At 40.5% G+C, this 116205-nt stretch overlaps 7 protein-coding genes and 1 long non-coding RNA gene across 22 annotated transcripts; 4 read left to right on the forward strand and 4 right to left on the reverse strand.

The window, feature by feature from the left end:
- Positions 1 to 22981: 22981 nt before the first annotated feature.
- LOC103723587 (uncharacterized) lies at positions 22982 to 31064 on the reverse strand. Of its 2 annotated transcripts, none has more exons than XM_088709092.2 (6): positions 30728 to 31064; positions 26259 to 26359; positions 25924 to 26168; positions 23509 to 23586; positions 23314 to 23376; positions 22982 to 23218 (listed from the first exon to the last, which is right to left on the reverse strand). In XM_088709092.2, the coding sequence occupies exons 1-6, from the start codon at positions 30835 to 30837 to the stop codon at positions 23165 to 23167; spliced, it is 651 nt and encodes a 216-aa protein (XP_088565218.2). In that variant the 5' UTR covers positions 30838 to 31064; the 3' UTR covers positions 22982 to 23164. The 2 variants fall into 2 exon arrangements, with proteins under 2 accessions (XP_088565218.2, XP_038986060.2); XM_039130132.3 differs by having other exon boundaries at positions 25921 to 26168.
- Positions 31065 to 32769: 1705 nt separating this feature from the next.
- LOC103723586 (uncharacterized) lies at positions 32770 to 36040 on the forward strand. 3 transcript variants are annotated; one of them, XR_003382976.4, is made up of 4 exons: positions 32770 to 33061; positions 33153 to 33270; positions 33559 to 34513; positions 35725 to 36040. It is a non-coding gene; the product is annotated as an uncharacterized LOC103723586 (long non-coding RNA). The 3 variants fall into 3 exon arrangements; XR_003382975.4 differs by having other exon boundaries at positions 32771 to 33061; positions 33559 to 34464; XR_005513328.3 differs by having other exon boundaries at positions 32774 to 33061; positions 33559 to 36040.
- Positions 36041 to 40139: 4099 nt separating this feature from the next.
- Positions 40140 to 42078, reverse strand: LOC103723584 (uncharacterized). Its single transcript, XM_008814541.6, has 2 exons — positions 41168 to 42078; positions 40140 to 41010 (listed from the first exon to the last, which is right to left on the reverse strand). The coding sequence occupies exons 1-2, from the start codon at positions 41858 to 41860 to the stop codon at positions 40948 to 40950; spliced, it is 756 nt and encodes a 251-aa protein (XP_008812763.3). The 5' UTR covers positions 41861 to 42078; the 3' UTR covers positions 40140 to 40947.
- Positions 42079 to 45286: 3208 nt separating this feature from the next.
- Positions 45287 to 53644, forward strand: LOC103723583 (uncharacterized). Of its 2 annotated transcripts, none has more exons than XM_008814540.6 (3): positions 45287 to 46140; positions 46280 to 46343; positions 46455 to 53644. In XM_008814540.6, exons 1-2 carry the CDS (start codon positions 45445 to 45447, stop codon positions 46340 to 46342), a joined length of 759 nt encoding a protein of 252 aa, XP_008812762.4. In that variant the 5' UTR covers positions 45287 to 45444; the 3' UTR covers position 46343; positions 46455 to 53644. The 2 variants fall into 2 exon arrangements, with proteins under 2 accessions (XP_008812762.4, XP_008812761.4); XM_008814539.6 differs by having other exon boundaries at positions 45288 to 46140; positions 46452 to 53644.
- Positions 53645 to 55764: 2120 nt separating this feature from the next.
- On the reverse strand, positions 55765 to 57885 carry LOC103723592 (uncharacterized). Its single transcript, XM_008814548.6, has one exon. It carries the CDS (start codon positions 57210 to 57212, stop codon positions 56433 to 56435), a length of 780 nt encoding a protein of 259 aa, XP_008812770.4. The 5' UTR covers positions 57213 to 57885; the 3' UTR covers positions 55765 to 56432.
- Positions 57886 to 62899: 5014 nt separating this feature from the next.
- Positions 62900 to 78513, reverse strand: LOC103719560 (AMSH-like ubiquitin thioesterase 1). Its single transcript, XM_008808858.4, has 14 exons — positions 78067 to 78513; positions 72748 to 72812; positions 72478 to 72553; positions 72070 to 72261; positions 71057 to 71157; positions 69725 to 69830; positions 69603 to 69649; positions 65937 to 66255; positions 65677 to 65766; positions 65529 to 65591; positions 65375 to 65449; positions 63511 to 63573; positions 63364 to 63416; positions 62900 to 63265 (listed from the first exon to the last, which is right to left on the reverse strand). Exons 1-14 carry the CDS (start codon positions 78178 to 78180, stop codon positions 63091 to 63093), a joined length of 1539 nt encoding a protein of 512 aa, XP_008807080.3. The 5' UTR covers positions 78181 to 78513; the 3' UTR covers positions 62900 to 63090.
- A 3167-nt stretch (positions 78514 to 81680) lies between these two features.
- LOC103719561 (cysteine-rich receptor-like protein kinase 44) lies at positions 81681 to 89277 on the forward strand. Of its 3 annotated transcripts, none has more exons than XM_008808861.6 (5): positions 81681 to 82364; positions 83536 to 83746; positions 87327 to 87564; positions 87698 to 87848; positions 88213 to 89277. In XM_008808861.6, the coding sequence occupies exons 1-5, from the start codon at positions 82113 to 82115 to the stop codon at positions 88588 to 88590; spliced, it is 1230 nt and encodes a 409-aa protein (XP_008807083.3). In that variant the 5' UTR covers positions 81681 to 82112; the 3' UTR covers positions 88591 to 89277. The 3 variants fall into 3 exon arrangements, with proteins under 3 accessions (XP_008807083.3, XP_088565222.1, XP_088565224.1); XM_088709096.2 differs by having other exon boundaries at positions 82229 to 83257; XM_088709098.2 differs by lacking the exon at positions 81681 to 82364 and adding an exon at positions 83282 to 83335.
- A 1770-nt stretch (positions 89278 to 91047) lies between these two features.
- On the forward strand, positions 91048 to 100972 carry LOC103719562 (mannose-6-phosphate isomerase 2-like). Of its 9 annotated transcripts, none has more exons than XM_039130133.3 (7): positions 91050 to 91212; positions 91303 to 91643; positions 91791 to 91958; positions 95914 to 96126; positions 97599 to 97892; positions 99390 to 99710; positions 100330 to 100972. In XM_039130133.3, the coding sequence occupies exons 2-6, from the start codon at positions 91329 to 91331 to the stop codon at positions 99705 to 99707; spliced, it is 1308 nt and encodes a 435-aa protein (XP_038986061.2). In that variant the 5' UTR covers positions 91050 to 91212; positions 91303 to 91328; the 3' UTR covers positions 99708 to 99710; positions 100330 to 100972. The 9 variants fall into 9 exon arrangements, 8 of the variants coding, with proteins under 8 accessions (XP_088565235.2, XP_038986061.2, XP_038986062.2 ...); XM_039130134.3 differs by having other exon boundaries at positions 97599 to 97865; XM_088709109.2 differs by having other exon boundaries at positions 91048 to 91643; positions 97599 to 97865.
- The last annotated feature ends 15233 nt before the right edge of the window (positions 100973 to 116205 follow it).

A 116205-nucleotide genomic window follows, 5' to 3' on the forward strand; every position in this document is an offset into this window, starting at 1 on the left:
TGGCGTCATCGAGGCGTCACTTGCCTTTCCGCCTATTTAATCGGGGGCCTTTCCCCGTCCGTCTTCTTCTTTACAGATATTTTCAAGTTTTCCCTTTGCGCAGCTGTTGCTGCCGTCGGACTGTTCACTTGTTTCTCCTTTGGCGCTCTCGGAGCCGTTCTTACCTCTTTTCCGGTGAGTTTTCCCCATTCTTCTACTTAGGGCTCTCCATACTTTCCCCTCTTATACTAGTGTACTCCAGTCGCTCCGGTCTTTCCCCCCTTCCTGTCCCCGTCCTGACCGTAGGTTTATTGGCCATTAGGAATGGGCGAAGTGAGAGCAGACCAAATTAAGTCGGAGCTGGTCGCCACAGATTTAGACAGACTCGTGGCTCGGTACCACCTTCCCGAGGCCTGCAACGCCACGCTCCCGGGGCCTGAGGAGAGGATGTCCCATCCTCCTCCAGGGAAGATCGCCATCAATGAGGGCATTCTCCAGGCCGGGTTCCGCTTTCCCCCTTCGGACTTGGTCATGCAGGTGCTACGGGGTTTAAGAGTGGCACCGACGCAACTGGTGCCGAACTCGTGGCGGGCCCTGACGGTCTTCCAGGTTCTCTGCCGTATGCACGAGATCCCCGCCACCCTGAATGTTTTTTGGGAGTTCTACAGCCTGAGCGGCCACCCCCAGGACAAAGGGTGGTGGTGCTTCGCAGCACGGCGAGGATGCGGCCTTGTCAAGGAGGCTCCTACCTCCATTCACAAATGGAAGGAGCACTTCTTTTTTGTTGATGCAGATCCCTCTTGGGAAATTAGGGCGACCTGGGAGACCCCGATGAAGTCTCCGATCGGCCTATCGAGACTGTCAAGGGAGGAGTCCGATGGCTTGGCCGCCTTGAAGGGGTTGGTTGCCGAGGGCCAGCTCCCCCCGGTGGCCCGCCTTATTTCCGAGGATACTTTGGTGAATGTCGGTCTGAGCTCGGTCCCCACCGACCGTGAGTCCGCCACCGATTCTTTCTTGACTTTTTCCCTTTTTTCGTCCCGTTCTTTCCTTTGGTTTCTCCGTCTCCGACTATCCCGTCCTTTTTGCAGAGATCGACGACGTCATGCGGTCGGTGAAGACAAAGGCTGTTGGTAGGGCGTCCCTGCTGGAAGCAGCCCAGAGGAGGAAACGAGCTCTTCCGAGCGGGGCCCCACCGGCGAAGAAGTCCCGTAAGGAGGTGCCTCCGACGCCGACCGACGAGTCCGGGCCCACCGATCAGGGAGACGTCGTGGGCACGGACCGGCAGCTGACGCTGTATCAGCCCTCCGGTGGTAAGATTGCCGCTACTCCGGAGGTATCATCCGAGCCTGCCCGAGACGGACGGGTCGGACGTGATCGGTCCCCGACCCGGCCTTCGACTCGGTCAGCTCCTGATGACTCGAGGAGGGACGCGCCGAGGCCCCGACCGAGCGGGACCCTATCAATTCCTGGGGTGACCCCCGCCCCGAGCGCGATCGGCCGGACTCTTCCCCAGGCGATGGATAGGGGTAAGGCTGCAGAACCACCGTCCGGCTCTGGGGAGAAATCGGGGTCTGCCTTCACCACCGATGGCGCCCGAAATCTCATCGAAACAGTGCTGCTGGAGAAGGACCGTTGGCGGGTCCGGGAGTTGGAGGTCTCTGACGTTGGGGCTGCCAGCTGTGTCTGTTTCATGTCGGTGAGTGTTCTTCTGGCTGCTTTTCACCATTTATTGGCTCTGTTGTTCTCCGCCTGACTCCCTTATTTTTTCTATTTCTTAGCTCGCCCAGTACATGATCCGTCTGGAGGAGTGCTACAAGGAACAGGCGGGGCTTCTGGCGAAGGCCGAGGACCGGCTGAAAGCAGTGGAAAAGGGAGGCCAGGCTGTGGCAGGCAGGACGACCGGGGACTTCGAGGCGAGGCTCCGGGAGGCCGAAGAGCGGGCACTCGGCTTTGCTGCCCTCGAGAAGCAACTGTTGGAGGCTCAGGAGCAGCTCAAGGTTGCCTCGGGTCTCGAGGGCGAGGTCAAGAAGGCGGATGAGCGGGCCGAGAAGCAGTCCCGGAAGGCTGCCGACTACCGGGAGAGGTGGGAGAAGGCCCAGCGGTCAGCCGACAACGCCCGCAACCGAACCCGGTCTCTTGAAGCTAAGCTGGGCGAATTGGAGTCGGCCTTGGAGAAGTCCCGTGCGAGCGATCAGGAGCTTCATTCGCGCCTGACGGAGGCTGAGGCTGCTCGCATTGCTGCCGAAGCGAAGCACAAGGAGGCTCGGGCTGAGCTGCTGAGGGTCTCCACCGAGGCGGAAGGCCGGATTGTGGCGAAGGTCTTGGAGGCGAAAGCCCAGATTATGGAGCGGGCAGAGGCGGCGCTGGCCGAGAGGAGTGCGGAAATCGGGCGTCAGGCGGTAGAGGCTTATCGCCAGTCCGCCGAGTTCGCTCATGATATGTCGGAGGCAGTACAGACCTATCGTCAGTCCGACGAGTTTGTCCGTGACGCGTCGGACGCGGGGGCCGAAGCCTTTGTCTTAGGCTTCGAGGAGGGCCTGGCAAGGGTGTCGGCTAAGTACCCCGAAGTTGACCTGAGCGAGATTTCCCTTCTCGACTCCTCTCCGGCGCCATTGCCTGCTGGTTCTACTGCTGCTTCCCTACCTCCTGCGGACGAGCCCGACGTTCCCGACCCGGGAGTTCCTCCAAGCTGACCTCTTGTACCTTTCGTTGTCTTCTTTTTTTTTTTTTTTGCATACCGGCGTTTTGCCAAATTGTATGGGCCTCGGCCCTGAAACAATGAAAATTAATGCAAGTTGAATGTTTCTTCATCTCGCCTTCGTCCTTCTTTTTCTTTTAACTCTCGGTAGCGTCTTGCTGACTCCTGGCTCCCGAAATTCTTCCGGCGCTAGGCCAGGCATCCGAGGGTTAGGCCTCAGGAAACTCTTCCGGCGCTAAGCCAGGCATCCGAGGGTTAGGCCTCGGGAAATTCTTCCGGCGCTAAGCCAGGCATCCGAGGGTTAGGCCTCAGGAAATTCTTCCGGCGCTAAGCCAGGCATCCGAGGGTTAGGCCTCAGGAAATTCTTCCGGCGCTAAGCCAGGCATCCGAGGGTTAGGCCTTAGGAAATTCTTCCGGCGCTAAGCCAGGCATCCGAGGGTTAGGCCTCAGGAAATTCTTCCGGCGCTAAGCCAGGCATCCGAGGGTTAGGCCCCAGGAAACTCTTCCGGCGCTAAGCCAGGCATCCGAGGGTTAGGCCTCAGGAAATTCTTCCGGCGCTAAGCCAGGCATCCGGGGGTTAGGCCCCAGGAAATTCTTCCGGCGCTAAGCCAGGCATCCGAGGGTTAGGCCTCGGGAAATTCTTCCGGCGCTAAGCCAGGCATCCGAGGGTTAGGCCTCAGGAAATTCTTCCGGCGCTAAGCCAGGCATCCGAGGGTTAGGCCTCAGGAAATTCTTCCGGCGCTAAGCCAGGCATCCGAGGGTTAGGCCCCAGGAAACTCTTCCGGCGCTAAGCCAGGCATCCGAGGGTTAGGCCTCAGGAAATTCCACTCGTTGGTCGACCAAGGCTGGCGCATGCCGAGGCAACTGGTCGGGGCTTCAGGCTAGTCTGCTCCCGGGATGGTCATCGGGTTAGCCTGGCATCCGAGGGCCGAGCCTCGGGACCTTCCACTCGTTGGTCGGCCAAGGCTGGCGCAAGCCGAGGCGACCGGTCGGGGCTTCCGGCTAGTCTGCTCCCGGGATGATCATCGGGCTAGCCAGGCATCCGAGGGCCGTCAAGCCTCAGGAAATTCCGCTCGTTGGTCGGCCAAGGCTGGCGCGAGCCGAGGCGACCGGTCGGGGCTTCAGGCTAGTCTGCTCCCGGGATGATCATCGGGTTAGCCTGGCATCCGAGGGCCGAGCCTCGGGACATTCCGCTCGTTGGTCGGCCAAGGCTGGCGCAAGCCGAGGCGACCGGTCGGGGCTTCAGGCTAGTCTGCTCCCGGGATGATCATCGGGTTAGCCTGGCATCCGAGGGCCGAGCCTCGGGACATTCCACTCGTTGGTCGGCCAAGGCTGGCGCAAGCCGAGGCGACCGGTCGGGGCTTCAGGCTAGTCTGCTCCCGGGATGATCATCGGGTTAGCCTGGCATCCGAGGGCCGAGCCTCGGGACATTCCGCTCGTTGGTCGGCCAAGGCTGGCGCAAGCCGAGGCGACCGGTCGGGGCTTCCGGCTAGTCTGCTCCCGGGATGATCATCGGGCTAGCCAGGCATCCGAGGGCCGTCAAGCCTCAGGAAATTCCGCTCGTTGGTCGGCCAAGGCTGGCGCGAGCCGAGGCGACCGGTCGGGGCTTCAGGCTAGTCTGCTCCCGGGATGATCATCGGGTTAGCCTGGCATCCGAGGGTCGAGCCTCGGGACATTCCGCTCGTTGGTCGGCCAAGGCTGGCGCAAGCCGAGGCGACCGGTCGGGGCTTCAGGCTAGTCTGCTCCCGGGATGATCATCGGGTTAGCCTGGCATCCGAGGGCCGAGCCTCGGGACATTCCACTCGTTGGTCGGCCAAGGCTGGCGCAAGCCGAGGCGACCGGTCGGGGCTTCAGGCTAGTCTGCTCTCGGGATGATCATCGGGTTAGCCTGGCATCCGAGGGCCGAGCCTCGGGACATTCCGCTCGTTGGTCGGCCAAGGCTGGCGCAAGCCGAGGCGACCGGTCGGGGCTTCCGGCTAGTCTGCTCCCGGGATGATCATCGGGCTAGCCAGGCATCCGAGGGCCGTCAAGCCTCAGGAAATTCCGCTCGTTGGTCGGCCAAGGCTGGCGCGAGCCGAGGCGACCGGTCGGGGCTTCAGGCTAGTCTGCTCCCGGGATGATCATCGGGTTAGCCTGGCATCCGAGGGCCGAGCCTCGGGACATTCCGCTCGTTGGTCGGCCAAGGCTGGCGCAAGCCGAGGCGACCGGTCGGGGCTTCCGGCTAGTCTGCTCCCGGGATGATCATCGGGCTAGCCAGGCATCCGAGGGCCGTCAAGCCTCAGGAAATTCCGCTCGTTGGTCGGCCAAGGCTGGCGCGAGCCGAGGCGACCGGTCGGGGCTTCAGGCTAGTCTGCTCCCGGGATGATCATCGGGTTAGCCTGGCATCCGAGGGCCGAGCCTCGGGACATTCCGCTCGTTGGTCGGCCAAGGCTGGCGCAAGCCGAGGCGACCGGTCGGGGCTTCAGGCTAGTCTGCTCCCGGGATGATCATCGGGTTAGCCTGGCATCCGAGGGCCGAGCCTCGGGACATTCCACTCGTTGGTCGGCCAAGGCTGGCGCAAGCCGAGGCGACCGGTCGGGGCTTCAGGCTAGTCTGCTCCCGGGATGATCATCGGGTTAGCCTGGCATCCGAGGGCCGAGCCTCGGGACATTCCGCTCGTTGGTCGGCCAAGGCTGGCGCAAGCCGAGGCGACCGGTCGGGGCTTCTGGCTAGTCTGCTCCCGGGATGATCATCGGGCTAGCCAGGCATCCGAGGGCCGAGCCTCGAGAAATTCCGCTCGCTGGTCGTGCGCTTGTCGCTCGCTGCCCGACGGGGTTTCTCCGTGGCCAGCCGCGATCATGTTTCTCCTTTTCTCTAAGCGTTGCCTGGGGGAACACGAGAAGGGCATTAAACGCTAATTAATGCGTTACCTGGGAAATCGGATCGCCAGCTGCTGCTTGCGAGGAGTGTTAGTTGAGCGGCCGCGATACGCGGGTTCTTCGAGGAGGATACGGCCTGGGCGCGAACGGAGATATGTGGACCTAGGGGTACATGACACCCGGATTGTCCTGCACAAAGAATGCGGTTTAAGGAGAATGACGCTTAGGAAATCGCGGGGAGATACGCCTCGGGAGCCGGAACGGCTCCGGTTTCAATGCGCCTGCATTTATTGGAGCCACCCGCATCGGAACGACCAGGGGGCCGCAGTTTGACTATAAATACAGGTGCAGGTACGATGGAGTTTGCCAAGCCGGAGCTGTTCAGGTTGCCATGGATCGCGGACCTCCTCCTTGGCATATGACTGAGAGACTCCTGTTGAAGGAAAGGGGAGGCGCTCCCCTTGCGACTTCAGCCAACTAGCCGTTTCATCTGGGATCAACAAGGAGGGTCTTCCCGGCGGAACTCCGCTCTAGGCGTTTCATCCGGGATCACATCTCCCCTCCTTGAAGTTCAGCCTCCCGATTGAGCTCTGCACCAGACGCTTAGTCCGGGACCGCGCCTCCATATGCTCTTCCCCCTCGAATTTCTTCTCTTTCCTACCACTGGGGAGGATGGGAATATCCTTTGGAGGCGGCGTTCCCCTGGGGGCAGCGGGAGCTTCTTCTGCGGCGGCTCCTCGTCTTTTTGGTGAGGTGCTGGATGGCGCCTCCGGTTAGAAGCACCCACTTCCGGTGGGATTGCAGCTGCTTTGGGTTGAGGGTTTGGGATCCTCGGTCCTCAGCTCCACGGATTCTCCACCTCTTCTTTGCTTTCTTTACTCCCTAATTCTCCTCTGGGAATTTCTTGTAATCACACGAGCACGCCATTGTAACCAGAAATTATTGAAATGAAAAGTGTTGCACCTTTTCAAATTGTCTTTCTGGCCTTGTTGTTCTACTGGTAATACATCCGCAGGTTAGCGGAATTCCAGCCCCTTGGAATTTCTCGGCCATCTAGGGCTTCCAACTGGTAGGAGCCAGGTCGGTTTACCCAACGAACTTTATACGGGCCTTCCCAATTCGGCGCTAGCTTCCCACCTTCCGTAGGTTGAGATGCCTTAGCTCGCCTCAGCACCAGATCTCCAATTCTGAAAAGCTTCGGTCGGACTTTGGAGTTGTAATATCGGGCCACCCTCCGCTGATACATTGCCATCCGAACCTGCGCCATTTCCCTTGCTTCTTCCAAGAGATCCAGGTTCCCTCGGAGTTGCTCCGAGTTGGCCTCGGGTCGGTGTGCGGCTACCCGAGGTGAGGGAAGTCCGAGCTCTACGGGGACAACGGCTTCCGTGCCATAGGTTAGGCTGAAAGGCGTCTCCCCGGTAGGAGTCCGATGCGTGGTCCGATACGCCCAAAGGACATTCTCGAGTTCCTCGACCCAAGCTTGCCCCGTCCGTCCGATCCGCGCTTTGATACCTTGGAGGATTGTCCGATTTGTGACCTCGGCCTCGCCGTTGGTTTGGGGATGCGACACGGACGTGAACCGATGTTCGATCCCGAACTCCTCGCAGAAGTCTCGGAAATGCTTGTTATCAAACTGTCGACCGTTATCCGAGATGAGGACCCGAGGTACCCCAAATCGGACAATGATGTTCTTCTTTACGAACTTCCGGACTTGCGCCTCCGTGATGGTGGCCAGTGGCTCTGCCTCCACCCACTTGGTGAAGTAGTCGATGGCGACAATCAAAAATTTCCGCTGGGCCGAAGCGATGGGGAATGGTCCGAGGATATCCATTCCCCACTGTGCAAAGGGCCAGGGGGCGGTGATTGGCGCCAAGGGAACAGAGGGGACTCTCTGGATGTTGGCGTGGCGCTGGCAGGCGTCGCATTTCCGTACGTGATCCTTTGAGTCTTCCAATAAGGTCGGCCAATAGTAGCCTTGCCTCATGATCTTATGTGCCAGGGACCTAGCCCCCAGGTGCGATCCGCAGATGCCTTCGTGGACTTCGCTGAGGGCGTAAGCCGCTTCCGAAGGGCGGAGGCACCTTAAGAGGGGGGCGGTGAACGAGGTCCGATACAGCCTCCCTTCGTAGAGTACGTAGTGGGCGGACTTCATAACAAGTCGCCGAGCTTGATCTTCATCTTCGGGGAGGATCCCTTCGGCGAGGTAAGCTACAAGCGGGTCCATCCAAGATGGTTCCGGATCAATTGCCATTACCGCTTCAGCCTCGCCGATGCTCGGGGCATCTAGGGTCTCCAGGCATATCGCCCTTGACAAGTTGTGTGCCTCAGCGCCCACCAAGCGGGACAACCTGTCGGCCCTAGCATTTTCGCTCCTTGGGACCTGCTGAATGTCAATACTGCCGAGGTCGGGAATGAGTGCTTGCACCTTCCGGACGTAGCTCTGCATGGTCGGGCTCCGTGCCTCGAACTCCCCTCGAACCTGCCCGACCACCAGCTGGGAGTCGGTGAAGACCTTCAGACGCCGGATGCCGAGCTCCTTGGCGAGTTTGAGTCCCGTGACTAGGGCCTCGTACTCCGCCTCATTGTTGGTCACTGGAAATCCGAACCTCAAGGCATACTCGGCTATCACTCCATCGGGATTGGTAAGGACCAGCCCAGCCCCTCCACCTTCAGGGTTCGACGACCCGTCAATGTGGAGCGTCCAGATCGGGAGATCGAGGCTGGGTGTTTCCGGCGGCCTAGGTTCCGCCTCCTGCACAGTGCACTCAGCGAGAAAGTCCGCGAGCACCTGGGCCTTGATGGCGGGCCGGGGCTGGTAGCGGATGTCGAACTCACCAAGTTCTACTGCCCACTTCACCAGCCGTCCCGCATTCTCAGGATTGCTGAGGATCTGCCGCAGTGGTTGATCGGTCAAAAGGGTGACAGAATGAGCCTGGAAATAGGGGCGAAGCCTCCTGGTCGCAGTCAGCAGCGCGAAGGCGATCTTTTCAGCCTTCGTGTACCGCGTCTCGGCATCCCGGAGGACTCGGCTGGTGTAGTACACGGGCTTCTGAAGTTTTGCCTCTTCCCGAACCAGTACTGCGCTGACTGCGGTTGGGGAGACCGCCAGGTAAAGGTAGAGCATCTCCCCCTCTTGCGGCTTGGACAGCAGGGGAGGAGACGCCATGTACTCCTTGAGCTGGTCGAACGCCACTTGACATTCAGCCGTCCAGAGGAAGTCTTTCGGGCGCTTCAACACTTTGAAGAACGGTTGGCAGCGTTCGGCCGATTTTGCCACAAATCGTCCAAGCGCGGCGACCCTTCCAGCGAGCTCCTGAACCTCCTTCACTTTGGTCGGAGGGGACATATCTTGGATGGCCTTGATTTTGTCCGGGTTGGCCTCGATCCCCCGCTGGTTGACAATGAAGCCGAGGAACCTCCCGGCCGAAGCACCAAAGGCGCACTTCGCTGGGTTTAGCTTCATACGAAACTTCCGCAAGGTGGCGAAGGTCTCCTCCAGATCCGTAATGTGCTGATCCGCATGGCGGCTCTTTACCAGCATATCGTCCACGTACACCTCCATGTTCCGGCCGATCTGCTCCTTGAAGATTTTATTGACGAGGCGCTGGTAAGTAGCGCCAGCGTTCTTCAGACCGAAGGGCATTACCTTGTAACAGTACAGCCCCCTGTCTGTTATGAAGGCCGTTTTCTCCTCGTCCTGTGGAGCCATCATTATTTGGTTGTAGCCGGAGAAGGCGTCCATGAAAGACAGCAGCTGATATCCGGAAGTCGCGTCGACCAGTTGGTCTATTCGCGGAAGCGGAAAGCTATCCTTGGGGCACGCCTTGTTCAGGTCGGTGTAGTCGACGCACATCCTCCACTTCCCGCTCGCCTTCCGGACAAGTACGACGTTTGCCAGCCACTCGGGGTAGCTCACTTCCCTTATGAAACCTGCCTCCAAGAGTTTGTCTACCTCCTGGTCGACCACCCGGATCCGATCCGGGGCACAGTGTCTCTTCTTTTACTTTACTGGTCGGTGGGTCGGGTCGACGTTGAGGGCGTGAGAAATGACCTCCGGGTCGATCCCAGGTACATCGGCCGCCGACCAGGCAAACACATCAGCATTGGCTCGGAGGAATTCCACTAACCGGAGCCGAGCTTCCAAGTCGAGGTTGGCACCGACCCGGACCGTGCGGTCCGGGCGGCCTTCTTCGAGGGGAACTTCGATTACGCCCTCGGCCGGCTCCCCGTGCCGCAAGGCCACTTCGTCTCTGGCGTCAAGGGACTCGACGCTTAGGGCCTCCATGGGCTTCTTCCCTTTGAGAGTTGCTAGGAAACACTGCCGTGCGGTTGGTTGGTCACCTCGGACCTCTCCAATCCCGGCCGCCGTGGGGAACCGCATGAGCAAATGGTAGGTAGAAACCACCGCGCGAAGGGCGTTCAGTCCGGGTCGTCCGAGGATAGCGTTGTAGGCCGAGGGGACACGGACGACCAAGAACCCGAGTCGCACCGTGGCTTCTGCGGGTGCAACGCCCGCAGTCACAGGCAGCTCAATGACACCTTCGGCCGAGATAGCGTCTCCAGTGAATCCTATGAGGGGGGTGGATGTTTTGTGCAACAATTGTCGGGACAAGCTCATCTTTTGGAAGGCCTCGTAATACAAAATATCAGCTGAGCTTCCACTATCCACAAGAACACGCCTTACATCATAGTTCGCCATAGTGAGAGAGATCACCATGGCGTCATCGTGGGGAGTCTGAACCCCCTTTACATCTTCATCACAAAAAGCGATTACATTTCCGACCCGCTGCCTCTTCGCGACGGCCACTCCTGATGCTTCCGCCGAGCCCCCTGCGTTCCTCACGGGCCGAGAGCAGCCCCCAGTGATGGTGTGGATCACTCCCGCAACGGGTCGATTCTGCTCCCGAGGCTCCTGAGGGGCCGGGTCGGCCGGACGCGGGTCTGCCGGGGGACGTCGGTCGTTTACATATCGACCGAGATGCCCTCGGCGAATGAGAGCCTCGATCTCGTCCCGAAGCTGGAAGCAGTCTTCGGTATCGTGGCCGTGGTCTCGGTGGTACTCACAGTACGCCCGAGAAGGCCTCCTCCCAGGGATCTTCTTCATCTGCCTCGGGACCGGGAGGTCCTCCCGCCCCTTGACCTCCATGAGGATCTGGGCCCGGGGGGCCAGGAGTGGGGTGTACCGGTTGAAGCGTCGGTGCGGAGAACGAGGGCGTGTGGCGCCGTGGTTCCTTGCTGGTGACGGGCTTCTGCGCCGGCGTTGAGGCGTCGGGCTCCTCCTCTGGGGTGCCTCTTTTCGCCTTTTCTTCCCGGGCTTTAGAGGGCCTCGGCGGCCTCCTTGTTCCGGTGGGAGGCTGCCTCCTCGGCATCTGCATACTGGTTTGCCCGAGATAACAGCTCCGGGAAGCTCCGCGGCAGGCGTTTGTCCAGGGAGAAGGTGAGTCTGCCCTTCCGGAAGCCACGCTTCAGGGCTGAGAGAGCCACTTCCTGGCTCAGGTTCCGGACCTCCAGTGTAGCCTTGTTGAAGCGGGTGAGATAATCCCGCAGGCTTTCTCCCTCGTTTTGCCGGACATCAAAGAGGGAGTCGGAGACCAGTCGCCGCCTGCTACTGACGGCGAAATGGCTGATGAAGAAGCGGGTGAACTGGTCGAAGGACTGGATGGAGTTAGCCTCCAGGCCGGCGAACCATGCCCTTGCCGGGCCGCGGAGGGTCGCCGGGAAGGCCTTGCAGAGGAGCGGATCCGATGCTCCATGGAGGAGCATAAGAGTCCTGAAACTCTCCACGTGGTCCCGCGGGTCCGCCGCCCCGTCGTAGGGTTCGATCGCCGGCATTTTGAACCCCGGCGGGTTCGGGGTCCGCAGGATCCTCGAGGCAAGCGCCGGCTGGGAGGAGATCTCCAAGTCAGCGAAGGGATCTTTGGAGTGGCCCTTCAGGACCTGGAGTTGTCTGTGGAGATCGTCCACCCGCCGGTCCAGGGAGCGCGACCGGTGGGTGGGGGACAAGGAGCGGCGCGAGGGGGACCGACTGGAGTGCGGGCCCCTCGAGGACTGGGGTGTCTGAGAACGCGCCCGGGTCCGCCTCTCGTACCCCGCACAGCTCCGATGAGAAGGTCCTGGCAGAATGGACCGCACTCGAGAATCCTCCTCGCGCCGGCGCTCCTCTCCATGGGAGAGGAAGGAGCGCGGGTTGTGAGGAAGAGGCGAGTGCTCGGGGGGCAGCGGCTCCTGAGCCCGTTGCGGCACCCGAGAGATCACACCCTGCAGATTCTGCACTGCCTCCGCGAGGGTGCGAACCTGCTGGGCTAGCTGGTCGAACTGAGCAGCTTCGACCATCTGAATGGGAGAAGGGGCGGTGGAGTGCTGCTGAGAGTGCGTTGGGGACGCAGCAGCCTCCCGGCCGGAGGCGCGAGAGGCTCCGCGACCGGAAGCATTGGAAGCTCCACGACCACCTCGCCGTGCCATTACGATCGTTCTAAGATTCGGGCCCTTCCTCTAGCGCCAACTGTTGCTGGTGGTCCAAACCGAGAACGATTGGCACTGCGGTGTGAACGGGGTTCCGTCTGAGTTGTCTTAGTTGGTGTTGGTTGCGCTCCACCTTCCGCCAAGAAACCTGCAAACAAGCCTTGCACCACCACCAGGGTGGTGATGGCCCTCCGACGGTCAAGTCAGAGGAGATTGGAGGAGGAGGAGAGGTGATAATCGCAAGTAAGAGAGTGCTCTGGGAGATATTGCTCACCCCCCCCCCTTTCTCCCCCCAGCCGCATATATACCTGGCTGGGGGGTCTCTCAGGGGGGTTCGTTATCGTGGGGCACGATGGTGTGGCCACTGACATGGCCGTTACAGGGCGTCATGGAGCAGCACCGGGTACGGCCACGTCAGGGCATAGTGGGGCTCCGCTTTGTACGGCTGATGCAGGAGATCGTGGAGCAGCATCGGATACAGCCGTTGCAGGGAGTAGTGGAGCAGGAGGCCGCGGCGTGCCTCTGGGGAATAGCCTGTCGTTATCAAGAGATCTCCGACTCGGGGTCGGAGCGCTGGATCAAGGGGCAGCCGACTCGGGGTCGGGCTGCGGAGCCGAGGATATCCGACTCGGGGTCGGATTGCTGGATCAAAGGGCAGCCGACTCGGGGTCGGGCTGCGAAGCCGAGGACGTCCGACTCGGGGTCGGAGCGCTGGATCAAAGGGCAGCCGACTCGGGGTCGGGCTGCGGAGCCGAGGATGTCCGACTCGGGGTCGGATTGCTGGATCAAAGGGCAGCCGTAGTCTTCCTGGGCGCGCGTGCCGGTCACGTGGGGCATGGCGGCTTATTTCCCCCGTAACAGTTATAAATCCCTGTGCAAATGATAAGTTGCCTCACCAGCTATCCTTTTGCCGCACCATATCAGTCATTGTTTGAACTCTCCCTAGTGATAATGCACTGCATAGAAAGTTACTGTTCATCATATTGTGAGTTAGGAGATAAAAACCCTTGTTAGTAGAGTGATATCTGTATCCTTTGGTGGGGGTCTAATCATGCTTGATGTTGTGGCTTGGCAGGGGAAGAAAAACGCCTCTAGCCAAATGGGGATGGAGGTGTCCGAGTAATGACGAAAGTATTTGGAGGCAACAGGTGATTAGGCTTATCATAGAAGGATAAAGATAAAGCCATGTAATGACAGAAGAAGAAGAAGAATCCTTGCCTTCATGGTGGAATCTAATCAGTTATGGACTAGGGAATGGCAGACAAATCCATTCTGGGAAGATAGCTAGACTTGGAAGCACTTCCTACGTTGGCAATTTGCAAATCTCTATTAGCGTACAGTTTAAAAGGGGTATCAGTTAGAACACAGGTTAATATGCGTACAAGAGGATGGAAATTAAAAATGGTAAGGCTTCTCTCAGGAAGTAAAGGAATATCACACAACAATGGGAATTTTAGCAGGATTTTCACTGGAAGACAGACCAGATGCAGCTGATTGGAAAGGACACAGAAAAGAGGATTACAGCATTTTAAAGGGGATGTTTTATTGTAAAGAGAATGAGCACCCAAACCAAAGCACTTGTTACTATAAAGGGGGATGTTTTAATGTAATAAAGGATATGGGCACTTGATGATTTGATCACATAAAAGGTTAGGCATGTTTTAGTTTCAGAAGGTTCCTTCACCATGTTCTTTGCTTTAGCCAACAATCCATTGCTAATATGTTGCCTTTGAGGGTTTGGTTTGATCTGACGCCGGCAAAGCCCTTTATTTGCCTGACCTTGGGTTTTTGTTTCCTCAATTTTATTATTCTTTCTCCACGAGGAACTGTTTTGGGCTACCAACATGGGTGCATATAAATATGACCCAAGCTCAGCTCATGTTACAATGGAACTGAGCTCAAGCTATCCACCATTGGGTAGTTCATGCACTTGGGGCTTACTTTATTATTTTTTTTGCTTACTTTAATTTAGGTCTCAATATAGAGAATGAGTGGCACTCTTCTCTATAAAAGATATTATTTTTTATTCATAATAACTAAAATATTGTATTATATAACATATTAATTATTTGGTTATTCTAGATAAAGTTGAGCTGAGGTGGCAATCGGGTCAGATAATACGGGTCCAAATTTGACTAAAATTTTATTACACAGATAATCTAACTCAATCTACGATGGATCGTATCGAGTTAAAAGAATTAAACAGTTAAGCATTGCCACCTCTATGTAAGTACGAGCATGCTGAAAAAATCTCGAGCTTAGCCGTAGCCACTACAAGCGGGCAAGAGGCACCAACTGTTAGCCTAGATGCACAAATATAATTGATAAATTAAATATTTCTAATATTCAAAATTAATAATTAAGAAGAATAAACTAGCAAATAATTAGCTTGACAATATAATAATAAAATGAAGAAAGAGAGAGAAGATGGCCTGTGGATCGAAGCATGCTGATGCATTGTCCCAGGAAAGTTTATGCCCCCCACGCACGGGTCTGCTGGCACAGATCTCCTAGAGATACGACGACCCAATACAGAACCACGTCTTCTCCGTCAGTGCGCCTCCAGAGAAAAAAGAAGAGCACGTTCACGCTTGCAGATACCTCAAAAGAAACTTAGAAAAATTAGGAGGAGAAGAAAAATTTCCTTTATTTCTTTTCTCCCCAATGATTCCTAGAGCCCTTTTTATCTAGACTCTTGGAATAGGGAGAAGAGAAAATTTTGATTGTTCTTTGAAATGATCCCTAGAGCCCTTTATATAGGCTCAGGCGCGTCAAAAGAAGAAGATTCCTCTTCCACGGATTGATGACGTGTCTTCTTGTGCTCCTTTGATCCTTCGGCTTATTGCATCTTGGCCGTCCACGTTTCCTTCTTCTTCGAGGAGCCTTTCCATGCTTGCTCTTGCGCTGGATGCATGACACTTGTCATGATTTGCTTTTTTTGAGAATTTTTCCATATTTGCTCTTGCGCTGGATGCTTGCCACTTGGCCGTTGACTAATTTAGTTTTCAAAATTTTAAAATATTTAATTTAATTCAACAATCCCCCACATAAATTAAATATTTTAAAAAATTAAAATCAAAATAAAATAAAATAAAATAAAATAAAATGCTGAGTATCTTATATTATGTAATAGGTGTAGGTACCTTTCGATTTGAACCTTCACTTAGTGACAATTGATTACCTCTGTGGAGCCAAGGTGGACTATGCCTTGAACCTTGGTCTATGGCTCAAATTTCATCAACAGCACACATAATATAGCGTGAACATGCTCGAAGCGGGTTTGCGCTTTACGGCCATGCGCAGGTATCTCTTCATGTGTGTTATTAGGGAACAGCCCACTTCCCACAGTTGCGGCTTCACGACTACATGCATATAGGTGAATCCTAAAAAGGGTACGAGCAAGTAGGTACCCTGCCTCATGGGTCTCGGATTCATTAAGAGTAAAAACTCAACCTAACTCTTGCTTTTTATGAGCACTGTTGCCCTAGGGATGGGAAAAATAAATAGTGCTCCTCATTAGTCACCTATCTAGCTTGTTTCTACCCTTTGAACCTTTTCAGGTTGGGTTACCACCGTGGTGACTTTACTTATGGGCTTAGCCCCATCCCCCTCGACAACTCTAGAACTACTGTTCTAGACAATCCTATGGTAAGCTGATCAGTTAGATTCCTTTCGGATCTTACAAAGTTTAGTGCAATCAAGTTATTCTTTAATTTATATCTCAATGATTTATGGCGCACTTTCAAGTGCCTATTCATTTTCACATTTGTATTTTCTTGATTGCATTTATCTATAGCAGATCTGCAGTCACAATGAATAGATATAGAAGGTAATGGTGAAGTCTCAAAAGATAAATCTATCAGTAGATCTCTAAGTCACTCGGCCTCAATGCTAGTAGTATCTAGGGCAATCATTTCAGATTCCATGGTGCTTCTAGCCACTACAGTTTGTTTGGTAGACTTCCATGATACAGCTGCACATCCTAAAAGGAAAACAAAACCAGGGGTGGATTTGGTGTCAACTGTATCACTGATCCAGTTGACATCACTATAGCCTTTCAGAACAGCAGGATAACCACAATAGTGTAATCCTAGAGATATGGTACCCTTAAAGTACCTGAGAATTCTTTCTAGAGCAGTCCAATGATCATTATTAGGATTGTGAGTATATCTACTCAGTCGGTTCACAGAGTATGCAATATCAGGTCTGGTATAATTTGCAAGAAATCCTAAAGAACCAATGATCTGGGCATACAAGCTTTGATTGACTGGATTACCTAAGTTCTTCTTTAGATGAAGAGATGGATTATAAGGAGTAGATACAGGATGACAATCAGAGTAGTGAAACTTTTTAAGAATTTTCTCCACATAGTGGCTTTGGGACAAAGTTATTCCATTTTCATTCCTCATGATTTTAGTATTAAGGATTAGGTCTGCTTCTCCTAAATCTTTCATGTCAAATTTTAGAGATAAAAATTGTTTTACTTCATTAATAATTTCTAAGTCTGTTCCAAAAATTAGGATATCATCTACATATAAACATAAGATTATAATTTTGTTATTCTTCTTTTTATAATATACACATTCATCTGTGTTATTAATTTTAAATCCATTAGTTAGGATTATTTCATCAAATTTAAGATGCCATTGTTTTGAGGGCTTGTTTTAGACCATAAATAGATCTAATCAACCTACATACCTTTTTCTCTTGACCTGGGACAATGAAACTTTCGGGTTGGTTCATGTAGATCTCTTCATCTAGGTCCCCATTCAAGAAAGCAGTTTTAACATCTATTTGATGTATAACCAGCTTATGAATGGAAGCCAAGGCAACAAGAATCCTAATGGTAGTAATTCTAGCTACAGGGGCATAAACATCAAAGAAGTCAATCCCAGATTTTTGAGTAAAACCTTTGGCTACTAACCTAGCCTTATATTTGTCTACAGTTCCATCTAGCCTAAGTTTCTTCTTAAAGATCCATTTACACCCTATGGGTTTACTTCCTGGAGGTAGATCTGCCAATTCCCAAGTGTGGTTTTGGATTATGGCTTGCATTTCATTATCTATTGCTTCTTTCTAGAAGGGGGCATCTAGAGATTTCAAGGCATCCTCTAAAGAAGTAGGAGAGTCTTCTATTAGGAATGTGTAGTAGTCTTCTCCAAAGTTCTTTTCAACTCTAGTTCTTTTACTTCTTGTAGGTTCAGTTTCTTTTTCTTCTTCTCTAAATCTAGTTTTGCTAGAACTAGTCCCTAAATTATTATTGGTATTTATTTTATCATTTATCCTTGTTTTAAAAGGAAATATACTTTCAAAGTAGATTGCATCTCTTGCTTCCATTATGGTGTTGTTATTAATTTCATTTATTTGAGAGTTAAACACTAAAAATCTATTAGCATTACTCTCAATTGCATATCCTATAAATATTGCATCTACTGTTTTGGGTCCAATTTTCTTTCTTTTATTTTCTAGAATTTTTACTTTAGCTAAGCACCCCCACACTTTTAAGTATTTTAAGTTAGGTTTTCTATGTTTCCATATTTCATATGGAGTTTTATTATTATGTTTGAATGGAATTCTATTCAAGATATAATATGCAGTTACTAGTGCTTCCCCCCAAAGATTTTCTGGTGCACCTGAACTAATTAATATAGAGTTAACCATATCCATTAAGGTTCTATTCTTTCTCTCAGCTACTCCATTAGATTGGGGTGAATAAGGAGCTGTTACTTCATGAATTATTCCATGTTCTTCACAGAACTGGGTCAGCTCAAATGAAGTATATTCACCTCTTAAGATTTTAATCTTTTTATCTAGTTGGTTTTCAGCCTCTGTTTTATAGACTTTGATTTTTATTTAGGACTTCATTTTTAGCTTCAATAAGATAGAGGTGATAGTATCTAGAAAGGTCATCTATGAAAGTTACAAAATATTTATTTCTATCCCTTGAGGTTCTTCCTAAGTCACATACATCACTATGTATGAGTTCAAGGAGATCAAAATCTCTACTTACAGAATGAAAGGATCTTTTAGGTAATTTGGCCTCTACACATATCTCACATTTGTCATTATTTTTAAGTTCTGATTTTGGGATTAAGTTCAAGTGCATTAAAAATCAAATATAATGATCAAACATATATTCTCACAAAAGGTCTATGACTCTCTTATATAGACTTAAGACTCATGTGCCATACATGGCTTGTTGGCGGGATAATTAAAACTACTTCCTAATCAGCCACATGGGGGAGAAATTCAAATTCAAATTCAAACTTCTCCTATGCAGCGCACATGCTGATAATCAAATAGGGAAGGTGAGCAAATGGTTAGACCTATTATTGACTTTAGTAGTAGTACTCTCACCAATGGCTGAAATCAAGCCTAGGGTAGTGAGCCAGAACAGTATTTGATTCCGCCACCTCCTAAAGTTTTGACCATCAAACTTTTCAGATTTAGCACTAAGATTTTCAAATGTGTGGGAAGCCATTAATTTGTATCTTAACACAATTTTGACACATGTACAAATAAGAAGATTTATGTCAAATTATTGCACTGATATCTAATTTGAACTTTAGATGTCTAATTGAAAAATCCAAAGAATAACAGCCAGATCAGCTCCAGATCGGTGGTGGAGCACTTGGCTCACTTAAGTACCAGCCTTTCTTAGGCACGTATGCCTTTTTGACAAGCTTTTCTTAGACACCGTTATTCAATAGATAATTTTACTAGATATCGTTCAATTTTATTCTAAGTGCAATATTAAGCTAGATCCTATGAATTAACCAATTTCTGAATTTTTGTTTGAATGGAATCTGGAAATTACTCCATGAGGAGTCCAAATAGAGGTATTAATAAACCTCTTGGAGGTTAGGCAATCTAATATTTTGCTTGAAAAATTAAGTACTAAAGTAAAGCTAGCACAAATGTGTAGCAGCTAAAATATAACAATTTACAATTATGCAGCAAATTATATAATAAATATAGCAATTTAAAATCTAGTGCAAACAGTACATAAACTTTTCTGGATTGTTAGCCTAAATGCACAAATATAATTGATAAATTAAATATTTCTAATATTCAAAAACAATAATTAAGAAGAATAAACTAGCAAATAATTAGCTTGACAATATAATAATAAAATGAAGAAAGAGAGAGAAGGTGGCCTATGGATCGAAGCACGCTGATGCGTTGTCCCAGGAAAGTTTATGCCCCCCACGCACAGGTCTACTGGCACAGATCTCCTAGAGATACGACGACCCAATACAGAACCACGTCTTCTCCGTCAGTGCGCCTCCAGAGAAAAAAGAAGAGCACGTTCACGCTTGCAGATACCTCAAAAGAAACTTAGAAAAATTAGGAGGAGAAGAAAAATTTCCTTTATTTCTTTTCTCCCCAATGATTCCTAGAGCCCTTTTTATCTAGACTCTTGGAATACGGAGAAGAGAAAATTTTGATTGTTCTTTAAAATGATCCCTAGAGCCCTTTATATAGGCTCAGGCGCGTCAAAAGAAGAAGATTCCTCTCCCGCGGATTGATGACGTGTCTTCTTGTGCTCCTTTGATCCTTCGGCTTATTGCATCTTGGCCGTCCACGTTTCTTTCCTTCTTCGAGCAGCCTTTCCATGCTTGCTCTTGCGCTGGATGCATGACACTTGTCATGATTTGCTTTTTTTGAGAATTTTTCCATATTTGCTCTTGCGCTGGATGCTTGCCACTTCGCCGTTGACTAATTTAGTTTTCAAAATGTAAAACCCCAGAAAAGCAACAAAAAAAAAAAAAGAGGGCGGATGGGCTGGCCCGAAAAGACCGGGCCCATTCCCCTTAAAACGATCGTGCCTAGGGCACGATCGTGGAAGAGAGGGGGAAGAAGGGGGGGACCGGTGGTGGCGGCGTCGGAGGGATTGGCTGCCGGAGGAGAAAGCTCGCCGGAGGAGACCGAGCACCGGAGATCCGAGATCCGGCCGTCCGCGGTGAAGCCCTCCTCCTTCCTTTGGTGTGAGAACCCTCCACTAGTTGCTCACAAGTTTTTCCGTCGGTTCCTCGCCGGAAACATCACCAGAGCACCTCGTCGGGCTGAGGTAAGTACATCTCCTTCCTTATGCTTCATGTCTGGGATTTTGGGTGGAGATGGAGGGGTTATTAGCCGGTGAATCGTCGGAGAAGAGCCGAAACAGGGTACCCCTGTTTCGGCCTCTTCTTTCCGGTTTTTGGCCGCCGCCGGCCGCCGAGATGGCCGGGATTCATGGCGGTTGGAATTGGTCGGGTCTGTGAGGGGGTCAGAGAGGGTTTCTAGGCTGTGTATGTGATGAGGGAGGGTGGATCCGAGGTCTTCTTCCTCGGGATCCCATCCTCTCCTCTTCCCCTCGTCGGTTGGCCACCGGCGGCGGCGACGGCGGCTGGGTGTCGTCGGTTGGGGGCCGAGCCACCATCACGGTGGCCTTTCCGTGGAAGAAATGGAGGAAGGGGGAGGGGTCTGTGTCGGTTGGAAAGAAGAAGAAGGAGAAGAAGAAGAAGAAAAAGAAGGAGGGAAAATAAGAATATAATAATAATAATAATAATAATAAGAGGAGAAGGAAAAGAAGAAAAAGAGGAAGAGACTTCTTCTTCTCTCTTTCTCTTGGCCGGCCACCATCGCCGGTGACTGCAGCAGGGGCGGCCGGCGATGGTTCGGCCAATGGTGGCCGAGGGTGGGGAAGGTGAGGGCACAGCCACCCCGGCTGTTGCCTTGGACCAAAGAGGTGGAGGAAGAACCCTTCTCTATCATCCACCCTTCTTTTGGTCTTTTCATCGGAACCGGCCACGGCTGGCGACGACATGGGCCGGTGGTACAAGGGTGGGAGTCGGGCCACCCCGACTGCCCTAGACTTGGAGAGATTGAGATGTTTGGGGATCTGGTTATGGACCCCATAGTAAATATCAATTATGGTTTGGAATATTTAAATATTAAATGATTTAGTTTGTGATTTGTAATTGATGTTGTAGAGGAAGAGTCGGCAGAGCCAGGAAGTTTTGATCAGGGGACTCAGCACCCTAGCGCGTAGGTTGTGATTCGGACTGTATTTGAGTCAGTCTACAATTTCGGTAAGAATCCCTACATCTGAGCACTTCTATGCATATATTGATTTATCGTTGGATTTATTTACGATTTTGATGTTATTGCTTGTGAGTTGATATGATACATATGAGACGAATTTTTATCAACATATTTTCATTATTATGTTGTTATTGTTTATGAGTTGATACGGCACCTATGAGGCGTGCATGTTGTTTATAATGAAAATATTGAGATAAATTCATTTGGGAAGAAATAACATATTTTTTGAAAATTTATGAAAATATGTGATGTGATGGGAATGTGATTGAACATGTAAAACTAGACATGTAATATGGGTTGGACTAACCTTGTCGTGAGATAGCCTCTACGAGCTTATGCGTAGGATAGCGGCCACGAGCTGATGCGTGGGATAGCCTCCACGGGCTTACGCGTGGGATAGCCTCTACGAGCTTATGCGTAGGATAGCCTCCACGGGCTTACGCGTGGGATAGCCTCTACGAGCTTATGCGTAGGATAGCCTCCACGGGCTTACGCGTGGGATAGCTGCCACGAGCTTATGCGTGGGATTTGTGCAGTCTTGGACTGGGACATGATCTTGGTTAGTCCAACGCCAGAAATGAAAAGTTTGAAAACTTTAGAATTTGAGTAATACGGGAATGGATCACATAATGTGAAAAAGGATTTGTGTATATGTACTGATTACATATATTTGTTGTTTGTTGAGCTTTTGAAATGATGAAATGATATATATATTTTGATACTTGATTATTTTATGATTTTGTTGTGTGTGGCTGTTGGGATTCTTACTGGGCTGGAAAAGCTCATACTACACTTCTATTTTTTTTCAGAGGCACTGGATTCGTAGAATCCGTCGGATGGGACAAGAAGTGAGCTCGATCTGGAGTCAGACTGCTAGATAGTTAGAAGTCAATTTATCTTTTATTTATGGACATTTGAAATTATGTAATAAATCAGCACATTGTAGCTGGATTTGATTGAATTACATCAATCTTTGATTTTGGCATTTATGGAATTATTGGAATTATTGGAATTGTTGTTTATCTTAGGCCTTGCATGATCTTTAGGGCATTGCTCTAGGACTCATGCGGCCGGTCGCGTGCCGGACCCGGGTGATGGATTCGGGGCGTGACACAAAATTTTAAAATATTTAATTTAATTCAATACCAACTTGCCGCCTCCTCAAACAAGGCCTTGAATAACCTCCAGGCCTAAGGTCCCCATAAGACAATGACAAGAGCTCACAAGTTAGGCCCAAGTTTAGAGCTGAAACGGTTATGCTCCGCTTTACCATCTCCACTCCCCTCCCACGTTCTCTATTGTGACCTACTAGATGCATTCCTAAGTATATTTAGATGCACAATGTCTCTCTTGGTTTGGTTATTATATTTTCTTGTGAGAAAATCGTTATTATATTTTTTGAATATTTGCATATCACATACATTCAGACAGCTATCTTTCAAAAATATTGCAGCAACTGGAAGCAAGTGGGTCTGTTGCAATTCAAATAGAAAGTGTGACCACGGAAATCAAATGAAACATCATAATTTCGTCCTAATCCAAGCCTGTTTTGGTTTTGTCTATGGAACATAACTCAAACCAATGACTTTGGAAGAGTTTGCAAAAAGAAAATATGATGGAGACAACATTGCATGTGAACTTAAATTTGGAAATCTAATAATCTCTGCTTTTTAATATTCAGACATGGTTTACACCTTTACCAGGGCATAATATTCAGATGAAAGAATCAGTGAAAATAAGACTGAAATTTGTATGTGAGCGTTGCATCCAAAAATCATAAGCACCTGTATAATGTTTTTCAGGAACATATCAAACAACATAAAGACAAGTGTAGCCAGAAAGCAGTATTTTCCTCGCTGGCTATACACCCAGAAGTGCATGCCCATAAGAACATAGAGACGTTTCATGGATTTTTTATTCCCAATTAAAAAATAGCATTCACTGCTCTCTATCAATCATCAGTATTTCCTTCCAAAAGAGAGAACTGAAAAGAATTAGTATATCAAAACAAACAAAATCATCGCTGCCCAATTCTTCATCGAGTTTCACTTCCAGTGGTGCCACAAGCAGCCCGAAGTCTTCACTTCTTGGCTTTTGCAGCAGCAAGGGCAAGAAGAATTTTCTTCCTTGGCCCCTGATGATTTGAGGATGGACTAAACATCATTAAAATTATAAAGATATCAAATACAAACAGCAGCATTAAGTAGTGTAAGAGCAGGCAGTAATTACCATAGGCAAACCTATGGACCTCAGATCATCATTGTTCATATGTTTCAAAGCAAACATGTCAACCTGCATGAATGAAAGATCTATGTGCATAATTCTTCTTCAAGAAAGGAGAAAAAAAGGAAACAAAAGATCTATGCTCATAAAGAGTGAAATTGAAGACAGGAGACAGTGAAATGAAATATTAGATAATTTGACCTCTTCTGCTTGAAAAGCAATTAGGTATTTGCTTAGGCCAAGTTTTTGCAGAAATGCAGCAATTGTTAACTGTTCCACCTGCAACATAAAACCAAGATATCTGCTCTTGAAAAAAAAATCTAGACTCTGAGAGTACTTTCAGTAGCAGTAAATACAACTGCAAGTCCCAAAGAATGTTGTAAACTGGTGCAGCAAGATAAAAGGGATTTTCAAAGGTCTCATCATCAGGCAATATCTGATTGTTCAATCAAAGATGACCCTTCTTGCAAATCAAATGAGCAATACAACAGTGAGAAATGTATGGTGAGCTTCTTAATTCATTCGTACATTGGTCAAATCTCCTTAAGCTCTTCTTTCCTCCAGAGTCTTGCAAATTAATTCGCACAGTAGAGCTAAAATGACAGTTTCTTTACATTAACTTCCAGCGTTCTAAAATGACAAACTAGATGGTATTGGATTGAAGAAAATAATTACCATGAGAAGATATATTTCCACGTACAACTTGAAATAAGGAGGATGCTAAAGACACTTTAGAAGAATACAAGAGACGACAGGAAAGAAGGCAGAATCTTCTACAATCAAGCATCAAATTTATGTAACGTATCATAATATCATAACATCATAGAAAATATATCATGATGTCATAGATAATATACTCAAAATGGCTCCTTTCACTGCAGCTGAGTGGTATTTCCAGAATAATTGAGGTGAAATTTTGTGGAGTTCAAAGCCTACACCCAGAATACAACAGCAACCAAAAAAACAGTGCACATAAGTCAGGCCAATTTCAAATTTGGTATTAAATACATGAAATCTGAGAATGTAGGTAGTCAACTAAGAAAAAAAAAACTAGAGCCACAGATTACTGAAGGAAAAAAGAGTGATTATAGGTGGGAAATAGAAAAGAACATTGGAAAGAACATTTAAAAGGTGAAGAAACGCAAGGGGAACTTCCAGTTAAAGAGATGCTCATGGAAAGAAAAAATGGATCTCTAGGAACACAAATCAAGAAAATAAAATAGTTGCGATTGGATAATATAAGAGAAATCATACAACTAAATATGGATTGTAGAAGCTTTGATATTTCAAAGATAATTGCAAACCAAGAGTGAAAAATTATTGGCATCCAAGGAAGACAATATTAAGAATCAAATTCAAGGAGGGGCAATTATGCATCATCAATTGTAAAATCTACCAAACAAACATGGGTTGACTGCTGATGACAAAGGCATCAAGGGTTTGAATGAAAATGTAGGAAGCTGACCGTGCCTTGGAGCAGAAAGGATGGTAAACCTCAAGAAATAAGGTGCTAGAATGAGTGTATTCCAATATAACAAAAGGAGATCAAACATGTTAGTGTCACAAGCCAAAGATTTTGAAGAAAAGACTAAACCTCAAAGAAGGTGATGATGGTAGGGGTCCAAAGTCCAGGTAGATGTGGACCCACAATATATAATTCCTAAAGTTAATTAAAGACATATAAGGAGAAACAAGCTATAAAAGAATTGGAATATAAAAGAAAGGCATTGGGTCATTCTTGGACAGCCAAAATGACAGGAAAGCTCAAACATGACAAGTAGTTGACCCTTGGAGGGCCAAAATACGGACAAAATGCAGATCAAAGGTCATCAAATTCAGATTCAACTAGACTCAGTAGAATTCTTTCAGTTTATGATAAGAGGATCTTCAGATAAAGAAAAGCATGAAGAAAGTTGGGATCAATGAAACTTTCAAATCCTAGGAACTACATTGCAGAAGGTAGCAAATTTGGTATCTAAAATATGGAAAATCTCCAAAAGGAACAAAGAACCTGGAACTCCAATATGGGTAAGATAGATGCTGAAGACAAAACAATTAGTGTTTTTGTTGGACCTTGATTTTGAAAAACTTTTAGAAACAGAATGGAGATGGAATAAAAAGGAGACAGCTTAATTCTTATAATGGCCTAATGACAAAGGATAACTGAAAACACTTTCTAGGTCCTATGTACTAGAATCTAGTAGTTCAATTTTAGGATTTTCAGTTCGTTGATCATGCAATGGGTAAGAGACAATGAACAAATCTGTTTCTGATCCAGTCAGATTCTGCCAAACTGTTGGTAAGTCAGAAGTGTCACGTCCGAAAATAGAGACGATACATCAATTACTGCATTTAATGAAGGTCAAACAATTTAAAAAGTTGTGTAATGATTTCAATGGTAGAAATTAGTAAATAATTAGTGTATCTCATATAGAAGATGTTATGCCCAACTGTTTCAAATTTATTCGCAATCTTTGCTCTTGAATTTACAGGAAAATAGGTAAGACAGACAAATTCAACTGACAAAAGACAGGAGACAGGCATTCCTGAAAATATAATTTCAGTAAAATATGGTAGTACAATTAAATTGAAGAAGTGATTGCTAGATATTACCACAATGTGTTTTTTTTCTTTGGTCATAGATGCAGATCCAGATTGAACAGCAGGTGTCTTTGCTGAGTTCACTTCTGCTGTGGACCTACCCTTTGATACACCAGAACAAATATCAGTAGGAGTTTGGGCATTTCCAACAGTTTTCTTCTGAACCTTTGTTGTGCTGCTAATGTTACTCTTAGAGACTCTTTGGACATCCTTTTGCATATCACTGTTTGTCAAATTTTTGGGAACACTGTCTCTGAGTTCTATAAAATAACCATTGAGACAACAAATCAACATCAAATAGTTCATATTTTACAAGTCACTATGTAGAGGAGTCCAAATTCTGTTATTACCATGATTTTCTACTCCATAAAAATCATTACTCCATTTGAAATTATCTTGGCGTTTCCTAGAGAGAAAAGCCCCAAGAAGCAAATAATAGTGAGGTATCGACCTTCAAAACAGATAACATAGAATACAAAAAGAAAGAATATGAGGTAATGAAGTCTACCCATGCTGGGAAACTCCAGTTTATAGCTTAGCATTAGGACTTTTAGCTTGTGTGAACTCAAGACTGCCATCTAAAGTAAAGTCCAATCCAATTATTTCCTCAGAATGTTCTTAAGATTGGTTGTAGTTACAGGTTTGATGACCAAAGCATGCTCAAATGTGACAGCTAAAGAACTTAGAGCTGAACATGAATATGACACCACAATGTCTATCTACTTGTGAATGCTCCTGGTGAAGGATTTGGTAAGGATCACAATATAGCAGATGACAAATGATATCATTAGATGATGAAGATTATTCACAGAGAGAAGATGATGTTCCATTATAGGACTTTCAACCCATAAACATGTTAAATAGGAAGTTCAAGTGGGAAATAGAAGGAAATCCAGTCAATAAATTCTGATAAGAACTCAAAAAACAGGCACAGGCAATGCAGCGATAAAGGAAATCCAACTCAGACTCTCTCAAGCAGTCTTCTCTATATCAGAAAACAAGAGAGAATGTTTGCATTTGGTGATCAGGAAAAAACAAGAGTTGTTTCTTCAGATCTTCCCTTCATTAACTTTGTTGATATATCCCTTAAATCTCATGTACAGGTTTGTACTACAGCTAAAAGCTATGAGCACCAATGAGACTCATGCTGACAATCTAATCCAAAAAAAGCAAGATAAATGTAGGTGAAGTTTGTCAATGACAGATTATGTGTGATTGAAGTGCAGTTGTAGCATAATATATGCATATGTACAGCACATAGGTGCTGAGAAGTCAGCTTTTGGGACATGACGATGAACTCGAGACATAAGGTGAGAGCATGTTTGTTTAAGGTCAAGGGAGCACAAGTGGGTGAGCTAGGACATGTGTCGCGCGCGTGCGCAGACACACACAGAGAGAGAGAGAGAGTGGAGTATCCAGTAGTTGTATATTTACATGATTGGGTTGTATAGTCCATACGAAAAGGTTGGTGAAGACTTAGCATATATTTTGTTCATGAAAACATCTAAAATCACCTTCAACTACGAAAATAGCCAATTTGTATGTTATTGCATATTTGCAAGATGCGCATGAAGATGATGGTTCAGTAGGATATCTAAGAGAGAAACTACTAAATATAACATGAGCTTAAGGGGGTATTTGAGTTCAAACTCATAAGTCCAAGCTAAAATCTTGTGAATCCACTATTCCAGAGACCCAAAACCTCTCTTCTCTTTTTCCTCTTACAAATCTTTGAAAACTTAAAAAAGGAAAATTTTATATATTTAAGAAAATTAAACTTCCTCTGAAATTCATTGGAACCAAACACTTAAACAAGCCGATTTTCTCAAAATTTGCAAAATAGAAGTTCAAGGAAATATTACTTGTGAAATCAATTAAATGGATTCATCAATAAATACATAATTTGGACAAATAGAACAATTTATTCAAAATTTAAAACTACCACTGGTTTTGAATTAGTTTGACAATTTTGACCAAAAATAAATGAATTAGTTTTGACTGCAGTCTGACATCCGAATCCCATAATGCTAAAAATCTTGGACCCACTTAGAAAACTAAACATTAATACCTAGCTTGTCATCTAGGTCATAAAAATTTATGTGAAGGTTTTCAAATGAGAAAACACCATAAAAGTAGTCTTTCATACAAAGAAGATAATGGCATTGATAAATTTAAAGAATAACTTGGCTCTATTTCGTGGAAAACTGCCTCAATTCCACTGATATTTTCAAATCTTTTATGCTTATTTGGAAACTCAGTTTAATGCTATTATAAAAATTTGAGAATCTGATACGTGTCCTCAATTTCAAAACTCATGCAAGTCATTATTGTAGTTCATCAAAAATCATGCCAATGACTACATAGAGTGGTTATGGAAAATATTGTTAATTTGATTGAAGTGGCCCAGGCTTTGATTTGACAAGAGCATTCTAAATTTTTATCCAACAAATCAAACAAACCCTAAAGGCTATTGCTAATATCCTGCCATCTAAAAAAAATCTGCAATACTATAAAAACCTTAAAAATGATGAACATGCTTATTGACAAGGGGAAATACAAGCAATAAAGAATTTTATAAAATTATTATAAGAGAAGATGGAAGAAAAGGAAAGATAAGAGAAAGAGGAAAAGAAAGAAGCAATTGGGTTTACTCGCTTAGAATACCCAAGCCCCTCTTTTGTTTAGTTAGGACAACCATTTTAAGTGCCAAAATTTATGGGCTTGCAACTTCTAAAATAGATTCAAGCCCAATAATTAGGGCACAAATGAAATAAACAAATAAACTAAAAAAAATAAATCAATGATAATAGTAAGTAAATGTTTATAACTTACACACGGGTAAACAATAGGAATGGAAAGTAAAGGACAATTAATTTGTCGACAATATATATACATGTTCTTATGCATAGATAAATTTATTCCAATTAATTGCTACAATCCAAGCATGAATTCTAAGATTTATAAAAGAAAATATTGACATGTAGGAAACAATCTAAAAGGGATCAGATAGTGCAATCTCAAGCAGTGTTAAATGGACATAGATGAAAGAACCAGGCACACATGCATTTTCTAACTGTCTAACTAGACAAGAGGAGAACTTAGGGATGAAAGAATATTTGGATTTCAAGAAAGATATCTTAAGTTTTAAAGATATAGACATCGATTTATTAAATGTTATATGACACAAGAAGTTGCACTAATCTATTAATGTATAAGTATTAGCACCCAACTAATTTTCAGATTTTCACAATAGTAGCAACCAATGAGGCAATATTAAGTGCAGAATGTCTTCTATCATATTATGTTTAACAATTCTGGCACCTTGGCGGAGAACGAAGGAGGGAGAAAGATATTTGGATTTCAAGAAAGATCTATCTTAAGTTCTAAAGATATAGATATTGATTTATTAAATGTTATATGACACAAGAACTTGCATTAATCTATTACCGTATAAGTATTAGCATCCAACTAATCTGCAGATTTTCACAATAATAGCAACCTATGTGGTGATCTTAAGTGCTGAACCTCATCTATCATATTATGCTTAATAATTAAATGGACTCGCACCCATAGTGCATAGGATGTTCCACTGCAAATAAACAGGAACTCCTGCACCTCTCTTGTTGTTCACCCTTCCACCATCAGTTTTGCCTTTTGATACTGCCCACGGAGCATGTTTCCTCCTCCTCTCCTTTTGTGGCCGCTTTTACAACTGATTTACATATCTGGTGTTTTTAAGCATTCATACCTAGCATGTCTAGTAAGTCCACCATATACTCTATTTCTGCAGGATCCTTGTGAAATCCAAGGCATTCTTTGCGCCCATTATTGTTAAGGGGGGAGATGAAAACAATGATGATCAGGATTCAGGAATAAAAGGCAGCAAAAATTCAAGCCTGGACATAGTGCATTCCAGCAGCAAGAAAATGAAAAGAGGCTGCTTTTTTACTTTCTACCTTATCAGCCATATTCATCATTGCATGGGAAGTAAAGTGTGTTCGTATTTTTTTAATTTTTAATTTATTAATTGTACAATCAGCATATACATCTGAAACCCGTTATAATTCAAACATGATGCCAGAGTAAAATTAGCCTGAGTTCTAAAGCAAAAGCAGGTCAATGAGAATCAACAATGGGAGTAGCTTTATATAGGCAGCACAAAATCTTCATATGAGCAACAAAACGTTGTCACCTATCACCAAGGTTGATTTAATACGCAGCGTAAAGCAACATATATAATGACAACTTCCATTTTCCATAAGCACACTACATGCGTAGATTCAAGAACAGTGTATCAGGTGAAAACAAAATCTTTGATTTTGAGCAACAATTTCTTGAATCTTCTCATTATAGTAGATAATTAAAATACAACCAACTCACTAATTTCCACCAAGAAAAAGGAAAAAACCTCAACAAGGCAACTTAAGCAATAGAATTTACAGCAAAAGATAGATAAATCCTAAACCAATAGGGGACTAGCTAAAGGTATGACAATAAGGGGCGAGAACGCAGCTGGAGAACCATAAATCAGAAGGATCCATAATTCGATAGTGGAAGAGCACCTTCCCTTCATCCAACGGCCTAGCAGCACTTATTAGAATTACATTAGCAAGCTTAGTCGGACGGTCTCCTGAAACTCTACCCTTGTAAAATGGGAAAAAATCATAAATACAACACAAAGATGCATCCCAAACGATCAAAAACAAAACGGAACATTTAGAAGCAGAAATCTACAGTAAGAGGAGCTAGATCAAACGCGTGAACCCTGGCTCGGTACAAAGAGGTGAGTACGAAGTGGATCGGGGGAGACGAGGGTTACCGCTTGAGAACTTCTTGATGTTCGCATCCCGGCAGCGCGGGTGGCCTGGAGAAGCTCGTACCGAGGCGTTCCTTGACGGGCCTCTTGACACCCCGGGCATCGGAGTGCATCTCCGTGGCCAAAGCGAAAGCGAGAGTGGGAGAAAGAACGAGGAGAGGAAAAGGAGATAATGTGAGGTTAAAGGAGAGGAGGAGGGAGGCATGGAAGTCGGCCCCGAGTTCGGAAGGCCGGTTTCTTTATCCTGGTGGGCGTCGGGATGGCGTCATTCGAAGAAAGGAGGAGAGAGAGGGTTGCAGCAACCGAGGAGGAAAACAGGTGGCGATGCAAAGGCAGCAGATGGCCAGATTGATCCGTGACTGAATCCTATCCGATCGGATCCGATCCGATCTATTTTAGAAAATCATGTGGCCGGATTAAATTTTAAAATTAGATCATTTTATTTTTTTGAATCGGATAAATTCAGATCTGATACGGCTAGAACTATGTGAAATTTGAATAATTTTAAATTTTTAATTCTACGACCTGACTCGATCCGACTCGAATCAGTAATATTATTTGCATCCACCGGAATGCAAACATAAGTTCTGAAGCTATGGATAGGTTTACCTTAATCGAATTCGAACCGAAGCCGAATTTCTTAAATTGGTCCGAATTATGTATGGACTTGATTCGACCCGAATGGCTTGTTGGGTCAAAATTGTAGTGGTAGATCCGATCCAACCCAATCCGATCTTCTATCGGATCAAGTCTAGGTCCAAAATTAAGATCGACCGAATTAGGTCGGGGTCAATCATAATCCGACCTAATCCATTTGTACCCTTAGATGCACGAGGCTACCATGTTTCAAGAGAAACATTGCTCGCGTGGAAGGCCGGTGGAGATGGAAAAACTGGCAGCTATTCCCAATTTATAATTTCCATACAGCTTACATGTAGTAGAATTCTCCCTCCTGAGAATCTTTGACTTCATCCAACTATGTATCCTGGAACTCACACATGACAACTTCCTTGACCACCGGATTAAAGATTTTTGCCACACACCAAGTATGCCCCTTGGTCTTACCTCATTCGAGACAAAACGAGGGAGACTCGAGACTGGAAACTAAAATATCCTTTTATTAAGATGGTCATTTGCTTGTACCTGTCTCAAACCAACTAAATGAACCCAGGAATTCAGAATTCCTTCTATATTACTCGAAACTTTCTAAACTCTGACCCGCGCTTTGTCAATTTACTGTAATTTTATAGGAGTGTGGTCTTTTATGACTTATTATCTTCGTATCATTAACATGCTTATCAATATTTTACTAAGTATATTTGTTTAATAGACATGTACCGAATTATTTATTGAAAATATTTTATTTTTTGAGAAATAATTAAGTGGCATATTTATGCTCACATGAAATGAAATGTATACCCATCTATAATATAGCTTTTGGATTAATTTCCTCTGCGACTCATAGAATACAAGCTTCTAGATGGAGGTGCAATGTCAATACAAAATATCAGCAACAATTATAGTGAATATCAGGAATCCCGCCAAAAGAAAAAGGAGAAAAATAAAGAGCAAAAACTTATTAGTTGCCCAAATTTGGAGCAGCAGATATATGATAAGCTTTAATATTTGTGCATAACAGCAGAAATATTTTAATGGATCTAAATGAAAATAAAAATTTTATAATTAATCGTGTCAAAAATTTCAATTTTTTAGAACTTTTTAATTTTTATTCTGAACTTTAATTAGTACGATCAAATTATTATATTTTCAAAATTTTATAATTGATATTCATGTTGTGACAACCATTTGATGGCCATGATGGAGATTGGTCGCATGCCATCAAAAGCGTTGCTAATGTGTTGCTAAATTAAAGTATTGGATGAAAATCAAAAGCCCATGGAAGATCAAAATTTTTGACATAATTAATTCTAAATTTATCATATTAAGCAACTTTTTTTTTCTATTAAACTTCAGTGTATCAGTTATAAAATTTTGATTATTCGAGGATTTGGTTGTATTAAGCGATTCAAGAAGCTCTGGCGCATCCACAAAGATGGAGACAAGAACGACAGCCGGCGCCATCGGGCGTTAGTGGTGGACGGTGGTGATTGATTCGGCTTTCTTCGCCGAATCAATCACCACCGTCAGAACATCTTCATCTTCGAGAAGAGCCTAGCCTTTGGCTTAAACCCTGGATGCCGGCGAGTGTGTTGCCGTCTCCCGCGTGCCTCCCCTCCTCCATCACCTTGGCCGGCCTTGTCTACTTCTCTGGCGCCGGCGAATTCTTCGCCATCATCTCCCCTGGGACTTGGATGGCGCTTTGAGGTTCCCATTTAGGTGACGTGGCCCTCGAGCGAGGGTCCTCTGTATCTTGTTGTATTAATACTATTGAGGACTTTTATAGAATTTTTATTCCCTAAAATGGCAGCTCCGTTCTTGAAGAAGAAGACAAGGCGTGATTCATTCTACTACCGCCACTCCCACTCCGCAGGAAGCGCCGGCGCGGCGAGATCACAAGTCCTTTGGATCCTCAGAGCAGCATTCAGGTGAGCGAGTCCCCGATCCCTCCTCCTCTCGACTCCTCAAACCTCCTCCTCCTCGACCGACCCAAGAACGGCGGGCAGCACCTCGATCCGTTCATCTCTCCATCCCAGCCGTCGCCTTTCTTCTTTCGTCCCTAAGTGTCCGTTTCCTCCCATCTCTCTTGTTGCATCACGCCATTTATTTCCGTCAATAATATTCAAATCGAATGCATCTTTCATTCGGCATGGTCATTTTTTCCCTTTGGGCTGCCACCAGTTCCGAATATGAGGAACATTTTTTTTCTTTTTCAGGATCTGACATCGCCTAGCATTCAGTTAATTGATGTGCAAGGAAGAAGGACGTTGAAGAGGATATCGCGCACTTTAATTTCATCATTTTTTGTTGCTTTTGAAAAATTTGGCTGTGCACGCTCATCTGAATGCCCAGCGATGTCTATGCCTTTGTGCACATTTGGTTCATTTATTATGGTTTCGATATCTGCCACGAAATTAAGTACCAAAGTTACATGCATATTCTCTAAAAATTCGATATTCTAGTTTCATATCTGTGACAACAACGTTTTGCTACCTGATCTGCTCTTCAGTCGCTGTGCTTTATTCATTTTATATATCGGATTGGTGACTTGTTGGAGCTTTGGCTTATCTTTTCTTCTGGTTGGCTTCACTGAATGACTTAGGAGACATGCCGCTCGGTTCCAATTCGTGGATGATGTATTGTTTGATCTACATTAATCTATATAAAATTGAACTATCAAAAGATTTGCTAATGTTATTGGTGTATCAACATTATTTTCTAGATATTTTTAAATTTATCCCAGTTACCTTCAATCTTTTCTTAACTAATCTTTTTCCTTCGATGTCATAACTATTTGCTATTTTGCTTTATCTTGCTACCAACCTTCGCACATATCCAGTCCTTTTGTTCCATGCTTTTTAATGAGAATGGTTAAAGTATATGCTTTTGCCATCCGATTAATGTCTAGGTTCCTATTATCCTGCAGTTATAGAATGCATTTAATGGATTGCTACTAGACTCCTATGCTTTTCACAAATATTGGCAGAATCTCATGACTACCCAAACAGGCCTATAGAAAGGACCCAAGTTTTTCCACAAGGTTGAGCAAAGCAGGAGCAGGCAGCACTGTAAGTGGTCCAACGGCAGCAGCTGCTCAGAAGCAGAAGGCCATATTGCAAAAGGTTGATACTGATGTGAATGTCATTGATAATTTTAGCTACCTCATCAATGGTGAGAGCGTTTGTTCCCAAACTTGTTCCTTGTTTCTCCAAAACTGGGAATTTAAAGTAATTTATGTTGTTTATACTTAGTGGACATGTTTTAAGGTCTCACTTGTACTGATTTACTTTTTTGGATGAAGATGTCTCCAGATAGGATATTGTAATTGTGTTTTTGTAGTATGCAGATGTCAAAAATTATTTCCTGCTTGCTTTGACTTAAAGCTACCAAGTATATGAATTGGGTTTAATTTAAATCATTGTTTTGGTTCTTTTAATTCATGTAGCATCAAGTTGTACACAGGCTCTGGTAAAGTTTTAAGTTATGATTCTTTCGTGAAAAATTGGAGAAGTCTTATCCCATCCATTTGTGAATTCTTAATCATCATGTAGAAGGGAAAAAAATTACTTAATCAAAAAAGGCCTTTGTCTTTCATGTCACCTTCAGTCCGGACTTTCGTAGGTCTCTTCTTCTTTAATCCAATTGATGTGGCCCTCCTGATACTTGTTCTATCTGGCAGAAATTATTATTCACCCGTGGGACATGGAGTTGTTATTTTATCTTATTATCACTAGTTTGACGAATGCTCGTTTCTAATTGTGTTATCTGAGCTGAGCCAGTCAAGCTAGTTGGCCTGTGCCTCCCCCCACTCCCCAGTCCAGGCAAAAAAAAAAAAAAAATGGAAAGAAAAAGAAGTCAAATAAAAACAAAGCAATGATCGAAGAGTCCAAAGAAGATGGCTGTTGAACAAGCCTGGTGATTACCAAAGAAGAATTGAGTTTGATGTTTGTAGATGTCATCTCCTCTGATTCACATTATATCTTTGTCATACCCTGTTCTCTTTTGTTAAAGTTGGAAATTTTGTGTGTTAATGTCCAAGTGGCAGGTAAGCTGTTGAATGACAGAAAATTACTTCACATGCTTTCTGGAAAAGCAGAATGTTTTGTTTCTCTGCCACTTATTCAAAAAATATTTTGGTTTGCTTTATATAATCATCTGTTCATCTTTAACTTTGAAAGTGAAACTGTTGATTCTTTACATTGATTGATGGAGAAAACTTGTGCTTCATATTTTTCCCACAAAGATGCGTACTGTTAACCAAGAGGAAGCATAATGAATGCTAGTCATTGTACATATTCTATTATATCATATTTGAAAATCCTTGTGTTCATATATAACTGGTGTGGAAATTTTTGACAGCATGTTGCCTTTTTCTTTTGCAGGTTTATCAATCGGCTGCCACTTGTTGAACTACGACTAGGTAGAGATCAATCCAACCAGCCAAAGACCAAACCAAGTGGGTCTAGAATTTTATCTGTTCCTCTGTATAATTTTCTCCATTTCCTTTTTGAAAAGGAAACCGAGGCCCTCTACCTGCAGTAGCTTCAAGTAGGGAGCTGACACCTTGTAATTGTGTCGACACCAGGTTTAGAGTTAGCTGTATACTCATTTTTGAATCATGAAATTGTTGCTATCAAACGGCACAATTGTATAAAAACAGTTTCTCTAGTAGTTGCAGTGCTAATGGCTTTAGCTTTATTTCTTTGTTTGTTGTTATCCATATAAACCACAAGGCCTCATAAGTGGTTACACATCTCAGTTGTTCACGATTGTGATTGCTGGTGAAAGATGGCTTTCGTTGCTACTCAGGTGTTAAATGTTTAGTGTTTGAGACATCTGACGTACCAACTTCCAAAAGCCTAATTTGTTTGTCTATTTGCGGGTACAATAATGGCTCAAAGAATTGAGCTGGTCTTATTCGTGCTGCTAATCACCTAGGTGGCCACTGTGTATGGTTTAACAGCTAATGAGACCTTATTGGCTCACCTGAACCGAGGTCTCTTATCAGAATTGGTTTGGACTATTTTGTTTTGAGGCAGGTGGGGTAAAATCACCTGCTAATTCATATATTGGTATTAATTATTTGCCCTTATTTTGTTCGCTTGAATATTTAGATATGTATTTTTGATGATTTATTGGTGATATTGCACAATTTGTGAAGACAAATTTCTCACTTAATTAGTTAAACATGTTGTGCCGCACTAAGATAGGTTCTTAGATAATGTTAAAGATTTGCAGTGTGGGTATTATTTTGGTTCTTTATGATTGATCTTATCTTTTTATGTATATCTAAATATTAGTTTATTTATTCAATAGAAACCTCTTAGGGCCTCCTTTTGGTTATTTAGTTGCTAACCGCAATATATTTCTGCTGCATATTAGGACTTTGATCTGCATATAGTGTAAAGCTGGGTGAATAATAACTACGATAAAATTTCATTTTCGCTTTGCTTATATAAATCTGGTGTGCTCAACACCTTTGCTTATATTTTTTTAATGTAGTGAAACAAATCCATGGACCTTTCTGTTGTAGTTGAGGCATGATGAGATGTCTCCTATGCGCTCCTTCGGATACTTATACAGTAGAGCCCTTCTGCCCAGTAATTTGTAAAATACAATCTTCATATAAACTTGTTGAGTTGAGGAAGCAAATTTTTCTATGATTGACAACTGAAACATTTTCTTAATCTTAATATCAAACCTATTTTTATTTTATATTGCTTGCCTCTCTTAGGAACTTATATTTAAATAAATATAGCTGTACCTGTACCTCCCTTGATTTGTATAATAGTCTTGAGCTCCTTTTTCTTTTTTCTTTTTTGGCTTAACAATAGTTTTAAGCTCCTTGGCATGTATAGTTAAAGTCTATGACATGGATGTTTATAAGGGCATGCACGAGTCAGATCGGATTGGTTTGGAGATATACTCGAAATTGAATCGATTTAAACTGATTTTTTAAAATCAAAATCTAAGATAGAACTGATCATCTGCAAAATGTGCTTGAAATTGATCTAAGAAATTTAATTTGGTTCGATTCGGTATAGTTGGTTGCTGTTCAATGAGTTGGTCTAAATATGCTGGGTTAAGTCTAAATATAAAAATTCTATTTTATATCGAGTTGATATTCGATGGATCGGACTAAGTAGACTAAGATAAATCTAAACATAAAATTTATATTTTATATATAAAAGAAAATATATAAATATTAAGAATTGAAATATAGATAGATAGATAGATAGATAGATAGATAGGTATGGGACGAGTCAGGCTAGTTTTAGTTAGTTTTCTAAAAGCCTAAACTGAAATGTAATCGAATTTTTTTGATTCAAGACTTTGTCAAATTGAGACCAAATTGAATTTTAAAAATACTGATAAACCGAACTGAAGAGATTGGATTTACAGTTCAGCTGAATTTCTGCGGCCCCGTGGATGTCTTGCATGGTTTTATCACTATTCACTAACCTCGTGCATAATCATTTTCTCATGCACTTGCCAAAACTAAAAATTGGAAGGAACTAAAATGCTAATCTATTGGTTTACGTCAACGTTTACTCCCTAATGCACGAACATAAGAGACAAGGAACTCGGGTCGCTCTCTTTTTGCCGTTCCCTTCACCTGCAAGTGACGTAGTCTTGGTGGGAAACTGAAGTAATTACATAGCTTGTATTTACACACAAAGACATGAATCTCGTTGCATGCGGTATCCGTCCACTTCTTGAACGATGCAATCTCGGCAGGCAGTGAGATAAACTGTTTCCTGTTCACATAGTTGTAGTTGCTAATAATTTTTGTCCTCTATAAGTTGAGCAAGTATGTGTTGTATTGTCCCCATCCAACCTTAGGATGCTCCTGTAGAAGCACTGTACGCAGATAACACAACAGCCCTCTTGTCTCCAAGCAATAAAGGCGAAGAGATCCACCTGAAACGACTAACGAGGCTGGGGCTGTCCATAGATCAACAGTTGTATGCTATATGTTCATGCCAACGTTTGTACGACCTTCGATGTATGAAGTTGAAGCAAAGTGCTAACCAGAGGACAAAGTCCACCAAGGCACGGAAACTTGAGTTCGTTATATTATTGGGAAACCTTGGCGTCTATTACTCGTGGACTTGATAAAGCTATTACGAAATTGCTTGGTGAACTGCTTCAATGCAGCATGTATGTTTTTATTAGATTGATATTAACTAGATGATATTTAAATGATATTATCATGAATTTAGCTGATGTTCATGTTGAAATGACAACTGAAAGGGAGGTAATTTTCATTGTGTGGATGGTAAATTTTGAGGATGACCTTTTGCATGTTATTTGTTTTAGATTGAGATACGCATTAATTTGCGGAAGATTTGTGCATTGAAATTAGGTGAACCTTGACATTTCTGCGTGACACGTAATTAACGATGTGAGCAAAAGACGGCTTTTCTTGAAGCAGCCATCATCCAGAAACTCAGGCCCAGTTTGGAAGAAGCAAAATGGCTGGAATTAGTGACTTATCCCATGGTTATCGATCCTCGGATAATAAATGCCAAACATAGTGTTTTGACTCCTGTACTCCTGGAATTGAAATCACAGACAATTTGATCAAACCCGGGTTAAGTGGAGATAGGCAGTTCTTACTTCTTAGATCCCTTGGAATTGTGGTTATCCCCAGATTTCATTCCATCAAAATTTATAAAATGCCCGAAACATCACTTAATTAATAAAAAAGTACCTGGAAAGGGAAGGTCAATTTTGTCTTGTAATCCAAAATACGGGGTATAATCTAATCATGACATGGGGATGAAAAGTGTTTATCAGGGAAAAAAAATTTACCCTACTTTATCTCATCTCATACTAGAATTAAATATACCTATAAACAATGAGCATGATTTAACCCCAACTTCGCTATCTCACTTCCAAACCGGCATCAAGATGCGTCTGACCCCAATAAAAACTCTTGTTTCCATCGTGTAGCAGACCTTTATCACGCCCTTTTGTGGCATGGAAAATATTTTTCTAAGCTATTTCATTGCAGTGTAATAACATAGAGAATCCCAGCCCGGCCCACGTATTGAATTAAAAGTCCAATTAAACGATTTGCAGCAAGTACGGTCCACCATATTCCACAAGCTTGATGGCTCCCCAGCATCCATTTTAGTTTGACCGCTCGCCTTGGTCCTTCTTCTGTTTCACTCTCTCAAATATTTAAACCTAAAATTAATAAATTTGTGTGGAGGCCGCAGCAATCCATTTAGTTATATATAACTCTACATCACAAGTAATTACGACCCCACCAATATCCTTGGGATACACGCGACTACACCTATTACTTGATGGCCACAACCATCGCCCAAGGACAGTTGCATTTAGCTAACACCTGCTCATCCCAAATGTACTATTCCTGCTCGTGCCCTCTTATACTTCATTGCCTATCCATCATAAATATCACGTCGCATGGCCGCAGATTCGGACATTTTGTGGTTCTGGTAAGTATAGGAAGGGGCAAAGAGATCTAATTGATTTGGTTAGCATAATCTGAAAGCATAAGGAGTGAAATTCGGTAATGGAAGTCTGAGATTTACTTACAAATAAGGATTTTCTATGGAAACTGGTATCAAGATTAGTTGCGATAACAACTTAGAAAAAAGAGAGAAAGGGCAGAAGGCTTTTTGAGGTGAACTAAGATAGAACCATGCTATGTGTAATGCACCATAGAAGACAACCTCGAATACTAAGAATAACGGGATAGGTCCAGTTTCCTCGCGTGCATTCTAGGCATGCATATAACAAGATAAACAAATATCAATTGATATACTGAAACAAAATAAATCATTTTAGTTTTTTGGGGGGCTCAATAGAGTCATGATAAAATCATAAAATAGCAGAAGTCTCAAAGAACCAGACCCATCCCATCCCCTCCTTCCTTGATACCTCCCGGGTCTCAGCCACCGCGCAGCAACACAGACGCCGGCTGAGGTCATGGCAGGACGCATTCCAAATCCCAATTCCGCACAGCGGGAGACCAGGGGGCAAGCCACAGCCGCGTTGACCGCCCCAGCCCTCCCCCATCTACTACTATTCGCCCCACAGCCGTCACCCCCCCACAACAACAACAACAACAAAAGAAGAAGAAGAAAAACACCATAATAAAATAAAATACGCTTCTCCACCCCCTACTTGATCCCCTTGACCTCGACCCAATTTTCCACGTTCTTCAAGTCCATTATATATACCATGTTAGAAGAAGAAGAAGAAGAAGGGGCGGAGAAGTATCACAAAATGATGTTGACTACATAAAAGGAAACGAAGAGGTGAGGGGTTTGAAAGACTGCAATAACATTAACACTGTTTCACATAATTAAAGACCGATAGAGGAGACGGAGAGAATAAATATTTCTATAGGGGCTAAATAAGCTTCTATAGAAGAGAATAGCCATGGCTACAAATAGAAGATGGAACGGGATTTAGTTTGTCACGGTTCTTCTGAAAGGTTTTGGGAACGAATTTTCATGGTGTCAGTTGACCCCATACTGACAAGCGTAGCTTCAGCGGAGAAAGAGTTCAGATAACCGAGGGTAAGCTTACCTGCTTGACGGTCGGTCCGTCGGTCGGCCTGGGGGGTTCTATTCCGGAACCCGGTACGTGTCCGCCGTTATCTCCGACAACCACGAACCGGGGAACAACGCCTAATAGACAAAAGAAATTAATAAGACGAAAAGAAATGTTTTTTGTTTGTTTGTTTGTTTGTTGTTTGCAGAAGAATAAGTAAATAGTTACGGATAATTTCGGTTTGAAAGATGGGGATATGGTGGGAGAAAAAAACCAAGGAAAATATGATCTTACGTCGAGCTGTTTCTGGACGACGCGAGGGCGCCTTTTGGGCCGGCGGCGAGGGCGGGATCCCGTCACCGCGTAGATGTCCTCCTCGATCTCCTCCACCGTGAGCGTGATCGAGAACTTGGGCCGGTCCCTCCGGTCTGTGTCCTCCGACCTAAGCCGGACCGTCCTCCTCTCCGCCGCCGCCGGGGGCCGGTGAGGAGAGACGCTCAGGTGTCGCTCCATCCCAATCCGAGACCTGGACCCCGGCCTCCTAGTCCTCAGATTCCACGGCCTCACCACCGCCGCCGACGAAGAAGGCTCCTGCTTGGGCTCCGGATCCGGCTCCGGCTTCTCCGGCGACCCGACCCTGGAAGGAGGAGGGACCACGAGCTTCATCCGGTCCTCCGCCTCGTGGAGGTGAGCGAGGAGCTTCTCCCTGACCTCCTCCAGCCCCGCGTCGCCCTCGGCGCCCGCCGGCAGAGCTCGGATCCGCGGTCCCCCGCTCTCGGCCGCCGTTCCCCGGCCTCCGCCGATGATATCCCCTTCACGATTCAAGTTCATGCAGCGGAGGAGCCGCTGGTTTCCCCACGTCTTCAGAACCGGAAAGGAGAAGTTGTGGAGCAGATTACCCTGCGCCTCCCCCCCTCTCGAGGGCCCCGTAGCGGCCGCCGACGGGGGATCCGGCGGCCTCGAACCCGTCTCTGCCGAGATCACCATCGATTCCACCGTGTCGGCGGCGAGTCGATCCGACTGCCGCTGGTTTTTCCTCCAGGAAAAGAGAGAAGCATAAAACTTTGAAGGGCTCGGGGGTGAGAAAACCGCTGGCGAGGAGAAGTACCTTTGGGGGGAGAGGCGTCTAACGTTCGGTTGGGTGCCGAGGGGAGCTCATGAGGGGGTTATAAATGGGAACAAAAATAATAGGGGAAGGAAAATGATAAAGAAATACGCGCGTCGGAGTTTTTATAAAGGCAGGCAGGCTTCCGCGCACGCAAGCCAGCCGTCCATCTGCGATCGCGCACGGCTTTACGTCCTTGGCTCAGCCGGCTTTCCCTCGCCTCGTTTCGAACGTACTGCGACCGACACGTGACTTTGGGTCGGGTTTGATGCAGCGATGGACCACCGAGCGTCGCCACACCAAGGGGACGGCTGTGTGAGAGCGGCACCGACGGAAGGCTCCATTTGCGCCGCTCGACTCCGGCGAGCTTCGGGACTTTATGATTCGTAAATAGTGATTTCGATAGTTTTGACAGTTCCGCATGTATTTAGAAATTGGAAAAAGAATCGTCTCGCACGGCGTTCTTGCGTGCTCCATTAGTCCATCCAACGTGGCAGTACCGGATTGGCCATGCCAATGCAGTAAGAGATGGAGCGATGCTCCGGGCTGTGAAGTGCACCAAGCTTGACAAGCTCTTTTTCTTATTTTTGTTTTCCATGTTAAAGTTTGAGGACTCGTTCAGCTTGCCGTAAAAATTCTCCCTTATCAAAATATTTTTTTTTTAAAAATCAATATCAGAGTATATAATATCTAAATATATGATATTTAGAAAAGTATTTTTTTTCATGTATAGTTAATTATAGAAAAGTAGCATATTTTTGGACAACTTATATTGAATTTAGTAGTTATTTTAATATATATATATATATATATAATATCTATTATGTTTTTAATAAAAAATATTCTCATGTTCTATGTAAAAGCTCAAGAATATTTTTGGTAAAAAAATATTCCAGTTTTAGCCGGTAGAAATTAGATTTTTTTATATTTCATATGAGTTTTTTTTATTAAATATAAAAATCTTATTCTCATGAAAAAAAGTTACTTTCCTATTTTTTTTCTTTTCAAAACTACAACCAAATATAAAGTTTTTTTTTATTTTCCAGTCAACTACACTTTTTCTCCTTCTTTTCTTCCGAAACAAATGAGCTCAAAGTTTTACTACAACGAGAAGGAGAACATTACAAAAAAATTATATAATTGAGAGTTGTATGTTTTTGCTCGTGAAGGATGCATTGATTTAGAAAGAAGAATGTTTTACTAACTTGTTTAATTGTTGATATATAGATATTGATTTATGGTGTATTGTATGGTGGTATCTTCAAAGTCATAAGCTCTCTGTAAAACCAATTTTTACTAGTGTAATGGGAACTGCTATTTTACACCCTTCATTCTAAATGAATAATTTAAAAATAAAAACTAACAATGATAGAGATAAATAAAATACTTTAGAAGTTGACCCAAATGCATAAAAATATTATTTTGTTCAAACAAATCGAAAAAATGCCACTCCATGGATCTGAAATTAACGGCCATTATAATAGTAAAGCAACATAATGATGGTTGATGTTAAATTCAGATATTGATATATAAATGTAAAGATTTTCAAAAAATTTATAGCTATATTAGCCGTTATTTTGAACACGTGTGGCTACACAAAAATAGAATTTGAGTTATGACTTTGATAGGTAGAATAATGAACCAATATTACGATGGCGAGAAATAAAGGTGGCGAAGCAGGTGTAGGGGATCTGTACGTGACCGTTTCGACGGTGGTCAAAGCAAGAGAGCGATCTTCAGTTCCATCCTCCCCGAATAACCCTGCCCGAGAGGTCAAAATTTAGTGCATGCCAAAGCTCCATGGACCTTAAAAGTCCAAACAAAATCCAAATGCCAATTGTACCAAGAGGTAGAATTACGAGCAGCATGGCACGGGTTAATTTCAGCAGTTCAAAAAACACTAGGATATGGATGGAAGGCGACTCTTCTATGGTTATTAGATGAATTAGCAAGCATTAAAGCCTTGCTACTTAGTCTCTAAAGCATCCTCTCATCCAAAGATATGTCCCATTTTAAAGGCTCCCTAAGCTTTTCTAATGCTGAACATGACTACTGGGAGGCAAACCAACTAAGAGGGACCACTAGAGACTTTATATCTGATTTTGCAATCCCTCGAGACTTGTATCCTTATGTCCTGGCTGATGCAGTGAGGATTAATTTCCTTTGTTGGGATTTAGAAATTTTTCTTTCTTGGGAGTTCTGTGAGCCCCCCTTGCCGTACCCAAAAATGCTACCCAGATAAAAAACTGTTCATGCTTTGATTTTTAACACCATTTTGCCTACAAACTTGCCATGCGACTCCTTCACCTGTTCTTTTACTTTTTTTTCTTCAATAATCATGTACATCACATGTGCTGAATTCTAGTTCATTTTGATTCGCGAATCTTTTTGCAATAGCCATATCTTTTTGCACTGGAGATTTGAACTCTAGGCATCCCAAGTAACCATATAAAATTTTTCAGAACCATCTCAAATGACATCAAAAAATATGCACCTGCAAAGTTAGCAAATCCACCTACCAGCTTAAAATTTTGCTGCATGATATTAAATCTTCTTGCCGGTTGCCGCATCACATTGTCCATACTGTGTCCAATTGTATGCTAAATGGTTAATATTTACAAAGGCAGCAAATTACTTGCCAAGTTTTAACTTTTGTTACATTCTTTGAATCCTAAATCTGCATGCTATGGCCAGTCGCATTCAAAATGATTAGTAGCTGCATGGACAGTAAATGATGTGTTTGGAGGCAATGTTGTGGTCCTGATAAATATAGTTGTAAATACTGCTTGGATAGGTACCATATATGATATATCCATGCTGTTTAATCATAATTGTTGACCTAAATTTCATTTTCTTTTTAAAGCTTTGCTGCTTGATCCGAAAAATTAAACTGGCCTGCTGAGTGAACAGTTGTTCTTTTAGTATTTTGGTATCATCACATGCCAACATCCTTGATGCCACGTGTCATCACAAAGTTGCGTTCCATTCTGATGTGGCCCAGCTGCACCTTTCAGGCGGTGGCCCAAATCCAATCCGCACGCACTCATCAAATTCTAATGTCTAATTCTATTATTTCTGTAACACGATATTGCGCTCTTATGTAACTCCACCGAATCCGCCGCGTTCGTAACACCCGAGCCAAACCCTCGAGCATCAGAAACGAAAGTTCACCCGATCTACTAATCTCAGCCGTCGGATCCGTTTGCCACTCCCCGATTAGAGCACTCCAAAGCGGGTCCACGAATCGTGCAGGCGAAATTAAACGCGATCCGGTCACCCCCACCCCAAGTCTAAATTGCCCCCCTTACATAAACCGCGAGATAAAAACCAGCCCCCACATGAACGTTGAGCATCCCCTCCCCTCTCTCCTCTTGCTCCTCCTTCCAGAAAACTTCCACCCCCCTCCCCACTCTCTCTCCCCGCCGATCCAAAGAAGATCCGGAAACGGCCCCCGATTTCACCGTTGATGATGAAATCGATGGAGGAGGATGAGGTTCATGAGAGGCCGGCGGAGCTGCCTGCGGAGAACCGTACCCGCTCGCCGCCGCGGCCGCGGCTCTCGCAATCCCGCCTCCATAACTTCTCCTTCCCGACCCTCAGCTGGGGGCGCCACAAGCTCCTGAGGTGCATGAACCTCAACGGCGGTGCCGCCGGCGAGAACGCCGGGTCGGTGGCTCCGGCAACCGCGCAGCACGACGCCCGAGCTGGCCAGAAGCGGCCGGTCTCCTCCTCCTCCCCGGATAAATCCCGCCCTCCGTGGGCGCCTCCGGAGGCGAGGGACTCCAAGGAGGCCGATGAAAGATCTCCGGAGGAAGGGGAGGGGGAGGAGTCCTCCTCTTCTGCTGCTGCTGCGGCGGCAGCGGCCATGAGGCCGTGGAATCTGAGAACGAGGAGGGCTGCCTGCAGTGCTCCGGGGGAGAACGGGTGGCCCCGGAACCCCAATTCGGCTGCTGGGCCGTCGTCTCCGCCGGCGGCCGAGAACAGCAACCTGGTAGCAAAGCCGGTCAGGCTGAGATCAGATAGCGCCGAGAAGGGGGAGCGGCAGAAGTTTGCGATCTCGCTGTCTCGCGAGGAGATTGAAGAGGACTTTTTGTTGTTCAAGGGGACGAAGCCCCCTCGGAGGCCTAAGAAGAGGCAGAGGATCGCTCAGAAGCAGCTAGACGTAAGAGAGTTTTTGATAAAAATCTGATTTTTTTTTTTTCAAGTTTTTTCCCTCCTTTTCTTGGTATAATTGACTCCTTAATTTTCTTTTCCGATCAAATTAGTTTTTGTGATTATTTTTAATTTGTTTGGTACTGCAGTCTCTTTTCCCTGGTTTGTGGCTATCCGAGGTAACTCTGGATTCGTACAAAATTGATGAGTAAGGTAGTCACCATTTTTTTTGTTTTTATCCTTTTTAGCTTTTTCCAGATTTTTTGAATGTTTCTGGATAAATTTGAACCGACACCTTGATGAATTGTTTTTTGTTTGCAGAAGTTAGAGGATGTGATCAAAGTAGATGTTTGTTCGTGGAGAAAGCTTCCAGGGTTTTTAATTTCTGACTATTACTTTAGTCCCGTGTCCATGGTTAGTGTGGTTTTGTAGCACACCATATTAATCTGTAAATTAAAAGTTTAAATAAAGGTGTTTAAAGTTTGCATTTTGTTATGCTATGCAAGCTTGCTTCTTTACATTATTTTCTAATTTAAGTTTTTTTTTATTTAATTATCTTTTAAATTTTCTGAAATTTTTTTCCTCAAAGTGGACATGGCAAGATGGTTTTGTTTGAATTTTTAAATGTTATATTATAAGATTTATCTAAAAATATAAACACTCTGGTATTTGGTAACTGAACTTGGTTTGTAGTCCATGTATTGAAAGAGATGTCATGTTGTTACCTATATATATCTTGGTTCGATCATATGGGGAGAGGTGTGATGGGAGCTGGTGGAAAAGGTTGTGAAGATGCTAGCTTCTGGCTGCAATTGTGAACTTTGCTATTAATAGGATTTTATGCGGGGATAAAAGTCCAAGAAAAATCTCCTAATTCTTGAAGAACAGTTATGGTTTTGTTTGCTAGCTGGGTCATTTTGTTGATAAAGATAAGAGGCCAATACTCGGTGGTGCTTGATCGATGAAAAATTCAAATTGTGCAATGTTTAACATATGTTATGAATTTATGATGATTATGGGATTACTGACAGAGGGAAAATGTAATAAGCAAATAATATGTTTCTTGAAGTGCCGTGGGTGTTCCTTACATCCACAGGCAAATTAGACAGTTGGATGGCTTGGTTGAGATTTGTGTTTCATCCAAGGATGTGAATGAAACCAGAATAAGATTTGATGCAGTGCTAGTTGCATGAAAAGGAGTGCCTTTGCCTTTAAAGAAACCTCTGGTAAGAACATGAGGGAGCGACAAGTCTCATCTATGTATTCATTTTCCTTAAGAGTGATTCTGTGTTCTACTTAAAGCAATAAAAGAAAAAAGTGTGATTGCTCATGTTAATGCATGAAGTCAGTAAGTGCTGAAACCTTTCGAGCTACATATTTGTCATTTTGCATTTATTGCCTTGGTCGGAGTGCAGTTTCTGATGCTTTGTGATTTTGATTTCTCTGACACTTATATTTGTTCACTAATTTTGATGTGAGAGAAAGATGCTATAGTTAGTTGATTGTTTTCAACAGTAAATTGTTTTTAACTTCCATATATTAACTACTGGGTGGCAACAACCGTGTTTATTGGTGCTATCCTTTCTATCTTTTTTATCTTTAATTCTTTAAGGCAATGTTGCTTCTTTATAAAAAAACAGTTTCATGCTTGGTCTCCTGTTCTGTCGTAGCATCAGAATGCATGTGCATGTGTTTTGGGCTAGATATTGTGATATGCTGTCGCGTATATGATACAGCGGATTGACAGAATGTTGTATGGTTCCCTTTGCACTTCCTTCATTGGAGGGTCATACTTCTTTAGTATGGTGATCTGATGCTAATATTAGGTTATATTAATCAGAATCTCAAATAAAAAAAAATTAAAATATGTTTTTATTGTTCTCATTGCTTGTTATGAAAATCTCCTTCACAAAATTGGGCAGGTATCTTTCTTGTTTCCACACCGAACTGAAACACTTGCTTGATATATTGTTGCTTTATCAGGTGGCTAGCAGCCTTTTAATGTTAGTAAGCTTCTTTAAGAAGTTTTCCCTCCATTGAACTTGGTCTTCTTCATTTTAAGTACGTTCTTATGGCTCCACAATGAATAGAATGATGACATTTTATTATCTCTGATAAAGAGTTACTGCTGCAGGAAATAGTATCTAAATTAGAAACCTATCCATGAAAGCAGTGGATGGCACTTATAATGAAATATTTTTGAAAATTAAACACTAATTTGTTTTTTGAACTTGTGATAATTGCTAGATTGAATAAAATGGTGTTTTCTACACTTTGTTGGTTATAGGTATCAAGGCCCTTCAGTTAGTTGAAATTATGTTGTCAGCTGTCGACTTGTGGTGAACCTTAGCTTTCTGACTCGAATCATCTCATGTGATTTGAGAATTCTAATTCATCTTGCTGACTTACTAATGCTGTGGATTTGTTTAAAGTTAAGGCCAGAAATAAGTTCAGTTGGTTCACTTGATGTTTTTGTCTTGTACCATCCTCTCAGAATTCTAACCATCCTTTACCTTGCAACTGAAACCTCATTATAAATAATTGATTAATTAAGCATCCAGGTGATTCAAGTTTGTATCCTTCAAGGCTCGAAAAATTTTTGATTCAAGTTTGTATCCTTCAAGGCACGCAAGTTTTTTCTGGGAAAAAAGTTTAAGCCAGAGGATGAAAACTGAAAGCTGTAATAATTAAAAATATAAATCATGATCAGTTACGAACTTTAATAGAAAAATTAAGATAAATGAAGAGGAATGTATATACAGAAAAGAAACCCTTTAAGACAACCGATGAAAGAAACCCTATAGATGTCCTATTACTCTTTCTTTTTGCCTGCCTTGTGGAGCTTTGTAAAGGTGAGAAATCGAAGAAAGTCACTCTTGGAAACTTTTATTGGACGTCAAGGAAGAGAAACTTGTGGGATGGTGGTAACAGTTTAAAAAGAAACATGCTTGGTAAATTTTGACATAAATAACCTCTGCTCCTTTGTGCGTGTCTTACATGCATAGACCCATGCACCACACACATTGCGGGGAACGCATGTGCATTAACATGTTCTTTCTTCTTAAACACTCTTTATTTGAACCAATTTTACCGTTCCCTGTTCTCCTTTAAAAGTTGCTCATGGATTCAGTTTAAATGGGTAAAACAGTTTGCTATTTTCTATCTTATTTAGATGAAGGCATACTAATAAGTTTGTCTGTCTTCTTTTATCCTTCATTTATCTCTTATTTTTAATAATTTACCTTTTTGGTTGCTTCTTTTAATTCAGAAACTTTTCTTTTAGCTATATAGATCTAGACATGGTGATTTGAATAAGTTTTCTGTCCATTTCTTTTATATTAAATTTGTTCAGTTGGTGGTGTTATTTTAGCCTTGAGATATGATTGAATTTTGGGTTACTAACTCATACTTTCACAATTTTATCTTCAAAAAATATGGTTGTTTAGAACCCAACAGAAAACAGGGCATGATGATTGCATCAATAACTTTATGTTATATATGTAAATCACGTAATGGACTGATTGAAGCTTTGGTTGTTGAAAGTTTATTGATGGCTAGTCTAATCAAATCTTTGTTGATTGCCAATTTCTGTTTTTCTTTTTCCAACTCCCATTGTGTCTGTATATCAAAATAATCTCTTTCTACAATCTTTACTTTAAGATTTGAAGTACGAGTAATTGATTTTTGAGTGTTTTCATCATCAGATGTCAACCTCTGTAAACTAGCATAATGGTCCTGGCATGGAACCTGAAAGAACAGTTGGCAGAGAGGGAAACATATAATTTGTGTTTCACAATTTAAGGTCATGCAACCAGCGTACAACTGTTCAAGATTCCACCAAACTTGGCAATGAATAGAATCTTTAAATGAGCATCGGTTAAGACAATGTTTATTATAGACTATCTTACCTCTAGTGCACAAATAGCTAACTAAAGAACCACCTTTTTTTCCTCTTTCCACAAAAATTATATGATCAATCTTGTATAATCTGGACCTTGGATGATGTACTTCTCTCTATCACATACCCGTTACAATTGAATTAAAATAAAAATGATTAGTGGAGCCATTCTGTGCTTATTTTTGATCAGGGATTATCATTTTTGGTCATTGAAAGCCAGTCCAACTTAAGTGGTTGTGAAATATAAAGTTTTTAGCATATTAATTCTTACTTTCAGTGAGCATCTAACTTATCTCAACCAATACAACCAAGACCAGTTGATTGCTTATGGTCAATTTTATATGTTTTAGACGATATTTTGTTTTTGTTCAAGCATGTTTGAGTGGAAATCTGTTCTGGGCTAGTTTCAATGGACTGCTTTGGGCAAATCAGCCCCATCTCATTAAAATACCTCATAGGATGACTTAATTTGAAAATTTGCTTTGGTGACTTGTAAAAATCTGAATGATATGCTTTTAGATATAATGTCCAAACAATGAATCAGAGGAAGCTGGTTTGTGGAATATTTCTGGTTCTTTATTTCTTTTACTGGATCAAAAATGCCTCGGAGTTAAAATTTTAGAACTAGAAGGTTAAGAAGAAGCTAGGGTTATAGGATATTAACTGGATTTTGGTTAATGTAATCTTTCTATATTTTTTTTAATTATTTGATGCTAAGATTTTGGCATCAAATTGGTTTTCTACTTCAATAGCCTGCTCCCCTCCCCCCCCCCCCCCCCCCAAAAAAAAAAAACTCCTCTCCCAAAAAAAAAAACACATGCACACCCACAGGTCCCACACAAAAGAAAAAACAAAGAAAATAAATAAATAACTGCTTACAATGAATTTCCATGTTTATGACCCCTGATAGAAGCATCTTTCTGATGTCTCCCACTTGTTTTTGCTGTTGGGTTAAGTAACAGCTACCTATTTTTTTTTTTTTTTTGCAAATTAAATTTTGCTTTTCAGATATGTCTGCAGGGTAACTAGTTTGGGGTCAAAGCTTAGTTAAGTTAATTGAGTATATGTCTGCAGAATCAGAGAAGATGACAAAGGCGATTCAGATTCTGACTAAATTGATAGTTCCAGCATGCTCAATGTGGCTAAAGAGGCACAATTTCCCAAAAAAAATGATCAAATGTGTTTGCGGTTTTCGTTCCCCTAAATTCTCATCCAGTTTATTTTTAGGTATTTTTAGCTACAATTCCCCATTAAATTAATTGAATTTCACTTCATAAATCTAGAACACATGCAATTGTCACAAAAGGTTATAGACTGATTTATGGTTCCATGGACACAGCTGTTAACTTGCAAAATAGAAGTAGTTAAATACCTCCTTGTAATGAACATGAGAAAAATAATTCATTATGTATATGATCATGAAAAATTAGAGAATGTAGAGATTCATGTGAATAGGAGGACAGCCTAATCTAGCTTTCAGTAGGCTTCTTTATATTTGCTTTATTAATTGTATGAAGATCAAAAACAGAAGATGGGTTGGATTTCACTTTATCGCATATATTATAAACAGTTCTTGCAAATTAGTAACAGGCAAAACCAATATAGTCTAGTAGTCACTAATTAAATGAAAGATAAGAAACAAAGACCATAGAAAATGAAAGCAGAGGATTATGTTAATAGAAACGCAATTTATTTATGGGTCATTTAAATTTTATGATGGTTTTATTAACCATGTGTAGACAATTGATGGCAGTTTAATTTTCACTTCATGACATTATATTATAAAAAAGATCTGCGAAATCAATTGGACTGGTATTAGATGTGGTATATTACTGTTTTATGATTTATGTATTGTATTAGTTGTATGAGAAAATGGATTCTAAGTTACTACTTGTTTATCCAGGATGATAGAATGTGTTACTGCATGCTTGCACTAGGCGTGTGCAGGTATATCTGGTAGTATTTAAATTAGATAAATTAAAGCAAGTAGATCTTACAAAATCAGATTATGTTTATCAAATTCCTATACCCAGTTCAGGTGCAGGCAAATTGGAGAACCGAAGGAGAGGCATGATACCCTGCCAGTGGTGGAGAATTGGTGTATTTTGCAGGAGTCATTTCAGTGTAATACATATGTATATGTACATACATACATATATGTATATGTGTATATGTATATATCTATATGTGTATATATGTATATATGTATATATCTATATATCTTTATACACACACACACATATTTATATATGTATATGTACACACATGCACATGTGTGTATATATGTGTGTGTGTGTGTGTGTGTGTGTGTGTGTATGCACACACACATATGTTTGTGTATATATGTGTATGTATATGTATATTTATACACACACATGTGTGTGTCTACATGCATACATACATATATTTATGTATGTGTGTATGTATGTATGTACACATACATGCACACACATGGACATACATACATACAGATACATACATGTATTTGTGTGTGTCTGTAACATTTTCATACTGTTTTAAATGCATGCATATTTAAGAGCATCATATAAGTTTTGTGCTCTATATGCTGTTGTACATTTCCATGAAACATAAACAAAATACTTGATTCTTATCCATGGCTCATTCTTTGACATGGATTATATCGTCGAACTATTTTTCGGAGTCTCCATGCTTGTTTTGGAGCATTAAATAGAATATTTAGCTTTTTAGACCTATAATTTACTTTGTTGCAGTATACCTGAAATGAAAGAAAGGATATGACTTTTTTTTTTAAAAAAAAATATACATCTTCTTTGTAAGCCTTCTGATCCTCTCTTCATAATATTGTTTTTATGTGACTGTTGAGCACTGATTTAGAACCATTGCCGATGTACAAACAAAAATGGAATCAACTGAAAACACTCCCCTTTCAAGGCGCCTAGCAATTAGTGTGGCAATCGAAAGACTTCTCTTTTTGTGACTGCTGTGAGTCTAGTATTGCCCATTTGTCAAATGGTGGCAGGACCTGAAGACACCTTCAAACTCTTTCTTCTAGACAAGATATTTATCAATAATATCCTTAAGGTGATCCTTATCAGGGCATTTCGAGATCATAATTCGGAGAGCAATTTTCCTCCTTGTTTTAGCTGGAAATGCTGGTGAATTACAAGGTTATGTCTCTGATCTCTGTTCATTTTTATTGATCTAAAGAGCACTGATGCCTCATCTCCAATGACAAATGGATTTGCAGTCATTCTAGTCGGTCGAAGGTGTCCCCTGGTAAGTACTGATTGAATGTTGGAACAAGGCACTACAAGGGAAGCTGCTGGCGGAGAGGTTTTCCGGTCGGTGTTGAGAGAGATCTCCGAGGCACCATTGGTTCTCTGTTCAGATGGTCTCCAGAGCTCGCAAACAGAAGACTAACATCTTCTATGTCACCAATGTATTCTTAAGGCCCTTTTTATCATATAAGCATATTTTGAAGTCAGGTAGATTCTGGATTGCCTGAACTCTAATTAGAGCCTAACCTGGCAGGAAATTAATTTGACAACTTTCAGTCCAAGCTGACTCAAGTAACATAAATATTAGTCCAAATGGACCCAAACGACAAGTTGGGTTTGGATTAAGCTTGCTCAAATTGCATGTCTGACTTCGATGAGTTCTTAACTTTGAAAGCATTGTCTGGGCAAAGAGCCAAATTTTTCAAGTGCCTATGCTTAGGCCAGTACAATTGAAAGTGGTGTGGAATGTAGATGATATTTTTGTGCTCTTCTACCTATATATTGCACTGTAGCTCCTGTAAGGTTATTTTTCAGCTCTTTTTTTTAAAATAAAAAAAGGATCAATTCCAATCAACCTTCTTAAGGTAGCATATCTAAGTTGCTGTTTTGCCACTGGCAATTGAGTAATTGAGTAACTAGTGTTGCAGGGATAAGGAATTACATGTTAACGTCAGTTACATTTAAGCAGCACGATACGCTCAATTTCACTCAGTTCTTCTTCCTCCTATTTTCCATTGTGGCTGCTTTCATGAAGTGACATGTCCATTTGCATTCAGTGTGGACCCAAGTATCTTAGAAAACGCCAATCGCAAACTTGCAAGCAGTCTTATGCTTGGTCCAACCATTAACAGGCCCCGACTCGAGAGTCTTCTTAACATTTTGAAACGATTCTGTACCCAAGAATTGTATTCTGGAAACTTTTTCTGAAGCAATCAAACGACTGGAATTCAAAATTTGAGGATGAAGAACATTCGGATGCCACTTGCATGCAACTCAAAAAATGGAATTCATGTAGAATAAACCTACATATCCCACCTTGATGGTGGAGTAAGTCTATCTAGATTAATCTACATATCTCGACGAGAGCAAGGGAAAGTTGACCATGAAAGTATATTTTGTTGATGCCCCATTCTTTTGCCTCTACCTTAACTCGGTTACAAATATAACTTCTGAGATAAAAGGGGACATTCTTCGAGCCCAACCTTAGTTTATGATATCAAGGAGTAGCAGCAGCGTTATCAAGTTGAAGAATGAAGTACAATTTAGATCAGATTTAACATGCAAGGACATGAGTTTCGATAAAAAAAGATTAATTATAACAAAATTTTCTTCTCTTTTAAGCATCTTTATGTACTCATGTAGCAGTGCATGCATGTGCTTGTGACCGCAGCTACCAGCATCCATCCCATGCTGCCCTTCACTTTTACACTGCAATAAGCGACCCACAGTACTCGATTGGCGCCCACACCATCCATGTGACACCCACCGAAAAGAGGAGCCTAAAATCCCAAACCGATGCTACGAGATCCAAACCTATTCGTGCCGTTAAAGGAGGCTAGATTCGGCCATTCTCATCGTGAGTTGCCTTTGATATTGTTTGCCGATGTTAGAGAATGTTAGAGACTAACATTTATACGAGACGGGGTCGATTGGTCCGCAAAAACTTGCATATAATACCACATATTTGTGAAGCTATTGTGTTGGGTGATTTGCACTCATAAAGCTATTTGTGATGCTTGAATCTCCAAAAGTGATGTATTAGATAATTTTGAGATGATTTTAAAAGACACCGGCAATGGAATTTGTTGAGTTGCACTAGATTGATTGAACTCCAATGAAGATTTTTAACTTGAGAGGAATGATTCCGAGAAGAGCACAGGGCATTGAACTTAGACTTGATCCAGCTGACCAAATAAATGGATCGAATTGAACGAGAATATTTTGGGCGAAAGAAGGATTGAAAGATTCCAGCAACGATGGGGATTTATTCTAGAAGGCTTTAAGTAGGAATATGATAAGAAGAATGGAGGGAAATCATGGGCTGTGGAGATGAATAATTATCTTAAGGGCAAATACCATGCATGCATGCTGTAAATTTGAAAGAAGCCTGAAACAATATTTCAAGTGGCCTTGTAGCTAATCTTTTGTTTTTTCTCACTCACTCATTTTTTAAATTAGAAACACTTCGGTGGTTTGTAGATAGATGGACGTAAGGAGTCTAATAAAACAATAAAATATTTGTGAGCTTTTGCCACTGATTTGTTAAATCAAAGCAGACTCAGTCGTAGAAACAATTTGCAGACATCTCCATGCGCTCCAATCAGCAAGAAAATATTGAGATCAAGCGACAAAAATCCCAAAAAATATTACCACCAAAAATTGCAGCATAACATTTGTTTGGTAATTATCCATCACGCAAGGATGATGTGACTCGATTTGACACGACGAAACCAAGCAAATAATAATGCAGAAAGTCTACCATAATACGCTCCCAATATGCTTTATTGATCATAATTAATGGCGAGTCAATTACAAAACATACAAAACAAAGCAACTTCTCTCCATATATGGTCTGAGAGGAAGACAGAAGTCAGTAAGACTTTTCCCTTCTTAAACCCACCGAAGTTTAGAGGAGCAAGAAAAGTAGGACAGAAGAGTTATAACATACGATGCAACTCAAAGTCAAAAGCATCACAGAGGCCAAAACCTTTAGAAACAAGCCACCACAAACGTAGAACATGGACCCCCCAACTGCACAACAAAGAAAGCAATCCCATAGCCCGCAAAAACGACAGAAGTGGGGGTGAAAAAAAATACATAGGAAAAGATAGAAGAAAGCAGCAGTGAGTAACAATGAGCAGAGAGAGAGAGGAAATCCCAAGGAAGCAAGCAAGCATGAAAGCAGGGGGATCTCGCTGTCCCCCAATCCCTCAACACCCTTCATGATCCATCCTACCCACAATTCCTTCCATCACACTCCCTCCCTACAAGCCCACAACTTCCACTACACTTCAAACAAGAGAGCAGAGTAAGTCAAAAGCTAGAGGAAAAAACAAGGCAAAAGAGAAAGTATATCCTATCATTGCAAACGAACAAGGCCCCTCCCTCGTAATAATTTCGAAACAATCCACTTCTTCCCATGCTTTACGGAGAACAAGTAACTGCTGATCCCCTTCGCATGCTCTTACCCCCACAGCTGCAGAACAGATGGCAAAACGACGCACCGCTGGCCGCCGGCACGTTCAGAATCGGACTAATTCTGACCCCGTGGCTGCACGATCGTCGCGCACTCGAGTAGTAATAAATTCTCGAGCTGGAATCAGTCGAGAAGCTGCGGAGGAATGACGACGATGAATTGATGCCGCCGCCGCCGCCGCCAGTGTGGTTGGTCTTTTTGTACTGTTTGTCGGGCCTTGGTGGGTTCGGAGTTGGCGACGAGCCGGTGGATTTGCTGCGGAGTAATGCGAAGGGACAGAGGAGTCCTGGTCGGCTGCTGCCTCCGCTGCAAGTCAGACTGCTGCTCCTGCGGAACCGCCAGAAGGATTTCTGGGAAGAAGAGGGAGATCTTCTGACGCTGCTGTCATCTTCGGAGCTGGCCATGATCTCGCGGAGGCTGCCGGACTTCTTCGGATACCGGATTGTGGGCGGTGGGGGGAGCGCTGGGGGATTGGATGGGGTGGAGGGGTTCTTGATGGGGAGGGGGAGGAGTTTTCCATCGGAGAAGAGCTCGTCGGCGAGGGAGCGGTCGTCGGTGGGGATGTGGACGCTCAAGTTGAAGTCGAAGTCGTCGGCGGTGGAGTCCAAGGAGAGGGAGGCGTCCAGACGGCGGGCTTCGGCGGTGGAGGAGGGGGAGAGGTCGTGGGAGAAGGAGATTCTCGGGCTCGCCAAGGCGGCCATTTCCCATTTCTCCGAGCACGCTTCCATTGCCTCAGAGAGAGAAAACGAGAGAAAAAGAGGAGTTTTAGGAGGGTTTTTGGTGAGAAGAGGACGTGGGGGGAGGGAAGAGGAGAAAAGGAGGTTGGTTGGAAGAAGTGGGCGTGCCGGGGGGGCGGGTAGGAAGTGGGGAGCCGTTAATTGGCGTGCCGGAGGACGCCCGAAGCGTGTTGTCCTAGAGCAATAATGCTACGGTAACCCAGAAAAGCTACTTGAAAGAGTAACTCAGCAAATCTTTGCACCAATCACCTTGCTTCATTTGTTGACACAGTTCAAGAAGCCGATTCAAATAGAGTGGTCACTCTTTGAGGGACTTATTTGAGTTACTCAAGCATTTTTCGTAATTTAATATCAGAAAGTTTTATATCATTTGATAATTCTATGAGCCATCTAGAGCTTTGGGTTGTTGGGTTTGGCTTGGTTCACTCCCAAACCATTACATTGGAGCTTAGGCCCACCATGCTAATTAGTGCTCAGGCCTTCCTATACCCTTTTTTTTTTTTCATTTTTTAAGCATTACTGGAGGTGTTGAAAATATTTACAAAGCGATGATCGAAAAATTAGCATAGTCGAACATGTGATGTTTGTGCCACTGCTTGACTATTGCCTAAATTTTTGTTGGATAATTATATTTGCTTGCAAGACTACAAGGGGCGTTTAGATTTGGCTTTTTTTTCTCGGGTAAAACCGGATGATTTGGCTTAATTATAAATCAAGTTTGAAATTGTTGTTTTAACTCAAATGATTTATCTAATTGAATGAACTTGAACATGTCAATTAGCAACACAAGCCTAAAAGATGGCTCAATCCAATTGCAGCCAATTGTAATGGGGTATGAATATGATTAAGGTGAGATCTCCATTTACAACTTAGTTTAATACCACAATGCAGTTTAAAATGGAATTCTCTAGATGGATAACAGCCACTTGATTTCTAGAGTAAATATTTTATTGCCATGTTGGGTATTTTATAAGCATGTTTGGAAAGAATATTTCAGGAAAATGGAGTCGATATGGTTTTTAATAGTGGTGAGAGGTAACGTCACAACTTTCTTTGGATGGGTATTCTGCAAGAGGTGATTAGGTGGTGTTTTCTTCTTCTTTTTTTTTTTTGATAAAAAGATGATTAGGTAGTGTTTAGTTTACTATATCTTATCAGGATGCATAAAAGAACAAAAAGTACACCTTTGGATGTGGATGGTATCAAGGCTTTAATTCAGTAGAGCTTATAAAAAGAAAGCAGTTAATCTAAAGTCGTAAACTTTTTCCTAGTCTGTTTAGAACTTCCAGTCATGTTAAACCGATATTAATTCTCCTGAAGGCTCATAAAATATGATGATTTCTTTTCTTTTTTTCTCTTTTCTTCGTAGAAACTATATGGACATGTCTGCACAAACTAATTTTAAATTTAGGTTTTTCAATTTCTTAATGAAGCAGCAAGAGAGAACGGAATTCCTCATGCCACAACGAACTAATAGTAGCCTAGTTTCTAATGGCATTCTTCGTGGAGTAATTGTGCACCTCATCTTGACACATGGCACAAGGGGATTGAGGCAACTCAGAGAGTCGCCAATCCAATTTTAGATGCTCTATGAGCATTTCAAAGCATTTTTCTTTTTCATATGCTTCTTAATGATGATGAGTGTGGATGTCAAAAGAGGTTGATTTGCCCCTCCTCCTTCTGTTCCATGTTTCAACTCTCTATTTGTACCTAATTTCATCATCCCAGTGAAACTAAAATGACCCCCCACCCCCTTTTGTTAAAAAAAACAAAGAATGTGGACATCAGATCTATAAGGGTGTGCAGAAGCCTTCTATGGCACAGAACTTGATTCATCTTGTTATTGACGAAACATACTAATAGTTTATACAATGAAAAATAAATAAATAAATAAACATAACAGGGATATTTTTTAATGGTCATCACCCTAAGAAGGTCTTGCCAAATTTATTTAGGAGCCAGATATGAGAACCAAAAGGTTAAGCTTAAAAACCTTTATGAGAGGGATTATTTTATATGAGGGTTTTCTCCAAATGTGCTCCTCGCTAACTCCTAAGTTGGTTGTCAGTTTCAGAATATTTCCTTTCTAGAGGATGAAAGGAACCCCAAACCTACTAATAAAAAGTTGAGAGCTCAAAGTTGCTCACTATAGAAAAACTATATTGTTCGAAAACTTTGTCCTCAGTGTCTCAATTCATCAATGTGCTAGATTTCTTAGACCAACATGTTCATTTAGATTATAGAGAACGCCTGAGAAAACAATTAGATCCAGTATTAACCTTACGCTGCTATCTCCCACTTATTTACTGTTAGCTAGGAATGTGTTTAAAGAATCGTGTTTGTTCTTTGGTTATCACAAATTTTATAGGACTTCTGAAGTGTTAACAAAATGGAGGGGGAATTTCTTGAATGTATGAGATTGGGACTGTGCGTGGCGGCATTAGAGAACAATTGCCTATGTATTAGGCCACAATTAAGTAAATAAGCTAAAAAACAAGATTTCGGCAGCTAATGTCCCTAATGTTTAGATACAAGACACCATGGTTTGATCTGCTAACATCCTACATTTATCCCCATTTTCGCCCATCCCAGTTCTCGACAAAAAATAAATAAATAAATAAAAATAAAAGCAAATTATTTGGCAAAATTAACAAGATGATGTAGAACTTGCAACCATCGTTGTGTTGAGACCCTGTGACTTTTGCCCATAATAATTAAGATGAAAAATGGTGTAGCTTGGTTTGAAACAGTGAAAATAGCATGTTGACATGAGATATATGCATAGATCATAGATGGATAGATGGTAGGCTCAACAATCATAAATTTGATTCCTAATCCACATTCTTAATTCTGATTCCTAACCCATATTAGAAATCTAACTAATATGATACGTGCCGTGTATACAATTGGGTGTACAGTGCTTGTACCTGATGTGCTCCAATAAAAAAAAGATAGTACTCTTTTAGGTTCGTCATTTTCTCTATCATGACCTTGAAACTTTATTTAGTCAAATCCAATCCCTTTCTTTAAGTTCGATCTGGCAAATTAAAAATGTTGGAGAGGCCGGCTGGCCCAGCATCGTTGGGGAAGGAACCAAACATGTCCCTTGCCTCACTAGTCCGTGGACGTCAGTTTTACTCCTTCCAAACTTCTTGCCTGCTAAAACCAAAAGTCCGTTGAAGAATCGTGTTTGTTCTTTGGTTATCACAAATTTTATAGGACTTCTTAAGTGTTAACAAAATAGAGGGGGGAATTTCTTGTATAAGATTGGGACTGTGCGCGGCCACACTAGAGAAAAATTTCCAATGTCTTAGGCCACAATTTTCTATTCACGCGCGCTCTCGCACATACACACACACATATAAATATTATTAGTATTATTAGTATAATTATTATTTTAGTATTATTACCATTATTAGTAGCATTACTATTAATTAGTATTGTTACTATTTTTAGTTGTAATACTGTTATTAGTATTATTACTATTATTAGTACAATTACTATTATTAGTATTATTAGTATTATTGCTATTTTTAACATTATTACTATCATTAGTATTATTACTTTTTTAAGTATTTTTGCTATTTTTCGTATTATTGCTATCTTTAATATTATGACTATCATTAGTACTGTTTTTAGTATTGTTACTAAATGTAGTATTTCTACTATTGTTAGTATTGTTACTATTTTTAGTATAATTGTTATTATTAGTATTATTACTATTTTAGTATTATTACTATTTTTAGTATAATTGCTATTATTAGTATGATTACTATTTTAGTATTATTACTATTTTTAGTATAATTGCTATTATTAGTATTCTTACTATTTTTAGTATTGTTACTGTTTTTAGTGTAATTACTATTTTGGTATTATTACTATTATTAGTTCTATTATTATTTTTAGTATCATTACTATGTTAGTATTATTACTATTTTTAGTAAAAAATATTATTATTAGTATTATTACTATTATTAATATTATTGCTATTTTTGGTATTATTGCTATTTTTGGTATTACTGTTATTTTTAGTATTATTGCTATTATTAGTATTATTACTATTTTTAATTTTATGACTATTGTTAGTATTATTACTAAATTTAGTGTTGCTACTATTTTTAGTACTTTTACTAATTTGCCTCGAATAAAAGTTCTAGAAAAAGAAAAAAAAGAGAAGGTTTTTTCTCTAGATATGCTAGAAAAAATGACTAGATTTTGCAATCATGAGAATGAACAAGAATGCTTGACCAAAACATATGATCCTTTATTGAGCGGACCATGCCGTGGAGCAATAAAAAAATTTGATTTACGTACAATTATGAATGATTTAATCCCTTATATGGAAGATTCCATAAAAAGTTTTTGGATAAATAAGATCCATGAGCTACTTTCTAATAATTTCCGAAAATTTGAACATCAAAAGAATTGTGGTAAATCATTTTCTAATACACACACACACACACACACGGTTTAAGAGCTATTTCATTCTTCCTTAAGATCTATATGCTTACTAGCAGTTGAATCCCTGATAAATAAGGACAGTTTAGAAACTTGTGATAATAAAACCAAAAAAAAAGAGAGGTTAAAGCTAATGCATTCAAAATGCATAACTGACTGCTATACACTAGTTAACACAAACCATTGCCATAGCCCGGAGTTGTACGGCCTGTCAAAGTATCTGGATATAGAAACTTCCAACCACTCTTCATTAAGTGGATGTCAAAAATGTATATTATCATATGCATAGAAGATTATAGTAGTCTGAGAACAGGAATATTCCGAATTGTTTTGGAGAAGAACAGACATTAAGGAATCAAAGAGATTTGTTGCCCTCTCTCTCTCTCTCTCTCTCTCTCTCTCTGTGTGTGTGTGTGTGTGTGTGTGTGTGTGTGTGTGTGTGTATAAATACATACATATGTACACATATATATAATCCAAGATTCTTCTCTCAAATAATACCTCAAGTTCCTAACCACTACTACTACAAGATTTAACCCCACTCCTTGACTTGTGAGAAAAGGAAATCTACACCGCTTGGGCTATGCCCAAGGTGGTTCCCTCGTGCCGTAGGCATTGTTTAGTGTTCCGTATTAAATTGATCTGCGCATCTAAATATGACTAGCTTAGGGTATGTTTTCCTTTTATCCCGGAAAAACCTATTAAACAAAACGACCCAATAGTAATAACTGGATAAAAGAGAGGAATAAGTACCTAAAACTGCTATTCAGCTTTTCTAAAATTTCTGCAGAAGAATCCTTCCCTATTCCAGCTTTATAAGACTGCAAGTAGAAGTTGTTTAATTGAAAGAGCATAAGTGGAGCTCAACTAATTTTATTACAGGTTATTTGCAAACCAAATGAGGCCTTGATCTCAGAAATCCCTGATGCATTAGCAGGTCAACTAAAATCTCAAGAACCCATCAAAACCACCAGTGTACTCCACCATCTTTCTATATCTACTGTCAGTTTCATTTTCTTGAACCGGCATCACAACCAATTTTCGGCGACAATGCTCCCGCCAGTGTAGAGCAATAAAATCCACCGACCTGAATCATTAACAATTCCATATTATGCATCCTGCAGCCTGTTAGAAAAGCAATTACAAGATTCAAGAAAGGCAACAACCAAAATTCAATACTAACAATAAAAACAGAAGCAAATAGTCTTATGGACCAATTATGAATTGAAAACAATGTGATTTCACGAAACACGAACTTTTGAGTTACACTTCTGTCTGTTATTATATCCAGGAAAACCAGATTAATGTTCTATCATATATATTGTTATTTTGTTGTACAATCAATGAATTTATCATATACATGATTTATATGTAATTCAGCATAACAATCCAGTCACGGAGAAAATCATGGTCATCGAAGATCCACTACATCAAACTTCAAATTAGAGTTCATATAGACATCAGAACAGTGGTCATAGATAGGACCCCCATCTGGTGGCTCTTTATGGGGATGGAAACCACGCTGCTGGCATTGCCTGATGACTGACGTGCCCCCAGGAGAGGTCAGTCGGAATATCCCATGGTTCCTGCATAAATTGAGAAGCTTACTGGATTTCTCAGAATCTGTACTAATTGCTCATATGATTCTGATGGAAACAAGTAATTGATGTCTTAAGACTCTTACCTTGAACTATCTTTTGGTGCCATAACAATTGCAATGGCTTCAGGCAACATGATCTAAACAAAATTTAAGTGCTTAGAAAGAGGAAAACACAGGGAAAATATGAGAAAGTTAGTTATAAATTGTCAGGGAACATGCATCCGTACGTACCTGATAAGAATAGTGGGTGTGAAGATCAATTGAGGACATGAAACATGACTGAGTAGGATGTGTCTGTGAATTTAACAATAAATATTAGATGAGAATTCATACCACATAATGTGTGCATTATCAATTCATCCATGAAAATAGAGCAATACAGATATTTTATCCAGAGAGTAGTTTCTAAGAAAATTGAAGGCCAATGTAACTACTTTCTGCCATGACAGAATGTTTGCAATTAAAAAAAAAAAAGAAAAAATTCGAGAAAATAATTCAGACAAACTAATGACAACTAACATATACATATATTGTCATAACCAGAAAAAACTGAAAAGAGATTAAAAGACATTAATATCATATTTCACATAAAAAGTACAGGCTGATGTAATTACTCTGCCATGACAGAATGCTTCCAACTAAAAGGGAAAAAAATCAAAAAGAAAATCAATGGCAACTCTCATATACATAAATTGGCATAGCCAAAAAATGCGTAAAACAGCTAATGATCATAAGCCATTAGAGAGAAAAAGTCATAGATCATTAAGGCTATGCCTGCTAGTGGTAGAGCCAGGATTTTACTAGAGGGAAGTAGCATTTAGGAGGACAAAATTGTTACAAGAATGTTTAAATACCTTGAAAAACAACAAAATTTGATTTTAAAATATGTAAAAAAATTACATAAATTTCCCTTAGTATTTATTGCTTGTCTTCCTGAAAATAACTATAAGGGAGAAAAAAAAGTATTACCACTTCCTCCTTTTGTGATAAGAGGGGGAAAAAATCAGAACATAAGAGTAGAAAGGAGCCTCAAGAATAAAAACAGAGAACTAGGCAAAAGGGAAAAAACAACTAAAAAGTAAAAAAAAAAATTAACATGCACATGATGGTTGGCAGGATAATGATCAATTGATGCTGTGATAGTGTTATATGAAAGGGGAAAAAAGAAAGCAAAAAACACAAAATTAAGGCCATATTTTACCCTATAAAAAAATCTGAAACAAAAAAACCAAAAAAAAAAAAAGAAATATCAAATATTATAAAAGAAAAACAAAAAAAAAGGAAGAGGAAACTGAACCTATAAATTACTAAACCTCATCATTAGAGTTTCCAAAAATTGACTGGAACACGCACATTCAGAGAATAATAAAACTTGGCCGGTCAGTCAAAAGCAAGAAATATCCACAACACCATCCTGGCGGTAGGGTCGTCAAATGAACATGCTGATTCTGGGCAGCTTGTATTTGGTTAGACAGGGGCTTACCGAATTGATAGCCAAGCTGAGCTTAAGATTTGCTTAGCTCACTCATGATCAGATTGACTAAGTTCGAAAACGAGAATAATATATGTAGGAAAACTTCTCTAAAAAAAAATGAAGCAAGGAAATACATTGATCATTTGGTAAATATGTTTCAATTAGAAGTCTGGGGGTAGAGCAAATAGACACCTGAAGTCATGAGACCTCTCCTCATTCACACACAGACAGAATAAATATACTATGTTTTAAAAAGAGTATTATGACCTGATGTCTAGCATTCTCCAAGCACCAACTTGTGCCAATAAAGGAACTAGACGATTGAAAAGATAGAAGGTATCAAAACTAAACAGGTATCCCTTTTAAGATTTATGAAAGCATTAAGGGAAAATGATTGTTATGTTCCTAACAGAATACTTCAGAAACCACATGAAATTAGTTACAGCATGTTCACATATATTCTGATTAAACTTAAAGCGTAAGACTACAAGAACCAATAGCAATAAAAATAAAATAAAACTCTACAATGCTAAGAAGCTATAACAAGCTATAACAAAGTTGATTCTAGATGCTATAACAAGCTAGGAAGGCATAGGATCATTTGTGGGATTAGGTACTCACATGAATCCACCCAAGGGGAAAAAGTGAATGCTTATCCTGGTAGTCAAATATTTCTTCTTCATTGGTTGTCTGACACTGAATGAACAAGCAATGATTGTTATTAAAACCAAATGTTAATGCACAACAATATATAAAAAAGCTATCACTGTCTTACTGAATCAGATGTCGACTCCTGTTTGGGGATGATCAGAGCTGTCACAAAGAATTTTCTATTTTTCTGCAAAAGCAAAGCAATGCCCTGAATATGTAATCAAAAGCTTCTTTCAGTTAAAAAGGAAATGAAGAAAATCCTCATCTCTTACAAGTGAACCTGCAAGAACACCGCATGTTTCTAAATTTCTGACAGTATTTAACTTTGCAAGTCTCATAAAGCTTTCCATCATTGTTGTTGACTGCAGAATAAATATCAAAAACAAAGCAAATGGTTAGTGAGACATATGCATGGTAAAAAAATTAAGCATCAGAAAAAAAAAAAAAATTCTTTCCGTGGCTATGTTGTCCTATAAGTCACTTAGGAAAAGCATTTGACATCTGAAGAGCTAGAAGGGAATGAATATCTCACTATGTGAACTTGCAAAGGAGAGCCTGTCTGAACTAGTTCATCCTGCAGAAGTATTGTTTGTCCAGATATGGAATTAGAAACTTGTGATGTGACAGCAACCACATCTTGCACTTCTGCAAGGACAGGTGGAGGAGAAGGTTCTCTGGTGATATCTATCATAGGAGTTTCTGCAGCATCTAAGTTAATCATTGGACTTGGTTCGGCAATAGGTGCTGTTCTATCATCATGCAACAAAAGAACTTCCAGTGGAGATCCTTCATTCCCTGAAGTGCCATTGTCTTTTACAGGCACAGGTTTATCTTCCAGAGGCTGGGTCAGGCTGATACCATCCAAAAATTACGCTACATCAGCATATAGTAAAATGTGATATCTTAATACCAAAAAGATAGAAAATGAATATTTCTTGGAAAGCAGAGGAGAGAGAGAAGCAGGTACAGCATTAGAAATATTCCATCTCAGTGTGATCTACCAGAGAACAGGCATAAGTGAAATTAAGCATGGTAATTTGCAATTAGAAGTATCTTCAACTGCAGTATAGTCAAGTGATACACATGGAAATACATATAGCTTATCCTCCCCTTAAGTTGTACACAATCTTGGAGCAAAATAATGAAATCAAAGCCATGTGCCAAAAAATGTCGGCCCAGCTTATGTATAATGCAACTCTCTTCAGTTTTCTCATGAATAAGATGGATCCTTATTAATTGTGCATTTAGGTAGTTTACCCCCTTGCCCACCAAAAGGATGAAGAAATAAATATTGGAAGAGTTATTGAGTGGGTCAATATCAAGTTAAATATCGATTGACAACCCTGCTCAATGATTTTGTGAAGCCATTTTCTTTATGGTTGTTCTCCATAGCTAACTCACCTATAAGGATAAGGATTTGCAGAGACTCTCTTTTTCTCCTCCTTTTTTTTCCATATTTTATGATCAAGCACCACAGCTAACTCACCTTAATAAATTGCAGATAGGACAACTGTAATGGCTATCAGTAAATACATCTGTAGTCACAGTATTTATACTAATGACTTCCTTAACCTACACCAGGACAATCTAGAAGAAACTGTAAATTAGATCCATGGTATACTAACCACCACTTTTGAATGGACATAATTTTTGCCAAGAAAATGTAGAAACTTTAAAGGGACTTCAAAGAATATGAATAACAAAACCAATACTGCATCAGTGAATCTGAAAATTGAAGTCAATTCCATTCCATCAAAAATAATTCTTTACAGAGTGCTAAGTGAAGCAGCGAAAAATGCATATGCAGAAAAATCTAATTAACAACAATAGCTATGTCGAGGCGGGTTGTAACTAGACTTTGTAAAGGACCTGACATACTCCCATTACCACTTCAGGTCATTATAAATTCTATGTCATTATCATTCAATATTGCCCATTGCTGGGTATCAGATAGGTTATAGAGGTGCATATCGCTCCACACTAGTAGGCATTATTATGCATTGCTGGAGAAAGTTATTTTATCACTCCACTTAACTTCTATACCTGATTATACCTTAGGCTTTCCATGCCTTCAATAACAAATTTCAGCTGTCAGAATTCACATCGAGCTTGCAATAAAAATATCATCTCATTGCAACAGTCTGATGATTATAACTAAATCCACATTGAAATACAGAAAATGATCATGATTACACTACCCAGATCACTTGTTTTTAAGCATATGGAAGCTAAGTGGTTAGTTCAAGAGGACTCCAAGAAACACTCTGGACATGTCACTACACACCGGTCATTCATACCTCAAAGCACAAAAGAAGACAATTCTCATAGTAACTATGTAAAATACATTACGGATGCCTCCGCATTATGCAACCCACATATCTAATTGTATTAATCTTGTAACTGGGAAGGCTTTCAGCCTTTCTATGGATCCGTCTAATTATACTCGTCTGATTATACTTGATATTACAAACATACGGGCATCTAACAAGTCCCTAATCTAATTTATTTTACAGATTACACACACTCTTGCTAAAGAATGTGATTTTCATATTAGACTTTAAAAAAATTCCTCTATTTTGATGCACAGCCTCAACTTCCTTGTTCACAGTAGCAAATGAGGATTTGCTTTAATCATTTGGAAAAATAGGGTGCTATTTTCTAATCCTAGGAAACCTTGATGTATGAAGATTGTTGCACCAATAAATTCGGCATATTCTGGCTGCGTGCTTATGACTACAATCAACCAAAAGGAAACACGTTTCCACCACTACACAATAGATTAGCTCTACCACCACATGCTTGCTGAAAAAGAGGAAAACTCAGAAGACAGAATAGTATATCCGTGTCGATCAAGAAAACCCTCAAATCTTCATACCTTATTTCCCTACAACCTCTAGACATCGCCTATATGGTATATACACTTTCTCTATGCCAGAAATCTCCACTCGCATAAAAAGAATTACTAGAAGTATGACTTGCAGGAGAAATGACTTGAAGGTAGCAAATGAAGGACTCAAACTTGAGATCACATATATTACAAATTACAAATAGCTTCAGATCGTCATCATAGTAGAGAGTAAAATCTGAACTTGCCAGCATCACCAATGGGATTTTGAATGACACACAGTGGGTATAAAACTGAACAGAGTTTGTGGAAGTCCTTCACAAAAGATCTATTTATTGCACTGTGAAGTTTAGATTTGAGATGCTAATGCTAAGCCTTGAAAAATTGAGAAAAAATCTTGAGGTTTTCTCAAAAGACCTTGTCTTTTTTCAACGTATATTACTTGCACAAAAATTTCTTAGGACAGCATTAATCCACCCTGTAGACAGCATCTCTCCATTGGCTATACATTCACCATATTTTTGACATTTCATACAACTCTGCCCACCTAGTATCTATTTTTTCATCAAAGAATATCATTAATAAATATTAAGTCCAAAGGAACAGGCGTGTATCCATTAACATATTCAATCATTTCTTGAACAAGGATGATGGCAAGAACAAATTTTTTCTCCAACATAAAATTGTACAGATGATCTTGAAGCTTACCAAGTAACCAAGCATGTTTGATAAAAAGAGAGGTGATCGACAAACTTCTCATAGAAGGGAGTTCGGTTTTGTAATGCATACAAGGATAGGAATAAAGTCAATAACACATAAAGGGGCTTGATTATGTTATGATGGATGAAAGAAATGAAAGGAAGAGAGAAGAAAACTAGAGAGATAAGTGGGCTAATGTCTACTAAAAGGGAGGAGATGAAGGACAGCAAGAATGGTTCCAACGGCTGAGACATTATGAATTCACTCTTGCATTATTGTCCAACTCTAATACCATGACTATAAATCAGATCTTTAAATTTCTTAGCAGAAAGATGGTGGAAGAGGAAGAATTTTGGAGAGGGAGAAAGGAAAATCAGTTCTTTCCTCATGTAAATTTATAATGTTGGAACAAAAAATTCCTGCTGGTAACGGTGACTGCTTTAGGCATTTCTGCAAAATAATGAGGAATCATATACGCAGTTACAAAAAGTTTATCAGATTTGTCATGAAAAAATAAGATTGCTTTGTAACTACATAAGCAACAAGTGAAAAGTCAGGCACTATGTTAATTGCCTTAATTACCTAATTGTAAACAGAGATGTTCAAAGGTCAAATGTAAAAAAGCACATTAGGGATGTCAGTAAAAGTTTTGACCTTGGGAACTCAATAGGACTCAAGTCCAAATTGCTCGGGTATTGGATCTGCATCAACAAAAAAGAAGGTCAATTGTATTTTATCATGGTTGAAATGCAAGCATTTAATGAATTAAAGTATACCCCTTTGTCAATACTGGGTGGCTTCCACTGTCCCTGTAGCCCATTTGGACCCAAAATGGAGTGCCTTGATAAAGTCTCCTCCTTCGGGCGTGGAATGTTGAGAGCTCTACAAAAAAAATGTCAAGCAGGATGAGTGAAGCACTTTTCACAAAAAAAAACAAAAGAAAACAAAAAGGAAAGAAAAGAAGAGTGGAGCACCAAGCAGGAAGATGTCAGTGATTGATGCTGTTTCAAAGCGTGATTTACAAAGATTCCCTGTTTTAAAAACCCAATAACAGAATGCTACTGAAAAATTTCATGCGCATGAAAGAAAGTATAAAAAGGTACATATGATTGAAAATACCAACAAATAGCAGCTCATTAGTCACATAATGGATAAGTTGGCATTTCTTCTTTTATCATCATGGAGCTTTTTTCAATCATCGAATATCTTTGTTCCCATGCACAAATCTTTTTTCTCTTTAGCATAATTCCAAATATAAAATAATGATTTATTGAAATTTTCAATCATATAGAATCCCCAGACCCCATAGTGGATAAGCTACACTTGTGTAAAAGAGAACTTTCTTATATTCATTAGTCAATCAAGTAACATAATTTACACTAAGAGCATTAACATTAGGCATGTGTGATGTGCATGTATGTTAGGGAGACAGATGCCTTCAAAGAATTCATAGTAGCCAGTCCCATTGTAATATAGTACCCATACGCTCATATATCGAGTCAAATGAAAGTTTTATTATACTATTCATTTGTGATTACAGATTAATAGTTGCATTTCTCTAGAAATAACAGCATCATGAGATGGATGATAACAGAAGGTACACATTAAACTCAAAGAAATGGATATGTGAGCTGAATATTTTGTACCAAGGTTAAGAGCACCCAAAAAAAAAGATATTTGCAATCAGAACCACTGATGTAGCATAAGAAAATGTTGGCTAGAGGTACTGTGATTTCACTACATAGGAGACACGCAAAGTCCGCTATACCGGTACCGGTGGCGGCCCGGACCGATACGTATCAGTTCATACCGGTTCCGTACCGGTACGACAGTTGTACCGGCCGGTTTTTCAATAAAAAGCTTCCGGTACCGGATCCCACGCTGATCCGGTACCGGTCCGTGCTTGGATCGATTCGTACCGGCCGATACGGCATACCCTAGGTGATAGGCTTAAAACAAGATATACCACGCATTGCATTCATCAAATTATCATGATCCATGAAAGTAAAATCCCAAGCTTTTGAAAAATGTCGACTAAATTTCACTTGTAGTGAAACCAAGTCTACTAGCAGAGCTAACATTTGTAGTCAAATCATCCAAAGCCTTACAATTTACGAAATTGCTCTTCTCCAAGCTTGGCTAATGGTAATCTGTCACGCTGAATGATTGGACCCCAAGAGGTGCCATCTCGTCCAATGATTCTGTGTACCTGCAATGTGGGACATGCACAGATATTTGTAAGGGTACTGCTATGATACATGTTATAATACCTGCTAAACTTATTTTATTTGCCCTGATTTTTTTTTATCCTAAACTTTTGGGGGCATTATGATAATTTCGGTTATGAATAAGTTATCTAGATGCTGCCCCAAAAAAGTTACTGGCGATGAGGTTTAGAGATGAGCAACAGTGCTAAATGAAGATGATGCTCAACATATCAGCGACAATGCACTGGCAAAGTGGTGGCAGCAGAGGCTGGAGTTGGAAGGGATGCAAGTGCATGTGTGCGCGTGCGCGCGTGCAAGCGAGCAAGCGAGATAGAGAGAGAGCTGCAAAAGTGAGAACTGCAAGTGGAGCAGCTTTGGGAGCTCAACAAGGTACAAATTGGAGATGGAAGGGCTGGGGAGGGCAAAGAGAGGAGGGGACAGACAATTCTTTCTCAAGTAGGGCAGTAGTGGCAACGGCTAGTGAAGCACTGTTGATAGTGGCAACAGGGGCAGGACGAGGTAGGAGATGTACGGAATAGATGGAATTTCATCTGCTAGCAGTATGGGAAAGTGTAGATTTTAGTTAAAAAAATGATACTCCAACCCCTAGCATGCTTAAGAATCACTTTGTTAAGATTGTGCAGCCTGTCACAACCACCTTTGACCAGCAAACTTATCAAATATGAACTATCCACATGAAAAGACGGATAATTCAGAAATCACTGAATGAACCATAGAAATTCCCTATTTGTAACGTATAGATAGGTAATATTTGTACTATAACATCATCACCAAAAATTATGGAAAATGTGGTGGTAATCTTCTCTCAATTGTAGATATGATTTGAAGAACTACATAGTGGCGTCAAAATGAAACAGCAACACTATCAGTATCATAATGAGAAATGGTCGTACTTGACTGGATTCATTAGTTCTTAGTGTCTGCTTTCTGACTGGTGGCCACTCCAATGAGTTATCAACAAAACCATTTTGTTGAGCTTGGCCCCACCTATTTACTTGAGTCCCAGTCTTCCTATTCAGTTCTTGGACCCTTTGTTGCACATCTGCTTTCAGTGCCTCCAGCTCATTCAGGGCATCTAATAACTTCTGTAAAGAGGTTATCACGAGCAGAAATTCCATCAAAGAACATTTTATACAATACAAAGGGAGAATTTTTTCATATCAAGCAGGACATGAAGAGTACAGAATACAGTACAATCACTACACATTAAGAAGATAAGCACATAAGAGGAAAAGCAAAAGGTCTACAGCACAACAAATTCAAAACTCCCAACAAACATGAAAATGAATCAAATAGTATACCTTTTTAAAATAAAGTCTTTCACTTTGTAGAGACACTTGGTAGTCTCGGTGGTATGGTATAGTCTCAGAGATCAAACTGCAGCAGATAGAAGTCAACTCATCCGATGGTAATTAGACTCTAAAAAAATAATCAAGCATAATACGATAGCATTGTAAAAAATGATCGTACAAAATTTTATCCGCTTACTGTTTTGAAAACTAGAAACCTGGTGATGAGCCAGCTATATTCAAAATGTTCAAATAACATTCTGTTCCAAATGATATACTGACCTTGAAAACCGCAAAAGCATAACATACAAATCAATATTATTATTCTCCTCCCGATAGATATTGGCCTGCAGAGAGTTAACAATTTCAGAGATCTAACTGAAGAACTTTACATAATTAGTCAAATTCACTAATAATACCATCATGAATATAGCAATATGAGGGAACCTATACAAAACATAGAATAAGCATAATTTACAACTGATAGAAGAAAAAGCATGGAAAAGCACTAATAGCTCGGAATCGTGTAAGAACATTTGGATGGAAGTTGTTCGATTATGTATTTTAACTAAGCTAAGATGCAGGCTAGCCTACATAGGGAGCAAGTAGGTCATGTTATAACTTGGAAAAGCTATAACCAAAAATTAAAATCTTGGTGCAACCCATTTCAATGTTTTATGATTTTTTTAATGCTATGAATTAAGGATCTCATAAAATGCAGGGAACAAACAGAAAACTGCAAAAAGGCAAAAGATTGACCACCCAGCCTCTAACCATTATCCCGTTAAGAAACAAAGACCAAGAATAAATGCAAATGTAGCTTTTAAACTTAGGAAAAGGTCATCTTGTATTGGGGGAAAAAAGAATGGATGCAACTTTAAGCAACAAACAAATGAAACAGAGAAAACTCTTCCAAAACCTGAGAATCAAGCTTCAACATCCAAGAAGATGGATGCCTAGGTAATTGCCTGGACAATAAGCTAGAGCAATTTCTTGGGGTTACGTTGTCTATTCGACAAGTACAGCTCACCAAGGCTATTATGGTATGTGTATTTTGCCATATTGATTGGACAGTGGCATGCAATGGCATAAAAGATCTGCAAGTCTGACAGAAGATTTGCAACTACTCCATGAACTTGTGCCACTTTTCAACCAGTATTTACTGTTGCTTTTTACTAGCATAGAGAAATGTTTGAGCAAATAAAAATTTATATTTTATCTCTTATAAATTAGTATCATATACCATCTTGTGTTGATTGTTGTTTAACCCGTGTATAGTTTAAAGCAAATACCATGCTAACATTATACAAATATTTTTTATATATTAGCAACATAACTAAGACCAAAATTAATAAAAGAAATAGAAGAGACATATAACTATAATTACATATTAACAGCACATTTTAGGTCCTCTATACATATTTTATTATTATGGAAGGCTTGGGTTGTGGTAGAAGACTAATTATATTGCATCCTATGTACTATGATGCTAAATCTGGCTTACCTTATCAAATACATAGGAACCACATGGACGTATTGTATGTACATACTGTATGTACAAACCACATGTAAATCTATACTATATTAAAAGTAACAGTTTTGAATTTAGAGAATATTCCACTCTGATTCCATCTGTCATTTTTCTACTGAAAATATCTTTCCACCTATCTTTCTATTTAAAGATAAATATTAAGAATCCAGTTGTTTTAAAAAAAGGGAAAAAAACTGATATGCTCCACCTGCTTCTCAGTCTGTACGAACTCTCAACCCTCTCCTCTCTCATGTCCACTAATTCTGAGAGATAAAGGATATCTGATCTGGATCTTAAAACAACTGGATTCTATTCAAAAGGGAAAAAAAGGAAGGTGGGTGGGGGGTACTGTCCACTTGCCTCTTGGTCCGTGCTAAGTCTCCATCTACCTCGCCTCTCTCACTTCCACTAATTTAGAGGGGAAAAATCCCAGCTCTTAAGAAAAGAAAGAAAAATAATTGGATTCTAATAAAAAAATGAAAAAAATAACTCATATCCTCCGCCCAACATACAGTCCATGCTAAATCTGCATTTTCTCTCACTTCCAACAGTAGATGAAAAGAAAAGGAAATGTTGAGTCCTAAAAAAGGAAAGAAACAATGGATTTCATACATAAAAAAAATAAATAATATGCTCCACCGACCTCTCTGTCTGCACTAACTCGCCACTTGCTTCTCCTTTCTCACTTACACTAATTTAGAAAGGAAGAAAAAATCCTGGATTTTTAAAACAAAGAGAAGAAAACATTTGGAGAGATGTCAGCATTCTCTTACATAAATTGCAGCCAACCCAAAAATTTTGGCACCCTCCCTTCCTCTCTAATCCAACCAACTCCTAGAAAACGCAGGGGGTGGGGGGTGGTGTTGGGGGTTTGTTTGGGAATCTAACTCAATTCTAGTCCATATTTTCAAGAAAGATAAATAAGAACTAACAGAAATAAAAAAAAAATAAGAAAAAAATTGAAGAGAGATCCCATTATTCACTTCCAAGGTGACCAAAAATCTATGATGTTGTCTCTTCCTCTATGATCTCAATGGTTCTCAAAAAAAGGGGGGGGGGGTTATATAATATTATTTTTATTTCAATAATATTACTTTTATAATTTGTATAATTTAATTTAAAACTTTATAATTGTATTTTTCAGACATGCATTGCACATTCGTAATTGCTAGTAATTATAAATGCCTCTAATTGAAATCATATCAATGTAAAAATAACTTCCTTGGCATATGATTATTTGTCATCAATGGTACCCATCCCTAATTGAATCATCTAGAGATCCACCCCATTTGCCTCCTAGCACTAAAGGAATTAGAGGACCATGGCATAATGCATCATGGCTCAGTTTCTTTGATTATTATAGTCCTATGATAATTCCAAGGAACAAAAAAGATAGATCTTATCAAACAAAACTATAAAGATACTCATCCCATTTAAAAAGCCATTTAAAATCAATTAAGATCAAGCCCTTCAACCCATATTTAAAAAAGACAAAAAAGAGAAGCAAGAAAAAGTGTTGAACTGGTACAAATAGATAAAGTTGTTTGGGACGGTAACCGATGCATTTATAAGCAAAAACGAAAGTGCTGCTGTATTATTGTATCAACATGGATCAAAGCAATAGAGACCATGTAGGCCAAGCTGCAGCAAATGAAGACCAGTTTCAGACAATATAGTGGTAAGCATGGAATGCCGTACCGGCCGGTACGGGCCGGTACGTACCGGTCCGTTCGTAGACCGGTACCAGAACCACTAAAAAACCGGTATTTTCCGGTTTTTTAGCCGAACCGGCCGGTACGGGTGCATACCGGCCGGTTTGGAGCCCGTACCAGCCGGTACCGGCCTCGTACCGGTGGGAACCGGCCGGTTCGCACTGGTACGATTTTTTTTTTTTGAACCACAGCGCCTCGCGCTGTGATTTTTGAAACTACCGCGTACCGGCCGATACGGTACCGTACCGGACCGGACCCGTACCGTACCGGTCCGGCCGGCCACCGGTACCGGTACGGCGGACCTTCGTGGTAAGTGTTATGCATCTCAACACATCACCATTTTTTCCCAAAAGAGTTGACTGTAAATAACTTAACATTGCCATGTGCCTGTCATCAACTATAACTACCTTTTAGACAATATACCATAACGAATTATGCAGCAGAAAGAAACAACGTTCACATATATCGCTACAAAGCTATTGAAATTTTGATCAACAATAACATCCAAGGTAGTAGATCTGCTTCCTTGGAGTAGTAAAGCCTAAATCAACAAAAGTGATATCTTCATTTTCTTTAGAAAGGGCATTTTTGTTCCAAGATTCTTGGGAAAGGAAATTGGTTTATGCTTGAACCTGATACATTAAACATCAGACTTAGCCCAAGAAGCTAGAAAGACATAAGAAGAGCATCATCTTTAAAGAGAAAAGAAACTTTTTTGATATCTTTAAAATCGAAAGAATTTTTTGCAGAAGTTTTCATTGGTTAGGATAGCTAATCTCTACTTATCCAGGAAAATACTCAATGATCCTGATGTTCTTTCTGTGTTATTCAATTTCTACATATAACTTGAATGCGTGCATTCCTAACATGGTACAAGTTTCTACGATTGTTGATTTCCCACATGTGCATGATGGATGGATCAAGTTTCTATGATATCAAATCACAGTAAATCTAGGATAATCTTTCAAGTTCAGAAATGTAAATGTGATCTGATTAAATCTAATAAAGAAAACAATAGTAAGAAGGTGAAGAAGAAACAAATATAATCATTATTGCTCTAGAAGACGAGTTTAGAAGGATGATGAGGAGAGCTTGTCCATTAATAAAAACACGTGTTGTTCACCATGCAAAAGAGGGGGAACCTTTTTATGTTATTCTCTTGTTAAGATTAACTCCACTTTATTTGCATTTACGCTATAGAACCATAGAGTTTAGTTGCATGATTTGCCACTTTCACAGATTAAGACAACAATAAGACCCAGACTTTCTTGAAACTTCTCTACTGATATAAGAATTCTCTCCTAAGAAAGACTCCACTGCTAGTTAAGTATGGGGCTTTCCCAAATATTCTAGATAATCATGAAACTTGAGCAAATTGTCATGACTCATATGAATTTCATAAAATCTTCCCAAGCAATGAATCCAAAAATTGCAATGTATAAATAAGTAGGCCTTGTTATTTTTGAGAACATGGTTTTCCATGCCAATCACTGTCAAACACCATGGACTTTTGGCATCCACTCTGTCTGGGATGCACCTAGGATAACATGAGACTAACAAGAGTTTAAAACATGATAGTGCAGGGATGCTATCTCTTTGGAGTGAAACTTCTTAATTTCATCTCGGACAGCCTACAAATTCATGGGGAGGATTTAATGCCATCAGACGTGCTACATGTTTGGAGGGAAGCTTTCCTCATGTTGTCACAGAAGACAGCCTACAAATTGGAGGGGAACATCTATTCCCATCAGATGCATAAACAGGTGTATCCTACGTCTTCTGCATGTTTGTTCAATTCAGTAAAAGCATCAAGAATTTTGTATTTGCATGTGTCAGTTACTGAAAGAAAAGGGATTTCCAATGAGCTCAGATCAAGTTGTTACATGTTTCTAATTCCAAGAAAAAGAAACAGTAAATTCTTCCATAAGTAGACTACTCTTCTTCTCACTCGAGAATATAAATTCGAATGCCATCCATCCATGTAACTGTTTCAATCTTTCCATCCTCTTATGTTAGTCTAAAAGCTTCGGTGATGGTAAAACGCCACTATAAATTCCCAAACTAAAACTATTCAGCAAGATTCCATCTCCAACCGCATTCAAGAAAGAAAGACCCTTAAAACCAAAGCTACAATGTTTTTTAAAAATCTCCACCAAATATGAACAACTCCTCATACGAATTTTCCCAAATCGTCTTGTCTAGCACAATAAATACATCCAAAATCCCCGATACCGCATTCATATCCGCGTCCATCAAAATCACTGGATAAGAAACAGAGGACGCTATACAGATGCAATCTTTTTTTAAAAAAAAATCACAGTATTAACAAATTATATTCAAACCAAAAGAAAGAACGACCTGCTTGATAAGATTATCCGCGATCCGGTAGTAGTAACGGAGAGAGATTCGATTGTCCACATCGAGCTTCTGCGCGCTGGCCGCGATGCTGATCGCCCCCAAGGAGGACATCATCTTAGGGTTTCCTCCTCCCTCCCTCGCTCCCTCTTTCGATCTCTTCTCAATTAAAGACGTATCGCATTGGAATTATACCCTCCCTTTCTCCAAGATCGTACAAAAAGGGCAAATAGAAACCCTAATTGCAGACCTCGGGGCCTCTTCGGAGATGTCGTTAATGGCGCGGGCCGCCCTCCGGCAGAAAGAGGCACTCTTCCGGCTCTTCACAGGGGCAGATTCGGAAGATTAAACTTCCGGTTGTCGTAATAATGCCTAGTCTGATGATATAACGAGAGAGGAGCGAAGGGGTGGTTCTATATACACCCCCCCTATTGCTAAGGACACCCCCAAAAACCAAAAAAAAATACCCAAACTAACCTTTAGTGTAATTACCATATTGCCCTTGAAATTTTCTCAGTACACCCCCTTCCTCCTCACTGCCGCCTCCTCCTCCTCCTCCTCCGCCTCACTGCCGCCTCCTCCCCTCCCCCTCCTCCTCACTGCCGCCTCCTCCTCCGCCTCCCCCATCACCCCTCCCCCTCCTCCTCCTCCTCCTCCCCATCCCCCACCTCCCCGTCCTCCTCCTCCGCCTCCTCCTCCTCCTCCTCCGCCTCCCCCATCACCCCTCCGCCTCGTCTTCCTCCCCCCCTCCCCCCTGCGCCCGCTTCCTCCTCCTCCCCATCCCCCACCTCCCCGTCCTCCTTCCTCCTCCTCCCCATCCCCCACCTCCCCGTCCTCCCCTCCACCTCCCCCTCCACCTCCCCGTCCTCCTCCTCCGCCTCCCCCCTCCTCCTCCGCCACCTCCTCTCCCTCCTCTTCCCCCACCTCCCCGTCCTCCTTCCTCCTCCTCCCCATCCCCCACCTCCCCCTCCGCCTCCCCCCGCCTCCCCGTCCTCCTCCTCCGCCTCCCCCCTCCTCCTCCGCCGGCGAGGTGCTCGTTGCTCGGGAGATGGCCGGGGAGGTGCTTGAGGCGAGGTTTTTTGGGCGGAAGGGAGAAGCCGGCGGGTGTTTTGGAGGGGAAGAGCGGGGTGGGGGGGGTTTGGGGGGTGTAGAGAGCAATTTAGGTGAGGGGGTGGGAAGGGTGGGGGGTAATTTAGGAATTTTTAATTTTTTAGGGGTGTCCTTAGCAAATGGGGGGGTGTAGAGAGTATTTAATTTTTTTTTAATTTTTGGGGGGTGTCCTGAGCAATAGGGGGGGTGTATATAGAACCACCCGGAGCGAAGCGGCGTGCGACAATGGACGAAATTACAGTACTACCCTCAATGGTATCAGATAATCAGAATAATGAGCTGCCCCAACCTCTACTTCTCGATATTTGGTGGATATCTCATCTAATTCATTTTCATGCATCCCATATATTCGAAGAAGGGAACAGCCGACTAAGTAGCATCTCATATGGCTCATCATACCATCAAAGGAGTTGTTATAAAATTATGCCATCCAAAATAATTGGACCTTAAGATGGGTATTTTTCGAGAATTTGGTCTCTAACTTATTGATAAAATAAAAAAAATGCATGAGTACAAGAAATTCATCCTAAATATGAGCAAGGAGAAAAAAAAACACGAATAAAGACTTATCATTAGGAGACCGTGTCACGACCCATAATTGTAAATGTTTGAGAGTCATAGGAGATCAAGCATCTTGCAAGTTCTTTAAGATGGTTTTGATAGCTAGCATGAAACCTTTGTTATCCTTGAGAAGAAACAATCCATTACCATGGAGCCTTAGTGACTCTAAAATAAAACTTTTGTCTTCGGATGTCTTCCTGGTTCGCAATTCCATTCTTTCTCTAACAAAATGCAACAAATTTTGCAATCCAATTTGATATTTATTTTGCAGCATGGATCGTACGGATTTTGGCCATTCTCTTGTCTAAGAGAAAAAAACATAATTGCATTTGATAATTATGCCCATAGGATGCTACATATATGTTGCTTTTTATAGGAAGCTTATTGTCTTAGTTTTTTGCATCAAATGGAATGTTTTTTATCAAATAGTGCAGATTGTTCTCGCTATGTCTGAAAGTTGCAAAATAGGATTGCCTAGTAGAGATGTAGAGATTGTGTATTGGCAATATACAAAAATCTTATCCTTGGGGTGAATTGTTTGTTTGAGTCCAACTTTTAATTCTTTTATATGTCAATATTTTTTCTAGAAGACAGCATGTTTCTTAGGATAAACAAACTATGAAAATTTATATTAATTAAAAGGGATTAGATTATACAATATGAATTTGGTGTTGAACTTTATGGTCCAGCAATGGCTCATATTTTATAAGACCTAGGTTATAGGGCTCAAACTTAAAGTATGGCAAATTATACTACGCTTGCTAGAAAAGATGGTCTTTATTAAGATCCCTAAATTTAGCTAACCCATGCAGGAATTTAAACCTAGCATACAATTAAACATACAATTGGGGTTCTATGATAGAGAGGACTCGTAAAAAAGGAGTTTATATATACTCAGCACAACTACAAAACTCTAAAATCACTGCTCATCAAGTTCAAGGTTAGAAAGAGGAGGATAGCTTGTCCATAATTGTTGAAGGATTGGTATCAATAAGTTCGATTAGCTAGGGGTTTTGTGCTGCATATTTAGAAAGAGAGCACAACTTGCAAAGAAGTTCATTTGTCAGAAGGTTTCGGCAGAGGACCTTCGATGCTTAAGTCAATGAAGATATAAAACAATAGTAGAAGAGAGGGAGGGAGAGAGCTAGAGCCGGAGAATGCTCGAAAGAGAAAGTGGGAGCTTGAGAAAAGCTTATCCGAGGATTTTCGGTCATCCCTATATATAGGATGAAAGCGGTATCTATTACTTGTTTTATCAGAAATGCCATAACCGCACGATAATGGTTAATCGTGCACTAACTACATGGTCATGATTTTCGACGACTGACATGTAACGATAATCGTATTGATCGTGTCTTCATTGTTGTATTGGTGTAACCGTTGCCAAAACTATGCTTACAACTCATTCAATGTCCTTTAGCATCGGCTAAAACCGAGATCATTTATTTGGGTTAAGGCCAAGGTCAAAAAGGTCGGAACAACATGAGGTTAGGATGATCAATATCTTCTCCAGTAGTAATAACGAAATTTAATTCAAGACTTGACCATACGTAAGCAATTGGAAAGTCAGCGTTGCATGGGCCATTCTGGCCAACCGGTCAAGCTTCATCACATAACACAATCAAATTAACCCAAAAACATGGTAAAATACATATCATAACCATCTTATTGCCTGGCCAAATTTAATAGCCGGTTAATAATATTATCAAACGAGAATATTTGGCTCATTTTCAGCACCAACTTGGATGGCTGATTAAGATGTTTCACCTTTCAAGTTTCAACCGCTCGAACCACTATAAATTCAAAATAGTTGAAACAATCAACAAGGTCACATTAAGCTATTCTCTTTCCTTTTTTTAAAAAAAAAAACAATGTGAGGTGAGATTTGAACCGCATGATGCGCAACCGCCATATCTTGTATATGAAATCATGTTCCGGGTCACAACTGCAGCCAATTACCACCATCAGGCTTGAAATGTGCCAAAGTTGGCAGGACAAACGTTCGAGCCATCCGAACCGGACACCAGAATTGCTCAGCCAATTGGCACATTAAAAAACGCGTTTCACTTTTCAAATAATAATAAAAAATAAGAAACAAACGCGTGCCCGTAAACTTTAGTGATACATCATGCCCCGCTCCTGCCGTACAAATGGAATCGAACGGCCATCGATCAAAGCCACCACCCTCAGCTCCCAGGGCCTGCAGCCGTCTGCCGCTGACCTCTTCTTCTTCCTCGTAAAATCGGATTCCCCTGTCCTCTATAAATTCCACAAGCCTCTCCATCTCTCTCTGTTGCTCTCAGATCAGCTGCTGCGAACTCGACTCCAGGCAGGCTCTCGAATTGGACGGCCGAGGTTTGCGGAAAAATTGGGGCTCGATGCTGTTCCGCTCGTGGCTGTGCGTTTGCTGGACGAGAAGAACGAAGGGACATGGAGAAGGAGGAGGAGGAGGAGGAGGAAGAGGAGGAGGAGGAGGAGGAGGAGGAGAGCAGCAGCAGCAGCCTTCTTCTTCTAATTCTTCTTCTTATTCTTGGAATCTATTCATGGATCTCAAAACATTGGAGGCTGCCACGAATAACTTCTCCGATGACAATCTCCTCGGCCGTGGTGGTTTCGGCCCCGTTTACAAGGTACCCTCCATTCCATTTCCAATCCCAATCCCAATCCCAATCCCAAGTCAATTCGGAACAGGCAAATGAAAGTTTTACTAGTATCTCTAGGTTCTGCTCTTCTTAATTATTATGTAAATTGCGAAGTACTGATCTAGATTCTAGATTTTATTAGAATAGTAGCAAGGTGGGTTTGAAACCGTGGGAGTTTCTCCGCCGCTCCCGGCTTCGTGAAAACGAATGAGGCTGTGGATTGGACGGTCTCGTACGAAAAATTTTGTGGATGGAAAAAGAGTGTTGCCTAGAGTACTTTTTTTTTTTTTTAGCGCTCTTCCGTAGGTTGTTTGTCTGATGTTGATCGGACGGTCACCATAAACCGGAAGCCTTTTAATTTGCCCCTCTTATTTCACGTTCCTTCGGAGATGGGCGACGTGGCAGTTGTCCGATTATGTACAGTTTTTTTGTGATGCCAAACATGTATTCGGCTTCGACACTCCCGTTTTAAGACAAAGGGGAGCGCACCAAGAACTCCACAAAACCTCCGGATGTTGACGGCTCCAAGACTCATTAAAGCTCCGTTGACGGTACTCATCTGACTTGATTTGTAGGACGACACGTGTCATCTGAAGATGGATCATTTTTCCATCCACAGTTTGGTCCAGAGACGTATTAAATCTAGCTACCACGTGACAGCCTCTAGGGTCCGGAATTCTGCTGGCTTTTTCCCACAATTCCAGATGGATTCTGGAGTCGCGCAATAGCGAAGAAATTCTTATGTCCTGGCTGACGTCCTTCTTTCTTGAGTTCGCTTTTGACTTTGACGGCGGTGCGCCCAACTCAATGGCCACACCGTGTTGACCTCCCATTCTTGTTCTCCTCTTAAGCTAGCAGGTGGAGGAGAGGCTTGTTTTCAGGTGAGTGGAAGCTGGTTGTTTGGATGCGGGCTGCCATGGCGTAATTTTATATGTGTGACCTAAATTTTGTCCAGTCGGGTAACTCTTTTGTTGAAATTAGGCAGAGTTCGAACTCGGAACTTTTGATACTATCGCACAAACTTTAGACGATAAAATATGATAGATTTATTTATATATTTTATTTTTTTTACGGCTTTAAATGTTTATTTAATCTTGGGACAAGGTCATGGTGATATATGGTTTACCTAAGTAGTGAATTATGGAATGGATGGATGCAGGGGGTGACGGGGAATGGGCAGGAGATTGCGGTGAAGAAGCTGTCTCTGGAATCGCGGCAGGGGATGAGGGAGTTCACCAACGAGGTGCGGCTACTGCTCAAGATCCAGCACCGCAACCTTGTCTCTCTGCTCGGCTGCTGTGCTTCTGCTGGCCAAAAGATGCTCGTCTACCCCTACTTCCCCAATGGAAGCCTTGATCACTTGCTCTTCGGTATCTCTTTCACTGAAAATGTCACCTCGCCATCATCTTTCAATAGTTTGTGGTTTGCTCGCAAAAATAAAAAATGAAAACTTAGGTGGACTACATTGTTAATGAGAAGGTGCAAATTTGCATGTTTACAAGTCTTTGCTTCAAAGACTCCAAAAGAAATTCACATGATGAGTGCTGGTGGCTGATGGGGAGACGTGGGACAACAATGTCGCCTGCGTACTTTTGTCATCATAATGATATCATAATTGCTCATAAAATGGTATTACTAGATAGTATAATATATTACTTTACCGATGATCCCCTGTTTATCAATTACCATCTTATGAATAGGTCCAAGAGGCTTTTTCAAGATCAATAAGGTGCTATATTACTGGACCCATGGTCCACATAAGACAACAGATTCGTTGGATGATGGGCTCACGTATGTCCTAGGCTTATTGGGGAGAAAAGTCAGATTGTAGGCATTTAGAACTTTCTTCACTTTCTGATTTATAATGTCCACATCCCCCTAATATTTATATTGCCACACAACTGGCTTCCTACGAAGATTTTAGTCAAGATTGATCCCTTGGTGCTTACATTAACTTAAATCAGGTTGACTCAACTTCTCTTTTTGGAAAAGCAAGCAGGTTGACTCAACTTTGTGTAATGGATCAGGAAGGCTCGGAACTTTGGAGTTTGGACTAACCTCCATTTTCTACATGAACATAAACAACTCAGACTACTTCCTGTTGGTTCTGCTGGGAGAAATGGTCATCATGTTATATTTTTTATATGTTATCTTATGATTTACTTGACTTTAAACAAAACCTCTTTTGATTTTGCCACACTAGGAAATCTGGTCTTCTAAGTAAGCTCATAATTTCTAGCTTAGCTGTCGACGGTTGAATATAAGCAAACCCAAATCAGAATGAGAATTAGAAAAGAATGTTTCGTTGCTCAAAATTGTCAAGGTTCCCCCCTCCCCCCGCAAAAAACACCCCCCCCCCCCCCCCCCCCCCCCAACACACACACACCTTCTCTTTCCCTTTTCCAGTTGAAAAGATCTTCATACACTTTTGTAATAAGTCAATATCAGCACATGTAGTAATCAAACAGTTCTTTGAATATTATGTATGTATGTAAAAATAAAGTTTGTTCTTTTTAATTATTCTTTGAATTCAAACTATGAATTCAAAGTGTGTTCCCTTTAAGTTGTTGTAAAGTTAATTGCAACTCTAATCGTTGTGTAACAGCTATTACTCATATTATTGTTGTACATCCATTATACCATTCCACAATGATCAAAAAAAAAAAAAGTCATAGCCATAAGTTGAAACCTCGAGTGACCTATGGTGGTGATTGTAGTGGTTTGCTATGGAGGTTTAAAATTGAACAAACATAAATTACTATATTATTAAAAAAGTACTACAAGCTGTTATATTTATGGCAGCCATACAACACCATATGAGTATCTTGTCTTTAAGTACTATTAAATTATAAATAAAATAAGAAAACTACATATCTAGAAAACCATGTTATATTCACAAAAGCTATTGTTGCAGTATAGTTTTTACAAGGATCATAATGCATATATAAAACCCCTTATGTGTCTATAAAACTACATATCTAGAAGAAACCATGTTATGTTCATAAAAGCTATTATTGCAGTATAGTTTTTACAAGGATCATAATGCATATATTATATCCCTTATGTGGCTATACATATATTGTAACAATTGTTCTAAAAAAATAGAGAATGTGAGCATAACAGAGGCATCCTGATTTGTCATTAGCAGCTTTTACAATGGATATTCTTTGCATTTAGGAGAAGATGCTTGAAGAAATGCAGTTTAGGAGATTGGTGAGAAGAGATAGAACCCACTTAGCTAGGTGGCATAATATGAGTTTTTCAGAAATGTGTGATACCACACACATTAAATCAATGCAACTAGTAGTTGACAAACAAAAGTCATATTAATAATCTATGGTCTATGGAATCACAAGTAAGCTGATGGAGACATGATTTTGCTTCATGTCTGGCTATTATGTGGAACCCAAACTTTTGAGGAAGTCCCTACTGCACTGGCTTCAATGTTGGTCTAAGTCGCATCGCTTATCAACCAAACTTTGCCATTAACCACTTTCTTATGGTGCAGGACCCAACAAGGTACTCCCATTTTATAAGATGCATTCACTTTTTCTTATCTCTTAATCACTGCAGATAATAGTAATGAATGCAAATATTAAATAATAAAGGGGAGTTAGGAGACAATCTGACTTGGGGTGTTTGGTTGACAAATTTTAGTAAATCACATTTCCATCTAAGTGAATAAATTTACAATACTGGTTATTTGGTTATTTTCGATAGATTTTCTTTTGCCAAAATTGACAAGTAATAAAACCTGAAAAATGAGTCTTATGGAAAGCAAGTTTTTCCTTCTTTTCCATGTAACCTGTTTTGCAGAGAATCATGTTTTATAATTAATTGTTTTAGAAAAAAACTCACAGGCAACCAAACAGCTCCTACACGAAGCCCCATAATTGCTTATATAATTTTAACCATTCATGTACTATGGTAAACCTCAATCTATACTTGCATGAAAAAATCTAGCAAAATAGTGCATGTGGAAGCATGCCATATGCACTTTGATAGATCCTGTGTAATGGATGAGTAAAATGCTTTTGCTTCTTATTCCCACCTAGAGTTAACCATTCTCTGTCTTTATAAATTGTTACAAATGCTTATTGTAGGATATTCATAAATCATGTGGAAGCATGCCATATGCACTTTGATAGCTCCTGTGTAATGGATGAGTAAAATGCTTTTGCTTCTTATTCCCACCTAGAGTTAACCATTCTCTGTCTTTATAAATTGTTACAAATGCTTATTGTAGGATATTCATAAATCTTTACATTATTCATTCTTATCTGATCTGATCAATCGAAGTAAATCCCTTTAACTCTCTCTAGTGCATCATTATTGGAAAGAGCACACGTTACATTTTCAAGGAATTAGTCTTCCTTCAACTTATTATTGGCATTGTAGGAATTTTTGTTTCTGTATTTGGTAGGATGTTTTCTTGTAATCTTATAGATGTGTTTTGTTAAGAATACTTGCAGACACATTTATAGAACATGCACTGCATAGTCTACTATATAGTCAAAAGTTGTAGTGTGTCTAAGATTATCCAAACAAAAAGAAATGAAAAAGGAGTAATTTGTCTCTAGAGCTATGGTACTTGAGAATCATAAATTTTGGCTATAATAATTATACTGCTGGAAGTAAAATGACACGGTCACATAGAAACAATTTTTCATACTGCCAGACTGGTAAGAGGGATAGTCATGAATGAATTATTTGTATTTGTAAACTAGTATTTTTCCAATTTATTGGGGTCATCAACTTACTGTCTAACCTTCTGAGTGCGTGCCCTTGTCAAACAAAATATCTTTTTCTTTTTTTGATAATTAAACAATATCTATTTGAACAACAATACTTACATAATTACTTGAATTGTTCTTCTGAAAGGAAAAGGATGTAAAGAAGTATGATTGTGTATTTGACCAGTGGTTGGCTTTTGTTTCTATGATTGTCCAGACAAGAGCAAGCGTGCATTACTAGATTGGTCAAAACGATTTGAGATTATTGTGGGAGTGGCAAAGGGTCTTCTTTACCTTCATGAAGAATCCCCAGTGAAGATCATCCATAGAGACATTAAAGCTAGTAACATTTTGCTTGATGACCAGTTGAATCCAAAGATCTCTGATTTCGGCATGGCGAGGCTCTTCCAGGAGGATGCTACCCATGTTAATACATTTAAGATATCTGGTACCTAGTGAGTTTTCTCCCCCAACTCCTTTCATATCTTCTTACCCGAGCTGCTTCTTTTGATGCTTTTGAAGATCTTTGACTTCGTGTTTAAGAATTTCGTAAAATTCTTGTCCGAAAAATGATTTGGGGTTTTGCAGTGGTTATATGGCTCCTGAGTATGCTCTAAATGGATATCTATCAGCAAAGGCAGATGTCTTCAGCTTTGGGGTGTTGGTGTTAGAGATTGTGAGTGGGAGGAAAAATCTTGATAAACGCTTGGAAGAAGAAAAGGTCGACTTATTGAGCTATGTAAGTTTTTCAAGCTTAAAGCAATAAAAACAGTATAGGAATTTTTTAACAATGCATGCAGGCGGTCACTTGCACAGACTAGGAAATTTTACAATAAATGATATCAGAATCTATTAAACAAACAAAATAGGAACGCGCTGCAGTTTGTTTCATGAAGACATGCAGCTTAATGATTCAAGACGTGATCAGAAAAGACAAAATTCCAAATTTCAAATCAATCTTATCTCTGTTTTATTTTTTGATGTAAACCATCCTTAATTGCACTTCATAATGATCTCACAAGCAATTTAGTCTTAAATAGGCATGCTCAAGCAGTAGGTTTTCTCTTTAATATAAACCTGTTCTTTGCTTGTGTCTTTTACAGACATGGAATCTCTCAGAAGCAGGAAAAGCATTGGAGGTTATGGACCCTTCTCTTTCAACTTGGAACAGCGACGAAGCAGCATTATGCATCCAGATAGGGTTGTTATGCTGTCAAGCTGTTATCTCAGACCGGCCTGACATGTATACCGTCCATCTCATGCTATCAAGTGATTCATTCACATTGCCAAAACCTGGTAGGCCAGGAATACGAGGCCGCATAGGGCGTTGGACCAGTACACCCTCTTCCACTCTTACTAACACGAACACAAATAGTACTTTAACTGGTACCGACAGTACGAAAGCCTCTACTTTATGCAGTATAGCAGAAGATTACTCTAGGAATTCTATTTCTGTTTCCTTTACTTCAGAAGGTCGGTGACATAAACCTTCCATGCATTATGTTTCAAACACCATGTAGCATAAATAAATCCTTTTTGGGGCTCCGTCAACGAGATTTTTGATGAACTGTAGCTTTACAAAGTATATTACCAAATTTCAGAGCTGTTTTAAGTGAAGATTTCCTTGCAAGGTGGGTAATGATGTAGGAGGCGTGAACTAATGCCACTTTTATGTGCTGTTTAAATGGATTCTTCTCTGAAAAAGCAAAGGAAATAAGCATTTGTGACATGGCACCAGTTGACACCCCTCTACTCCATGGAGAGGTCCTCAGTTTGATATGGAATCATGATTAAGCTTTTGACAGTGTGCATATGACCTGGTTGGTCGTGGCTCCATAGGTGCATGCGATTCAACTGAAGCCACAGAAGTCCAGGCGATTTTCTCAGTTTGAAATTGGGAGAAAGAATGCGAGTTGAAGAATGTCTCCATCTGAACACGGCTGCCAGGGAACTGAGGACCTTGCTTCATATCATTCCTCCAGTTACCAGAATTCAACTCAGAACCTGAGGGTCCGGGATTTCTTAGTAATGCTGAACAGAACTGAGAACTTCGCCGTCATGATTTTCTTTCTCAGATTGTGTAAAATTGCATTAGTGAGGGGATGAAGTGCTGTATTTTCTCTTTCCAAGTCAAATATTAATGAGAGGAGACAATATCATTTGTATCATGTCCATTTGTTTGAGGCTATTCTGCTGTCAAACCACAGACAAAGATCACCAGGATATGTATATATATATATATATATATACTGGTGTGGATCCTTAAGGTCAGTGATTGCAATCTTTGAATTTTTGTTCTTTACAGAATTAAGTGGGCAGCCTTATCATGTTCCGCTATTACAAGTTGGGCTGCCATGATAAACCTTTTATTATTTTTTCTCCTTCAGTCCCATTCCCTCTGTATTGCTGAAGGCTCATGACTAAGGTGCTGATATATAATTTAGACTTCCACAAGTTATTGAAAGATCATATAGCAAACTGTAGGCAATCTTTTCACACATGTGAACCGGTTTTAGGTTAGGGCCCAAGTAAATAATTAATTGTCTGTTAAGGGACCCATAATCTGTGCTTACTTTAAATAAGAACAATGTGATATAACTATCTTTCAATGATTAGTATCTATATATGTGATACTTTGACATCTTGGGTCTTGATGGAGTACAGGCCAGAGGAGCCAAGCAAACATTGTGTGTTGTGAAGAGGTTGAGAGGACAAGACTGGGTCTTGTTTGTGAGAAGGCCACATGCCACATGCTTTCACCGAAACCAATGAAAACTTTTACATAATGGAGCTTTGGATCCTTCATTATTTTGCTCTCTACTTTTGTCCATCCTTTTTTCTTTTTTTTTTTGGGTTGAAGGTGTTCTACCCTTCTATCGAAGCTTCTTTGAGTCGGCTCTTGTCAGCATCTGAGCTCAAGATGTTGTTGTCGAAACTTTAGGTTTGGTGCTTAGTTGTGGTTATATCATTTGACCGTATAGTTTAATAAAGCCTGATATTATTAAGTGCTGTTTTCATGCTTAAAGACGGAAGAAAGACACCAGATGCGATTCGGAAGTGGGATTCACCATATGGCCCACAAAAAGCGACAGCCCCACCTAGCTTCTGGAAACCTCCACAACCGTGTAGATGATAACTAGCTGCACTTCATTCATCGACAAACAAAGAGATCAATCCACCCCTTGTTTAGTCTTTGGTGATGGATATTTTATTCCCTTACCTTGATTTAGATGGTCATTTTATATTAATTAACAACATATAAGAATATATTTAATTATTAAAAAATATATCTGAAGCTAATTGTATGATAAACAAATCTATACGTAAAAACTAAATGCAAAATCGTTAATGTAGAAGGGCTAGATGTCAAATGGCAATCAAACAAAGGACTAGAGTCTACAAAAGTTAATTTTTTTCCACATGAACAATGCTTTAGATTAACCTAGCTAGATGAATAAGCTCTTTTTCACTATCGTTTTGAACGATTGCTATAGAGGCCCTTGGAGAAACTTTTCTCATTGGACATACTTTGTTTTACAAGTAATGGTTTGTAGATCGTAAACAAAATATTCTTTCTCATTGGCCGGAGAAATCTAGCTAGAGAAGAAAGAGGGAAGGGAAGCTTATCCGTAGGAGAAATTTATAGAGAGCTTTCGAAGGGAACAAGCTCAGGGTCATTAAACTGCTACGATCCTTGCAACAGATGAACACGACCGAACAGCCTATGGAGTTGTCCCTAGCCATGACTCCATGGTCTTATCTCCTCAACGAGCGAGGAAGGAGCAGAGAATCACAATCCTGATTTTTTGTTTCAATTTCTTTTTCGGCCGTGGGCTGAAGTCGGTTGGGCCCTCCGGTTTTGGCCCAAAACGGCCATTGTGGGTCGGATCTCACGAGTACCCTAGTTGAAATTGCGAACAAACGAGCACGAGCATGCGAAAAGGCCGCATTAAAATGAATGGGACACGGCTGGCCGCCGGGCCCCGGGGCCGAGCCGGGCCGCGGTGAGGATGGTGATCAGATCGATATCCTCCTTACCCGCTTCCCCCGTCGGCCTCACCTCTGAATTCCCTCTCCGATCTCCGCTTTTGAAAACCTCGGAGGTGAGCTCTCATGGCGGACCACCCAAACCCTTCTCTCCTTCCCCTTCTCGTTCACGTTCTCTTCCTCTCCTCGTTGCTCTCTTGTTTTAGGGTTTTGGGCTCGGTGGTCGAGTGGGATGGAGATGGAGGTGTCGAGGCCGCTGAATCTGAGATGCTCGGTCCAAAAATACGATTGGGGGAAGTTAGGCGAGGAGTCGAGGGTCGCGAGGCTTTTCTCGCGGAATTCGGAGGCGGAGATCGAGCCGGAGCGGCCCTACGCCGAGTTCTGGATGGGGACTCACGAGTCCGGGCCTTCGTTCGTGGTCCGGGGCGAGTCGGGGAGCCCTGACTCGGAGCCGGTGACTCTCAGGAAGTCGATTCTGGACAACCCCGGCTTTCTTGGAGAGAAGGTCGTGGACAGATGGGGGAGTGAACTCCCCTTCCTGTTCAAGGTTGTTCGTTTACTCTGGATTTCTCTTTCTTTTGGTGCTTCATGTGTTTGTTGTTCAAGTTAATAATTATTGTTGTGTTCTGTTCTTTGATTTCCATTTTTGGTTTCGTGTGTAATGTTGGTTGAGGTTTCAATTGGCTGTTTTTAGGTTTTATCGGTGGCGAAGGCTTTGTCGATACAAGCACACCCAGATAAGGAATTGGCGAGGGTGCTGCACGGGATGCGGCCGAGTATATATAAGGATCCTAACCAGAAGCCAGAGATGGCGATTGCCCTCACCGATTTCACGGCCCTGTGCGGGTTTGTCAGCATTGAGGTTTATCGTGTGGTTCTTTTATATTATTGAAGCTTAAAATTGCTGGATCAACTTCTGTTGAAGCCATCATGAATTAGTCACATAAACATTCTTTCTGAAAATTGAACCCTTCTCCTACTTTGATATGAATATATTAGTTTTCGATATGATTGCCCTAGAACATCCATTTGTGCATTTGTTTAGTAGATCAATATTGAGTGAAAGTGGTGACTGATGCATCTTTGTCTAGCTGGCTTGAATGTATACACAGTTTGGCAGGCATGGTTAATACTGCATTGATACGGGTCAATATGTATTGGTCAGTATGAGCCGTGCTGACATTACTTGAATACTTGTTTGAAACCCATATGAAAAACTAAGCCCCCCAACCTCATTTGTTTCCTTATTCTTCTATCTTATTATGGTGACTATTTCCTTTACAACCTTTACAACTATTATTTACTATGTTATTCAGTATTTTCTGTTTTAGCCTCTTATGTCTTCCTATTATCTGTCTCCCTGTCTCTGTCTCTGTCTCTCTCTCTCTCTCTTCTGTGTGTGGGTGAGGGGTTGTTCTGATCTGTTGTATAGGAGCAAGTACTTCTACCCCCATCATCTTTATCCTTGTTGAAATTTTGGCTTTAATTGGCATATTCATCTAGATATTTGAATTCTGTATCACTTTCTTCTCAACCATTGCATTATCTATTGGGTGAATATCTATCTATCTATTGTTTGACTAACTAGGCCATTGTCATTTGGTGTCCCATTAATGAAATGTCGTTCTTCATTGTTGTCATTGTGTGACCACTTAATGGATCACTTTTAGCCCTGTGGAAAATGCATCTCATCATCAAGTTCATCAGATCCCCTATAGAAGATGTGATTTTTGCAGTTATATTCAATGATAGGGAAAAGTTATCCGAGAGATATTGGTTGTTTTAAGGGAAATGCTTGTATTATATTCTTTAAAGATGGTTGTCTTTTTTACTTTGGGGTCAGGGGCTTGTAGACAATAACCTCGGTGGTCTAGGGGTTGATAGTTGTTTATATGCAAGAACTGTAACATAGATGCGATTGCCTTTTGCTCCTGTTCCTTTAAAGGAATTTTGACTTTAAGCTAGCTTTTTGTTGAGCTGATTATCAGGAGCCTGTCACCCAACTAAAGATTACAGAATCAAGGAATAAATTTCATTTGATGGAAACTGATGAAAAAGAACCTAAATATAGGTAGTTTTTTTTGTTATTTGATACCCATTTTAATTGCTTGAGGATCCTCCTTTAAATTACTTGCAGGCTTCTAACTTTTTTTATGAGGCTTGAACTACCTCCATGCAGGGATTTTAGGTTTAACCTCAACTTCTTTTATCCGTTGGATGTTTTTTTAGTAAGTATCATGACACATTTTGTAAGAAAGGATTCTAATGCTATGGACATATGTTCTATGGTATATACAAACTTCTTGTTTCAGTGGGATGCGGGCATGGTATAAAGGGTTGGTCTGTATTTATATTTGGTGTGTTGCTACCTTTGTTGTCTTTGCTAGTTTAAAAGATGACCGTAAGTGACAGATGGGAGGCCAACGGGCCATGTAGCACCTAGGCTCTAGGTGGTCGCCTAGAGGTTAAGGCCTCGCAAAATTAGAAATTATTGAACAAATAAATAAAAGAAGAAGTCAAATATAGTTATGATCCAGCAATTAAAATATCACATGCCAATAAGATGCAGTGTGTGAATGATAATTATTAGCTTGACAAAATCCAACAGTAATTTATAAATCAGTCTTATCATCTATAGTTAAACATAATGCAAAATGTTAAGGTAGGTGGCCTGGTGGCCAGGGAGGTTGTCTTTTAACACATTCACTAGTATGGACCTTATTTTTTGAAATGAGTGATTGGAATGAAACCGTGGACTGTTACTTTTATATATGCAGCATTGATTTTTGACTAGACATGTCATGGCACAGTATGGTGCATACTGAGCTGTCCACTGACCAGCTTTGATGTGACATGCTATAATTAAATCCTTCCTTCTCAGTCCCCTTCCTGACTTTGTTGCCTTGTATTCAGGGTTTAGTTGCCTGGAGATGTCCTGATGTAATCAAGGTGGTGGTGCACCAAGAATTTGCGGAATTTGTAATTTATCTCATCTTGAATGCAATTTGTTTGGAAATATGTTTCTTTGATAAAGATTTGGTTTACCTGCATTATTATCTTGCCAGGCCCTTGAATTACAATTGCAGGCTCTATCCTTGGCTTAACCAACTTGTCTTTCATGGAGTCCCCACTTCCTTTATTCTCAGTAGTTCCCCATTAGTTCATTTCACCTTGGCCATCTGCATCATACTAGACTTTCTATATCCATGTCCCTTCTCTGCTTCCTTGGCATCTAAAATGTAACTTGTACCTCTTTGCTTTCTCTACTACCATGTTTTCCATTAGTGCCATAACATCTTCCTGCATGTATTATAATATCCAGATAATTGCATTGCAACTGAATCACAGATTTTTGGATTCTCTTCATTCATTAGTGGCTCTCTTATGTATAAATTTACCACATAATTTGCCTTTTTCATTGCAGTATTGCACTTCCATGCTTATCTATATCTGACTTCACCAACTAGCATGTCTGTTAGTGATCTCTCTTCTCATCTTGCATCATCTGTATCACGGACCTGTTCTATTTTGTCACCACCAGTTGAGAGGATCTTTTGGCAATTAGCATTGTGGCTCTATTCTCCTTGAGATTGTTGGATATCACTCGTAGCATTATGTCTTATTACTTTATGCCTTTTGTAATGGTCAATACTTCGCTTTGTTGATTCTCTTTTGGGGACTATTCGGCTCATTTTCGGGCTTGCCTTTTTAGTGGTTAATACTTTTCACCTTGTCTTCATGGCTGTGTCCTCAACCCTCATCATGGTTCGTCATGCAAACTGAACACCTTGGGTATACACCAGATCAAGTTACTTCATGTCTGTTTCTATCCTTTTCCTCTATTGTTTAAGAAGTTTTTAGTGTATTTGCCACCTCTAATTTGATGGTGGGAAAGCAATTAGATTGATTACATAGCAGCCTCTTGACTCTTAAGCTTGTACGCATTACAACATATGCAAGTTCAGTGCCTTGTTCACTGATGTATCTTTTCTTTTTGCCTGAGTTTTCCCATATGATGAAATGAAATCTTCTAAGCTTGATGTGTGGATGGTATCTTTTTTATCCTGAAACTTTTTAAACTAGTCTTTAATCATTTCTTGTTATAATAACTATTTGATAGCTCTACCTTTATCAAGAGATCTGCATGCTAGTTGGCTTTCCTTCTTATCACTTTTATGCATCGAAGAGCCACCATCCTAGGCAACAGTATTGTTGCAATTTTCATTCTGACTAGAACAAGAGGGAAGTTCCACTCAAAGTGAAATAACTGAGTGATATAATTAACACCAGAATCATATGACCTTTTGGATGCAATTTTTTTAAATGAAATATGTATTCATAGCGTGTCCTTAAAAATTGGCAGATCTCTTGGCATTTTTTAATCTTGTACTGCCACTTTGTAGGCATTTCGTGGAGTAATTTTGTTGTAGTTGTGCCTCTCTTATTTTTCATTATGTCTCTTCACCATGTTAAGTACATGTTCATATATGGTGTCTACTGCCTCCTTTATGGGAAGGCACTTAAGCATGTGCATCTTTTTCTTGGAAACAATCTTGTTCTCTGTCTCCCCTTTGCTATTTTCTACTGAGACCTGACATTTTACTATTTTCTCTTAGTAACTGTTAGCTTTTACCTATGTTGCTTATCAATGATTATTGATGTCACGTGGGACTATTTATTTTCTTAGAAAGAAATATATTTATATATTAGTTTGTAAGAGGGGAACATGCTGTATAAAACAGATAATTTTGGTGTATCTAATAAGTTAAAGAAAAATCTGCAAACATTTTGACTTATGGATCACTATGACTGTGCAGGAGCTTAAGGATGTGCTTGCAGGTGTACCAGAGATTGTAGAGCTGGTTGGTGATGAAAATGCAAGCAAGGTTCTGAATATTAAAGAGCAAGATGGATACATGGAAGTAAAATCCATTCTGCGGTCAATCTTCACTAAGGTTATCTCTGCAAGTAAAGAGGCAGTTTCTGAATTGCTGTCCAAACTAAAATGCCGCTTGAACGTGGAGCATAAGGTACTAGGAATTACTGAATCATATGGAATTTTGAAGTTTCTGGTTATTATTTGTTTCTTCGAAATTCCATATCTGTAGAACTGTTTCATTTAATGTCATTTTGGTAATTGAGAAATTACCTTCTGGTCAAGTAAATCTTCATTATGCTTCAAAAAATTCTCTCTTACTTCATGATGAGTTTGTAAGTCTTTTTCCTTTTTAACTGCAGTTTAGAACAAATTTAGAAAGATGTCTCCGTGCTATCTTAAGCTCCACATTTGACTAAAATATGAGGTTCGAGCTTAACTGAGAATATTGGGTATGCTTTAAAAAAAAAGGACCTTATTCTGCTATCTGTACCCATTATTAGCATATTATATCAAAATGTCTGTTTGATCTACTTGAATCTTTTAAAATTTAAGTTTGGGAATTTAATATTTTTTGTAGCCAATCATACCAGTTAGATTTTTAATTATTTACTGACATATGAATCCATAAGACTAGCTCTATAAGCATGAGTCGTCACATTACTAACTTTTTCTAGCCAACTATATCACCAGTGACTTTTTCCAATTTTTGATTCCCTGTCTGTGACTTTGTAGCACTGCTGGACCTTATTTTTAATAGAAAAGAAACCTAGACCTTTCTTAAAAAAGGTTTTCCAGATTTAAAATTTAGCTTGACTGCTAGACTTTTTGATTGGATGTACTTATATATGCATAGGATTTTCTAGAAAATCGACTATTGGGTAGAAGATATTTCATTAGTTAAATGAAAACATTAACAGGGGGAGTTTGCTGCAATTCCCTGACTTTGTTCCCACTTAATAATTCTTGGAGAGCATATTATTGGTTCGTAAACAAATGGTTAGCAACATACTGAGTTTCGGACATGCTTGCTTCTAAGAAAAGGCCACTGGTAATCTGAAACATTTTTTTTCTCTGATATGAGCACCTGGAAATTGGTTTTAATAGATAGTTCTAAAACGCTATCTTTTGGTCATTCTTGATATTTAGAAAGGGTGATTCCTGTTTCCTCTGATAACTCTTCATCTTACGTGCACAATCCTGCAATATCTCAAGGTCCTTTTTTAAACTACTATTATTAACTTAGACCACTTTGTCCTAGTAACTATTTGATTTGCATTGTTATGCTGAGTGCCATGATATAATACCCTACATTTGTTAAATATATGGGAAGTACCTCCATATGCTTAGTATCACATATGATATAGAAGTTTAAAAAGTGCTCATTTTTCATTCTCGACTGTTTATCTAGCATGGGAATCCAAGTGTAGAGTTACATAAGACATTTTTTACATTTTTAAACGTTTTGTTTAAGATTATAGAAATCATCAAAGTATCTTCTGCCTAGTAAGTCGATGCAATGACATTTAGTTCTGATGGAAGATTAGGAATCCAATTATTTGTGGTCTCTACGTTTTTAATTTATTATTGTATTTACTGTTGTTAATAGCCCGTCATGTGGATCAGATTAGGATGTTGACAGAAAAGGAACAGCTAGTATTACTATTAGAGAAGCAGTATCCAGCTGATGTTGGAGTTATATCAGCATTTTTCTTTAATTATGTGAAACTTAGTCCTGGTGAAGCACTGTATATTGGTGCAAATGAACCCCACGCTTATATTTCTGGCGACTGTATTGAATGCATGGCTACATCAGATAATGTTGTGCGAGCTGGCCTGACTCCCAAGTACAGAGATGTGCAGACTCTTTGTTCTATGCTGACATATAAACAAGTTTGTATTCCTTATCATCTTTCCTTGGTATAAAGCTTTTTTCCTTTATTCATGCTTTAGTTTACTTCATTGACCAGCAATTCGAGTTCAATTTTGATACAAAGCATGTTGGTTGCATATTATCTTTCATTTAGCGATAAAGAACATTCTTGTGAAATATTTGAATATTTTGCTGAAATTCATAGCTGATACTTCTGGTAGACAACACAGCAGCAAACGTGTAATAACAATTATAGCTTGTTTGTTTAGTAAATCTATCACATTCTTCCACCATCTTCATTTGAGTATTTATTATTGCTGACATTGTTCCATTCACAAATATCTTGGTTCAACAATAAATATTCCATTCAACATCTTATCTTTCTTTTGAATCCCAATATCATGCTTTATTTTAAACTCTAGCTGTAATGACTAAATGAATAAAAAAATTGATAGCTTTATATAATTCAGTATTTTCATTTATTTGGGTGCTCTCTAGATTGTTTAATACCGTATAAATTTCCATGCTTTACTTGCGTTTATATTCATCCTTGATTTAGGTACCTAAGACTCAGCTTTACTATTCATTAGCATCTATCGTTGTCATCAGTTTAAAGGCTTTCAGTTTGTTTGTGTGGATATTGTTGATTTCTCCTAGTGACACTATGGGAGTAAACCACTGGTCTTAATTATTGATGCTTTTGGGGCTTGTCACCCCGTATGCAGACATATCAATGTGTTGATGTACATGTGGCTTTTCTGTACTCTTGTCTCATCAGTTGGTTTGTTCCCCTCTGATGGTGTAGTCAAAGTTGCATGTATTGTTTCTTATCATGCTTGGATGTCTTCATTAGGGGCTTTACTACACTATGCAGTGTTGGTTCTTTGTTATATCTAAGACAGTGGAAAAAAGATGTCTTGAATAGGTCTGTATTGGTGCCAAGACTAGGTAGCTCTTTGACTCTTAATTCTTGTGTATTAGGAATCAAACGGGTATTGCTGGGTAACACATGCACACATTATTTTAGTTTTTGCATTTGTTGTTCTCTTCAGGTTGAACTAGCATAGCTTTAGCATAGCTGAACATCAGCACTTATTCTATGAATATGCCTGATGGCTTGAAGTGCATTTTGATCTGCATCTCTTCCTTCGTTGCCCTGTGATGTTTGCTTAGTTACTTTTTGTTAATGTTGCTAGCATCATTACCAGTTGCAAGGTGCCAAATGGTTTGGGATAAAATCATAAACTTCATGTAGCACAAAGTTTGCACCTTTTTTTATATTGCTTTACAAGGCTAATGACTTATATTTGCACAAAGTAATTTTGTGCCTCCAATCAATCCTGTAAGTTCAAAATTTCTTTTTTTAACTTATGACCGATTATAACTTTTGGTCATGATATTTCCCCATGTACACATGCCTTTGCACATCAATATTTGCTATATGTGTATACAGACGCGCAGGCACACACTCCATCTTTTTTTCACAGGCAGGTTTTCCTGCATTTTTCCTATTCATAAATCTGTGAGAAGTGAAACTTGGGCAGGGCTTTCCAGAAATTTTGCAAGGGACTCCCTTAACTCATTACATTTCAAGGTATACACCGCCATTTGATGAATTTGAGGTTGATTGCTGCTTGCTTCCGCTACAAGAGTCTCTGGTGTTCCCTGCCATTCCCGGCCCATCTATTTTTGTTATTGTAGATGGGGAGGGAAGAATGCGGATGGGTTCTGCAAGTGATGAAGTAATGGTCATGGAGGGCCATGTATACTTTGTGCCTGCTCATAGTGAGATTGGGCTAACTGCTGCTCCTGCTGGACCATTGCAACTATATAGAGCCGGGGTGAACAGCAGAGTTCTTTGATCGGTAATTGTCGAACATATATCACTGTGGTTCTCAAATAATAAAGGGCAGTTCTTTGATTAGTAATCATCAAAGATTTCTTATTGTAATTTTCAAATAAATAAAGGCAGCCCATTGCATGAGACTCCAACCACTATGAGAACTAGGAAGGGTTAAATGTATGCAGCCTTACCTCTGGATACAAAAAGATTGTTTCCGTGCTTTGAAGCTATGACGCCCGGGTCACAATATAGCATTCTTACTGTAGTGCCAAGGTTCTCATGTAGTTCTCAAATAAATATGGCAAAATTGCAGTATAGTTTTCGCATGCAGCCTTATCTCTGGATACAAAAAGATTGTTTTCATGCTTCGAAACTATGATATCGGGGCACAATGGAGCAATTTTACTGTAGTGCCAAGGTTCACCCTTTCATGTAGTTCTCAAATAAATATGGCAAATTTGTAGTATAGTTTTCAGGAGCAGTTAAGATTGAAGTTTTTTGTAGAGTTAGGGCCATTATCTATGTTTATGCATGGTATCAGGTGGAATTGGATACATGTATATTTCAATTCATGACTTTTTGTACTTATTTGTAACTTGACATTATCACACCATGAAATGTTTCTTTTGTTTATTCTCCAGGATAGCATTCATGTTTGATATCTGGATAGGCAGTCGTGAAAGCACAGGCGCGGGGACACACTTGCACACATAGCCCATATGTGCGTGAGACTCATGAATCTGTTAGTTGGTTCACTTTGTGTCAGCTGTATGAGTCTTGCATCATTGACTGGTTATTCAGTTAATTCTCAAAATCGGATGAGATTCAAGAGACCAGAATATTTAGTTTGAAGCAGTTTTGCTTGTATAATTCCTATTTTTGAACATAAGTGCTAGCATGCTGATATTTATTTGGTGGTTCAACATGGAGGAAAAGAAGGGTTATAAATGAATCACCTGCTTCCAGTCTGTTACTGTCGGGGGAAAAAGAAATTTGGGCCACTCTTACCAAAATCAGGCTTAGATTGGAAAATTTTGGCCTGTTTTATATATGTGTTGGCATCTCAAGTTTATCTGAAATTAATGTGGTATGTTTTTCCCCACTCACTTTGCACGCCCTTGAATTTAAGAAATTAAGGTGCTATCAGAAGTTATTGGTATGTAGTTTATAATGTGTTGTTACTGATCAAATGTGCGTGGTTATTAATTGATCTTGGTAATGCCTACATGTTTTTATGATTTTTTTAAACACTTGATGAATCAGTTTGGTAAGCCTGGTCTAAACTACTTCTCTTTTTTTTTTAGTTTGTGTTTGGGTTATTATCAACCCCGTTCGGCCCAAAAATCTTATGTTTTATACGATCGATGAACCCACTCTAGATTGCAAATCTGTCAGGCTTCAGTCAGGTCAAATCTTGAGCCTACCTGATCTGATTGTGGTCCTCCGTAGATAGGATGGCCGAAAGATTCAAGAGGTTTATCGAGGGCACGAAGAATTTTTTTGAATGAATTGTTTTGCTTGTCTTTGGATGAAACCGCAGATTATTGCAATCTCTAGCGCATGAAATCTGTAGTAGTCTCAAGGAGCTCTTTGAATGCTATGACTTCTTGCTACCAAAGTTTACAAACCAAGGCATCAATGTTCAAGCAACAATAGTTGCTGGGCTCTATGCAGGTGGATAAGAGGATCAGATGGATGTTTTATCTCCGAGCGGGTGGTCAAGTGTTGATCGTTTCTTGACTCCCTCACAAACTGCTGTCAATTCTATGTAAATTAATCGCAGCATTCATCAACCCACATGCTCTGACCCTAGTGTAACATCAGCATGTTTTAAAGAGTTATTTTGTTAATCTACTTTAGAATTATCAAATATATATAATATATATATTTTTTTGAGGAAAGCAGTGATGTAGTCGTGACCATTTCATGAAGGTAGTGAAAAGAGAAATATTAAACAAAGTCCTCTGTGCTTAAAACAGCCCTTTTTGGAACCCCTGGCCTAACAAATCCGGGATCCATTAAAATTTTATATAGATTCGAGCAACTTTGGTTGATATAAATTAAATATTTAGAGATTGGTGCCATCACCATCAAAAGAACTAAAAGTTGATTAAAATATAATTCTTTGAATCTATGAGGTAGAGTGGGGTACATTCTGAGTGTATCTCTATTTAGATTTAGTCAGATAATGATTGGATTATAGGAGTCCAACATCTATTATTCTAGCTGTTGGTTATGGTCTACTATATCTGAATTGTTTATAACCAAAAATTATATGTTTTGAAGATTCTTAGCAAATGCATCGAATAGTAAAAAATTGGACTATTTAAATAACATGAAGCAATATATGTTTTTTTTTTATCATTTGATAATATAGTTTAAGGGTCTCCAAATCACATGATTTTCAGTACGGAAGGAGTTTAGAAATAGTAGCTTAGATTATATCAAATGGCTCGGATTGTCGATTATTATAGCATCATCATCCAACCACGATCTAATCAGATTTGAATTAAGATGTATTCGAGTGGATCCTACTCTTACCCATTCCTTTCTCTCTTTCCCTCTCAGGCCCAAGAAAAATCCCTTCTTTCAAGCAACAATCTGGGGTCATAGATTCCAACTAGCAGAACTCTCATGGAGAAGTCGGTAGGGAGATTTGCCCCTCGAAATAGGCTGAAGAGGAATTCTATGATGACAAGCTTTGTGAAAAACAGCTCTCGCAAATTTGTCTTGAGGGAAAACATCACAACCAATGATGACAAATTGGTGAACAACTGCTATCACAAATCCTTCTCGTGGGAGAATGACATCGCATGTCTTTTAGTCCCGTCCGTCGGTATGCGTTGTTTCCCTGAAAGATGGGTTTTTGGGAGTCTGTTTATTTTTTTCCACAAGCTTTGCTGTTTGGAGCATTGCTCATTGCAGCAGCCAGCAGGGCCAGTGATATGGTGGGGAGATAACATCAAATAAATAACCACACGAAGGAACTTAAGGTGCTGAAATCGCCGTATAGTCTTATCACAAAAGACTTTTGTAGCTGTAAGTGGGATGGTGACGAGCGAAACGCACTGTTTCCACGGTGCTTGCCGTCCGTTCTCTAGGGACTGACAAAGAGGTCTACTGTACCACATAGGCCGATAGGCGTGGGTGATTGGCATTTGATGTCAACATTACAAGGCATGTAGCGATATCATCTCCTGCGACATCAGATTGGTGCAAGAGATATTAAGATTGCTTAAACAAAGGTATGTTTTTTTTTCTTCCTTTTGACCCGGGCAAGAAAAATGAGTATCTATCAACTAATCAACTTGACTTCAGCTCCAAAGAGGACCCTATACCAATTTTACTATAAAAAACTACGTGGAACCACATGAGGTCTTTCAGGATCTATGGCCAGGAATTTTCCACAACTACTGCAACGATATGATGGAATGAGTGGAATTCAGGGTCAGGGGATCCTTGGATTGGAAAATAATTATAAAAAAATTGAATCAAGATATCAAGGATGCAAATTAAAATATTTACATAGAACTTGGGGGATCCCTCCCACCAATATTGTCAAATAACCCGTCCAGCTCTTAATGATAACTTGTGTTGACGGTCCACCAAAATTTGTACTTTGAATGGCTTCCGCAAACTCGCAAGAACTAGCTAAGCAGTACAAAATCATTTAAAAATAAATAACTGTAGCAAATAAAGAATCATCAATTTAGTTCGATCGAGAAAATAAATATGAATTAGATGCAAGCAGCAGTATCTATCCTTTTCATGGGTCCATGCGCTCTTGATAACTATTCACTATATTTCGCTGGATTGCATTCCTGTCGAAGATCTTTGATTTGGACTCAACAGTCATCATGGTGGTCTCCAATGGATCGGGTATCATGAGGTGGGTCCTAGAAGTTCTAAAATTCGAACTTTAAATATAGTTATGTTCTTTTTGTAGTTTGCATCAAATCATGTTACTTGTTTCTTTGGCTTGGAGCTCCATCTTATTTCATTTATAAGTACATCATTATAGTGATCTCTACCATTTTATTAAAAAATAAAAAATAATTTGATTTCATTACAAAATTAAGCTGTCTCATACTTTTAAAGCTATTTGCTAGCCGCACTGGCTGCAAGCCAGTTATTTGTAAGAAAATAAAAAATATATAAATAAATCTACTTTATTTTATTGGTTTAAGCTTTTGGGACAAGTGGTGATTGTTAACATGATATTGGAGTAGAAGTCTGGAATTTGAACTTTGTCTCTCCACTCTTTAAGTTTATTATTAAAAATTTTACATGCTGCACTTATCTATTAAAGAAAAGTGTGACTCACATATGAGAAGGAGTGTAAGAAAATATAAAATATATAAATAAATTTATTTCATTCTATTGGCTTAAGCTTTTTTGAGAATCATGAGCAAGCACTTGACTTTTTTTTTTTTTTTTTTTTTGATAAGGTTTTAAAAAGGAGGCGGAAATTGAAGAAATATTTCTTTGCCGACGTGGGAACGTCTGGCTCACAGTTGCGGCCCCATCGCCGAGAGTTTAGTCCCTTCACGGGTCTAGCCGACAAGGAGATGTTGATTTGATTGGAGAAAGGTTCCCCAATGCGTGCGTCCATCTCCACTTTGGCCACATGCTGATGGTCCAATTTTCTTCTTTCAACCAAACAAAGATAAGAACTCCTTTGAGCGTGACTTCAAAGCGAAGCACTCGAGAGCCGGCCTCCTTTTTCCGGATTCTTCACCGGCCATCACATTGCCTTCTTGCTCACAACTCACAAGGAATCACTGATGGTTCACTGAACTAATTCAGGCAACTCTTGGTGGATGAGATCAGCCAATCACACTCATTCAATCTAATATGTATGTATTATAGCTAGAGAAGCATGGCGGGTCAAAATTTCTTTTTAAAAAATGAATAATATATGAAATATATTTCTTAAAAACCAAAAAGAGTTATGCTCCAATCCCAATCAAGCCATACTTAGGTGGGATTTTTCTTCCCGTTCCATTGCCCAGAAAAATAAAAATATCGTCAATGAATAGATGATTGCTTGCAAGATCTTACTATAACATTTGTTTTTTACAAGTAAATCACGTGAAAGAACAAACGAGACATTTTTTCATTGAAAAAAAAAGAAGTGCTTGTTTGAAAAATATGAAAAAACAAGTATATTTTTAATGTATCCTAGATGCTTCAAAGGTAAGAAGTCAATATATAGAGGGATCGAGTTTTCATTATCTAGAGTCATTCGTAGGTGAAAGTGGGAATTTTCATGAAGGAAGGCGTTTCATATTTTCTTGGAAAAAATTTGGGACTCATTTAGTATGTGGAAAAAATTGTTTCTCATTATAATATTTTTTTAAAAAAATGATTTCTAAAAAAATGATTTTAGCATATTTGGTTGATCATGAAAAAGCGGCGCATTTCAGAGTGGCTTATGTTTGTTGAGTATCTACTTTCCAAAAAATATTATATGAAATGCTTATGATACTCTTAATAAAGGGATAGATCTTAGCCATAAATTTTGATGGCTTTAAAGATACTTTTGAAAAAAAAGGGCCCCAATTTCTAACTAGTGGAAAAGTAGCTTTTAAATGTCCTTCATGAATTTTTCTTTTCCACCAAATATGGAATCTTATCCTATGTGAATTTTACTTTTTTATCTCTCTTCTTTGAAAACTACAATCAAATAAGATGTATTTTTTTGTTTTTTCGTTGACCATGCCTTTTTTTCTTCTTTTTCCGTGAACCAAACAAGTCCTTAGGGAGGCTTAACTTGAACTAGAAGAATAAAGAAAGGAGATAAGGGGTAAGGAGGAAAGAAGGATGAAGAGAGTAACGTGTTTCATGTTGACATGAAGAAATTATTATTGTGATGGTCCGGTCAAGACTTGGTCTGCTTGATCAGCCTGACCGAAGCTTGGACCAGCCCAAGCTCCCATCGGAAGGAAAAAAAAGGGATCGAAATAGAGGATTGTGATTCCTTGCTCGATCGGCCCGAATAGTTATCGTTAAGGCACAACTGGGGGAGGCACGACCGGCGTGAAGTCCTCGGGGCTGGTGCTAACGGTCGGCGACCGTTAGTGGCGGTTGCAACCAGCAAACAGCTACCTGATGCCGCAGTTCATCCTAGTTTATCCCTCTCTTCTGCAGCTTCTATATACACCCCTCCCCTTTGATTGATCCCTCGCCACTCACATTCCCAACTTTTTCCTCCTCTCTGGTGCCCATCGAGCCACCTTGACCGAGCACCACCTCCTGAATCTCTCTCTTGTTTTGATATCATGTTTCACCGGAATCCGTCAAAACCCATCCCCTTGGCCGAAGTCCACCACCTCCTCCCCCTCGCCTATGAGTTCCCCACCCCTGTCGCCGCTCCTTTAGGCCAAGTTGGCTGCCACTGAGGCAACTAGGGTCTCTGCCCCTCTTCTTTTCTTTCCCCATTTTGGCCGAGCACGATCATTCCCATTACCTGTCACCACCGCTCTCTACTGCTGCCTCGCCAGACCATTATAGACCACCACCATCCACTCCCTTCCTCCCCTGTTTACCAAGAAAGAAAAAAAGAAAGAAAGAAGAAGAGGAGAGAGAGAATCCATCCCTCTCTTCCTCTCTCTCATTTCCTTTCTCTTCTCTATCTCATCTCCCTCTTTCTCTTTCTAAAAGACCTATGAACCCTAGTAAGAGGGTTCCAACTGCCTATCCTATGGACCCGTGTTGACCCCCTACAAAGGGCCCTGATCTGTCTTGGTGCCTTGGCAGCCTGCTTGACCGATCATTCTAGCCCTATTAAGTGCCTATGAAACCTACTACTGATAAACCCTATCGAATGACCTTGGCCCTAATCAAGCATGTATTCTATGATTCAGTGATCGAGTTGCTTAGACCTGACCTAACTAAGCCTCCATACGTCCGACCAACCGCCACATTTTCTTGTTATTTTAATACCATTAAAGTTATCGAATAAAAATTGATCTTACTTTTAATGTCTTTAAATAGATTTAATAGGTTCGTCTAGCAAAGTTTGAAGGTCTAAGTTGAATGAGGTAAGTAACCCTAACACTCCTGGTTAGATTTCAAACTTTCACATATTTTTCATACTTATAATTTATAGAAAATATGAAGATAATATGAAATGTTGATGATAACATATTTTCTTAAAATTAAGGATCAAGCATACAATATTATGAAACTCATGATTTACTATAAAATAATGATTTTATGAATATCTAATATTAATGACTGATTTATGAACTATTTTCAACGGATAATAGTAGTTGGCATACGATCCTGCCAGAAGGTAATAATAGGTGACATACGATCCAACCAATGAGTAATAGTAGTTGGTATTTTATCGATTACGACCCTGTCATGGGTATAATAGTGATCTTAGCATTTAATCTGAAGAAGTAATTTGATCAATAATATAGTTAAATAGTAAATGATTTATGATTTATTTATGCTATATGCATGGAACCATATTTACGATCTATTGATGATTTATACATGCATGATTGACTTTATGATTTACTGTATCATATGATACTATGAAATATTCTATCTTGCAATAGTTGTTATTTTTTCTATATGATGCATTAATTCATGCAAAAACTTATGCTTGATCCGATAAGATAGTGAAAGATTTACTTACTAGTCGCTCATATATCTTTATTTTTATTTTTCTCTCTCTAGACGAATAGATTTGGTAGGAATGAAGGATGGTACAGGCTTGGAGTTCACACTAGCAAACTTGGCGATTTTGAAGAAAAAAATCAGTATTTTAATTGATTATGAATTTGTAGTTAATATTTTTTTGAATAATGAGGACTATGGATTTGGTATTCACATTTGGATTTATACGCCCTGAACTAGTATTAGTTTTATTTAATGGATAATAAAATTAGACTTTTAATTATAATATTTTATTTGTGATAAATTTGGAAGTTAAGATGTAATAATTGTTTTAATGTTATTGTGGGTTATATCCTTCGGTAGCATGGTCGTCTTATATTTCGAATTTTGGGGCATGATATTTATTTTTGAAAAACATAACTGAAGTGACACCAAGTAGGTATGAGCCAGAGAATTCTCCCAATAGGAGACGGCTGCCAACTAACTCAACCTAGTCCTGTTGGCCAAAATAATAAAAAAGAGAACTATTATTGACATCTTCTTTTCTTCAAATATGTAATTATTTTATATACTATATCTAGATATAGGAGAAAAGTTTCAAAATTTATGTATTGCTAAATTTGCCAATTATCCATCAAATTAAGCAGCCTGTGCATGAGTTGTTGAATATTTAGCGACCATCTTTTGCAAAGGCTTCATCATAACTCGTCTTGAAAGTAAATAAAATCATAGATATAGATAGGCGTCGCATGGTTGAGAGGTCCATGACTTACGATTAGGAAACTCAAACTTAGTCAATCCCAAAATCTAGCCAAACCATGGCCAACCAAAGTGGTTATATACATCAGTTCAACCTCGAAAATTATTGGTTAAAGCTCACTTTTTCAACTCCCAGGTCAACACAATGGGGTATCCAACCTTTGCATTAGAGGAATCAAAAGTTTCACCACATAAGGTAGGGTGAGCTAAGCCATTTGATTGAGGAATATTTAAAACACAGATTTTATATAGATCCACTGTACTTAAGTAAGGAAACAAAAGAAAAGAATGTAATGCATCCAATGCTTCTCTTGTATGGTCATTGGTTTTGATATTGTTGTTTTATCTCCAGTCCATATCCATGTTTTTGGTGGATATAGGATTGTGTATGATGTGTTTGCTGTGCATTATTGTATTAGATGTCATTTTCTTTAGTAATTATTTATACATGTTAATTCATACATGAGATGGTTCAAATCAGCTTTTCTTGTTTGTTTAGATCGTGCCCAGCACTCTCCCACCTTCTCTTTGCGAACGATTTTGATATTATTATATAATGGCCATAAACGGAATCTTAAGAAACTGAAAATCTTTCTGGAAAGAAGTAAGAAGCTGATTGCAATGGCCAAAAGGTCAATTTCGATAAGAGCCAGTGCTTCTTCTCGAACAGGAGCTTGGAGATTGTTATCTGGTTCAAGCTCTTCGCCCCGAGGACCATCTTCAATGGTTTGCATGTAAGCAGCAGCAACATCTGAATCACAAGGGCTAACTTCAGTGGTAGCAGCCCTGACTTACTGAAAAGCTTCTGGATTGGTTGGGTCATTAGCATGAAAAAAAACCGGAGCATTCTTTGCAGCTTCAGCCACACCAGCATTCACCTCAGCAGGTGCATTTTGAACAGTAGCCGCATTATTTTGTCAATTGAAGTGACTTAGTGGATGCACCTGGTATCAAACTTTTCATGTAAAATTTTGCATTGGAGTGGATGGCAAGCTGATTTCTTAGTTTGAGGCCGGTCCATTGGCCTACTTTTGGGAGGGACTGTTCCCATTGTGTACCCCAAAACTAGCCTACAGCCGGACTACTGGGAGCAAAAGGAAATTATTACCTGAATCTAAAACTCTAGGATAAAGAAGTAAAAACTAGGAATGAATGTGCATTTACTTCCTCACAAAATGTAAGAAAGACGAATGATTCTTTTAAACTCTGATACATTCATCAAAAATATATGGACAAGCAATTAACCATCGGAAAGAATAACCTTTCAATCTTTACCACAACGCTGTAATTAATTTCGATTTTTAGCCATTGTTTCTTTGTAGTCTTTTTTTTTTTATGCAAGAGCGACGGAAAAAACACTCGGCCACCCAAATTTATTAAAGATAAGAAGGTATTTACAAGAGAGATGGAAGATTTTATAGGTTGCATGGTTAGAGCGGTTGCAGCCAGTAAAAATAGAAGAGAGAGCTTTCAAGGTTTACATCAATCTTAAAGGATAAAAATAAGAGGAGAGGGTTACAGAGATTTCCAAAATGCTGAGAGAAGATGCAAGGCTACCAGCTAGTCCAGAAGTCTTCACTATCCTTTTCCAAACCAGGTGAAGAATGTAAGAAAACTAGAAAGAATGTATAACTGGTTTGGACAACTTACCAAACCATACACTGTTCATGCTTCTATTTATAGAGTTTCAGTGAGAGATTACAAAGTTTCAGAGAGAGAAAGAAAGTGCAGTTACACGTAACAACCTTTAGTTATAACAGACTCTAGTTATTACAACAGAAGTAACAAGAGGTTCGTGGGAAGAGCTAAGGAAGTTCGTGGGGTGAAGCAGAGCACTGAAACAGCCAGGGTTCTGAAGCAGCAACTTTGAAGCAGCTGATCCATTGGAAAGATTAACCTGATAGCTTGGAGAAGGAAAGGTAACAGCTACTCAGCGGCTGGGAGAGAAGAAGCGGATGAGTTAACACCCCCCTGCAAACTGATGGGGAGATGAAAAACCATCAGTTTGGAACGCAGAGAACAAAACCGAACAGCAGAAAGCCCTTTGGTGAAGACATCAGCAACCTGGTCTTGGGTAGCAATATAGCGAACCTCAATGTCTTTGTTCACCACTTTCTCTCGAATAAAATGGTAATCCACTTCAATATGCTTCGTTCGAGCATGGAAGACAGGATTAGAAGCAAGAGCAAGAGCACCAACGTTGTCACACCATAGAACAGGAGGGGAAGACAATGAGATGTGAAGCTCAGACAGTAGCATTCGAAGCCAATATAACTCAGCTGTGGCAAGTGCCATGGATCTATATTCAGCTTCCGTACTTGAGCGAGATACCACAGATTGCTTCTTAGCACTCCAAGAAATCAGATTTTGACCCAGAAAAACACCATAGCCACTGGTAGATCTTCGATCATCAGGATTGCCAGCCCAGTCAGAATCACTGAAGGCATGTAAATGAAGAGAAGATGGTGAGTAAAGTAAACCAAAGTCTACTGTGCCTTTAAGATATCTAAGAACCCGTTTCATGGCAACCCAATGGGATAATCTGGGATTGTGCATAAACTGACAGAGCTGATTAACAGCATAGGAAATGTCAGGACGGGAGATTGTACAATATTGGAGTGCACCAACAACATGTCGATATGCAGTGGGATCAGATAGTAATTCTCCGGTGTCAGCAGAAAGTTTGGAACCAGAGACAACTGGAGAAGCCAACGGTTTGGCATCAACCATCTTCGTTTTGATCAATAAATCAGTAATATACTTGGTCTGTCTCAAATGCAGCATCTGTGAATCTCTGGAAGCCTCAATGCCCAAGAAGTAGCTTAAAGAACCAAGATCTTTCATGTGAAAACAGGATTTTAGTTGACATATGAGATTCATAATAACACCAGAGTCTGAACCAGTGATGATGATATCGTCAACATAAACCAACACAAAGACAGCAGTTGTGGCAGAGTGAATAATAAACAAGGAGTAATCTACTGAAGACTCAACAAAACCAAACTCCAATAATTGCTGTGATAGCCTCCTAAACCAAGCCCTTGGGGCTTGTTTGAGACCATAAAGGGATTTATGAAGTCGACAAACAGAATCAAGATGGGAAGAGTCAACAAATCCCTGTGGCTGTTCCATGTATACCTCTTCATCCAGAATGCCATGAAGGAAAGCATTAGAAACATCTAGTTGTCTGATGGGCCAGTGAAAGGAGACTGCAAGTGCTAAAACTAGTCGGATAGTAGATGGTTTGATAACTGGACTGAATGTTTCATGGTAATCCACTCCATTTTGCTGATCAAACCCTTTAGCAACTAGACGGGCCTTGAATCGTTCAATGCTCCCATCTGCTCTTCGCTTAATCTTATAAATCCATTTGTTACGGATAATACAATGAGTTGTAGGACGGGGACATAAGGACCAAGTCCCATTTTGCATCAATGCATCAAACTCAAGTCCCATAGCAGCACGCCACTTAGGATCTGATACTGCTTGTGAGAAACAAGTAGGTTCAGATTCTTTTAGAATACTAGATAGAGCACGGAGAGGGTGACGAACAGAGGAGTAAACATGAAAATCTGAAAACTGTTTTGGTTTGGAATGGCCTGTCTGAGACCTGGTGACAATGGTGGTTGGTTGTGAGGTAAGTGAAGGGATAGAAGGAATAGAAGTCCCATTTGCTTGACCAAAATGGGATGATACTAGAGGAAGAGAATCTGAAGCAGCTGAGGTCATGGGAAAAGAAGCAGAGACAGGAGAGGAATTACTGGGGGAACCTGTAGAATCTGTAACAGGAGATATCAGGGGAGTAGTAATAAGTTAAGGAGTAATAGAAGATGCCGAGCTCCTTTTGTCAGTTGAACGCAGTCCCTCCTTCAGTGCTGGAAAGCAGTGCTCATCAAAAACAACATGGCGAGAGACAAATATACGACCAGTAGAAAGATCCAAACAACGATAACCACGTTGATTATTCGAATAACCCAAAAAGACACATTGTTTACTGTGAAATGCTAACTTGTGGGATTGATAAGGTCGAAGAAAAGGAAAGCAGGAGCAACCAAATACCCTCAATTCAGTGTACCTAGGGTGCTGTTTATGAAGTAAAAGATAAGGAGATGAATTATGTAGAACTGGAGTCGGTAGACAATTGATGAGGAAGACTCCAGTTTGAAAGGCATCAACCCAATATTTTGGAGGCAAACCTGATTGGGCTAGTAAAGTGAGACCTGTTTCTTGGATATGACGATGTTTCCTCTCTGCAATGCCATTTTGTTGGGAGGTATATGGACATGTCAAACGATGATAAATTCCATGATGGGCTAAAAATTGTGTAAATTGGTTTGATAAGAATTCACCACCATTATCAGTTTGAAGTTGCTGAATGTAACAGGAGAAGAACTTTTCAACAAGAGTTTTGAATTTCACAAAAATGGTGAATACATCAGACTTATACCGAAGAGGATACAACCAAGAAAAACGAGAAAAGTCATCCACAAAAAGAACATAAAACCTACACCCACTAATTGATGGTACCGGGGACGTCCAAACATCAGAATGAATAAGAGCTAAAGGAACTGTAGTTTGGCGTGTAGATGCATGAAACGGAAGATGTTTTCCTTTGCCAAGCTGACAGGGAGAACACACTTGTAATGGAGTTGAAGACTTGGTGACAGAAATGAGATTAAGATGCAGTAAATGGTCTAAGACATTCTTTGACGGATGACCTAACCTTGAATGCCAAATATCAAGTGAAGTTTTAACACCAAGATTAGCTGTGAAACATTTGGGTTTGGATAGAGAGCACTTCTGATCAGCAACCGGATAGAGACCATTTTCAACCGTTCCATGGAGCAGAAGGCGTTCTGTCTTGTTCTCCTTCACAGTAAAGTCAGTCCCAGTAAGTATAAAGTAACAATTATTATCCAAGCAAAACCTATTGATTGAAAGAAGATTAGTGGAAGCATTAGGACAATGTAAGACTTTGGATAGATTAAAGATAGAAGTTCCAACACAAAGAGAAGAAGAACCGATACTTGTAATTGGTAAACCTGAACCATTTCCCACAGTGACAGTATCAGTCCCTTGAAACGGCTCTTGGTGCACAAGGTTGGTTGCTTCAGATGTGATGTGTGCATTAGCTCCACTGTCTGCATACCAAACCTGATGATCATAGGCTGCATTTGCTTCAGCAACCATAGCAGCAAGGTCAGAAGGTGGAAATCGCCCTTGATAGGAGTAATCGAATCTGTGGTAACAGTCAAGAGCCGTGTGTCGTGGTTTATTGCAGATTTGACATACTGGAATTCCAGCATTCAGAGTTGAATTAGGTCGAGATGAACTCTTTGGTGATCTGTTTGCTGGAAGCCCAGTCATCCGTTGTGGAGTGTTTGATTGTTGCTGAGACCGAGGTGAGTTAAACTGAGGCTTAGGCTTCCTTATGAAACTAGGAGCCTTTGATTTTACAGCTGATAAAGCAAACTGAATATTATCAGAGTGAAGAGATGCATTCTGAATGTTTATCATGGATTCATAACTGAGCAATTCAGCCTGAAAATCTTCCAAAGAGAATTCCTTATCTCGAGAGGCAAAGTTAAATGAGGTTATGAAAGGGTTAAACGATGGATGTAATCCACCAAGAATATACGAAATTAGATCTTGGTCATCCACCGGTTTACCAGCAGCAGCAAGTTGATCAACCAAGGATTTTGCATATTCTATATATTCTACACAGCCTTTGTTAGTCTGAGACAGAGTCTGGAGTTGCCGTCGAATATGAGCAATCCGTGATCTTGACTGAGATGTAAACCTTGTTGCAAGAGCACTCCATACCTGTTTGGAAGTATCCAAACCATAGACTGTGGAAATCAGCTTCTCGGAAAGAGAAGATAAGAACCAACTTAGTAAACATTGATCCTTTTTATGCCAAACAATATAAGCCGGGTTTGGGGAGCCATCTGCAATAACTACAGGAGGACATGCTTCAGAACCGTCCACAATTCCCAGTAGATCATGGCTTCGAAGTACCGGCAAGAACTGAGATCTCCAAACGAGGTAGTTGGAGCCATCTAGTTTCACAGATATGAGCTGTGCAATATTAGGTATAACAAATGGTAGTGAGGTCTCTCTGGAGGAGAAGGAAGAAATGGTTTCAGAAGTAGCCATTTATGTGAATTTTGGAAGCTATCCCAAGGATCAAGCGTGAGCTTAAGTGCTCTGATACCATGTAAGAAAACTAGAAAGAATGTATAACTGGTTTGGACAACTTACCAAACCATACACTGTTCATGCTTCTATTTATAGAGTTTCAGTGAGAGATTACAAAGTTTCAGAGAGAGAAAGAAAGTGCAGTTACACGTAACAACCTTTAGTTATAACAGACTCTAGTTATTACAACAGAAGTAACAAGAGGTTCGTGGGAAGAGCTAAGGAAGTTCGTGGGGTGAAGCAGAGCACTGAAACAGCCAGGGTTCTGAAGCAGCAACTTTGAAGCAGCTGATCCACTGGAAAGATTAACCTGATAGCTTGGAGAAGGAAAGGTAACAGCTACTCAGCGGCTGGGAGAGAAGAAGCGGATGAGTTAACAAAGAAGACATAAGGACGGCCAGAAAAAAATAGATTAGAAGAAGCGGTGATTAAGATACAATGCGATGGATTCCTTTTACCTTCTCCCACACTTCGTCAAAATCTGGCATATCTTTGCTTCTACAAGTGAGCGATCAATCATTCAGCATTGATAGAGCCAAAAGAACCAGGAGCGCTTGCGTAGGAAGACCCTGACATTTCTTTCTTTTCAACATGACCATTATGAGAACCCGTGTGAGTGTGTGTTTAATTCTATATTGGTTATTCGCTAAGAAAATCTTGGGTATCTATACATGATTGAGAAGCCAAAAAAAATATCTTTCAGATAGGCTTTTTGGATGAGATCCTGAATTGATACAAATGGTATCAGAGCAAACTCGACCAATAGTATATATGAACTAAGAAACACTACAACACGAGTTTGTGAAAGCTGACCATGGGCCGATTGTGGTGCTTTTGAACTCTTAACTTGAAAACAACGTCAGAATTTGAACGGAGGAGTATGTGAGGACCCATGGGGTGTGTTTAGTCCTATATCGGTTGTTCGTCGAAGAGATTTTGGGTACTTATACAGGACCAAGCATCTCAAAAAAAATATCTTCAAGCTAATTTTTTTTGGTAAGATCCTGGATTATTACAACCATGTTGATAGCGCTGCAGTTTTAATTGACCAATATGTCGCTTTGGAAGTTTTTTCAATCATAAATCTTATCCTATTGTAACTTTCCCTTATGAGATTACTAACACTATTGTCTGAAAATGAATGTGCAAAGAAGTAATAGGAGAAGGTCAGCATCTTCTCCAAAATGATAGAACTTGTGTGTTTTAGTTCAATCCAACGAAAAAGAATAAAGTTATAGAATTCTCTCTAGATATCCGGATTCTTAATTTTATGAATACATATTATTCCATATTGTTGCCTCCCTAGGCATCTTATCCATGTAACAATTTATGAGCAAGTCGAGCTACTTCAGATGCCTAAACTCATGGTTTCCTCAAAAAGTTCGACAATTTCAATATAATTTTCATGCCTTGGGACGCTCTTCTTTGTTGATGCCGCTAATGGGTCCTCTGTGATTCTTACTGGAATAGGTGCCTCAACACCCCCCCCCCCCCCCAAAAAAAAAGGTTTTGTACGTTTGCTTACCTCATTCTTGAAAGGCCATAAAACCAGTACACAGTTCTATATAATTTATATTGTATCTAAAAGCTAGTATTGGTGATATGCCCATCACATCCTAGGGGCTTACCTGGCCTATTTGATAGCAATCATGCAGCATTTCTCCACCCTGATTTCAGATGGACATCCAAAGCACAGTAGTTCTTTTTTTTTTTTTTTACGGAGTACAAAACACAAATTAAACAATCACAAGAGATTCAACACTTCGCAGTCCCCTGTCTTCTCCTTTTGTATAAGATGCTTCGAAGAGATACAGTAGTAATAAGATACCGAGTATCAATTGAGACTTGTGAGAGTCTGTACACATATATTTAATCTCATATTAACTATATATTAAATAGATATTAGATGCTTATAAAGGTCCAAAAAAAAT

Source organism: Phoenix dactylifera, chromosome 12 (genome assembly GCF_051530095.1).
Source record: "Phoenix dactylifera cultivar Ajwa chromosome 12, Ajwa_hap1_PhDact_Kaust_v1.1, whole genome shotgun sequence".
NCBI lineage: Eukaryota > Viridiplantae > Streptophyta > Magnoliopsida > Arecales > Arecaceae > Phoenix > Phoenix dactylifera.

What these genes read in the sequence shown, in the direction of transcription:
- LOC103719562 (XM_089926455.1), top strand. Translation starts at nt 91,329, where the DNA reads ATGGAGATGGAGGTGTCGAGGCCGCTGAATCTGAGATGCTCGGTCCAA. An exon ending in GCGGGTTTGTCAGCATTGAG is followed by an intron (nt 91,959 to 95,913) that starts GTTTATCGTGTG and finishes ATGACTGTGCAG; the next exon opens with GAGCTTAAGGATGTGCTTGC. An exon ending in TTCCTTATCATCTTTCCTTG is followed by an intron (nt 97,893 to 99,389) that starts GTATAAAGCTTT and finishes AAACTTGGGCAG; the next exon opens with GGCTTTCCAGAAATTTTGCA.
- LOC103719561 (XM_008808861.6), top strand. Translation starts at nt 82,113, where the DNA reads ATGCTGTTCCGCTCGTGGCTGTGCGTTTGCTGGACGAGAAGAACGAAG. An exon ending in CCTTGATCACTTGCTCTTCG is followed by an intron (nt 83,747 to 87,326) that starts GTATCTCTTTCA and finishes ATGATTGTCCAG; the next exon opens with ACAAGAGCAAGCGTGCATTA. An exon ending in TTTAAGATATCTGGTACCTA is followed by an intron (nt 87,565 to 87,697) that starts GTGAGTTTTCTC and finishes GGGGTTTTGCAG; the next exon opens with TGGTTATATGGCTCCTGAGT.
- LOC103723584 (XM_008814541.6), bottom strand. Translation starts at nt 41,860, where the DNA reads ATGGTGATCTCGGCAGAGACGGGTTCGAGGCCGCCGGATCCCCCGTCG. An exon ending in TCGTCCAGAAACAGCTCGAC is followed by an intron (nt 41,011 to 41,167) that starts GTAAGATCATAT and finishes TTTGTCTATTAG; the next exon opens with GCGTTGTTCCCCGGTTCGTG.
- LOC103723587 (XM_039130132.3), bottom strand. Translation starts at nt 30,837, where the DNA reads ATGCACTCCGATGCCCGGGGTGTCAAGAGGCCCGTCAAGGAACGCCTC. An exon ending in CATCAAGAAGTTCTCAAGCG is followed by an intron (nt 26,360 to 30,727) that starts GTAACCCTCGTC and finishes TCTGTTTTGAAG; the next exon opens with GTCGATACCTCACTATTATT. An exon ending in TTATGGAGTAGAAAATCATG is followed by an intron (nt 26,169 to 26,258) that starts GTAATAACAGAA and finishes GTTATTTTATAG; the next exon opens with AACTCAGAGACAGTGTTCCC.
- LOC103719560 (XM_008808858.4), bottom strand. Translation starts at nt 78,180, where the DNA reads ATGATGTCCTCCTTGGGGGCGATCAGCATCGCGGCCAGCGCGCAGAAG. An exon ending in CGGATAATCTTATCAAGCAG is followed by an intron (nt 72,813 to 78,066) that starts GTCGTTCTTTCT and finishes AACTCTCTGCAG; the next exon opens with GCCAATATCTATCGGGAGGA. An exon ending in GCACCAAAAGATAGTTCAAG is followed by an intron (nt 63,266 to 63,363) that starts GTAAGAGTCTTA and finishes CAATTTATGCAG; the next exon opens with GAACCATGGGATATTCCGAC.
- LOC103723592 (XM_008814548.6), bottom strand. Translation starts at nt 57,212, where the DNA reads ATGGAAGCGTGCTCGGAGAAATGGGAAATGGCCGCCTTGGCGAGCCCG.
- LOC103723583 (XM_008814540.6), top strand. Translation starts at nt 45,445, where the DNA reads ATGATGAAATCGATGGAGGAGGATGAGGTTCATGAGAGGCCGGCGGAG. An exon ending in TCGCTCAGAAGCAGCTAGAC is followed by an intron (nt 46,141 to 46,279) that starts GTAAGAGAGTTT and finishes TTGGTACTGCAG; the next exon opens with TCTCTTTTCCCTGGTTTGTG.